Source organism: Oncorhynchus clarkii, chromosome 23 (genome assembly GCF_045791955.1).
Source record: "Oncorhynchus clarkii lewisi isolate Uvic-CL-2024 chromosome 23, UVic_Ocla_1.0, whole genome shotgun sequence".
Taxonomy (NCBI): Eukaryota; Metazoa; Chordata; class Actinopteri; order Salmoniformes; family Salmonidae; genus Oncorhynchus; species Oncorhynchus clarkii.
Genome location: NC_092169.1, coordinates 20,537,600 through 20,681,778, shown reverse-complemented (window position 1 = coordinate 20,681,778; position 144,179 = coordinate 20,537,600). Strand labels below are relative to the sequence as shown.

Here is a 144,179-nt window from a genome sequence, read left to right as displayed (position 1 = left end):
AAGTTGTATTACTAAAGTAGTTTGAAATGTTTTGGCAAAGTTTACAGGTAACTTTTGAGATATTTTGTAGTCACGTTGCGCAAGTTGGAACCGGTGTTTTTCTGGATCAAACGCGCCAAATAAATGGACATTTTGGATATATATTGATGGAATTAATTGAACATAATGACCATTTGTGATGTTTATGGTACATATTGGAGTGCCAACAAAAGAAGCTCGTCAAAGGTAAGGCATGAATTATATTTTTATTTCTGCGTTTTATGTCGCGCCTGCAGGGTTGAAATATGCTTGGGGTGCTATCCTCAGATAATAGCATCTTCAGCTTTCACCAAAAAGCCTTTTTGAAATCTGACATGTTGGCTGGATTCACAAGTGTAGCTTTAATTTGCTATTTTGCATGTGTGATTTAATGAAAGTTTGATTTTTATAGTAATTTATTTTAATTTGGCGCTCTGTATTTTCCCTGGCTTTTGGCCAGGTGGGACGCTAGCGTCCCACATATCCCAGAGAGGTTAACCACATAGACCCACCATCGTTTGCTAGGCCAGAGAATACTTTACTCCCACCCATGTCAGTTGGTGCAGAACAGATGTCGCTGCAACCCGATGGTGGTAAGAACTATGTAAACAATGGTTAAACATTGAGAGATTTAGTCAATCCTAAATTTGCAGATCCCGTGTGTATGTGTGTGCAATTCAGATTGTAAAACCCAGAGTGAACGGCTTGTAAGATTGGAGTGTCTGGTGCAACGTATTGATTTCACTTACTTTAATATAAGCTCCTTTGATAGAAGCTATAATCTAATGCTTACATAAACATTTTACAATAATTATCACAGTGATAAAATAAGGGAATGTGAGGGAAATGTTATGTTTAATAATCAAATCAATGCTAAAGTATCGAATCAGTGCTACTTTCTAATAACTAATTACAAAGGTTCATGCAGGTGACTGACTGATTGTCTATGGAGGAATCCTCACTATCACTGTTCAACTTGGCAGTATGCCCAGAATATTGCTATGGGAATAACCGAGGTATCTCAGTTTCAAGATCTCAACTTGCAGACAGAGAGCCTCGTGAGTTATTGGTCAGTCACATGTGCGAGCCACCAGTAGTGAACACAACTGCAGGGACCACCCCAACAGAGCTTCTGATAGATATGTACGGTGTGCAGAGTTTGCTGTAACCTCTCCAGCGTGCTAATAATAAAGAGTGACTCATTTTAAGGTTGGCTTCAGGTGTCCCTGGTGTTGAATTTCCACCACAGTATGATATATTAAGAGCAGTAGATGGTAGGTAGAGGGTTCTTTCCATCCTAAAAACAAGTAAGACCTTCATGCCACCCCCACAGTTAGAGAGACAGAGATACAGGGGAGAGACCCTGATAGTACCCACAAAAAGGGGCTTACCTGGTTATGAAGGACTCAAGGCAGCTTCCCTAAGGCAAAGCAGCAATATAATCAAGCACATACAGGATGGGTAGATAGCTGTGTAGGTTGTAAACTAAGACAGTGAACACTATGGCTGATGCAGAGATATGGGAAGCTGGACACACACGTGGCAGAGGAACAGCAGACTCAAGTGAATGATGTCACTTCATGAGGTCATTACTCAGCGATGGTACAGTAACACCGGAATGTATCACATTACCTTGTAAGGAACTCATGAAACGTGTTCAAAGCTTTGTTTCTGAGAACTTTCCATAGAACCTACCTGATGATCAAAAGCAGAGCTTACAGTGGCTTGCGAAAGTATTCACCCCCCTTGGCATTTTTCCTATTTTGTTGCCTTACAACCTGGAATTAAAATACATATTTTTTAAAACATTTTATCATTTGATTTACACAACATGCCTACCACTTTTAAAGATGCAAAATATTTGTATTTTGAAAAACAACAAATAAGACAACAAAAACAGAAAACTTGAGCGTGCATAACTATTCACCCCCAAAGTCAATACTTTGTAGAGCCAACTTTTGCAGCAATTACAGCTGCAAGTCTCTTGGGGTAAGTCTCTATAAGCTTGGCACATCTAGCCACTGGGATATTTGCTCATTCTTCAAGGCAAAACTGCTCCAGCTCCTTCAAGCTGGATGGGTTCTGCTGGTGTACAGCAATCTTTAAGTCATACTACAGATTCTCAGTTGGTTTGAGGTCTGGGCTTTGACTAGGCCATTCCAAGACATTTAAATGTTTCCCCTTAAACCACTCGAGTGTTGCTTTAGCAGTATGCTTAGGGTCATTGTCCTGCTGGAAGGTGAACCTCCATCCCAGTCTCAAATCTCTGGAAGACTGAAACAGGTTTCCCTTAAGGATTTCTATGTATTTAGCGCCATCCATCATTCCTTCAATTCTGACCAGTTTCCCAGTCCCTGCCGATGAGAAACATCCCCACAGCATGATGCTGTCACCACCATGCTTCACTGTGGGGATGACGATCTCGGTGAGGAGAGGTGTTTGGTTTGCACCAGACATAGTGTTTTTCTTGATGGCCACAAAGCTAAATTTTAGTCTCATTTGACCAGAGTACCTTCTTCCATATGTTTAGGGAGTCTCCAATGTGCCTTTTGGTGAACATTATTTCACTTCAACAATTTGGACTATTTTGTGTATGTCCATTACATGAAATTCAAATAAAAATCCATTTTTATTACAGGTTGTAATGCAACAAAATAGGACAAATGCCAAGGTGGATGAATACTATTTGCATGGCACTGTATGGTTTCATACTGAACAGTAAGAGAGAGGAGTGAAACACTGGTTTCACACATACCTTCATTAGCAAGGTCTGGTCTTCTTCGACTGGGCACACTTGAACTAGAACAAACTGCTCTAGAGTTACTATGGAAACAAAAACAAGCAATGAGGTTAAACAAACAGTGCTATTACCCAGCCAGGCAGTGGGTCACAAATGTTCAGACTCAATGCAGTGACAGTCACACTGAATCACATTTAATGGAAACTTCATGAAATAATGGGTTCTCTTTTACAGTTCATAGCGTTGCCTTATTGTGATACAAAACAGGATACCATATGCACGTGATTAATTATAGTCATTAGATTGAGTAATCAACAAGTATGAATTGATTGACTAAATAAATCCTAACAATAAACACATTAAAGAAAGTATCTGAATATGCATCTTGTGTAAATGACATAGAACTTAAATATAATGATATGCATTCCTGAATCACTGTTAAGAAGTATGAGGCAGTTGGCCAATTGTGGTGGCGACACCTACAACCACACTCACTATAGTAGAGGATCTCATCACATTTGGTCATAGTGATACTAGGCATAACCACTAACCCACTCACACTGGGTTATGTGCTACTGCACAAAACTACTATGCAATTACAGTGCAATTGAGGGAAAATTTTTTCAAATCCTGTTAAAACTCTTTTCGGCAAAGGCATTAAATTGCTAAGGCATAAATATTTCAACAAAACCCTTTCACACTGATGGTGCCTCAATGTATCAGTCAGCCCCCAGACCGCTCTTATTTTTCAAACATCAGAGACGTTTGTGTTGTTTATTGCCTTAGGGCTGGTTAAGGTTGTAAGACTGCCTGTGTGTGTTTGTCAGTGGTGTAAAGTATTTAAGTCGTTTTTGGGGGGTATCTGTTCTTTACTTGACTATTTATATATTTTTGACAACTTTACTTTTACTTCACTACATTCCTAAAGAAAATATTGTACTTTTTACTTCATACATTTTCCCTGACAACCAAAAGTACTTGTTAGATTTTGAATGCTTAGCAGGACAAGAAAATTGTCAAATTCACACACTTATCAAAAGAACACATGGTCATCCCATACTGCCTTTGGTCTGGTGCACTCACTAAACAAAAACTTCATATTTTGTAAATAATAGTGTTGGAGTGTGTCCATGGCTATTTTAAAAACAAGAAAATGGTGCTGTCTGCTTTGCTTAATAGAAGGAATTTTAAATTATTTATACTTTTACTTTTGATACTTAAGTATATTTTAGCAATTACATTTACTTTGGAAACGTAAGTATATTTAAAACCGAATACTTTTAGACTTAAGTCGTATTTTAATGGCTGACTGCAAAACTATACAAGTCAGCTACTACAGGGAGGGAAATCACTTAACGAAGTGGGCGGCAAGGAATAGGTTAGTCCTAAATATTTCAAAAACCTAAAGCATTGTATTTGGGACAAATCCTTCACTAAACCATAGACCTCAACTAAATATTGTATTAAATCATGTGGAAATTGAGCAAGTTGAGGTGACTAAAATTGTTTGGAGTAACCCTGGTGGACACCGAGCCAGGTGCCATGAAGCCGTATCTACACATCTGGTCTCCAGTGCGTCTCCTCAGGCTGGTGTACATGGCACCAGCACAGCCCAGTGCGGGCTATTCCACCTCGCCGCACTGGCCTGGCTACGGGGAGCATTCCACCAGGTAAGGTTGGGCAGGCTCGGTGCTCAAGAGCTCCAGTGCGCCTTCACTGTCTGGTCTGTCTGGTGCCACCTCCACGTACCAGCCTTCCGGTGGCAGCCCCCCGCACCAGGCTGTCTCTCTGTCTCCTTCCTACAGGTGCTCCCGTCTATCCTGAGCCGCCAGAGTCTACCGTCTGTCCTGAGCCGCCAGAGTCTCCCGTCTGTCCTGAGCCGCCAGAGTCTCCCGTCTGTCCTGAGCCGCCAGAGTCTCCCATCTGTCCTGAGCCGCCGGAATCTCCCGTCCATTCGGGACCCAGGGCTAGGGTCCTCAGTCGGAGGTCGGCGGTGAGGTTCGCCGCTCGTAAGAGGCCACGGGGATGCTTGAAGAGGCGGACAAAAACTGTGGTGAAGTGTGGTCCACGTCCCGCGCCAGAGCCGCCACCACGGACAGACGCCCACCCAGACCCTCCCCTATAGGTTCAGGTTTTGCGTCCGGAGTCCACACCTTTGGGGGGGGGGGGGTACTGTCATGTTCTGACCTTAGTTCCTTTGTTTTGTCTTTGTTTCAGGGCGTGAGTTTGAGTTGGGGTGGGCAGTCTGTTTGTTTTTCTATGTTGGTTTTTGAGTTCGGCCTAGTATGGTTCTCAATCAGAGGCAGCTGTCAATTGTTGTCCCTGATTGAGAATCATACTTAGGTAGCCTGGGTTTCAGTTTTGGGTTGTGGGTGTTTGTCTTCCGTGTCAGTGTTTGTCGCCACACGGGACTGTTTCGTTCATTTCACGTTTATTGTTTTGTATTTCGTAGTGTTCAGTTTGTTTTAAAATAAACATTATGGACACTTACCACGCTGCGTTTTGGTCCTCCGATCCTTCTCGCTTCTCCTCAGAAGAGGATGATGAGGTTTGTTACAATTCTAAGTTACATAATCTGTCTGTAAACAATTACTTGTGTCATGCACAAAGTAGATATCCTAACCAAACTGCCAAAATCATAGTTAGTTAACAAGAAATTTGTAGCGTGGTTGAAAAATGAGTTTTAATGACTCCAACCTTCTGATTTCAACTGTATTTCCTATAAATCTGGAAACACTGGACAGTTACAAAACTTAAAAGGGACAGTGCTAACTTAAACCACAGCCCCTTTTGAAAACCAGGCTAATTGCAACAACACTTGCATGCATTCAAACAACTCTCCACATCTCCCACATCCCCTTCTCCGCAACCTCTGTGGATACTAGCTCTTGAGTCATGTACCTTTGGTTTTGTCCACCAGCTTCAAACAGCTAAAAATATGATAATTGTGGTTATTTTAAATGTATTTCACAGCGATTTAGATGGTACAATGATTCTCTACACTCTATATTGCTTTTTTGTCACAAACTGAAATTGTGCGAACAGGTTAGAATTTTAGCAGCCATGAAATGGCAGTGTTTTCTACATGTACGTTCACCCCAGTCTGCCAGTCTGAGTGAAGCTGATCGAAGAGAGGGACGGTGCGTCCTTCCAATTTGACAACAAGGAAAAAAATATTGTGAAACACTATTATTCCACTATTACTGTAGATCTATTAGGGACATTTTCTGAAATTACAATGCAAAACTAGATGGTAATTTTCCATGAACAAAAAATGTGTGACAGCTCTTTGAAAGTATTTTTGTGGCAGTGGATAGGATAGCTTGAACATGTGGAAGTTGGTTTGGTGTCTCGAGCTTGAACGGTTCAAGAGTTACTGTTGGGGAGTTATTTTATGCAAATGTTTTAAATGTTTTATGTCACATGCATAAGAACAGTGACATGCCTTTCTTGCAAGCTCCAAACCCAACAATGCAGTAATCAATATCAATGTAGCTCTAAAAATACACAAGAACACATAAGAAATAAAAATGAGAAGTAAGAAGCTATATACAGGGTCAGTTCCAATACCACATTTACAATGTGCAGGAATACTTGAGTGATAGAGGTAGATATGTATAGGGCTAAGGTGACTAGGCATCAAGATATATGTTAAACAGAGTAGCAGCAGTGTATATGATGATTTTATCTGAGTATGTAGAGTCAGTATAAATGTGTGTGTGTGTGTTATTGTGCCAGTGTGCATAGAGACAGTGCTAACTTAAAAATTAAATACAAGTGTCATCTCAGATTCTGTTAGCTACATAGCAGTCTCATGGATAGAAGCTGTTCAGGAGCCTGTTGGTGTCAGACTATACATGAATTTTAAGCACTGATATAGAGGTCCTGGGTGGCAGGGAGCTCGGTCCCAGTGATGTTCTCGGCTGTCCGCACCACACTCTGTAGCACCATGTGATCGAGGACAGTGCTGTTGCCATATCAAGCAGTGATGTAGCCAGTCAAGATGCTCTAAATGTTGCAGCTGTAGAACTTTTAAGGATTTGAGGCGATGTTGCCTACCCTCACCACCTGGGGTTGGCCCGTCAGGATTTCCAGGATCCAGTTGCAGAGGGAGGTGTTCAGTCCCAGGGTCCTAACCATGGTGATGAGCTTGGAGGGGGCAATGGTGTTGAACACTGAGCTGTAGTCAGCATTCTCGCATATGTATTCCCCTTTTCTAGGTGGGTGAGTGGAGTGTGGAATGCAATTACGATTGCGTCGTCTATGGATCTGTTGGGGCGGTATGCAAATTGTTGACATGTGCCAGGGGTGGCAGGTAGCCTAGTGGTTAAAGCGTTGGGCCAGTAACCAAAAGGTTGCTGGATCGAATCCCTGATCCAACAAGGTAAAAAACTGTAATTCTGCCCCTGAACAAGGCAGTTAACCCACTGTTCCCTGGTAGGCTGTCATTGTAAATAAGAATTTGTTCTTAACTGACTTTGCCTAGTTAAATAAAGGTAAAAAAATATATATATAATAAAATAACCAGCCTTTCAAAGCACTTCATGATTACAGATGTGCTACAGGGCAGTAGTACAGGGCAGTCTTAAGACATATGGGGATTACAGACTGGGACAAGGAGAGGTTGAAATTTACCATGAATATGCCTGCAAGCGGCCTTGCAAGTGTTGACCTGATTAAAGACCTTACTCAAGCCGGCCTCGAATAGAGTGAAATAACCCAGTCAGTGGGGACTATCAAACCCGGTACGGTGTTGTTATTGTCAAAGTGTTCCTAAAATGCACTGATTTGTCTGGAAGAGAGGCATCTTTGGGCAGATCCCTGCTGGGTCTTCCTTTGTAATTCGTAATGGACTGTAGCCATCGGAGCCTGTGTGGTATGATTCCACCTTATTCCTACATTGTCCGTTAGCTCATTTGAGGTCGTAACAGGACTTCTTGTACTTGTTTCTGTCCTCAGCCATAGCCTCAGGCCCATGATAATGTCCCGATTTCGATATCTGGGAAATTCATCAGATTTTCCCAAGCACACAAGTCTCTCACCTGAGCCGCCACCACCATTCTGTACAGTCCATTCTGTCTGGTTCATTTTCCCACCAGTGCACCAGCAGCATGAAAGGAGTTTGAACGTGATCCCTCACCATGCTCACTCCATATGCAAGGTCTCGGGACTCATGCCACACTCCTGCCACTCGTACACAGGTTGCTGGCTCAGACTCAGGTCTCAGTAGAAGTGGTGCAGGACAGGGCCCTAGTGAACGCCACTTCTTCAGCCGGGTGGGGGGGTGAAGCTCACTGTTCTCGTCGTATTATTCCTTCCATGCATATAGATACAATCAGTAGTCACTATCGCCATAACTTCAAAAGAGGCCAGACCAAAACAACAGTTTAATTAATTTCTGATTCAGAAACTCCAAACAACTATTTACCATATGTGACCCGTATCAGGAAAGTAGGTGCATGTCATGGGTCATTACTTCACAGGAGAGTCATTTGAAGAGCCGTTTGCATTTTTATCAAAATGCGTTTTTTTGGCAGAAATGCCTTCTCAAACGTGCATTTTCATGTGCCTTAATAACAAATGTGTATGCCATCTGTAAATACGAATAAAATTGTTAAATTACGAGCCTACTTGTTAGAGCCAAAGAAAATGTTAGCAACCTTCCCACTAGCCATGATTGGCTAATGAGTGTTTCTCTCCATTTTCTGGAGGACTGAGTTTTGAAATCAGTGGAATTTGAGTATGATAGCTAAGGAGATGGAGAAAACACCTGTCTCCGGATTACATCTTCAAACTAAGGGCAACCATGGCATCCGACGGGAGACACGTCCAACCATGAATGATGTATACAGGTAAGATAGTCTAGCTAGCTACATTTTCAGATATTACACGTTTCTAACTTTGACAGAAAGACCCATTTGCTTGGCTAGCTATAGCCTAATGTTAGCTAGCTAACATTGAACCTGGTCGGTTAGCTACCTGCAGATTCATGCAGGGTAGTAATGTCATGAGTTGTGACTATGGTTCATTGTTTACCTAGCTAGCTAGCTAACGTTATCTGGCTGGCTCGCTAGCTAACGTTATGTATATGACCTTATTAGTCGTATCGCAGAGACATTTGCTTAGCTAGCTATAGGCCAATTTTATCTAGCTAACATTGAACCTGATTGGTTAGCTACCTGCAGATTCATGCAGGGTAGCAAAGCCATGAGTTATGATTATGGTTCATTACTTACCTAGCTATTGCTAGCTACATTTCTTAACAACAGACTCCACAATGCAAATAACCATTTCGGTTGCCTTCGTAAATTCAGTCTGGCAACCTACTCCGATTTCAGCACACTCTTGTGTGAGTGTTCCAGAGAGCGCAGAATAACTGATGTATTTACGAACGCTCAAGACCCGTTGTATATGGCTGGTGTTAGTAAACTCATCGGCCAGAGCATCCAGTGTGCGCTCTGAACGCGAAACGCAAGGAATTTACAAACAGACAATCTGAAAGCACAGTTGCAGTCACCAACACTCTGGATTACATAACAGCCTAACCAGCTTTGGTAGGGCGAGTAATGTTCAGTGAGCTGTTCTCTCACACTTAGATGTCTGAAAGTAGTTAACAAGTTAGCTTGGGTGCTTGACTGCTGTTGTTAGTACATTGGGACTCTTAAAGAGATGGGTGGGGCTGAAACTTAAGAGGGTGTGAACGATGCTGAATGGGTGTAGACAAAAAGGGCTCTCCAATAGTAGTACCAAAATATTCAAAGGCCATCACTTCCAGGTATAGGCGACAAGCGGATTGCCACCGGACCCCTGCTCCATGCTATCGGCTCGGGCAGAGGGTATGGCTCTCCACCCGGGACCTGCCCCTCCGGGTGGAGTCCTGTTTCCCCCTGTTTCATCGGCCCGTTCCCCTACTTTCCATGTGTCTAGGATTAAGCCCGTTTCTCACAGCCCTTTGTCTTCTGTTTCCAGGCCCACCCCTCCTCCCCATGTCATCGATGGCCATTTGGTGTACACGGTGAGACGCCTCCTGAGTGTTCGACCACGGGGCAGGGGTTTCCAGTACCTGGTTGACTGGGAGGGTTATGGCCCAGAGGAGAGGTGCTGGGTCCCTGCTAGAGACATCCTGGACCCAGCCCTCATCGCCGACTTCCACCGTTGGCACCACGGTCAACCAGGTATGCGCCCGGGTAGGACGCCATGTGGCGCCCCTGGAAGGAGGGTACTGTCACACCCTGATCTGTTTCACTTGTCGTTGTGATTGTCTCCACCCCGCTCCAGGTGTCACCCATCTTCCCCTGTGTATTTATACCTGTGTTCTCTGTCTGTCTGTTGCCAGTTCATCTTGTTTGTCAAGTCAACCAACAATTCATGCCTTACCTTTGACGAGTTTCTTTTGTTGGCACTCCAATATGTCCCATAAACATCACAAATGGTCCTTTTGTTCGATTAATTCCGTCGATATATATCCAAAATGTCCATTTATTTGGCGCGTTTGATCCAGAAAACCACTGGTTCCAACTTGCTCAACGTGACTACAAAATATCTCAAAAGTTACCTGTAAAATTTACCAAAACATTTCAAACTACTTTTGTGATACAACTTTAGGTAGTTTTTAACGTAAATAATCTATAAAATTGAAGACGGGATGATCTGTGTTCAATACAGGAAGAAAACAAACTGAAGTATGCTTTCTGGTCACACGCCTCTATCTCAAATCAAATCACATTTATTTATATAGCCCTTAATCCATCAGCTGATATCTCAAAGTGCTGTACAGAAACCCAGCCTAAAACCCCAAACAGCAAGCAATGCAGGTGTAGAAGCACGGTGGCTAGGAAAAACTCCCTAGAAAGGCCAAAACCTAGGAAGAAACCTAGAGAGGAACCAGGCTATGAGGGGTGGCCAGTCCTCTTCTGGCTGTGTCGGGTGGAGATTATGACAGAACATGGCCAAGATGTTCAAATGTTCATAAATGACAAGCATGGTCAAATAATAATAATCACAGGCAGAACAGTTGAAACTGGAGCAGCAGCACGGCCAGGTGGACTGGTGACAGCAAGGAGTCATCATGCCAGGTAGTCCTGAGGCATGGTCCTAGGGCTCAGGTCCTCCGAGAGAGAGAAAGAAAGAGAGAAAGAGAGAATTAGAGAGAGCATACTTAAATTCACACAGGACACCGGATAAAACAGGAGAAGTACTCCAGATATAACAAACTGACCCTAGCCCCCCGACACATAAACTACTGCAGCATAAATACTGAAGGCTGAGACAGGAGGGGTCAGGAGACACTGTGGCCCCATCCGATGATACCCCCGGACAGGGCCAAACAGGAAGGATATAACCCCACCCACTTTGCCAAAGCACAGCCCCCACACCACTAGAGGGATATCTTCAACCACCAGCTTACCATCCTGAGACAAGGCCGAGTATAGCCCACAAAGATCTCCGCCACGGCACAACCCAGGGAGGGGCGCCAACCCTATCTAACAGTATCTAATCTAGTAATCATATTTGAGTTAACTGCAACTGTATACAGCCTACTCTATTTCAATAAGACCAGACATTTTTTATTTAACTAGGCAAGTCAGTTAGAACAAATTCTTATTTACAATGACGTTCTACCATGGCCTAACCCGAACGATGCTAGGCCAATTGTGCACCACCCTATAGTACTCCCAATCATGAACAGATGTGAATCAGCCTAGATTTGAACCAGGTACTGCAGTGACGCCTCTTGAACTGAAATGCAGTGTCTTAGACCACCGTGCCACTCAGGAGATGTAGTATGTGCACTTGAACTCTCACGCCCAACTAGGAGAAGTAGGCTACTGGTTGAAGCTGCCTATTCTGAGAGTGAATAATATGAAAAATATGTGATTTTAATAGAACAGGTAGGCTAACGCATACAAAGCAGAAAGAGGGCCGTTTCCAAATAATATGTGCGACAACTCAAATATTTTCATCCCAAAGTCGTCTGTCTGACCGACCGCACCACAAGGATCTCTGTCGGGACTGCAGCCCTCTAGAGCACAGTCAGTACACAACACTGCTCATCATGTCTTAGCAGGATTAGATGGTGACAGGGGTCCCAGCAGGGTCAGACAGCCAGGGAAGACCAGCCTACGGATCTCAGGTGAATTTTGCAGTATATTAAGAATATCAGTGAATGATACAAAGTTTCATCTTGAATTGATAGATACACCTACAGTAGCTACAGGACAGCCGTTTAAGCTTAATGCTACAGTTTGGGATCTGGGAATAATAGTAAGTTCAATTATTGAACCATTGATTCTATTCTTTCATAATATAATGTATAAATGTACACCAAGGTAATTCTTTGTCAGGCCTCATCTAAGGAGGATCAGATGTTAACAGGGGTCTCAGTAGGGCCAGGCAGCCAGGGAAGACCAGTCTGTGACGGAGTTGAGGTGAATATCTACGGATACAACACTATCCTTTCTGTGCAGCAAACATTGGACAAGCCAGATGCTATTTTAAGGCAGTCTGATAAACCTCAAGTTGATTTCCAAACTGTATCAAGGGTTGAGAGAGGCTTTTCCTGATGACACAAAACATGTCAAACAAATATTTCAGGAAGATCTGGTAGAAGCTATTGATGATGATGAATGGATACAGATATATTTGAATGCCCAGGCACATTCATATCATCTCAGACATAAATTACTGCAGTTTAAGACCATCCATAGAACGTACTATATGCCAATGAAACTGAACATCATGCACTCAGAAATTGTATTATGGAGATGCAAAGAGGACACATTTGCATATGTTGTGGTCTTGTGAAGGCTGGTTGAATTCTGGCAAAGAGTATGTTCTTTTATGTCATGTCTACAGATTCTCCCTTACCCCTGTTTTTGTTTGCTTGGAACTTATTGATACTGGAGAAACGGTGTAACCAAGCATTTATAGCGGCTAAGACATGGATTGCCATTCATTTGAACATTGGTTATCCTCCCACAATGTCAAGTCATGTATCACTAGCATTGATTTATTATCAGATTAAATGGTATACTGGGCAACTTTCATAAGGTCTGGATGCCTTATACAGAATACAGTATGACTAAAGGAGTTTGTATTGAAAACATGCCCACGTCAGGGGAGATATCTATTTAGGAAATCCCTAGGTGCTGGGCTGCTCAGTCCTGGCCCTGGGGATCTGCCGTCCTGTTGGTTGTCTCTCTGACCTAACACACCCGAAACCAATAACTTAATGTTTCACTAAGATTCTAAAGCTTAGTGGAGTGTGTTGGGGCGCTGCAGAGTGGTGGATCACTAGGGATAGGATGGTGCGATAGGATGGTGCTATTTTGTGTGCAAGTAAAATGCCTATGAGATTAATTATATGTAGAATTTCATGTTTCTGTGTATTAATGTATGTTAAGAGTTTTTTTTATTTTTATGTTTACCTTTCCCTTGGGAATTCAAAAAAACTGAAGGTGGGAACTGGAAAGGAAATTGTATTGGGAGAGAGTTGAGTTATTGACTAGACTGGTGGGGGTCATGCGTGCAGGTGGCTCGGCCTTGCTGGTCAGTCTGGCTGAAATTTGATATTGAAAATGTCTTAATAAAGACAATCAAAAGTTGTTCATTTGTTAGGCTGTTAGTTAAAGGTGCAACACAATATGTATTATTGAATTAACTTTGATCTAGCTCAGCCTTATTAATCGCTTAAACATATTTAATAACGATCTCTTACCTAGCTTTGACTGTGGGCATTTTTGCTTACTTTTTGTTCTAAATAGAGACGCCATATTTGATTGTGAAAAAGTGCAGGAAATTAGCTTTAGATGCCCCAAAAAATTCTGGGGGAGGACCCCCAGATCCTCCACCAGGTTATGTCCCCCCACACTTCTGTGCACAATGCCAACCGTCGGCCGGAATGGTGTAAATGGTGTAGAGCAGTGGAAACGCGTTCTCCTGAGTGATGAATCACGCTTCACAATCTGCCAGTCTGATGGGTGAAGATGTCTTTGGCGTATGCCAGGAGAACGCTAGCTGCCCCAATGCATAGTGCCAACTGTAAAGATGAATGGTCTTGGACTGTTTTTCATGGTTCGGGCAAGGCCCCTTAGTTCCAGTGAAGGGAAATCTTAACGCTATAGCATTCTAGACGATTCTGTGCTTCCAACATTGCGGCAACAGTTTGGGGAAGGTCCTTTCCTGTGCACAAAGCGAGGTCCATACAGAAATGGTTTGTCAAGATCATTGTGGAATAACTTGACTGTCCTGCACAGTGCCCTGACCTCAACTCCATGGAACACCATTGGGATGAATTGGAACAACGACTGCGAGCCAGACCTAATCGCCTACCATAAGTGCTCGACCTCACTAATGCTGTTGTGGCTGAACGGAAGCAAGTCCTCGCAGTAATGTTCCAACATCTAGTTGAAAGCCTTCGGAGAAGAGTGGAGGCTGTTATAACAGCAAAGGGTGGACCAACTCCATATTAATGCCCATGATTTTGGAATGAGATGGTCAACGAACAGGTGTCCACATACTTTTGGTCATTTATGGGCATTAATATGGAGTTGGTCCACCCTTTGCTGTTATAACAGCCTCCACTCTTCTTCGAAGGCTTTCAACTAGATGTATGATTGTACAACAGTTGGTCTGACACAAAACCACCTTGTTCACATAGTCACACCCTTGTAAACACACTCCATCAACCAATTCAACCACCTGTCTATAGAGATACAGTATCATCCTCCATGATGAAATCAAACTTGGACAATGATTTCACAATCCATTTTTTGAGCTTATAATGAAATAATCTGATTTCTGAGTCTCCCTCTACCTCGACAGCACTGTATCTGAATGTTCCTATTATCTCAGAGTTGTGTGTGTGTGTGTGTGTGTGTGTGTGTGTGTGTGTGTGTGTGTGTGGTAGGTGCACTCATCACTTCAACTTCAGTCCAAGTTGCTACGTAGCTCCCCTCTACAAATCGCAAAGGAGAAATGCCCTTCATCCCATAAAGCTGATGGTTCTATGCACAGATCAAGTTATTGCAAATCCAATTGTGTGAAAATGCACACTAACGACCTTTATTCTCAAAGCACAATCACCTTCTAGAAAATCCCAGTCTATAGTTTTTCCAAAAATGTGAGGTTCATCTCACTCGTTTGAGAAACAATGGCAGACTCTGTGATCTCTATCAACATGTTTGTCTAGGAGCCATGGTTAGCATTTAAAAAATTTCACATCAAAAGTGTGATGAACAACAAAACAACGTAATATGGTACTTGCAATTTCAGATAAGGGGTGTGGAAAATATTGAAGAGAACTTTGACCTGCTTTTGGTTTTCCTACATGTCACATGATGATGTTGTCAACTTCAAACGTGACAAATACATCTGTTACACTTCAGAGCTGGGATTTGATTCTCCATTATAAAACCCTAACAGAGAGAAGAACACACAGAAACCTGTCATCTACTGGTAATAAGACACACCTAATTTGCATACAGTAGTGATGGGCTTCACATTCATATGTACAGTACGTAAATGAAATGAGTTGTCAGGAACCCTGGTCATAAAATGCCACAGATTATGTTTAAAACAAAATCCAGTCCAGCACTAGAACACCTGATTCAGCAAATCATGGTACAGGGACCAGCAGGGTCGTTGACTAATATGTTGACCAAATTAAATAATAGATCAACATTACAACCTTGAATATTTTGACTTTTGAGAAATGAGACTCAAACATGTTCACAGTTAATTAAAAAATCACAACGGCTTCACTTCTGAAAGCAGTGAAATGAGCAGGTAAATGTCAGACGATGTCACTACAAAATGCGGTCTGTGTAGGATCAGACACTCAAGAGATGCGAGCACTCCCACATGACAAAGTGCAGTGTTGTGGTTTCCCAAGTTGCCCTTACATCACCTCAACGAGAAACACTCAAACCTATTCATCACATTATTAGAGACTTGATACAATGAAACCACCCTCTACGACTGCAGTACTGCATCGTCCAAGAACCCTCGGCACTCCTTCATGGACCAGATCCACAACAAGACAATGGGCCTGGGTCTTTAAATGAGAGGTGGGGAGTAGTGGTATTTAAGATAAGATTGGAATAATGCACGTCACATACACGTCTACAAGTGGTTGAGAGCTTCAAGTTCCTCAGTGTCCACATCACTAAGGACCTATCATGGTCCAAACACACTAACACAGTCGTAAAGAGGGCACGACAACGCCTCTTCCCCCTCAGGAGGCTGAAAAGATTTGTCAGGGGCTCTTAGATCCTCAAAAAGTTATTCAGCTGCACCATTGAGAGCATCTTGATTGGCTGCATCACCGCTTGGTATGGCTACTGCCTGCGTGTGGCCCAGTACATCACCGGGGCCGAGCTCCCTGCCTTCCAGGACCTCTATACCAGGCGGTGTCTAAGGAAGGCCCTAAAAATGTGATCTCTGCTAACGCACGGCAAGTGATAGCAGAGCACCAAGTCTAGGACCAACAGGCTCCTGAACAGCTTCTACCTCCAAACCATAAGACTGCTGAACAGTTAATCAAATGACTACCTGTACTATTTGCATTTTGGCTCTATGAACACTCACTGGACTCTACCCACACAGTCACACATACTACACTGACACTCCAACACACACACACACACACACACACACACACACACACACACACACACACACATACACACACACTCTTCACATATGCTGCTGCTACTCTGTTTATTATCTATCCTGATTGCCTAGTCACTTTTACCTCGATCTACATATACGTATTACCTCAAATAGCTCGTACCCCTGCACATTGACTCTGTACCAGTACTCTTTGTATATAGCCTCATTGTTGTTATTTTACTGTGTAACTATTCTTATTTGTTTTGCTAATATTATTGTACTTTATAATATTTTTTTCTTTATAGTACTTTATAATATTATAATATTTTTGTACTTTTTAACTCTGCATTGTTGGGAAAGGCCTTGTAAATAAGCATAACAAATACAATTTGATTTGATTTGATAATGCATCATCATAATAGTAAGACTGCCATCTAGTGGCATCAGATACTAGTGCTCTTTTCACCACGAAGTCAGTCATATCTCAAACCCATCAATCGGTATGTGAGGGGAAAAAATGTTTAAGAATAGTGTTTCGGTTTATATAGCCCAGTGTATGGTCCTGAGAGTGGAGGCAGTTTTAAGTGGTGTTTGATGATGGTCTCCTCTGATATTGGTGTGTCTAGAGGTAGTGTTAAAGAAATGCTCCGGAACTTTGGCGACTACTAAGTATTTTTTAAACCTCCCACTTTGGGCTGTATGTGTCAATGTGTAGTTCATATATGCATAATGTTTGAGCAGAATTACTGTCTTACCTCAATTAGCCACAAAATCCCTAGTTTGAAAGTGACTGTTTCTCTGGAAGCTGTGCTGCCAGATTTTTTCCCACATGGGCCAGCCCCCTAGCAATTCCTGTTCAACCAATGAGCTTCAGCCCCTTGCCATTTCAGTGACGGCTAGCAAGAAGCACATGATGCACCCCCAGCAGAGCAAGAGGGAGAGAGAGCAATGACGTGGTGCACATATCTGCACATATGTGATGGAATACGCCATTTTCGGGGACCACTTTTGGCTGAAAAGTATACTGGCTAAAAAGTATACAAAAGTACCGGAGGATCTCTTTAATAGTATCTGGTGGTGAAGGTGAGAGCCAGAGCTGAAGCCAGGTGAGGCATCAAGTCTGTGGTACTGGGTCTGGTGCTCAATGATCGTCAACTCTTCCTTGTCCTTCTGCCCAAACTGAATGACGACTGGAAGGAGAGAGGAGAGCGGAAGAGAGTGACGAGCGAGGAGAGCATGAAAGAGGCTTACATTTGTTGTGTGTGCATGTTTTGTCCTGTGAGTATGCATATGCTGATGTGGTGGAACATTAGTTTTGTGGAGTGTATGTTGAGTGGTGAGATGTGGTCATCGTCACACACATGCCTTGATGTGCACCTGTTGCTCTGGAAGCACTACAAAGCTTATCTCTGACTACTGCATATCTAAAACAGCACAGGTGTCTCAGAGGGGAGAGTGGGGGAGGGTTTGGGTAGACAAAGGCAATGGATGGTTTACAGGGTACATGAAGATATTGCCGTCTCAAAAGGAGGCACTGTTATCATTCATCTTCTGATTTCTAGACTGAAAGGCAAAATATACTAACTTTGATGACATAAGCTAACTAACCACGATACTGTAACGTTCATGTAATGTGACACTCAAATGTTTTCATTTTTTTAAAAATGTAACCTTTATTTATACAGGATTCTCATTGAGATAACATCTCTTTTCCAAGAGAGACCTGTTCAGCAGGGGGAACAACGTTTCAGACAAAACAACTTACATACACTAACACAACATTAAACAAAACTACAAACACACATACAGTACAACAATTACATATTACTTTAAAAACACAGAAGTCTTGACTAAAAACATCTCTTCTATGATTATTATATCGATCAAGTGTTTAAACTCCACCAACGAAACTAGATCATCACATTTTTTAATATTCAGGAGTGAATTCCAGAACCACGGAGCTAAGTAAATAAAACTATTTCTTCCATTGGCCTGTTCTAATTTTTGGTACTACTGTGACTACTGCAAATTATGTACTTCAGATGTATTGTTTAAGTTGTACACCCTAACTGTACGATTGACAGTCCAATGTTACTGCTAAGATGTGTTAACCAGAAAGATCACACAGATGTTTCTACTATGTCAAGGATTGTCCCCAATCTGCTTTGACACAATGCCAGACCACAGAAAAGAACACACCTGGGTGTTAACACAGAAGGGGAAGTCCTCACACAGACGACATCCCCACAACCTATCCTCCAAGTACAGTAGTCTCGACTCTGAAGACCAAGCTAACAGTGGTTATACAATGTACTGTTCAAACACAGCTACAGTGCCTTCAGAAACTATTCATACCCATTGACTTATTTTGTTGTGTTACAGCCTGAATTCAAAATTGGGGAGCATTTTCCTGGAGTAAAATGACCAAATCGCCCTCTAGTGGCCTCATGGCTGAATTGCTTTAATATTTGTCTTAATTTCATAATTATTAATTAATTAACATGAAGAAAATTTTAATTCCAGAAATCCAGTGTTTCTATGCCAAACGGTTTTGTTATATTTCAGTCTTATGTGATGAATATAAAGTGTAAAATTGGGACGCAAACTCGAAATTGAATACATTTCAACTTTATATCTGACATGGTATAGGTGTCTTCTTTTTTAAGCCCATACCCATGTGTGTGAGGTGTATACTTTTGTTCCAAATAGATTTGTTTGACTACCAAGAAACACTGTGTGACCCTGATTTAGTCTCCTGCAGTAAAAGGTTCAATCTTTTTTCCCCTCACCCATCTACACACCATGCCCCATATTGACAAAGTGAAAAGATGTTTTTAGACAATTTTGCTAATTTATTGAAAATTAAATACAGAAATATCTCATTTACATAAGTATTCACAATCACAACCAAGTGTCAATACTTTGTAGAAGCACCTTTGGCAGAGACTACAGCTGCAAGACTTTCTGGGTAAGTCTCTAAGTGTGACATTAGTGCTAGTACGAACTCGGACCAAGGCGCAGAGAAACACAGCAGGCAGAGGTAAGGGTAAATCCAGAATATTTACTTAAGGTCTTCATCGCAAAACAACAACGCAAGGGCACACAAGAACACTGACCAAAACTTGAGACCTGAGCAACTGGCCCAGTCCACAGAGGAACCTAAATTGTCATCCAGCAGGTGATCCCAATAAGCCCAATCAGGGCGACCTCGATACTGGAAGTAACCCAACGGTGCTCTCCAGTGGCAACCGCAGGTAGTACACTCCAGGGAGAAAACCTGACCTAATATTTTTGAGAATTCTTCAAGCTCTTTCAAATTGGTTGTTGACCATTGCTAGACAACCATTTTCGGGTCTTGCCATAGATTTGAAAGTAGATTTAAGTCAAAACTGTAACTCGGTCACTCAAGAACATTCACTGTCTTCTTGGGTTATTGTCATACTGAAAGGTGAATTAATCTCCCAGTGTCTGGTGGAAAGCAGACTAAACCAGGTTTTCTTCTAGGATTTTGGCTGTGCTTAGCTCCATCCGTTTATTTTTTTATCCTGGAAAAACTCCCCAGTCCTTAACGATTACAGGCATTCCCATAACATGATGCAGCTACCACTAGTCTTGAAAATATGGAGAGTGGTACTCTTTGTATTCAGGACAAAAAGTGTACTTTATTACTTTAGTGCCTTGTTGCAAACAGGATGCATGTTTTGGAATGTCTTTATTATGTACAAGCTTCCTTCTTTTCACTCTGTCAATTAGGTTAGTATCATGGAGTAACTACAATGTTGTTGATCGATCCTTAGTTTTCTCCTATCACAGCCATTAAACTCTGTAACTGTTTAAATTCACCCTGAGCGGTTTCCTTCCTCTCCAGTAACTGAGTTAGGAAGAATGCCTGCATATTTGTAGTGACTGGGATACACCATCCAAAATGTAAGCAATAACTTCATGATGATCAAAGGGATATTCATTGTCTGCTATTTTCTTTTATCCATTTACCCTTATTTGCGAGGCATTCAAAAACCGCCCTTGGCTTTATGGTTGAATCTGTGTTTGAAATGTACTGCTCGGCTGAGGGAGCTTACCAGATAATTGCATGTGTGGAGTACATAGATGAGGTAATCATTCAAAAAGCATGTCAATCACTATTATTGCACACAGAGTGAGTCGATGCAACTTATTATGTGACTTGTTAAGCATATTTTTACGCCTGAACTTATTTAGGCTTGCCATAACAAAGGGGTTGAATACTTATTGACTTGAAAACATTTAATCTCTTCATCTATTATTAATTTGTAAAAATGTTGAAAAACATAATTCCACTTTGACATTAAGGGGTATTATGGGTAAGCCAGTGAAGAAAAAAAAGCTGTTTAATCAATTTTACATTTCGGCTATAACACAACAAAATGTGGAAAAAGTCAAGGGGTGTGAATACTTTCTGAAGGCACTGTAACCCTGATTGTATGTCTGACACTCTACAAATGTCTAAAACTGGCCACATGGCCCGAATACACCCCAGATATATATATATATATATATATATATATATATGTGTGTGTGTGTGTGTGTGTGTGTGTGTGTGTGTGTGTGTGTGTGTGTGTGTGTGTGTGTGTGTGTATACCAAGACCACTACCCCCACTTTAAGTTCTTGAAGGTTTTACTATGTGTGTTGGTTGTGCATTGGTGGGATTGGTGGGGTGGGGGTTCTTGGTTTTGTTGTGGGTTCTTTGTCATGGTGCCAGATGGAAAGCCTGATACCACGGTTAGGTACAGAACAGAACATTTGTCACAAAACAGGAAATGTGTCCTCCATGTGCAGTAGCCTGTATCTACCTTGTGATTGCCTCCCTCCCTCTTTTTCTTTCTTTCTTTCTTTCTTTCTTTCTTTCTTTTTTTCTTTCTTTCTTTCTTTCTTTCTTTCTTTCTTTCTTTCTTTCTTTCTTTCTTTCTTTCTTTCTTTCTTTCTTTCTTTCTCTCTACATGGGGGTTATTCTGGGGATACCAACCACAGAGAGAACCCTCCCCTTCCCCTCCACCCACGCATTTGCCCCCATATTGGAAACTTCAGCAGAACACACGCAACCCACATGTGAGGATGCACAAAAACACAACAACAGATACAGAAAAAAGAGACTCAATAGGGCTGTCAAAAGAACTCTGTTTTCTGAGGTGAACAAAATAATGCTTCATACCAGCTGTTGTTTTCTTTCCATTTTGAGCAGTTAATGCTTTTGTTGACATTCTAAACATATTACACCTAAAAGGAATTAAATGGAGTTGGGTCAGCTCTGAATTTAAATATAGTCATCTACATACATAATGTATTACATACAGTATATTATGCGATGAGCTGGTTTGGAGCTAACCTATCACTTCTATTGGCCTTATGGAAACGTTCCACATAATGAAAATTGCTTCAAATCAACTATTGTGCTTGAGCAGGGAGTACAAAAGGCTACCTCTAAAATTACTATCAGAACCTTTTACTTTTCAGTTGGAAATACAACTGAGAAAATTATATATTCCAATATCAATCACATTTAATGCATATGTATATGCATACAGTACCAGTCAAAAGATTGGACACACCAACCCATTCAAGGGTTTTTCTTTTTTTACAATTTTTTACGAAAAATAAACCAAAACCCTGGAATGAGTAGTTGTGTCCAAACTTTTGACTGGTACTGTATATAAACTCAGCAAAAAAAGAAACGTCCTCACACTGTCAACTGCGTTTATCTTCAGCAAACTTAACATGTGTAAATATTTGTATGAACATAACAAGATTCAAAAACTTAGACATAAACTGAACAAGTTCCACAGACATGTGACTAACAGAAATGGAATAATGTGTCCCTGAACAAAGGGGGGATCAAAATCAAAAGTAACAGTCAGTATCTGGTGTGGCAACCAGCTGCATTAAGTACTGCAGAGCATCACCTCCTCATGGACTGCACCAGATTTGCCAGTTCTTGCTGTGAGATGTTACCCCACTCTTCCACCAAGGCACCTGCAAGTTCCCGGACATTTCTGGGGGGAATGGCCCTAGCCCTTACCCTCCGATCCAATAGGTCCCAGACATGCTCAATGGGATTGAGATCTGGGCTCTTCGGTGGCCATGACAGAACACTGACATTCCTGTTTTGCAGGAAATCACTCACATAACGAGCAGTATGGCAGGTGGCATTGACATGCTGTAGGGTCATGTCAGGATGAGCCTGCAGGAAAGGTACCATATGAAGGAGGAGGATGTCTTCCCTGTAACGCACAGTCCGATGATGCTGTGACACACCGCCTCAGACCATGACAGACCCTCCACCTCAAAATCGATCCCGCTCCAGAGTACAGGCCTTGGTGTAACGCTCATTCCTTAGATGATAAACACAAATCCGACCATCACCCCTGGTGAGACAAAACCGCGACTCGTCAGTAAAGAGCACTTTTTGCCAGTCCTGTCTGGTCCAGCAACGGTGGGTTTGTGCCCATAGGATACGTTGTTGCCGGTGATGTCTGGTGAGGACCTGCCTTACAACAGGCCTGCACGCCCTCAGTACAGCCTCTCTCAGTCTATTGCGGACAGTCTGAGCACTGATGAAGGGATTGTGTGTTCCTGGTGTAACTCGGACAGTTGTTGTTGCCATCCTGTACCTGTCCCGCAGGTGTGATGTTCGGATGTACCGATCCTGTGCAGGTGTTGTTACACGTGGTTTGCCACTGTGAGGACGATCAGCTGTCCATCATGTCTCCCTGTAGCGCTGTCTTAGGCGTGTCACAGTACGGACATTGCAGTTTATTTCCCTGGCCATATCTGCAGTCCTCATGCCTCCTTGCAGCATGCCCAAGGCACTTTCACGCAGATGAGCAGGGACCCTGGGCATCTTTCTTTTGGTGTTTTTCAGAGTCAGTAGAAAGACCTCTTCAGTGTCCTAAGTTTTCATAACTGTGACCTTAATTGCCTACCGTCTGTAAACTGTTAGTGTCTTAACGACCGTTCCACAGGTGCATGTTCATTAATTGTTTATGGTTCATTAAACAAGCATGGGAAACAGTTTAAACCCTTTACAATGAAGATCTGTGAAGTTATTTGGATTTTTACAAATTATCTTTGAAAGACAAAAAGGGGTGTTTCTTTTTTTGCTCAGTTTATTTAGGGAGTAGATCAGCTTTAATATTGCAAATACAGTAGATTGTGGCTTCTATCAATGTAGTTGTATGCATAATTTCCAATCCCCATATATATTTTGGGATAAATATATATATATTATTTTATACATATATTTGTTAAATATATTTTCCTTCTTTATTATTTTCTCCTAACCCTTACACCCCTCCCCTATTTGGAATAAACTAATGGACAACAATAGCTTCTACTTCCAGTTCATACATCCACTATATACATTTTAAGGACACAATATATTTGTTTTTAGATTCCGTTTAATTACTTAAAAATCATACAAAGTGATTTTCTGGATTTTTGTTTTAGATTCCGTCTCTCGCAGTTGAAGTGTACCTATGATAAAAATGACAGACCTCTACATGCTTTGTAATTCGGAAAACCTGCAAAATCGGCAGTGCATCAAATACTTGTTCTCCCCACTGTATATTTTTCTAGTATTGTATGCATTTCAATCCAACGGTCTTATTGCGTATAATCTGTCACATTGTTGGCAAGCATGACCATTACGACAAAAGCCAGTGCCAACGTCAAGTGCCAAGGCATTCTTCCTAGGACTTTGAACATGATTATTATAGTTCACCTCATGTGGCATGTAATTCATGGAACTACACTGTGTGGCACATATGATCCTGGAGTAAAATTACGTTACTCTGAACTGAATGCTTAATATCATAAAATACAGACAAGGAGGCTGATATCAATCATTGAACCAACTTGAATGAACATACTTAAGTGCAGTGGTGTAAAAACAAGGATTACAAGATGTTTATAAAGAATCCAACATGAAGTACATCATGTCTACTCTATCTCATGTCACACTTTCACAAAAATGCCTGCAGTGTAAGACAGTCAAGTGGAGTAACAAGTGTCACACCACCAAATTCCTCATTGTCTATGTCAGTTTAGCTACTGCATACCAGCTCTCCTGCCTGTTGGGGTTGAACTTTCCTAATCTGTCAGTGTTTCCCTTGCGTCCTGTCTCAGTTCAGTCAGTGCTCATCCTGTCTGCTATCTACTTGCAGTACAGGTCATACTTCAGTTTAGCCCCCAGCTTAGTCCCTGCCAGGTGCTTCTCAAATGCTGTGTCCATCTCCTGGCTTTGGGCTGGGCTGAAATGGTTCTTCCAGTCTCCTACTTCACCTGAGGAGGAAATACCCATTAAACACACATGAGCAAGACTAAAACACGTGATCAATGTAGAGCAAGTACATGACATAAGTTATCTTTTGATTACAGTTATTCATAGATTACAGTTGACCTAGTCTTTTAGGTAGCGTGAGGTAACCAACATATTACAAAACATAACTTTGATTGATAATAAGATTACCTCAACCTCACACCTAAGACATGCAGCATACCGTAGTGAATGTGCATGGCGAGTATGAAACATACAGTATAATTACACAAATGTAACCGAGAAATCCCAGTCCACCAAGTTTAACGTTGGTGGTGTGATAATCATGTGTGAAACTAACTAAACAAGTGTGCAACAGCCTTTTAGGATTGTGTATGGAGTGTGCGCTGCTATTATCCATTGTGATCAGTGGACAAAGCTGACATATGATTGCATTATATAACTGGCAGTCAATTAGATTAGCAAGTGGGATTGTTTATTATTTTTATATTTACACATTTGTGATCTCAATTAATCCTAATACACAATGGATAATATTATAATTTGTAAAAAAAAAAAAAATGTATTTGTATCCCTTAATAAGTTTCAGTGAGCTCAATGTCACATATGCTGTAGAGGGCCATATATGACCCTTGGCCTGCTATACATGCGCAAATTTCACGTATAAGCTGTTAAACTACCGGCCTAATGTTAAAAGACACGCCCAGCATGAGGCTGTCTGTTCAGCACAGGCATGTTAAGGTTGTGTCAGGTCATGTAGAAAAAGAGAGAGAGAGAGAGATGTTCTCCTATGTTACCTATATCATACCTCAGCAGTGACACAACACAAGTCAATGAATGACAGACTATATACTGCACTGTATTTAGGGGTAACAGTCATGGTTTGTTAGGCAGACAGACAGCAATTGATTAATGCATTCAACTTACAGGAGGTTACCAAATGTTATTAGCTTTCTCTCCTTGAAAAGGACAAGGGTTGTTTTTGGAGGAACATGAGACCTGAGACATGAGTCTGTATTTAAAGTTGACAGACATAATATCAAGTGTATGTTTGTCTCACCATAATGCCACATTTTCTGTCTCAGGTAGGTGGGATTAAACAAACACAGTCACTCTGGAACAAAGCTCACTCATACAGCTCTCTCTCTCTCTCTCTCTCTCTCTCTCTCTCTCTCTCTCTCTCTCGGTCTCTCTCTCTCTCTCTCTCTCTCTCTCTCTCTCTCTCTCTCTCTCTCTCTCTCTCAAGAAACACACACCTTTCCTGAACAAGACGTTGCCCATCTGGCCGTGTGAGTCATTGGAGCTCTCCTTCATAGCATTGAAGGTGCTCTCCTCTGAGATGGCCTGGATCTGAGGATCACTGAGACTGAAACCAAAGAACTCAGAGACCCTTCGCACACCTTCACTCAGGTCCTGGGTGGGTCACAATTAACAAGACAGAATGTAAATGACAAAAAGCAAAATCTATCAAAAATATGGTCTGTATCCAAAACACAAGGAATGTTTGATACCTGTTTTAACTCCTCAAAGGTGACTATTATCACGTTAGGGTCATCCATTCTCCTCTCCCAGCCAAGTACATGGTCGAAATATGAACCCCAGGGAACTAGGAATAGGCACAAACTATTCTGATGAGGCTTTGTAATGTATAGATACATCTCTTACTGTAATACCAATGACTCAAGTTGTATTTTTAGATAAAGCAAACCCCAAAATATAAACCCAATGTTCATAAGAGCTCTTTACTTTAGGTACCTTTTCCACTCATAAACTCTGAGAAGAAGCGGTCCCAAGACTCGGCAGTGGGTAGAAATGAGTTTTTATTGGAGAAGTGATAGAAGGAAACCACTGTGTCTTTCGGGTTCCTGAATATCACCAGCATCTGTTTTTGATCAACAGAAGACCATAACATAATAATAATAACTGATCCAGGCAGTCTGGTCTCATAAACTAGACGCAACGTAGTAAACAAACATCACTCAAATATGGTTGATATGTTATGTTTGGTGTGGTTACATAACACAAAGGTTAATATATACAGTGCCTTGCGAAAGTATTCGGCCCCCTTGAACTTTGCGACCTTTTGCCACATTTCAGGCTTCAAACATAAAGATATAAAACTGTATTTTTTTGTGAAGAATCAACAACAAGTGGGACACAATCATGAAGTGGAACGACATTTATTGGATATTTCAAACTTTTTTAACAAATCATTTTCAAAACTGAAAAATTGGGCGTGAAAAATTATTCAGCCCCCTTAAGTTAATAGTTTGTAGCGCCACCTTTTGCTGCGATTACAGCTGTAAGTCGCTTGGGGTATGTCTCTATCAGTTTTGCACATCGAGAGACTGAAATGTTTTCCCATTCCTCCTTGCAAAACAGCTCGAGCTGGATGGGTGCTGTGGTGAACCAATGCTTCAGGTCCACAATGGCTCTGTCAACATCTGGAGACCATGTGAAAGGTACTTTGGGAGAGGTGAGCGCAGAGAGGGGGGCCGCCAGGGTGCTGTAGCTCCGAATGAAACGGCGGTAGAAGTTGGTGAACCACAGGAAACATAGTCAGCCACCAATTGTGCAAGTTCTCCCACTTAAAAAGATGAGAGAGGCCTGTAATTTTCATCATAGGTACACTTCAACTATGACAGACAAAATGAGGAAAAAAATCAAGAAAATCACATTGTAGGATTTTTAATGAATTTCTTTGCAAATTATGGTGGAAAATAAGTATTTGGTCACCTACAAACAAGCATGATTTCTGGCTCTCACAGACCTGTAACTTCTTCTTTAAGAGGCTCCTCTGTCCTCCACTTGTTACCTGTATTAATGGCACCTGTTTGAACTTGTTATCAGTATAAAAGACACCTGTCCACAACCTCAAACAGTCACACTCCAAACTCCACTATGGCCAAGACCAAAGAGCAGTCAAAGGACACCAGAAACAAAATTGTAGACCTGCACCAGGCTGGGAAGACTGAATCTGCAATAGGTAAGCAGCTTGGTTTGAAGAAATCAACTGTGGGAGCAATTATTAGGAAATGGAAGACATACAAGACCACTGATAATCTCCCTCGATCTGGGGCTCCACGCAAGATCTCACCCCGTGGGGTCAAAATGATCACAAGAACGGTGAGCAAAAATCCCAGAACCACACGGGGGGACCTAGTGAATGACCTGCAGAGAGCTGGGACCAAAGTAACAAAGCCAACCATCAGTAACACACTACACCGCCAGGGACTCAAATTCTGCTGTGCCAGACGTGTCCCCCTGCTTAAGCCAGTACATGTCCAGGCCCGTCTGAAGTTTGCTAGAGAGCATTTGGATGATCCAGAAGAAGATTGGGAGAATGTCATATGGTCAGATGAAACCAAAATATAACTTTTTGGTTAAAACTCAACTCGTCCTGTTTGGAGGACAAAGAATGCTGAGTTGCATCCAAAGAACACCATACCTACTGTGAAGCATGGGGGTGGAAACATCATGCTTTGGGGCTGTTTTTCTGCAAAGGGACCAGGACGACTGATCCGTGTAAAGGAAAGAATGAATGGGGCCATGTATCGTGAGATTTTGAGTGAAAACCTCCTTCCATCAGCAAGGGCATTGAAGATGAAACGTGGCTGGGTCTTTCAGCATGACAATGATCCCAAACACACCGCCCGGGCAACGAAGGAGTGACTTTGTAAGAAGCATTTCAAGGTCCTGGAGTGGCCTAACCAGTCTCCAGATCTCAACCCCATAGAAAATCTTTGGAGGGAGTTGAAAGTCTGCGTTTTCCAGCAACAGCCCCAAAACATCACTGCTCTAGAGGAGATCTGCATGGAGGAATGGGCCAAAATACCAGCAACAGTGTGTGAAAACCTTGTGAAGACTTACAGAAAACGTTTGACCTAAACGTATTGAGATAAACTTTTGTTATTGACCAAATACTTATTTTCCACCATAATTTGCAAATAAATTCATTAAAAATCCTACAATGTGATTTTCTGGATTTTTTTTCTCATTTTGTCTGTCATAGTTGAAGTGTACCTATGATGAAAATTACAGGCCTCTCATCTTTTTAAGTGGGAGAACTTGCACAGTTGGTGGCTGACTAAATACTTTCCCCCCCCACTGTATCTATGTCTGTGTGGTACTCTAGAAGAGAAACACTAGCTCTGACACTGCACAGGAAAAGCTTTCACAATTACATAACAAGGGAATTACAAGTTGTTGTTTGGAGGAAGTCGTGGTAGAATTTCATATCACTCATATCAAAAGAGGAAGTTCTGTGGGCCCAAAGCATAAAAACACTGCTGGAAAAATAAACATGGTAATCGTGAGTTCCATCACAACAACACTTAGATACCTGGTTGAAAGTACATACCTTTGTTTTCTTTGTGGTGAAGGATGCAGGAATGTTATCTGGGTGCATGTGTGTCCCTAGAAATCTGGGGGACGGGGCTTTGTGAATAACCTGCAAGTTAGACAAGGCGTCCATTTAACTCTACATGAGCCATGGTATGCTGTTGCTCTTACTGTATGCTGTAGAGACACTGTGCATACAGGCATGTTATGTTGTTTTAGGCATAGGGGATCACAGGGAACCAATGTAAGAACAGTTACACACTCTTCAATCCTGATACAGCTGGCCATACAAACCACTGTTATAATATAGCATCTCACTATATCCGCCATGTTAATTGCATTCGGTGTGAGAATCATGGGTGTATACTGTAGGTAGACCACTCTTGTTGGATGAAGTTTAAGGTCTATGCTAACATTTCCATACACAAGGGCTCATTAGGGCGTTCATTGGAGGCCACTCACAGCACATGTTTGTAATTCACTAACATTCACTAATGGACCTTACTGGATCACAACATGATTGCAACACATGCATCTAATTATTGTGACTAGTTACAGAACAGTAAAATGACATTATTGTTTGCCTGTGTAACAGATGGGGGATCTGTGAAACTCACTCCTCAGCCTGAAGTGTCTCCACTTGCGCTGGTGAAGAGAAAGCTTTTCGGTGGTGCGACTGGGTAAGATGCTCCAGCGGTGCAATCACATGTGATTGGTGAGGTCCTGGGTTGGAGCCTCTGTATGAGCCGAATCATTAGGAAGCAGTACTTGCTAAGCAAGCAGCGTGACGTCCTTTACACCTGACTGTATAGATATTCTCTCTGTTTGTGACATAAGTAGGTTCGAGAACAGTGTCCTGACCTGACATTGTGTCATGAAAACCTCCTTTATGGACCTAAAGTGGGCTAAAAACTTCCCAATATAACTACAGCGCCTCTTTATGCTACAGGGAATGTGTGAATGTGTGAAACATACAACCCCACACAACACATACACAGCATTTCCAATTATTACACACAAAGCATATTACATTATTTACATATTTGATTTATTTGAGGCAGACAAACCTGCAGTGTTGCTAAAACTACAGGGGAGTCAAGCAGTATAACACACCTGCTGCATTTCTGGCCCAAAGAACTCCATCAATGGAGGGGAAGGGGAATCCCATTCTGCTTTCTCACCAGTTGCTGCTGCTAGTATTTTACGAAGCACCGCCACCATCCAATTAAAACCTGCCAGAGACAGTGAGCATTCAGGTCCATTAACATTTGAGCATAAGAGAAGGTTTTTCAATTTACACAGAGGGATCAGGAATAGAAAGGGTTAGTGTCCTTTGATATTCTTAAAACATTTTCCCCACGTTTCACAATTAGGCAAGAGTGTTATTAAGTTATTATCCCAAAATATTTGTCATGTGAGTGGCAATCCGCTAAGGAGCAGTTTCCCAGAGAGATGAAGTCTTGTCTTGGTATAAAAACCATTCTCAATTGAGAATCTCCATTAAAAGTTAATTTTAGTCCAGAACTAGGCTTATTCTGGGTCTGGAAAACTAGCCCTTAGTGTTTTGTAATATCCATAAAATGGTTTCATGGACTGTGAAAGATACAGCTATAAAGAAACAGGGTTAGCATCAATGAGGCCGTTTGAGGTTAAAAGGGGAGACAAGGTAAAGGGTGGGACACACCTTCAAAATCAGGATTTGAAATATACTCAGAGTGCACTTTGCATTTTCTAAATTGTCCTTTACAATTTGCATTGTCCTTACATGATACTTTGAATGGTAGGCTATGTATGCTTTGAACTGTGTACTGAAGATTTCAAAAGGACCAAACTAAAAGATCTACTTTTTTTTTACACCAAATTAACAATGTATAAGGCAGGCAGAGCCACGGGAGGTAGTGGTGCTTGGGGTAGCACCCCCTGTGGTGAAATGGTGAAATGGCACCACTCCCTGCAGAAGAGGTGTAACAATTTGTGTTGTTGCAATGAAAACGACAAAACTATTTTTCCTTTGCACTATTGCTATAAATTATACTAGGATTGGGGTAAGGGAGAGACAAAAAACATGGGATATTTATATAGGGACCCCATTCTTAGGGATGCTCCCGAGTGGTGCAGCAATCTAAGGCGCTGCATCTCAGTGCAAGAGGCATCACTAAAGACCATGGTTTGATTCCAGGCTGTATCACAACTGGCCATGATTGGGAGTCCCATAGGGCAGCACACAATTGGCCCAGCGTCGTCCAGGTTATGGTCATTGTAAATAGGAATGTGTTCTTAACTCACTTGCCTAGTTAAATAAAGGTTAAATAAAATAACATCTATGCATGGAAAGCTCTCAACTCTGTTTTGTAAGTGGTGCGTTCATGATCTTATCTATTCAGTTGTGGGGGTTTGGAGTCGGAAACACGCTCTTCTGTACAACAGACAGTTCAGTTTGAGTTGAGTCGGGTCTCTCTCTCCCTCTCTGTTCCTCTCTCATCTTTTGCTCCCTCTTCTTTTCTCTCCCCTTGTGGTGGATATTAAGTGATCTGGAGCATGCTCACAATAGTTTTCCACTTATATTTTCTATAAGTTTACAATTCTAAACTTGGCTAAAATGGGAACAATATAAAAAAAAAAGGAGTATGAATTGCACAGCTGTAATTTGTGCTCAGTTTGAATTGTAACAATCTTGTTTTTACTAATTTAGTTACAAAACCCATCTAATTTTCTCTCTCTCTCACACACAGACCCATTGTAATAATGCACTACAAAGACATGTACGGTCTGTCCACAACGGTCTATTATTTTGTTTTGCAAACAGTCATTAGGTAAATTAACTTAGGCGGTAGTGAATACTGTAACCGAATATTGTCCTATGATTAGGCTACTCGTCACATTAGGAATCGTATACTATTGTTAGCCTGCAAGCGCGTTATTATAAAGGTGCTTTTTTTAAAGATGATTTGGAGATAAAGTTCGGGAAGGAAGGTCTCTTCTATCACATAAAATATGCATCCAAGCCAAGATGAAATCTTATCAGAAACATGTTGGGTCTCTTTCACAGGTTTCTATTTCCTTACAACCAGTCAAATTGATGTACATTTTTAATTTTGCACAGATCTTTCCCATCATTTGTTTTGTCATTCCATTTTCTCCCAGGTCCCTAAACGTCTTTGCTCCGCGCAAGAAGCAGACATGACAGAGAAAACTTTACCAATGTCAACTAGATTGAAGTATTCATTCCATAATTTATGACAATATTCTTTATTTAGTCTAGGGCAACATATAATAACAGAAGAGAAGCTGCGTGTATATGTCTTATATACAAGTTGACTAACAAATAGCCTACCAAAATCTTGGAAATTATGAGCAGAAACATGTCAAATGTAGTCCATTTTTCTTTTTGCATCCCCTGTCAAAAAATCATGCCGCCATCTCTGACTGTAGCCTACAGCGCATTTTCTATATATGTGGGTTAGGGTCAGGTGCGGACTTAAGATTTTCTCTTCATCAGTTGCGTATGAGTTATTAGCAATTGCGGGCTGTTGAACAAACAGCTGACTCACGCACCACTAGTGTGTGTGTTATTTTGTCACGTCCCTACGTGTACCTGTGAGTGTGTGTGCAACGTGCATTTGTGTGTTTGTAATACACGTTGAGTCTGTATATGTGGGTATATACCAGTATGTGTGTTACGGTTAAATTAAAGATATATAATACATTCATAACACCTTTATTAAACTATTCATAACCGCTTTGTGAATTGTGCAGTATCATTTATTATAACCTGTATAACACATTTATACAATATCATTCATATGAAACCTTCAAAATAAAAGTGTTTTTTCATTACAGCATTACAATTTATTTTATTAGAAATATATTGTGGGAGTGAGCCGGACAGTTGCTGGTGTTACTGCCTGTGTTAGACTTGCTGAGCTAAAGCCAAGTCATTAGCTTGTGGAGCTAATGCAAGTCTCAGGCAAGGTTACTCGACATATTACAATGACACCAATTGCACTGGTGCCCTCAAGACCTGGGTGTAAATAGTATTTGAAATCGTTCCAGTACTTTGAGGGTTTGCCTGGAGTGCCAGAAGAATTCACACTTTTGGGACTACTCCATTGGTTCCATTGCGCCAGGAAAGCACAATCATCAAGTACATTTTTTTTTTTTTTTTTTTTTTTTTTTTTTACCTTTATTTAACCAGGCAAGTCAGTTAAGAACAAATTCTTATTTTCAATGACGGCCTGGGAACAGTGGGTTAACTGCCTGTTCAGGGGCAGAACGACAGATTTGTACCTTGTCAGCTCGGGGGTTTGAACTCGCAACCTTCCGGTTACTAGTCCAACGCTCTAACCACTAGGCTACCCTGCTGTTAAAGCATTTGAAATATAGGGTCTACAATTTACACCCAGGTCTGTCTCCCTTGTGGACTTGAGCCAGGCATATGAACCCAAGGAATACATACTGAACAAAAATACTGCATGAACTCAACATGCAACAATTTCAATAATTTGACTGAGTTTCAGTAAAATCAGTCAACAGAAATAAATTCATTAGGCCCTGATCCATGGATTTCACATGACTGGGCAGGGGTGCAGCCATGGGTGGGCATGGCAGGGCATAGGCCCACCCACTTGGGAGAAAGGCCCAGACAATCAGAATGAGTTTTTCCCCCCACAAAAGTGTCCACCGAAACGATCCCACAGGTGAAGAAGTCAGATGTGGAGGTCCTGGGCTGGCATGGTTACACGTGGTCGGCGGTTGTGAGGCCGATTAGACGTTCAATTCTCTAGAACAACATTGGAGGCAGCTTATGATAGAGAAATTAACATTAAATTCTCTGGCAACAACCCTGGTGTACATTCCTGCAGTCAGCATGCCAATTGCACACTCCCTCAAAATGTGATACATATTTGGCATTGTGTTGTGTGACAAAACGGCATATTTTAGAGTGGCCTTTTATTGTATCCAGCATAATGTGCACCTGTATAATGATCATGCTTAACACTTTTTTGGTTACTACACGATTCCATGTGTTATTTCATAGTTTTGATGTCTTCACTATTATTCTACAATTTAGAAAACAGTTCAAATAAGAAAGACCCTTGAATGTATCGCATTTTAGGGAGGACCTAGATGCAGACAGTGTCAAAGTAACAAAAGTGTATTACTAGAACAGGGGCAGGCAAAACGACAAGTCAAGGGCAGGCAGAGGTCAGTACTCCAGATCAGAGTCAAAAGGTACAGAACGGCAGACAGTCTCAGGGGCAGGCAGAGGTCAGTACCCAAGATCAGAGTCAAAAGGTACAGAACGGCAGGCAGTCTCAGGGGCAGGCAGAGGTCAGTACTCCAGATCAGAGTCAAAAGGTACAGAACGGCAGTCAATCTCAGGGGCAGGCAGAGATCAATAATCCAGGGCGGTGGGACAAGGTACAGAACTGCAGGCAGGCTCAGGGCAGGCAGAATGGTCAAACCGTGAAAACTAGAAAACAGGAACTATAGAAAAAGACAGGAGCAAGGGCAAAACCGCTGGTAGGCTTGACAGACAAAACAAACTGGCAACAGACAAACAGAGAACAGAGGAATAAATACACTGGGGATAATAGGGAAGATGGGTGACACCTGGAGGAGGGTGGAGGCAAGCACAAAGACAGGTGAAACAGATCAGGGTGTGACAGAATGAGGAGGTGTGTCCAAACTTTTGACTGGTACTGTAGACCTTCTCCCTGTGCACGCCCTCCATGAATATTTCAACACCAACGTTTGATTGAACATTAGTTTTGTGAGATACGTAATTATAGTAATGTTTGTTTGTCTGTGAGAGAAATCTGATATTGCTGCTAACAACTGAAGTTTGTCTTGAAGGACAGATGTGTGGAGCTCTTAGACCCTAAGATGTTGTATGGAAATTATGTAAGCCTATGGAGATTGTGCTATTCTTGTGGCGCTGAAACTGAAATAAATTGTTGCATCGCTTCATTTGTCTGTCCTTGATGCAAAGAACCTGTGCTTATTTTAGTCCCAAGGACCTCACCTTGTGTATAAAAAGGTGGCGTATTGTACAGGAATAGCTATTTGTGTAAATCTCCCACGTTAGATTGGGAGTAGCGTGATTCAACTGTGGGCTTTGCCTGTGCCTCTCAAGGACTTTCACATTCGTATTCTGAAGCCATTCCAGTGTTGCTTTGGCTGTATGCTTGGGGTTATTGTCCTGTTGGAATGTAAATCTTTGCCCCAGTCTAAGGTTGTTTGCCCTCTGCAGCAGGTTCTCATCAAGGATTTGCCTATATTTGACTCTATTAATTGTTCCCTCTATCCTTACTCGTCTCCCAGTCTCTGCTGATGAAAAGCATCCCCATTGCATGGTGCTACACCACCATGCTTCACGGTAGGGATGGTAATAGACAAGTGATGAGCTGTGCCGGGTTTTCTCCAGACATAGTGCTTTGCATTCAGGCCAAATAGTTCAATTTGTCTCATCAGACCACATAATCTTTTGCCTTATGATCTCAGAGTCTTTCACTTTACTTTTTTCAAACACCAGGTGTGCTGTCATGTGCCTTTTTCTCAGGAGTAGCTTCGGTCTGGCCACTCTCCCATAAAGCCCAGATTGGTGAAGTGCTCTAGACACTGTTGTCCTTCTGGCAGATTCTCCCATCTCAGCCAAGGAACTCTGTAGTTCTGTCAGAGTGGTCATTGGGTTCTTGTTCACCTCCCGGTGCCTGACTAAGGTCCTTCTTGCCCAGTTGCTCAGCTTGGTCAGACGGCCAACTCTAGGCAGTGTCTAGGTTGTTCCATATTTTTTCCATATACCAATGATGGAGACCACTGTGCTCTTGGAAACTTTCATCGCTCTAGAAATGGTTTTATACCTTTCCCTTAAAGTTCCAAAAGTATTGGGAAGTGACAATTTTTGTTTTGTTTTTGCTCTGTGCTCCACCACGCCAGAGCAGAAACTATACAATGAAGTTCAAGGAACTGTCCTTAGATCTCTGAGATATAATTCTTTCTCAGAGACCTACAGACAGTTCCTTGGACTTCGTGGTGTAGTTTCTGCTCTGACATGCACTGTCAACTGTGGGGCCTTATATAGACAGGAATGTTTCTTTCTAAATCATGTCCAAACAATTGGATTGGCCACACGTAGACTCCAATAAAGTTGTAGCGACATCTCAAGGATGATCAAAGGAAATTGGATGCACCTGAGCTCAATTTGGAGTTTCATAGCAAAAGTGTGTGATATACTTAGTGCCATGCAAAAGTATTCATCCCCCTTGGTGTTGTTCCTATTTTGTTGCATTACAACATGTAATTTAAAGAGATATTTTAATTTGGATTTCATGTAATGGACATACACAAAATAGTCCAAATTGTTGAAATGAAATTTAAAAAAATAATTGTAATTATGAAAAAGTGGTGCGTGCATCACCCCCTTTGCTATGAAGCCCCTAAATAAGATCTGGTGCAACCAATTACCTTCAGAAGTCACATAATTAGTTAAATAAAGTCCACCTGTGTACAATCTAAGTGTCACATGATTTGTCACATGATCACAGTATATGTATACACCTGTTCTGAAAGGCCCCAGAGTCTGCAACACCACTGAACAAGGGGCACCACCAAGCAAGTGCATGAAGACCAAGGAGTCTCCAAACAGGTTGGGGACAAAGTTCTGGAGAAGTACAGATCAGGGTTGGGTTTTAAAAAAATATCTGAAACTCTGAACATCCTACGGAGCACCATTAAATCCAGTATTAAAAAATTGAAAGAATATGGCACCACAACAAACCTACCAAGAGAGGGCCGCCCACCAAAACTCACGGACCAGGCAAGGAGGGCATTAATCAGAGAAGCAACAAAGAGACTGAAGATGACCCTGAAGGAGCTGCAAAGCTCCACAGCGGAGATTGGAGTATCTGTCCATAGGACCACTTTAAGCCGCACACTCCACAGAGCTGGGCTTCACAGAAGAGTGGCAGAAAAAAAGCCATTGCTTAAAGAAAAAAATGAGCAAACACGTTTGGTGTTCGCCAAAAGGCATGTGGGAGACTCCCCAAACATATGGAAGAAGGTACTCTGGTCAGATGAGTCTAAAATTGAGCTTTTTGGCCATCAAGGAAAACTCTATGTCTGGCGCAAACCCAACACCTCTCATCTCCACGAGAACACCATCCACAGTGAAGCCTGGTGGTGGCAGCATCATGCTGTGGGGATGTTTTTCATCGGGAGGGACTGGGAAACCGGTCAGATTTTAAGGAATGATGGATGCCGCTAAATACAGGGGAATTCTTGAGGGAAACCTGTTTCAGTCTTCCAGAAATTTGAGACTGAGACAGAGGTTCACCTTCCAGCAAGACAATGACCATAAGCATACTGCTAAAGCAACACTTGTGTGGTTTAAGGGGAAACATTTAAATGTATTGGAATGGCCTTGTCAAAGCCCAGACCTCAGTCCAATTGAGAATATGTGGTATGACTTAAAGATTGCTGTACACCAGCGGAACCCATCCAGCTTGAAGGAGCTGGAGCAGTTTTGTATTGAAGAATGAGCAAATATCCCAGTGGCTAGATGTGCCAAGCTTATAGAGACATACCCCCAAGAGACTTGCAGCTGTAATTGCTGCAAAAGGTGGCTCTACAAAGTATTGACTTTGGGGGTGGGGATATTTATGCACGCTCAAGTTTTCTGTTTTTTTGTCTTATTTCTTGTTTGTTTCACAATAAAAAATATTTTGCATTTCAAAGTGGTAGGCAAAAATCCCTATTAATTCCAGGTTGTAAGGCAACAAAATAGGAAAAATGCCAAGGGGGGTGAATACTTTTGCAAGCCACTGTAAATAAGATATTTATGTTTTTAATTTTCTATATATATGTCAAAAGATTTCTCAAAACATGTTTTCACTTTGCCATTATGGGGTATTGTGTGGATAATAAAATCATATTTCAGGCTGTAATTCAGGCTGTAACACAACAAAATGTGGAATAAGTCACATGGTATGAATTCTTTCTAAAGGCATTGTATATATGTGGTTAGTTGTTATATTGAGTAGTGTCATATAAGTGCATATATTTGTCCTATAATGAAGTCGTGCGTTTACAACAGAGAATACAGCACTCCTTTTCTCCTTTTTAAAAAACTGCCTCAAAATCAGATTAAAAAAGGGGATTACACAATCCGGATAATTATTATCCAGAATAAATATTTTTAAGGCTGGGCCCTGAGGCTTACCCAGTGGTCCCAGACTGTTGCATAAATCGTGTGTCAGGGGGTTGGGTACCGTGGTAGCAAAAATACAAACTTCCTTTGTAATAATAAATAAAGAACTATTCAAAGGAAGTTTTATTTTGAAAGTTACTTACGAATGATGTTGAATAAATGTGTAATAACGGTTGTTATGAATGATATTGGAACACTCATAAAGATGTTATAACTGGTGTCATAAAGATGTTATGTATACCCCCTTCATATAAAGTGTTACCTGTGTTTCTGTGTGTGTGTGTCTGTGAATCTGTCTGTGTGTGAGTCTGTGTGTATGGGTCTATGACTGCATGTGTGTACATTTCAATGTGTGCTTGTGCGTGTGTGTGTAAGTGTGCGCATTGGTTTGTGTGTGTATTTTCAAGAGGTGGAGAGTGGTATGTGCATTCAAATAAGGGAAATGATACATGTTTTATTTTAGTACGCTATAATTGATTGGTTGCACATACTTTGGCTATTAATCCAAAAAGTTGTTACATGGTATTACATTAACCGTTTTTATTACATTATAAATATGAAAGTTTATTACATGAACCGTTGTTACAAGGGGGCCTCTATGTCTGCAGTATGTAGAGTGGCCTGTGTTAAATTCAACATTCATCAACACTGATTGCTTATCTTACATCGCTCTATAGTGTGCAGAGGAAAGAACTGACAAAGCGAGCAAAACTGGCTGCAAATTTGGGTTGTAATAACAAGGTTAAAACCAGAAACAGACTTTATTGCAACCAATTTTGCCTGCCGGGAGGCCCTACCCCAAAGCACACAGATCATATTCAGCAAGTCCAAATGCTCAGAGGCCCATCCATTGTGAAATTGAATTATAGGTCACTTTTGTAAGAGAATACCTGTCATGTATTGTCATGTTGTGTCTTTCTGTCCTTTCCTTTCACCCTGTCTCCCTCTGCTGGTCGTACTAGGTTACCGTTTCTGTCCCTCTTTCCCCCAGCTGTTCCTTGTCTTCTCTGACTACCTCATTCACCCCTTTTCCCACCTGTTCCCTTTTTCCCTCTGATTAGGTCCCTATATCTCTCTCTGTTTCTGCTCCTGTCTTTGACGGATTCTCGTTTGTGTTACTCATGCCTGAACCAGACTATCGTCGTGTTTGCTGCAACCTTGTCCTGTCCTGTCGGAATCTGCCTGTTCAGCTAACCTTGTCCTGTCCTGTCGGAATCTACCTGTCCATCTGAGCCCACGTGTGTTCATCATTAAAGAAACTCTGTTTGTTAATTCGCTTTTGGGTCCTCATTCACGCACCTGACAGAAGAATCCGACCAAGAATGGACCCAGCGACTTCGGATCCTCTCCACTCAGCCGTCGAGATCCAGGGAGCGATGCTAGGCAGACACGAGCAGGAATTGTCTGCTGCTCGACATGCCGTTGAGACCCTGGCCACCCAAGTCTCCAACCTCACAGAACAGGTTCACCATCTCCGCCTCGATCCACCGGCCACTTCCAGGGCTTTCGAATCTCCGGAGCCCAGAATCAATAACCCGCCGTGTTACTCTGGGGAGCCCACTGAATGCCGCTCGTTCCTCACCCAGTGTGATATTGTGTTTTCTCTCCAGCCCAACACTTACGCCAGGAGCACTGCTCGTGTCGCCTACGTCATATCTCTCCTTACTGGACGGGCTCGTGAGTGGGGCACGGCAATCTGGGAGGCAAGGGCTGAGTGTACTAACCAGTATCAGGACTTTAAGGAGGAGATGATACGGGTTTTTGATCGATCGATTTTTGGGGAGGATGCTTCCAGGGCCCTGTCTTCCCTATGTCAAGGCAATCGATCCATAACAGACTACTCTATTGAGTTTCGCACTCTTGCTGCCTCCAGTGGCTGGAACGAGCCGGCTTTGCTCGCTCGTCTTCTGGAGGGTCTCCGCGCAGAGGTAAAGGATGAGATTCTCTCCCGGGAGGTTCCTTCCAGCGTGGATTCCTTGATTGAACTCGCTATTCGCATTGAGCGACGGGTTGATCTTCGTCACCGAGCTCGTGGAAAGGAGCTTGCGTTCTCCGTTGCCCCCCTCTCCGCATCACTACCATCTTCCTCTGCCGGCTCGGGAGCTGAGCCTATGCAGCTGGGAGGTATCCGCATCTCGTCTAAGGAGAGGGAACGGAGAATCACCAACCGCCTCTGTCTCTATTGCGGTTCTGCTGGTCATTTTGTCACTTCATGTCCAGTAAAAGCCAGAGCTCATCAGTAAGCGGAGGGCTACTGGTGAGCGCTACTACTCCTGTCTCTCCTTCAAGATCCTGCACTACCTTGTCGGTCCATCTACGCTGGACCGGTTCGTCAGCTTCCTGCAGTGCCTTAATAGACTCTGGGGCGGAGGGCTGTTTTATGGACGAGACCTGGGCTCGGGAACATGACATTCCTCTCAGACAGTTAAGGGAGTCCACGGCCTTGTTCGCCCTGGATGGTAGTCCTCTCCCCAGGATTCAGCGTGAGACGCTACCTTTAACCCTCACTGTTTCTGGTAATCATAGCGAAACCATTTCTTTTTTAATTTTTCGTTCACCTTTTACACCTGTTGTTTTGGGCCATCCCTGGCTAGTTTGTCATAATCCTTCCATTAATTGGTCTAGTAATTCTATCCTCTCCTGGAACGTCTCTTGTCATGTGAAATGTTTAATGTCTGCTATCCCTCCTGTTTCCTCTGTCTCTTCTTCACAGGAGGAGCCTGGTGATTTGACAGGGGTGCCGGAGGAATATCACGATCTGCGCACGGTGTTCAGTCGGTCCAGGGCCACCTCTCTTCCTCCACACCGGTCGTATGATTGTAGTATTGATCTCCTTCCGGGAACCACTCCCCCCCGGGGTAGACTATACTCTCTGTCGGCTCCCGAACGTAAGGCTCTCGAGGATTATTTGTCTGTAGCTCTTGACGCCGGTACCATAGTCCCCTCCTCCTCTCCCGCCGGAGCGGGGTTTTTTTTTGTCAAGAAGAAGGACGGGTCTCTGCGCCCCTGCATAGATTATCGAGGGCTGAATGACATAACAGTGAAGAATCGTTATCCGCTTCCTCTTATGTCTTCAGCCTTCGAGATCCTGCAGGGAGCCAGGTTTTTCACTAAGTTGGACCTTCGTAACGCTTACCATCTCGTGCGCATCAGGGAGGGGGACGAGTGGAAGACGGCGTTTAACACTCCGTTAGGGCACTTTGAATACCGGGTTCTTCCTTTCGGCCTCGCTAACGCTCCAGCTGTCTTTCAGGCATTAGTCAATGATGTCCTGAGAGACATGCTGAACATCTTTGTTTTCGTTTACCTTGACGATATCCTGATTTTTTCACCGTCACTCCAGATTCATGTTCAGCACGTTCGACGTGTCCTCCAGCGCCTTTTAGAGAATTGTCTTTTTGTGAAGGCTGAGAAGTGCACTTTTCATGCCTCCTCCGTCACATTTCTCGGTTCTGTTATTTCCGCTGAAGGCATTAAGATGGATCCCGCTAAGGTCCAAGCTGTCATTGATTGGCCCGCCCCTAAGTCACGCGTCGAGCTGCAGCGCTTTCTCGGCTTCGCGAACTTCTATCGTCGTTTCATCCGTAATTTCGGTCAGGTGGCAGCTCCTCTCACAGCCCTTACTTCTGTCAAGACGTGCTTTAAGTGGTCCGTTTCCGCCCAGGGAGCTTTTGATCTCCTCAAGAATCGTTTTACATCCGCTCCTATCCTTGTTACACCTGACGTCTCTAGACAGTTCGTTGTCGAGGTTGACGCGTCAGAGGTGGGCGTGGGAGCCATTCTTTCTCAGCGCTCCCTCTCTGACGACAAGGTCCACCCATGCGCGTATTTTTCTCATCGCCTGTCGCCGTCGGAACGTAACTATGATGTGGGAAACCGCGAACTGCTCGCCATCCGGTTAGCCCTAGGCGAATGGCGACAGTGGTTGGAGGGGGCGACCGTTCCTTTTGTCGTTTGGACTGACCATAGGAACCTTGAGTACATCCGTTCTGCCAAACGACTTAATGCGCGTCAGGCGCGTTGGGCGCTGTTTTTCGCTCGTTTCGAGTTCGTGATTTCTTATCGTCCGGGCTCTAAGAACACCAAGCCTGATGCTTTATCTCGTCTCTTCAGTTCTTCAGTAGCCTCCACTGACCCCGAGGGGATTCTCCCTGAGGGGCGTGTTGTCGGGTTGACTGTCTGGGGAATTGAGAGGCAGGTAAAGCAAGCGCTCACTCACACTCCGTCGCCGCGCGCTTGTCCTAGGAACCTTCTTTTCGTTCCCGTTCCTACTCGTCTGGCCGTTCTTCAGTGGGCTCACTCTGCCAAGTTAGCCGGCCACCCTGGCGTTCGGGGTACGCTTGCTTCCATTCGCCAGCGTTTTTGGTGGCCCACCCGGGAGCATGACACGCGTCGTTTCGTGGCTGCTTGTTCGGTCTGCGCGCAGACTAAGTCCGGTAACTCCCCTCCTGCCGGCCGTCTCAGGCCGCTTCCCATTCCCTCTCGACCGTGGTCTCACATCGCCTTAGATTTTGTCACCGGACTGCCTTCGTCAGCGGGGAAGACTGTTATTCTTACGGTTGTCGATAGGTTCTCTAAGGCGGCTCATTTCATTCCCCTTGCTAAGCTTCCTTCTGCTAAAGAGACGGCACAAATCATCATCGAGAATGTTTTCAGAATTCATGGCCTTCCGTCAGACGTCGTTTCGGACAGAGGTCCGCAATTCACGTCTCAATTTTGGAGGGAGTTTTGCCGTTTGATTGGGGCTTCCGTCAGTCTCTCTTCCGGCTTTCACCCCCAGTCTAACGGTCAAGCAGAACGGGCCAATCAGACTATTGGTCGCATCTTACGCAGTCTTTCTTTTCGCAACCCTGCGTCTTGGTCAGAACAGCTCCCCTGGGCAGAATACGCCCACAACTCGCTTCCTTCGTCTGCGACCGGGCTATCTCCTTTTCAGAGTAGCCTCGGGTACCAGCCTCCGCTGTTCTCATCTCAGTTCGCCGAGTCCAGCGTCCCCTCCGCTCAGGCTTTTGTCCAACGTTGCGAGCGCACCTGGAAGAGGGTCAGGTCTGCACTTTGCCGTTATAGGACGCAGACTGTGAGGGCTGCTAATAAGCGTAGAACTAAGAGTCCTAGATATTGTCGCGGTCAGAGAGTTTGGCTCTCCACTCAGAACCTTCCCCTTAAGACGGCTTCTCGCAAGTTGACCCCGCGGTTCATTGGTCCGTTCCGTATTTCTCGGGTCATTAATCCTGTCGCAGTTCGACTTCTTCTTCCGCGATACCTTCGTCGCGTCCACCCGGTCTTCCATGTCTCCTGTATCAAGCCCGTTCTTCGCGCCCCCGCTCGTCTTCCCCCCCCCCCCCCCCCATCCTTGTCGAGGGCGCACCCATCTACAGGGTCCGTAGGATTTTGGACATGCGTCCTCGGGGCCGTGGTCACCAGTACCTCGTAGATTGGGAGGGGTACGGTCCTGAGGAGAGGAGTTGGGTTCCCTCTCGGGACGTGCTGGACCGTGCGCTGATCGAGGATTTCCTCCGTTGCCGCCAGGTTTCCTCCTCGAGTGCGCCAGGAGGCGCTCGGTGAGTGGGGGGGTACTGTCATGTATTGTCATGTTGTGTCTTTCTGTCCTTTCCTTTCACCCTGTCTCCCTCTGCTGGTCGTACTAGGTTACCGTTTCTGTCCCTCTTTCCCCCAGCTGTTCCTTGTCTTCTCTGACTACCTCATTCACCCCTTTTCCCACCTGTTCCCTTTTTCCCTCTGATTAGGTCCCTATATCTCTCTCTGTTTCTGCTCCTGTCTTTGACGGATTCTCGTTTGTGTTACTCATGCCTGAACCAGACTATCGTCGTGTTTGCTGCAACCTTGTCCTGTCCTGTCGGAATCTGCCTGTTCAGCTAACCTTGTCCTGTCCTGTCGGAATCTACCTGTCCATCTGAGCCCACGTGTGTTCATCATTAAAGAAACTCTGTTTGTTAATTCGCTTTTGGGTCCTCATTCACGCACCTGACAATACCCCAAACCCACTCAGCAAATCAAAAACCTTTTGTATAACTTTGAATACACGCTGCAATAAAATGGCACACACTATGAGCTATGAGTAAGACAACACTATAAGTAAGATGAATTGCCCCAATTGTATAATGAACTTGAACTTTGAACCTTATGTAGGTAAGGCCATGGATTAGACAACTGAAGACCAAGAGGAACACTCCTTATTTTACTGATTAAACTTGATACAATAGTAAAATCAAATCAGAAATCGAATCATGTTGTATCCGTCACATGTTTCATAGACAACAGGTGTAGACTAACAGTGAAATGTTACTTACGGGTCTTTTTCCAACAATGCAGAGGTAAAGATTAAAAGATAAGATACAAAATAAAAATGTAAATAGTGACACTGTGAATAACGAGTAAAAATAACATGGCTATATAGTGAATGACTATTAGAAAATGTAAATGCTTAATCAAGATGCCCATTGCCCAAGGATGACCATCTAAATGTTTTACAGTATTTCCACATTCAAATATTTTTGACTTACCACATTTGGGATATGCAACTAACATTACATCATCTGCTCTTGCTTCCAGCCTCTCCATAGCCTTCAGGTTCTCCACTGGACTCATGATGACAGGGTACTGCACTTCATTATATCTGTACAACTTATCCTCCACCTTCATATCTTTAGCCAGTTCCATTTTGGCTGAGAAAGAGCTACTCATTTTGGAGAATACTGCAGAAAAGGTTAAAGAAAATTCAGTTTCCATCGCTAACAGGCATCCAGTATATTTGGGCAGCTGGACGGCCACGAGCTCCGCTCTGTGTATGAGTGTGGGTGTGTGAATGTGGGTGTGTGTGAGAGAGAGAGTACAGTAGGAGGAGAAGGAGGCACGTCCTTCAAAGATAGAGCTTGCGTGAGAAGCAGGGGTTTCCTGGTTTCTGTAGGGGAGAATGGAAGATCTGGTGTCCTGTGTGATTGATGGGGAGATGCCTGTGCAATACTAACCAGATGGGAGGGACTGCTAGAGCTAAGACTACAGTAGGTCATTGAATGGAAGGAACTGTTTGGGTAGGGTATCCAAAGACAGCTGGCCAATATCTGTCCAATGTTGCATGAAAGTAAACTATTTCTATTACATATTGTTTTTCCTAAGTGTCTAAACAACACTGTGCTATCTGACAGTGAACATACTGTAAATGAATCACTTTGAGAGAATGCTGTGAATCCCTTGCTACACATTTTGCCATTATGTAAATAGGGAGCGTTTGAAATATCCCAGATGTTATAATGTCCTGCCACAAGTGTTTTTATAAACAATACCTGTGTGGATGTATTTCCCTTAGAATCTAGTGGCCCCTATAGCTTCATCCACTCAAAGGCAAAAGTAAAAACTGTTGCCTCATTCACATTTTTTACTGTCACTTGATTAACCGTTTCTGTACAATGTGACTATTCATGCCTATAGAAATAAGCAAATAAGCTTCCTCTCTGGCCTCCCTCTTGGCATGGTGCCACCAACTCAAACACACCCAGCGGGACATAAAGCATGGCATGTGGTTACGCTTCACATTTTCCATACTCTTACTGGAAATGAATCATCTCTAAATAATGCTTTGAAAATTAGGCCCATTCAACAGTGCCAGCAATAGACAACGTCAGAGGTCGGTGAACATTGAGATAGGAAAATATTAACGGGCGTAAATTAATAAAATGGGAGGTTTTAGCTAGATAATTTTCTCGGTTTCACTGCGAAGAGTATCATGCTGTAATCTCTGTATGCATACATCATTAAGTATCCCTTTTAGGTTGTTGTTGTTGGACTATTCTTTACTGAGACATCCATATAGGGAAAATGATGACACCCGACCAACCCATAAAAGCCCAAAACAGGTCTAGTTTATTAGTGGTGAAAGTGTGCATTGGATGAGATTTTGACATGATGTGATATGTTATGACTGTGGTTATTCTGACCCTGCTGATGTATCATCGACAGGAACGATACTCTTTTTCTGGATGACTTAGACAGGTTACATACTGTATACCACCCACCCACACATAGCACTATAATGGAACGACTCAAGGGTGTTTTACCACCCAAAGCTGCACAGCACCCAGACTCTAACTCACCTTGACACATGTCAAAGCCTATTGGAGAGAAAGCGGTGACTGTGTTTCAAAAGATGAGGTCCTCCTTTCCAAGCAGCCAGTCAGGAGATGTGCCCTGTGCTAAACATAAGAAGCTCTAGCAGGCCTCCAGTCTCTCCAAGTGACTACAGGACTTACAACGGCTGGATGACCAAGTGAATTCAGTGAGTGCGGATGTGAATCTGAACACAAACAACACAGCCTTCTCCCATAGCTCTGCAGTGTTGTAGCAAGCACAAAACACTGTGATAACCTGGGGAGAAATCATGTAAACCGACTGACTGTATGAGGTGCCGAGATACAGAGTGAAATACAGAGTAACAGTAGAACCAAACTGAACCATCACTGGCATGTTCATGGATCACTCAAAATTGTCTCCCACTGCTGACAAGTGTTTGGCAGTCAAGTTAGCCTTGATTCACTGTGAAAGCCCATTTGTGTGGGACTGTATTATGTAAAGACAGTAAAAGAGAGATACATTGTCTGTATGAGGGAGCCAAAGGTTTAAGGATCTGCTAATATTGCTCTTGTATTAGACAAGAGCTATTATTACCCAACTGAATCACATAGCCTGCTGTTGAATAATCATTCAGCACTTTGCTTCGTGTTATGTGTATTATTTGTATTATTATTTTAAGTCTCTGTATCTGCAGAATAATGTTTACACCCACACTACGTGTTTCCAGTTATACAACAAGTTAAGTTGCTGGTCACACGCAACATGATTATATCTTTTATTTTATTACTGCAGAATCCAAAGAATGTAGTAGGCACATGACTATTGTGGTGGTCAACCAAGAAAAAAGGGGTTTGAGCAGATCTGGGTCCAGATTTACTGGGCTTTTGCACCTGTTCAACCTTTCTATGATATTATTTCTAGAATCAATAAAAATAAATAAAAGTACAATTAAGGATGAAAGACTCATATAAACACAGTTTCATGTTTGTTTGTTTTTCATTGTTATCTACTTGGTTGGTCACATATTTTGCTAACTATTTGTGCAAACTAAATACTATATAGTATTTATATATACTATACAGTACTATGTTTTTTATGTTTGTGGAAACTATAGAGTACATGAGTAATATCTACAGCTATTTAACTTTTGACTGTGTAATGGTGTTGATAACAAGTGGGTTGGGCCAGGTGGTAAAACACTGACAGACCAGTTAGGCAGCTTGTTGAGATATACAATGAGTATACAAAACATTCAGATGAGGTCCAATGTACTGCATAGTGCAGTGGCACATACTTAAAAGGACTTCAGTTTATGCTTACCAATCCAATCTACTGTTATGTGATGTATATCCACACCGTATGTAATACGGTTTACAGAGAAAGTACACAAACACCAAAAAAGTATACTGTTTTTTTTTAAGTAAGGTGATCTCCTTCTCATGTCATACCACAGTGTAATTACTTAACACTAACTTTCCTTGTTATCTTATCAAATAGCATAGTAGCATCTGAACCTTTGTTGAAGTGTATTTCATTTACTGCCCATGTGGATATGCCTTGTTTGACACTGTTTCCGCATATGAATGAGGGAGTTCGATGAAGCTGAACCGGTGTGCACCGGGCTATGGCTCATGACATGAACGGGCGATTTGTTGTGGCCTGTTCCACCTGTGCCCAATGCAAGTCCTCACGAAAGCAATCGGCTGGGTTGCTCCAACCTCTGCCCATCCCCAGCCGGCCCTGGTCCCACCTGTCCGTAGACTTTATCACAGTTCTCCAAGGCAGCCCATTTCATTGCCTTACCCAAGTTGCCCTCAGCGAAGGAGACTGCTGATCTCATGATTACCCATGTCTTTCGACTATACAGACTTCCCAAGGACATCGTCTCGGATAGTTGGCCCCAGTTCATCGTACGGTATTGGAAAGCGTTCTGGTCCCTGTTGGGGGCGTTAATGAGTCTCTCCTCGGGATTCCACCCACCCCCCAAACAGAGCGGGCCAACACAGAGCTGGAGAAGTTCCTCAGCTGTTTCGTCTCCACCCAGGCAAGCAGCTGGAGCAAGTTCCTCGTCTGGGCAGAGTATGCTCAGAACACATTGCCGAACTCGTTCACTGGACTGTCGCCATTCGAGCGGGCCAACACAGAGCTGGAGAAGTTCCTCAGCTGTTTCGTCTCCACCCAGGCAAGCAGCTGGAGCAAGTTCCTCGTCTGGGCAGAGTATGCTCAGAACACATTGCCGAACTCGTTCACTGGACTGTCGCCATTCGAGTGTCAGCTCCCCCCCCCCCGTTTCCTGCACAAGAGGTCGAAGCGGGGGTGCTATCAGCCGAGGCATTCATTCGACGTGTCGCCGCACCTGGATCAGAGCGCGATCCTCCTTGCTCTGCTCCTCTGCCCGACACCTACACCAGGCAAACCGGCACCGAAGGCCTCTTGGGCTCGTCCCACCGGGTCAGTGGTTGTGGCTGTCCACCCGCGATCTTCCCTTAAAGGTGGGAAGCTCGCTCCACCTGCATAGGGCCATTCAAGATCCTGAGTCACATCAACCCGGTCACCTATCGTCTCCAGCTTCCCAGAGGGTCTGTCCATCCTTCCATGTCTCCCGTCTCAAGCTGGTAAGGACCAGTCCCTTCACTCCCCCTACACCTGCCCCTGTGCCCTCAACATTTTGCTGGTCACCCGGCCTACACTATCCAGCATCTTTTGGGGGCTTGTTGAGTCCGAGGCACCCTGCAGTACCTGGGAGGGCTACGGCCTTGAGGAGCGGGTGTTGGTGCCTGCCCGGGACATCCTGGATCTGGGACTTGTTCAGAACTTCAACCAACTATGTGGTGGTTGCCCTGGCTTCGCGGCCTAGAAGAGGGGGTACTGTCATGGTTCCACCTGTCACCAGAGGCCGGCAGAGACCGTCCTAGAGATATTAACAACACTCTGGTGTGTCCAATTTACTCATTATGATTTACATGTTAAAAGAGGTGTGTTTTCTATTGTCCTTTGCAGAGCTTGAATTGTTTACCGTGTGCATGTGTTTCCTGAGTGAGTTTTCGAGACTTAGTGTTTGTTGTTTTTCCAAGTGTACTGTGTTCCTGCGGCTATCATTTCTTAGTAAAGTATTATGTTTATCCTTAACCACGGATTCCTCGTCTGGTCTCTTTTCTACACCTGGGTCCAACCTTAACACGTCACACTTTCCTAATCATTTGATAAAAATGTTTACTTTCCATCATTCACACTATGACAATAGATACTTGATACAAATAGGCTATCCAATATCATAGCTTAGGCTACATGTTATTGCATAAACACACAGACAATAGGTCATACATTGGTTACTGACATGATAGAAAAGTCCCTAGTGGGCTAAGCCGATATGACGTCTTGGTAGACAAAGGAAAGGGGGTGGGGACAGCTCAAGAGCGGGAAACTCAGAGAGAATTCACTGTAATACAGTTGATAACTACACTCATGAAATGCTAGTACTTTTAACATGAACAGCATGAACATTCGAAAATAAATAGCAATTTACATATTTACGAGTGCATGCCTTTGTTGTCCCGCTCTGTGATCACTGGTCCGTCTGCTGAATAGTCAGTAAACAGAAAGCCTCTGGTTTGTCCACCAGAGATCAAAGTCTGTTGGAGTTGTAGGTTGTTATAATGAATACTTCAGAGTAACATTCTGAATTGTTCTTAGGTCAGATGCGTTTACCAGACTAAAGTATTTAAACAGCTCCAGCCTGAATACTTATTCTTTAGTTTGTAGATTTCTTTGCCATTTCAACGTGGGAACTCCCGTCCCTGAGTTTTTGACTAATGTCAATTTGGTTGGAAGTGGCTTTCATACTAGAGTAGAAAAGGGGGCGGTCCATGACGGCAATGTAAATATCTGTACTCACAGGGTGTCGTCACTGACTAGTTAAAACTCGATATGAAAACCCATACTCTCGTTTAGAAGGCTAACATCACATTTCATCTTCTCACAAATAGTTTAATATTTAATCAGATGTTTTATACCATATTCAGATGAAAACCCCATAATTGAGAAGTGTACACAACCAAAGACACAGTAATGTGTGTTTCTTGTCCTTCATGAGATCAGTGTCCACGGACCACTCCCACATTCTCAAAAACAGAAATATTGTTTAATTCTCCAATTCTAGGGATTAGGAGTTTTGGCAAGAAGGAGCCATGATATACACCCAAAAGGGCCACCTCGTGACAACTATATAGCCTGAAAACCCATATTGCCCAAAAAGTTATACTTTTGAATCATCTGTCAAAAAGAACATTCTTCCAAGAGTCAAATCAAATCAATCAAATCAAATGTATTTATATAGCCCTTCGTACATCAGCTGATATCTCAAAGTACTGTACAGAAACCCAGCCTAAAACCCCAAACAGCAAGCAATGCAGGTGTAGAAGCACGGTGGCTAGGAAAAACTCCCTAGAAAGGCCAAAACCTAGGAAGAAACCTAGAGAGGAACCAGGCTATGTGGGGTGGCAAGTCCTCTTCTGGCTGTGCCGGGTGGAGATTATAACAGAACATGGCCAAGATGTTCAAATGTTCATAAATGACCAGCATGGTCGAATAATAATAAGGCAGAACAGTTGAAACTGGAGCAGCAGCACGGCCAGGTGGACTGGGGACAGCAAGGAGTCATCATGTCAGGTAGTCCTGGGGCATGGTCCTAGGGCTCAGGTCCTCCGAGAGAGAGAAAGAGAGAAGGAGAGAATTAGAGAACGCACACTTAGATTCACATAGGACACCGAATAGGACAGGAGAAGTACTCCAGATATAACAAACTGACCCTAGCCCCCCGACACATAAACTACTGCAGCGTAAATACTGGAGGCTGAGACAGGAGGGGTCAGGAGACACTGTGGCCCCCTCCGAGGACACCCCCGGACAGGGCCAAACAGGAAGGATATAACCCCACCCACTTTGCCAAAGCACAGCCCCCACACCACTAGAGGGATATCTTCAACCACCAACTTACCATCCTGAGACAAGGCTGAGTATAGCCCACAAAGACCTCCGCCACGGCACAACCCAAGGCGGGGGGGGGGGGGGGGGGGGGGGGGGTTGCCAACCCAGACTGGATGACCACATCAGTGAATCAACCCACTCAGGTGACGCACCCCCTCCAGGGACGGCATGAGAGAGCCCCAGTAAGCCAGTGACTCAGCCCCTGTAATAGGGTTAGAGGCAGAGAATCCCAGTGGAAAGAGGGGAACCGGCCAGGCAGAGACAGCAAGGGCGGTTCGTTGCTCCAGAGCCTTTCCGTTCACCCTCCCACTCCTGGGCCAGACTACACTCAATCATATGACCCACTGAAGAGATGAGTCTTCAGTAGAGACTTAAAGGTTGAGACCGAGTTTGCGTCTCTGACATGGGTAGGCAGACCGTTCCATAAAAATGGAGCTCTATAGGAGAAAGCCCTGCCTCCAGCTGTTTGCTTAGAAATTCTAGGGACAATTAGGAGGCCTGCGTCTCGTGACCGTAGCGTACGTGTAGGTATGTACAGCAGGACCAAATCAGAGAGATAGGTAGGAGCAAGCCCATGTAATGCTTTGTAGGTTAGCAGTAAAACCTTGAAATCAGCCCTTGCTTTGACAGGAAGCCAGTGTAGAGAGGCTAGCACTGGAGTAATATGATCACATTTTTTGGTTCTAGTCAGGATTCTAGCAGCCGTATTTAGCACTAACTGAAGTTTATTTAGTGCTTTATCCGGGTAGCCGGAAAGTAGAGCATTGCAGTAGTCTAACCTAGAAGTGACAAAAGCATGGATTAATTTTTCTGCATCATTTTTGGACAGAAAGTTTCTGATTTTTGCAATGTTACGTAGATGGAAAAAAGATGTCCTTGAAATGGTCTTGATATGTTCTTCAAAAGAGAGATCAGGGTCCAGAGTAACGCCGAGGTCCTTCACAGTTTTATTTGAGACGACTGTATAACCATTAAGATTAATTGTCAGATTCAACAGAAGATCTCTTTGTTTCTTGGGACCTAGAACAAGCATCTCTGTTTTGTCCGAGTTTAAAAGTAGAAAGTTTGCAGCCATCCACTTCCTTATGTCTGAAACACATTCTTCTAGCAAGGGCAATTTTGGGGCTTCACCATGTTTCATTGAAATGCACAGCTGTGTGTCATCCTTATAGCAGTGAAAGTTAACATTATGTTTTCGAATAACATCCCCAAGAGGTAAAATATATAGTGAAAACAATAGTGGTCCTAAAACGGAACCTTGAGGAACACCGAAATTTACAGTTGATTTGTCAGAGGACAAACCATTCACAGAGACAAACTGATATCTTTCCGACAGATAAGATCTAAACCAGGCCAGAACTTGTCCGTGTAGACCAATTTGGGTTTCCAATCTCTCCAAAAGAATGTGGTGATCGATGGTATCAAAAGCAGCACTAAGGTCTAGGAGCACGAGGACAGATGCAGAGCCTCGGTCCGATGCCATTAAAATGTAATTTACCACCTTCACAAGTGCCGTCTCAGTGCTATGATGGGGTCTAAAACCAGACTGAAGCATTTCGAATACATCGGAAACAATCGGAAATCTGTATTTTTTACACCTTTATTTAATCTTTATTTAACTAGGCAAGTCAGTTAAGAACACATTCTTATTTTCAATGACGGCCGAGGAACGGTGGGTTAACTGTCTCGTTCAGGGGCAGAATGACAGATTTTTACATTGTTAGCTCGGGGGATTCAATCCTGCAACCTTACAGTTAACTAGTCCAACGCTGGAACCACCTGATTACATTACACTCCACAAGGAGACTGCCTGTTACGCGAATGCAGTAAGCCAAGGTAAGTTGCTAGCTAGCATTAAACTTAATTAATCTTAATTAATTAATCTTCTAAAAAAACAATCAATCAATCATAATCACTAGTTAACTACACATGGTTGATGATATTACTAGTTTATCTAGCGTGTCCTGCGTTGCATATAATCGATGCGGTGCATATTGTTGCTCCAATGTGTACCTAACCATGAATATCAATGCCTTTCTTAAAATCAATACACAGAAGTACGTATTTTTAAACCTGCATATTTAGCTAAAATAAATCCAGGTTAGCAGGCAATATTAACCAAGTGAAATTGTGTCACTTATCTTGCGTTCATTGCACGCAGAGTCAGTGTATATGCAACAGTTTGGGCCACCTAATTTGCCAGAATTTTACATAATTATGACATAACATTGAAGGTTGTGCAATGTAACAGGAATATTTAGACTTATGGATGCCACCCGTTAGAGAAAATACGGAACGGTTCCATATTTCACTGAAAGAATAAACGTCTTGTTTTCGAGATGATAGTTTCCAGATTCAACCATATTGATGACCTAAGGCTCGTTTTTCTGTGTGTTATCATGTTATAACTAAGTCTATGATTTGATAGAGCAGTCTGACTGAGCGATGGTAGGCACCAGCAGGCTCGTAAGCATTCATTCAAACATCACTTTTGTACGTTTGCCAGCAGCTGTTAATGACTTCAAGCCTATCAGGCTCGTGTAACCAATGTGAAATGTCCAGCTAGTTAGCGGGTTGCGCGCTAATAGCGTTTCAAACGTCACTCGCTCTGAGACTTGGAGTGGTTGTTCCCCTTGCTCTGCATGGGTAACGTTGCTTCGAGGGTGGCTGTTGTCGATGTTTTCCTGGTTCGAGCCCAGGCAGGAGCGATGCTATACTGTTACACTGGCAATACTAAAGTGCCTATAAGAACATCCAATAGTCAAAGGTTAATGAAATACAAATGGTATAGAAAGAAATAGTCCTATAATTCCTAGAATAACCACAACCTAAAACTTACCTGAGAATATTGAAGACTCATGTTAAAAGGAACCACCAGCTTTCATATGTTCTCATGTTCTGAGCAAGGAATTAGCTTTCTTACATGGCACATATTGCACTTTTACTTTCTTCTCCAACACTTTGTTTTTGCATTATTTAAACCAAATTGAACATGTTTCATTATTTATTTGAGGCTAAATTGATTTTATTGGTGTATTATATTAAGTTAAAATAAGTGTTCGTTCAGTATTGTTGTAATTGTCATTATTACAAATACATTTAAAAAAAATGTGCCAATTAATCGGTATCTGCTTTTTTTGGTCCTCCAATAATCGGTATCGGTATTGGCGTTGAAAAATCATAATCGGTAGACCTCTACTAAAAACGTCACTGGGCATATGGCCAATATACCACGGCTAAGGGCTGTTCTTGGGCACTACGCAACACCCAGAGGTGCCTTATTGCTATTATAAACTGGTTACCAACATAATTAGAGCAGTGGAAATAAATGTTTTGTCATAACCCGTGGGATACAGTCTGATATACATCGCCTGCCAGCCAAAGACCATTTAAAAAAAATACTGTTTACATGTGTACGTTGAAATGACCTGAAACGTCTTTTCAACGAAAACCGAATGTAGACGGACATCTTTGTAGTCGTCTTTTCAATGACATGAAAGATTCTGTCTTTTCATCTTTCAACCAAAACCGACCGTAGATTGGACGTCGGGCATAGCAGTCTTTTCAACTACATTTTGCTAGCTAGGTAATTGTCTGTGTCGTGTACAGTTCATGGATCATAAAAAGGCCTAACAATTTTCAAATGGCAACTTTAATTACGATTTTCTCAACAAAAAAAAGACAGAATGGTAAAAAATAGCTACATTTCCAACATTGATCGCAACTATGTTGGAAATGTGTATGTATATTTTTCTTATCAACCACCAACATAACTACAATTTTATTTCAAATAGAATGTGGGATTTCAATTTATCATTCAGAGATCTGTGATTTAATTAAAACAGCAAAATTAGCAAAAAAAATTGCGACAAAAAATGTATTTTCTCGACTTCCGTTGTATTACGCGCTGAAATCACTGACTTCTAAGCATTGTAAACAATCTTATTTTGGCTTAGCCAAGAGCTAAGGTTACATCACGATTATATTATTTACAGATCTGTGCATTTGCGCAGGCTTTTGACAGTTCAATCGATTCATTTTGTGGCTGAAGAGTAAAAAATGGCGATGGACGGTGGCATGTCCACGTCTCCATCAGGACTATCGTATCACAATGTTGGGGACTTCTACCCCAGAAAATTCGGTTCCAAGCCGGACGTGGTGCCGTCCGGGGTGACCGAGAGGAAAGTTGGTCCCCTTGATAAACCTGACATGGTGGCGGTGGACGTTGTCAACATCAACGACTCAGGTAGCTGCTAACGTTACCGGTAGCTAGCTAGCTAGTTGTGTTATGCTAGCTAGCCAGTGCAATGCAATTTAGTTGGAGTAACTAGCTAGCTGTCTAGCCACGTTTAGCTAGCACCATATACAGCTGTGAAGCCTCTTTCCACAACTGTGTGTCGCTAGTAAGCGAACTAGCTAAATCTTCACTTTGGCAATGAATAACAATACACTAGCTAAGACAATATTTGCTTTAGAGTTTACCTGAATTCCGTGGCAAAGCTAACTAACGTTAGCAATGCTCTATCATCTAACGAACGCTATGTAACGTTGTCCTTTGTATATTCTTTATATATACTTGTGTTCCCCCATGTACTTTTTGTATTGATTTGTTCTTAATAATAAAAAGTACAATCATAAAAAAATATATATATATATATCTCAACGTTAAAAAGTTTAGCAAGGCCAGGAAACCAAAGCAAAGATGGTGGATAAAATTAAGATGTCCAACTCAGGACGTTTACCATAGGAAAAAAAGGGTAAGTTCTGGTCTGCTTAACCGGTTTGCTCTCACATAGGCACAATTTCATTAGAATCTGCGTTTTGTCAGAGAGGGTCCACTCCTGTCATAGGAATACAGCGATTTTGCTTATTCCCGCCGTTGGGACAACTCTCATTGTTATATACAGTATCTCTGGTCTGCTTAGTTCATTGGCTGTATTTCAACCAGAACAAATGCGGGAGTGCGATGTCTCGCTTCCTTTTCCGCCTCTGACCGAAGCAGCTATACAGTTGAAGTCGGAAGTTACATACGAGTCATTAAAACTAGATTTTCAACCACTCCAAACGTTTATTGTAAACAAACTATAGTTTTGGCAAGTCGGTTAGGACATCTATTTTGTGCATGGCACAAGTAATTTGTCCAACAATTGTTTGTAGACAGATTATTTAACTTATAATTCCCTATATCACAATTTCAGTGGGTCAGACGTTTATGTACACTAAGTTAACTGTGCCTTTAAACAGTTTGGAAAATTTCAGAAAATTATGTCATGGCTTTAGAAGCATCTGATAGGCTAATTGACATCATTTGAGTCAATTGGAGGTGTACCTGTGGATGTATTTCAAGGCTTACCTTCAAACTTAGTGCCTCTTTGCTTGACATCATGGGAAAATCAAAAGACATCAGCCAAGACATCAGAAAAAAACTTGTAGACCTCCACAAGTCTGGTTCATTCTTGGACAGTCAAGATGCTGAAAAAAATGTCGCATGGGCCCTTAGATCCTCAAAAGGTTATACAGCTGCACCATTGAGAGCATCTTGACTGGCTGCATCACCGCTGAGTATATGGCAACTGCTTGGCATCCGACCAAAAGATGCTACAGAGGGTAGTGCATATGGCCCAGTACGTCACTGGGGCCAAGCTCCCTGCCATCAATGAACTATACCAGGCAGTGTCAGAGAAAGGCCCAAAAAATTGTCAAAGACTCTAACCACCCAAGTCATAGACTGTTCTCTATGCTATCGCATGGAAAACGGTACAGATGCACCAAGTCTGGAACCAACAGGATCCGGAACAGCTTCAACCCCCAATCCATAAAACTGATAAATAGTTACTTAATTAAATAGTTAACCAAATAGCTACCAGTAATATTTGCATTGACCCTATTTCACTACCTCTTTTGTCTCATCACATAGACAGTTAAAAATATAGATAAACTCGCTTGGTAAATAGTATTGTCTGCAGCTTATCATGAGGGATTCTATCTCAGATGAGCAAAACCCCAAGACTTCCTTAAATTTAGAGATCACGCCCCAGCAGACACACACCTCCCCCTTAACCTTACCCGAAGCTGCTGTTCGGTCGAGACGATCTATAGTAAAACCATCTAGATGTGTGTTATCCATGTTCTTGTTCAACCATGACTCCGAGAAACATAGGATATTACAAGTCTTCAGGTCCCGTTGAACGGAACTCGTCCAGTTCTCTAGTGGTTGTATGTTCGCCAATAGAAAGGAAGGTATAAGCGGTTTATTTAGTTGCTGATGTAGTCTCGTCAGGCAGCCCGCTCGTTTGCCTCTCTTGTGCTATGTCTTCCTCTTTCAAGTACCGGGGATTAGGCCCTGGTCCAGAAGGAGCACTTCCAGAGATGCCGACTCATTGAAGTAGAAACCTTCAACCAAATTGAAGTTAGTGATCACTGTTGTGATGTCCAGAAGCTGGTCATATGAAATTATGGCGGAAATATGATGTAAAAATGACAATCAACTTTTAAAAAAACATACAAAATAGAAGAATTGGTCAGGAGCCCGTAATACTGCAGCTATCTACTGCAGCTTCATCTTCCATTGTCGCATCGTAGCACCCCCTCGCTGCACAAGATACGACCGGAAATTTCTGGCATGCCAGAGAAGTAATCGGGACCTAAGATTCTGATCAGCAGAGCGCAATCCCATAATTGCACGTCTTTCACTCGCTCACATTATGCGACCTACGACGTCTTGGTTGTAGCCTACGATGTTAGGATGTACCTGCAGTCCCCGGAATTTGTTGTGGATCCCAAACTGGCTCCTCCGTTGCGATGTCCCCTGAATGCCCATCTGCTAGCTTGCTAGCCGTGGCCCGCTAGCTGTCTAGAGCATATTGGACTGTTCGCTTAAGTGGCCCATCATACAAATTCTTTGGCCACTATACCTATTCTGCCAATTGACCTGGATAACTTTTACCACACGAAGCCCTGCTGATCCACGACAACTGGTCTGCAGACATAACAGCACGAGGGGGCTACAACAGACTTTACTCCATCGTAACGTCCCTCTAAGGCCCTTCTGCTAGCTTGCTATCCACGGCACGCTAGCTGCCTGAATCACCGTGTCTCTGGCCCGAGCCACTCACTGGACCCCTATGATTACTCGGCTACGCATGCCTCTCCCTAATGTCAATATGCCTTGTCCATTGCTGTTTTGGTTAGTGATTATTGCCTTATTTCACTGTAGAGCCTCTAGCCTTGCTCAATACACCTTAGTTAACCCTTTAATTCCAACTCCCACACATGCAGTGACCTCACCTGGTTTAAATTGTTTCGAGAGACAATATCTCTCTCATCGTCACTCAGTGCATAGGTTTACCTCCACTGTATTCACATCCTACCATACCTTTGTCTGTACATTATGCCTTGAATCTATTATATCGCACCCAGAAACCTGCTCCTTTAGCATGTAAGATATTAAAAAGGCTTTTCGGCGAAAGCATAAAAAGCTATTATCTGATGATAGCACAACAGTAAACAAAGAGTAGCATATTTCAACCCTGCAGGCGCTACACAAAACGTAGAAATAAAATATAAAACACGCCTTACCTTTTGACGAGCTTCTTTTGTTGGCACTCCAATATGTCCCATAAACATCACAATTGGTCCTTTTGTTCGATTTAATTCCGTCCATATATATCCAAAATGTTAATTTATTTGGCGCGTTTGATCCAGAAAAAAACAGCTTCCAAATTGCGCAACGTCACTACAAAATATATCAAAAGTTGCCTGTAAACTTTGCTAAAACATTTCAAACTACTTTTGTAATACAACTTTAGGTATTTTTAAACGTTAATAATCGATCAAATTGAAGATGGGTCTATCTGTTTTCAATAGAGGACGAGAGGAAACTAACGCTACTTTTCAAGTCTTGCGTACGGTGGAAAATATGTTTTTGGTCAATAACAAAAGTTTATCTCAATACGTTGTTATATACCCTTTGTTGGCAATGACAGAGGTCAAATGTTTTCTATAAGTCTTCACAAGGTTTTCACACACTGTTGCTGGTATTTTGGCCCATTCCTCCATGCAGATCTCCTCTAGAGCAGTGACGTTTTGGGGCTGTTGCTGGGCAACACGGACTTTCAACTCCCTCCAAAGATTTTCTATGGGGTTGAGATCTGGAGACTGGCTAGGCCACTCCAGGACCTTGAAATGCTTCTTACAAAGCCACTCCTTCATTGCCCGGGTGGTGTGTTTGGGATCATTGTCATGCTGAAAGACCCAGCCACGTTTCATCTTAAATGCCCTTGCTGATAGGAGGTTTTCACTCAAAATCTCACGATACATCTCCCCATTCATTCTTTCCTTTACTCGGATCAGTCGTCCTGGTCCCTTTGCAGAAAAACAGCCCCAAAGCATGATGGTGTTCTTTGGATGCAACTCAGCATTCTTTGTCCTCCAAACGCGACGAGTTGAGTTTTTACCAAAAAGTTATATTTTGGTTTCATCTGACCATATGACATTCTCCCAATCTTCTTCTGGATCATCCAAATGCTCTCTAGCAATCTTCAGACGGGCCTGGACATGTACTGACTTAAGCAGGGGGACACGTCTGGCACTGCAGGATTTGAGTCCCTGGCGGCGTAGTGTGTTACTGATGGTAGGCTTTGTTACTTTGGTCCCAGCTCTCTGCAGGTCATTCACTAGGTCCCCCTGTGTGGTTCTGGGATTTTTGCTCACTGTTCTTGTGATCATTTTGACCCCACGGGGTGAGATCTTGCGTGGAGCCCCAGATCGAGAGAGATTATCAATGGTCTTGTATGTCTTCCATTTCCTAATAATTGCTCCCACAGTTGATTTCTTCAAACCAAGCTGCTTACCTATTGCAGATTCAGTCTTCCCAGCCTGGTGCATGTCTACAATTTTGTTTCTGGTGTCCTTTGACAGCTCTTTGGTCTTGGCCATAGTGGAGTTTGGAGTGTGACTGTTTGATGTTGTGGACAGGTGTCTTTTATACTGATAAGTTCAAACAGGTGCCATTAATACAGGTAACGAGTGGAGGACAGAGGAGCCTCTTAAAGAAGAAGTTACAGGTCTGTGAGAGCCAGAAATCTTGCTTGTTTGTAGGTGACCAAATACTTATTTTCCACCATAATTTGCAAATAAATTCATAAAAAAATCCAATGTGATTTTCTGGATTTTTTTTCTCATTTTGCCTGTCATAGTTGAAGTGTACCTCGGATGAAAATTATAGGCCTCTCTCGTCTTTTTAAGTGGGAGAACTTGCACAATTGGTGGCTGACTAAATACTTTTTAGCCTCACTCTATACACAGTCCGTTAGGAAAGCAAAGGCTAGCATTTTCAAACAGAAATTTGCATCCTGTAGCACAAACTCCAAAAAGTTCTGGGACACTGTAAAGTCCATGGAGAATAAGAGCACCTCCTCCCAGCTGCCCACTGCACTGAGGCTAGGAAACGTCACCGATAAATCCCCGATAATTGATAATTTCAAGAAGCATTTTTCTACAGCTGGCCATGCTTTCCACCTGGCTACCCCTATCCTGGTCAACAGCCCTGCACCCCCCACAGCAACTTGACCATACCACCCCCATGTTCTGAAAGAGCTGCAAAATCTGGACCCCTACAAATCAGCCGGGCTAGATAATCTGGACACAAACTTTTTTAAATGATCAGCCGAAATTGTTGCAACCCCTATTACTAGCCGGTTCAACCTTTCTTTTGTATCGTCTGAGATCCCCAAAGAATGGAAAGCTGCCACGGTCATCCCCCTCTTCAAAGGGGGAGACACTCCGATTAATCGGAATGGCCGATTTCAAGTTTTCATACAATCGGAAATCTGTATTTCAGGGGCAGAACGACAGATTTTTACCTTGTCAGCTCGGGATTAAATCTTGCAACCTTAGTTAACTAGTCCAACGCTCTAACCACCTGATTACATTGCACTCCACAAGGAGACTACCTGTTACACAAATGCAGTAAGCCAAGGTAAGTTGCTTAGCTAGCATTAAACTTATTTTATAAAAAACAAACAATCAATCAATCATAATCACTAGTTAACTCCACATGGTTGATGGTATTACTAGTTTATCTAGCGTGTCCTGCGTTGCATATAATCGATGCGGTGCGTATTGTTGCTCCAATGTGTACCTAACCATAAACATCAATGCCTTTCTTAAAATCAATACACAGAAGTATATATTTTTAAACCTGCATATTTAGCTAAAAGAAATACAGGTTAGCAGGCAATATTAACCAGGTGAAATTGTGTCACTTCTCTTGCGTTCATTGCACGCAGAGTCCGTGTGTTTGCAACAGTTTGGGCCGGCCTAATTTGCCAGAATTTTACATAATTATGACATAACATTGAAAGTTGTGCAATGTAACAGGAATATTTAGACTTATGGATGCCACCCTTTAGATAAATTACGGAATTCACTGAAAGAATAAACGTCTTGTTTTCGAGATGATAGTTTCCGGATTGGACCATATTAATGACCTAAGGCTCGTATTTCTGTGTGTTATCATGTTATAACTAAGTACGATTTGATAGAGCAGTCTGACTGAGCGATGGTAGGCACCAGCAGGCTTGTAAGTATTAATTCAAACAGCACTTTCGTGCGTTTGCCAGAAGCTGTTTATGACTTCAAGCCTATCAACTCCCGAGATTAGGCTCGTGTAACCAATGTGAAATGGCTAGCTAGTTAGCGGGGTGTGTGCTAATAGCATTTCAAATATCACTCGCTCTGAGACTTGGAGTGGTTGTTCCCCTTGCTCTGCATGGGTAACGCTGCTTCGAGGGTGGCTGTTGTCGTTGTGTTCCTGGTTCGAGCCCAGGTAGGAGCGAGGAGAGGGACAGAAGCTATACTGTTACATTGGCAATACTAAAGTGCCTATATTATGAAAAATCATAATCGGTCGACCTCTACTCTCGACCCAAACTGCTACAGACCTATATCTATCCTACCCTACCTTTCTAAGGTCTTCGAAATCCAAGTTAACAAACAGATCATCGACCATTTCAAATCCCAACGTACCTTCTCCCCTATGCAATCTGGTTTCTGAGCTGGTCATGGGTGCACCTCAGCCACGCTCAAGGTCCTAAACGATATCATAACTGCCATCGATAAGAGACAATACTGTGCAGCTGTATTCATCGACCTGGCCAAGGCTTTCGACTCTGTCAATCACCACATTATTATCGGCAGACTCAACAGCCTTGGTTTCTCAAATGATTGCCTCGCCTGGTTCACCAACTACTTCTCTGATAGAGTTCAGTGTGTCAAATCGGAGGGCCTGTTGTCTGGACCTCTGGCAGTCTCTATGGGGGTGCCACAGAGTTCAATTTTCGGGCCGACTCTTTTCTCTGTATACATCAATGATGTCGCTCTTGCTGCTGGTGACTCTCTGATCCACCTCTATGCAGATGACACCATTCTGTATACTTCTGGCCCTTCTTTGGACACTGTGGTAACTAATCTCCAGATGAGCTTCAATGCCATACAACACTCCTGCCGTGGCATCCAACTGCTCTTAAATGCAAGTAAAACTAAATGCATGCTCTTCAACCGATCGCTGCCTACACCTGCCCACCCAGCATCACTACTCTGGACTGTTCTGACTTAGAATATGTGGACAACTACAAATACCTAGGTGTCTGGTTAGACTGTAACCTCTCGTTCCAGACTCACATTAAGCATCTCCAATCCAAAATTAAATCTAGAATCAGCTTCCTATTTCACAACAAAGCATCCTTCACTCATGCTGCCAAACACCCTCGTAAACGGACTATCCTACCGATCCTTGACTTCGGCGATGTCATTTAAAAAATACTCTACTCAGCAAATTGGATGCAGTCTATCACAGTGCCATCTGTTTTGTCACCAATTCCCCATATACTACCCACCATTGCGACCTGTATGCTCTCGTTGGCTGGTCCTCACTTCATATTCGTCGCCAAACCCAGTGGCTCGAGGTCATCTATAAGCCTTTGCTAGGTAAAGCCCCGCCTTATCTCAGCTCACTGGTCACCATAGCAACACCCACCCGTAGCACACGCTCCACAGGTATATTTCACTGGTCACCTCCAAAGCCAATTCCTCCTTTGGCCGCCTGTCTTTCCAGTTCTCTGCTGCCAATGGCCCGAACAAACTGCAAAAATCACTGAAGCTGGAGACTCATATCTCCCTTACTAACTTTAAGCACCAGCTGTCAGAGCAGCTCAAAGGTCACTGTACCTGTACATAGCCCATCTGTAATTAGCCTATCCAACTACCTCATCCCCATACTGTTATCTATTTTATTTATTTTGCTCCTTTGCACTCCAGTATCTCTACTTGTACACTCATCTTCTGCACATCTATCACTCCAGTGTTTAATTGTAATTATTTCACCACTATGGCCTATTTATTGCCTTACCTCTGTTATCCTACCTCATTTTCACACACTGTATAGAGACTTTTTCTATTGTATTATTGACTGTATGTTTGTTTATTCCATGTGTAACTCTGTTGTTTGTGTTGCACTGTTTTGCTTTATCTTGGCCAGGTCGCAGTTGTAAATGAGAACTTGTTCTCAACTTGCCTACCTGGTTAAATAAAGGTGAAATAAATAAATACAAATCATGGCAAAATCGCAGTTAAAAATGGTCTAATGTATGGCCAGTTTAAACCAGACCAACCAGGTTATTGGTGACATTTTGAAAAACATGCATAGTCAGACATGCGTCGTCCTGGTATCTTGAAAATAAAGTTGGATTAAACTTCACTTTGTGTACAGTCCACATCAGTCATCTGTTGTTTTTCATTTTTCATAACCAAATACTTTCTTTGCAGATATCCCAATCCACAGAAAAAAGCAAGAAACTGACACGTATTTGCTGGTAAGTTTTCCTTTTAGCCACATTTGTTCTTTAATGAGGTCCGGAGGGCGTTACTGAAAAAAATGTGAGAGAAAAAATTCCTCCATCCATTGTTTTTGCCATTTCCGATGCTCCCTGACTTTATAGTATTCATTTAGGTGATTTATTAGTGAGCTGTACTCTGTCAAGAACATTTCCACACAATTTATTTTTTATTTGATTTCAGTCATAAAGTATATTGAGTATGTCCCGTCCCCCTCCACCCAAATGCCATGTGTTTGACACCACTGGTCTAAAGCAGAATTTTGTTTTACAGGCAGCCTACTGTAGCTAAATACAAAGCATAAACACTAGATGGTGGTGCTTCTCTCTGAGTCCTTAATCTCACATCCTACCATGTGACTGTGTGTTTGTGTGGTACCCACAGGGCACTATACACCCATTCCGGAAGACGCACAGATCCTTCTTTGGGAAACTCTCTCAAGAATTCCGCTTGGTGACTTCAGACAGACGGGTAAGGAATTAGTAAGGGGTGTGTGCATGCGTGTACATTAACATGCCACAGAGACAACTGTCCCACAGTGCTCTTTGTTTTGGAATTCCTCATCCCTGTATAATGACACTTACTTTATTATTGCATTATTCTGGTAAGCTGTTTAGACACCTCATTTCATAGGCAAGCACCCTAACACCATGTTAATCGTTCAAACGTTTTTAGTTGGGGGCAGCAGCCCATTATTTGGTTACACCACCCCAAAAATATTTTGCAGCGTCACACAATAGAAAAGTGAGTAGTCAATCATTAAGTCATTCACAATGCTTTATTAAGAAGTGTGATAATAGACTACTGAGATGGTATTCATTAAATTCGTTGTTACCTCTAACAGGTCCAGGCAGGAATGCATGATTCAACATATTTTAATATTCATCCTAATCCAGTGATTGTCATGAATTTTAGGTTGACAATTAGACTATTCTTGCTATAATTTACGGTTAAAATTATGCTGCAGAATAGAGATGAATTTGCCTTAATCTTTATGTGCACTAATATTACATATAGGCCTAATTCAATTAACCACCTGAGGAAGTGGAAACTCAAAATAGATGGCCAACTCTAGATAGCTAGATCGCTAACTCTAAAAATGACACCTACTGCTTGTAGCAATGTATGAATCAGTAAATGTAATGTCTTAAAAAAACATTGCATCGGTAGTAGTGCCTAGGAATGTGTAGCTGGGAAAATCAGAAGCAGGCTAGCTCAGTATTTAGAAACTGATGAATTGACACATTGACCAAAATTGAACATGTTGCAAATATTAGTTTAGTTTATTCACTAATAATAAGGCGACTTATCGACTTGCCCAGACATGCATGCAATAAGCAAGCTAGCTAGCTAAGTAGATAGCTATGTGAAATGTTAGCAAAGTTGATGATAACTAAACCTTTCATCTGTGGTGTTAGCTAGCTAGCTAACGTTAGCTGGTTATCAACATGCACCATTTTCTTCCTGATCATGATTTTTTTTATTTTTGTTATGCTATACTGAACAAAAATATAAACACAACATGCAACAATCTCAACGATTTTACTGAGTTACATGGGTGGGCCTGGCAGGGCATAGACCCACCTGATGGGGAGCCAGGGCCAGCCTATCCGAATGCGTTTTTTCCAACAAAAGGGCTTTATTACATACAGAAATGCTCCTCAGTTTCATCAGCTGTACGGGTGGCTGGTCTCCGATGATCCCACAGGTAAAGAAGCCAGATGTGGAGGTCCTGGGCAGGCATGGTTTCACTGAGATTTTCAACCTGTCCCTGACCGAGTCTGTAATACCAACATGTTTCAAGCAGATCAGCATAGTCCCTGTGCCCAAGAACACTAAGGTAACCTGCCTTAATGACTACCAACCCGTATCACTCACGTCTGGAGTCATGAAGTGCTTTGAAAGGCTGGTCATGGCTCACATCAACACCATTATCCCAGAAACCCTAGACCCACTCCAATTTGTATAGCGCCCCAACAGATCCACAGATGACGCAATCTCTATTGCACTCCACACTGCCCTTTCCCACCTGGACAAAAGGAACACCTACGTGAGAATGCTATTCGTTGACTACAGCTCAGCGTTCAACACCGTAGTGCCCACAAAGCTCATCGCTTAGCTAAGGACCCTGGGACTTAACCACCTCTCTCTGCAACTGGATCATGGACTTCCTGACGGGTCGCCCCAAGTGGTAAGGGTAGGGAACAACAAATCTACCATGCTGATCCTCAACGCGGGTGGCCCTCTGCGTACTCAGTCCCCTCCTGTACTCCCTGTTTACTCATGACTGCATGGCAAGCCCGACTCCAACACCATCATTAAGTCTGCCAACAACACAACAGTGATCACCGACAACGATGAGACAGCCTATAGGGAGGAGGTCAGTGACCTGGCAGTGTGGTCAAGACAAAGTAGATGATTGTGGAACACAGGAAAAGGAGGGCCGAGCACGCCCCCATTCTCATCGGTGTGGCTGTAGTGGAGCAGGTTAAGAGCCTCAAGTTCCTTGGTGTCCACATCACCAACCATCTGTCATGGTCCAAACACACCAAGACAGTTGAGAAGAGGGTACGACAATGGCTATTCTCTCTCAGGAGACTGAAAAGATTTGGCATGTGTCCTCAGATCCTCAAGAAGTTCTATAGCTGCACCATCGAGAGCATCCTGACTAGAGGTCGGCCGATTAATCGGAATGGCCAATTAATTAGGGCCGATTTCAAGTTTTCATAACAACCGGAAATCGGTATTTTTGGACACCGATTTTGCCTATATTATTATTGGATACCTTTAGGGTTATTTATTTTTTACACTTTTATTTAATCTTTATTTAACTAGGCAAGTCAGTTAAGAACACATTCGTATTTTCAATGACTGCCTAGGAACGGTGGGTTAACTGCCTCGTTCAGGGGCAGAACGACAGATTTGTACCTTGTCAGCTCGGGGGATTCAATCTTGCAAACTAAGTTAACTAGTCCAACGCTCTAACCACCTGCCTCTCGTTGCACTCCGCGAGGAGACTGCCTGTTACGCGAATGCAGTAAGCCAAGGTAAATTGCTAGCTAGCATTAAACTTATCTTATAAAAAAAACAATCAATCAATCATAATCACTAGTTAACTACACATGGTTGATGATATTACTAGTTTATCTAGCGTGTCCTGCGTTGCATATAATCTGACTGAGCATACAAGCATACAAATATCTGACTGAGCGATGGTAGGCAGCAGCAGGCTCGTAAGCATTCATTCAAACAGCACTTTCGTGCGTTTTGCCAGCAGCTCGTCGTTGTGCGTTGCGCTGTTTATGACTTCAAGCCTATCAACTCCCGAGATTAGGCTGGTGTAACCGAAGTGAAATGGCTAGCTAGTTAGCGGGGTGCGCACTAATAGCGTTTCAAACATCACTCGCTCTGAGACTTGGAGTAGTTGTTCCCCTTGCTCTGCATGGGTAACGCTGCTTCGAGGGTGGCTGTTGTCGATGTTTTCCTGGTTCGAGCCCAGGTAGGGGCGAGGAGAGGGACGGAAGCTATACTGTTACACTGGCAGTACTAAAGTGCTTATAAGAACATCCAATAGTCAAAGGTTAATGAAATACAAATGGTATAGAGAGAAATAGTCCTATAATTCCTATAATAACTACAACCTAATACTTCTTACCTGGGAATATTGAAGACTCATGTTAAAAGGAACCACCAGCTTTCATATGTTCTCATGTTCTGAGCAAGGAACTTAAACGTTAGCTTTCTTACATGGCACATATTGCACTTTTACTTTCTTCTCCAACACTTTGTTTTTGCATTATTTAAACCAAATTGAACATGTTTCATTATTTATTTGAGGCTAAATAGATTTTATTGATGTATTATATTAAGTTAAAATAAGTGTTCATTCAGTATTGTTGTAATTGTCATTATTACAAATAAATTAATAAAAATCTGCCGATTAATCGGTATCGGCTTCTTTGGTCCTCCAATAATCGGTATCTGTATTGGTGTTGAAAAATCATAATCGGTCGACTTCTAATCCTGACTGGTTGCAGCACCGCCTTGTATGGCAACTGCTCGGCCTCAGACCGCAAGGCACTACAGAGGGTAGTGCGTACGGCCCAGTACATCACTGAGGCCAAGCTTCCTGCCATCCAGGAGCTCTATAACAGGCCGTGTCAGAGGAAGGCCCTAAAAATTGTCAAAGACTCCAGCCACCCTAGTCATAGACTGACTTCTCTCTGCTACGGCATGGAAAGCGGTACCAGAGTACCAAGTCTAGGTCCAAAAGGCTTCTTAACAGCTTCTACCCCCAAGCCATAAGACTCCTGAACATCTAACCAAATGGCTAGCCGGACTATTTGCGTTTTTACACTGCTGCTACTCTCTGTTTATTATCTATGCATAGTCACTTTACCTCTACCTACATATACATATTACCTTGACTAACCTGTCCCTGCACATTGACTCTGTACCGGTACCCCCCGTATATAGCTTTGCTACTGTTATTTTATTATTGCTCTTTAATTATTTGTTATTTTTCTATTTTCTTAAATTGTTTTATTTTTAATTATTCACGTGTTTACTTCAGTTTATTTAGTTAATACTTTCATAACACCTATTTTTTTTCTTGAAACTGCATTGTTGGTTAAGGGCTTGTAAGTAAGCATTTCACTAAGGTTTACCTACACCTGTTCGGCGTATGTGAAAAATAAAACTTTATTTGATTTGTGGAGACTGCTCTCCCTAGAAGCCGTATGGAAGAGACTGGGTTAGATTCTATAGAACCAGAGAAACTGATCAGGGTAGAGTCAACAGAGTTCACTTCACATGCATGGAGAAGAGACTAAGTTTCCCAAAAAGAACGTTCCTTTGGCGGAGAAAGTGTAGAGTGGTGTCTTTCTTCATAACGGTGTGATGATGTGTGATTATTTAGGTTAGGCTTACTGTGGCTTGACACTGGGTGTCTGCTCCATCCATGCACTAGGCAGTGGGAGTCTTCCAGACTGATGCTGCTGTTGACCTGGCAGTAAAACTCTTCTCTCCTTCTGTGCTGCTGAGTAGCCTTACATTTGTCTGGATTAAAGCTGATGATGAAGTACATGACGTAGGCATATTATCTACAGATGATATATCAGCGACAGTGTTCTGTTACTCAGGGAGGCTGATGTTCCTGAAGGTGTTTGCGAGTGTCACTCCAATGTAAGATCTAACCTAGATATGTGATGTCTAAAGAACAACCCTCAGGAAAAAGATTTGCCAACATGTTTACTTGCAATATCTCCTTCACCCAGAGGGTGGCAGTGACATCTCGTTGTTTCCTGCTTTCCCAGAAAGTGTGTGTGTGTGTGTGTGTGTGTGTGTGTGGGGGGGGGGGGGGGGGGGGATTGTATGTGTTGGGCAGCATGCTGTTGCTCTGTTTGCACACTGACACAGGCAAAGCGATCTACAGGGCCCTGAAGCTGCAACAGGCCCACACACACACACACACACACACACTTCAGCTCCCATCTCTATCCCTGGCTCCAGCTGTCACAAGACGCCCTAGTCCTGTCATAACACGGTGCACTGCAGTAATTGTAGATTTCACAGCACTCCAAGGACAGCCACTGACTCCAACACAAAGTGACAGACAAAGACGTGGTGGATAGCCTTGAGTTTGTACCGTCCTCACATTTTTGCTTTCCATTTTGTACGTGGTTTGTCTGCAACAAAGCATTCCCTGAATTGGCAAATTAACAATACAATATTATTAGATTAGCCTAACTAACAGATAGGTTAGGCAATGCCATAACAAATCATCCACCTGCATTAGCTATTAATGCACCACTCCAAGCAATCCTATAGATCTAAATGAATTCATTGGTTTAGAAAGCTCTGGTTAATGTTCTGTTTGTGTTTTAGTCATGGAGAATCCTGGTGTTCGGGATGCTGAATGTTCTTTGTACTGGCTGCCTGCTGATGTGGTGCAGCTCCACCAACAGTATGGGTGAGTACTCATCTACATGACACAGTGTTCCACACAGCCAGCCAGGCAGAGTTAGCCTAGAGGTTAGAGGGCCCACTGAGTAAACAAGGACATCTATGGACTACAGCTTTGGATACTACGTAGTAGAGTACATCAGTGAGAACACTATGTACTGACATTGTTCTGATACTGTGCTCAGACATAATTCTGTTCTCCATTAAGTTCTTCACCTAGGGCACTTGCAGTTCCCACCATTTATAGTGATTATTCTCCAGCTTCCTAGATCCACTCATGATGTCACGTATCCAGAGGGGGAGAGATCCCATATTATAGAGTCCTGCTGACCCATAGGAATAGTAATTAATCTACTATGTTCTGACCTCCCACCCCCGCGCAGATTAGATCTCTGCTGGTGTTGCAGTGTTATTGTGATGGTGTGTTCAGGGCTCTAAAGTGCGACCATTTTGGCCGCATATGCTCCTAAATATTTTGCTGTGCGGCTATTAATTTGGGAGGACCAGTGGGCCTAAAAAGAAAATCATCCAGATGTAATGATGCAGAAAACAGGATCCCTCATTCAAGTTAAGTAAAAAAATTAAAAATAAAAATAGTTTTAAGAGCAGCAATGAAGTAAGAGTAGCGAGGCTATATACAGGGGGTACCGGTACAGTGTGCGGGGGCACAGGTTAGTCGTGGTAATTGAGGTAATATGTACATGTAGGTAGAGTTAAAGTGACTATGCATAGATGATAACCATAGAGTAGCAGCAGCGTAAAAGGGGGGGGTATAGTCTGGGTAGCCATTTGATTAGCTGTTCAGAAATCTTATGGCTTGGGGGTAGAAGCTGTTAAGAAGCCTTTTGGACCTAGACTTGGCGCTCCAGTACACTTGCCGTGCGATAGCAGAGAGAACAGTCTATGGCTAGGGTGGCTGGAGTATTTGACAATTGTTAGGGCCTTCCTCTGACATCGCCTGGTACAGAGGTCCTGGATGGCAGGAAGCTTGGCCCCAGTGATGTACTGGGCTCTACGCACTACCTTCTGTAGTGCCTTGCGGTCGGAGGCTGTTGCCATACCAGGCAGTGACGCAACCAGTCAGGATCCTCTCGATGGTGCAGCTATATAACCTTTTGAGGATCTGAGGTTACATAATTTTTCATGTGTTGGTTTCATGAGCTGAATTAAAGATTCCAGCACAAAAATATTATTTCTCTAAAATGTTAAGCACAAATGTGTTTACGTCCCTGTTGGTGAGCTTTTATCTTTTGCCAAGATAATCCATCCATATGACAAGTGTGGCATATCAAGAAGCTGATTAAACAGAATCATCATTACACTTGTGCTGGGGACAAAAGGCCACTCTAAGGCCACTTCTCAGGGAAGCTCATCTGTGTGCTCGTCGTCCTCACACCGGCCATCACAAGTCATGGAGGCAGTCAAATTCCACATGACCATTTAGTCACGGTAATTAGGCGTCTCCAATCTCTGATGCTGCTGATGGCCATAGTAGTCTACCAAACTTGCTAACTGCCTGGTACTCAGCACTCTATTGTCCCTCTAATCACTCTGACACCAATGCAAATGTAATAGAAAATCTAATCAAACAAACACTTCATGAGAGCTCATGTTGCGCAACATATATATATATTTATTTTTATTTTTTATTTTAAATTTTTTTATTTTACCCCTTTTTCTCCCCAATTTCGTGGTATCCAATTGTTGTAGTAGCTACTATCTTGTCTCATTGCTACAACTCCCGTACGGGCTCGGGAGAGACGAAGGCTGAATGTCATGCGTCCTCCGATACCCAACCAGCCGTACTGCTTCTTAACACAGCGCGCATCCAACCCGGAAGCCAGCCGCACCAATGTGTCGGAGGCTACACCGTGCACCTGGCATCCTTGGCTAGCGTGCACTGCGCCCGGCCCGCCACAGGAGTCGCTGGTGCGCGATGAGACAAGGAGATCCTTACCGACCAATCCCTCCCTATCCTGGACGACTCTAGGCCAATTGTGCGTCGCCCCACGGACCTCCCGGTCGCGGCCGGTTACGACAGAGCCTGGGCGCGAACCCAGGGACTCTGATGGCACAGCTGCCGCTGCAGTACAGTGCCCTTAACCACTGCGCCACCCGGGAGGCTGCGCAACATTTCTATAGGCTATCCAATTGCCGCTAATAGAAAGAGGATTCCATCGGGTTTCTATAGGCTAGGCCTACCATATTAAGCACATTGATTATATTTACAACAGGAGTATAGCCTACCTTGCTGGCATGAAAACAAATCCCCGGGAAAATCGTCCTCAATTCGGTATTTAACCTCTAGCGTCGAGCAATCCCGTATCCGAGAGCGTAATCATAGCCTCAAGCTCATTACCATAACGCAACGTTTCCTATTCATGAAAATCGCAAATGAAATGAAATAAATATATTGAAACACAAGCTTAGCCTTTTGTTAACAACACTGTCATCTCAGATTTTCTAAATATGCTTTAACCAAATCTACACAAGCATTTGTGTAAGAGTATTGATAGCCTAGCATAGCATTAAGCCTAGCATTCAGCAGGCAACATTTTCACAAAAACAAGAAAAGCATTCAAATAAAATAATTTACCTTTGAAAAACTTCAAATGTTTTCAATGACGAGACTCAGTTAGATAGCAAATGTTCATTTTTTTCAAAAAATATTATTTGTGTAAGAGAAATAGCTCCGTTTTGTTCGGAGGGTTTGGGTTTACTTGATAGCTACCTACACAAATAGCTAGCTAGAACAAAGTGTTAATAAGATAAATTCATTTAAAAAGGATTAAAAGCAATACAAATAAGTTATCCATATATAGTCGAGCATATATGTTTTAATAAGGTTTGTGTAACTTCTTAAATTAAAGCACATTAATCCGCTTTACAAGGGGTGTAGACTAACTGGCATCTAACTGGCATGTATAAGCAGCACGTGAGTTTCAAGTTTGGGGAAGATAATTTTCACTATTAAAAATGTACCTTTTATAATAAAAGCATTACATGCATAATTGCATTTGCGGTCACTGATAATGATGTTTTCTGCTAATGGAACATTCGTGCTTATAACCTACTACCATGTGCGCATTTCTGTGCTTATGTGAAGAAATAACCTCATAGTTAATCAACATTTTAAGCTACATGTTCTGTTGCGTCAGCCACATTGCATAAAAATGTTTTTTTGATGCTGATGGTTGTAGTAATTTGGGATCTATCGCATCCCACAACTTTCCCAGACTGTTTGGAATATTTATTTCTCACACAGAATAGAATAGGTTGAGTGAGAGAAGCTTCGGATTGCGCAGCACATTCAGGGAGAAGGGCACAACGCAGCACTCCGGGCCTCAAAAGGCATGGATTTTTTTAGGGTGCATTATTGCCATAAAGGGGATGCGGCTGTGAAGTTCAAGTAATTATCAAGTGCTGGTCAATTTGTGAATGACAGACGATTGGAGTGTGTACGGCCTGCGCAAAAAAAACTAAGCAGAAATCAAGCAGCTTTTTTCAAATCATCATTAGTCTCACCATGTAGCCTTACAATGTATTAAAATTCTAAACATATAGCCCGACGTTTGTAGAATAACTAAAGTTACATTAATAACTATAAATTAAGCATGTAGGAGTACCTATTTCTTTGTAAACCGCTCAACAAAGAATAGCTGCATGTGTGCACTCCCTCAAATCGTTTTGAGAAAATATGTATTTTTTTATTCAGCTTTGTTCAATTGTATTCTTCATACTATAAAATAATGCAATGGAATTCTAAGCAAATCTTGTCTGCTAAATGAACTAGTGTAGCCCACAGCCATTTGGCATAGCCACATCAGGACCTAACATAAGGACAACTCAGAGTATGCTATTCATTTTCTTCATATTATGTTTCTTTAGACCTGTCTAAAATAAATTATGGATTTATTGTGAAGGTGTAGGCTGTATTACATGGATTTCTTAGACTTTTTAAAATGGCTTGTAGGTTACAGTATATGTGGAAGCCAGGAGATGCTAAATGTGTTTGTTTATTGACGGTCAATTACCGTGAGACTGACAGTTATATGCTTGACAATCACCGACCGACAATTTTGTGACCGCCACAGCCCTATCCCCACCCCTACCTTTAAAAAACAAATCTGTGACCAACATATGCATATTTGTAAGCCTAGTCATGTGAAATCCATAGATTAGGGCCTAATTCATTTATTTCAATTGACAGATTTTCCTTTTATGACCTGTAACTCAGTAAAATCTTTAAAATTGTTGCATTTTTATTTTTGTTCAGTGTAGCTTTCTTCCACATCTCAAGATGTTTTCCAGTCATTGCATAAAGACCCTGATGTGGCGCTCTGCTCGTTTGGTTTCTGGTTCATTAGATTCCCTTCCCCTCCTGTCCTCTCTTTCCATCCCTCCCACTTCATAGTAAACAATGCCACCATTACAGCAAAGCTACACTACCTCAGCTGCTGCTACAAAGGAGATGTACGATTGTCATACTTGTGCTGTACTGCCTCTGGTGCCTTGGGTGGACTTTAATTATTCCAGGAGAGTGTAATAATCATGACCTGAGGGACGGTGTGATTACGAGAATCTCTAATTGCGTTTTATACAATAATGCACCAAGGCCATGCAGCAGGGAACCACAGAATGCGGTGTTTCAGCGGCCATATAGTCACAGGGAGAGGAAGAGCGAGGAAGGGCTGTTAGCCTGGTCTGAGAACAAGTCTGAAGTCTCCATCAGCAGCACTGAGCTTCATCACTGTGACTGGTCTTAGCTGTGAATGTAGCTGCTTGCTTGTGAGACAGCGGCTTACTGAAGAGATCTCCTGTTGTAAACTTGAGCAGGATCTGTGCTTCCATTACAAATTCCTTGCAGATTGGCTAGAATCAATGTTCACTCCACAGAGTTTGATGCAAACCCGAGGGTGACGAGGCCTTCACTGATCTGTAAAGTTCAAGCTCAGGGTTTGTCGTTAAGCGAGATAATGATTAACTAAGATAAAATTATCTCATTGTTCCACTTTCCAATTCAGTGACACCCTCTCTGACTTTTAGGTATACTTAAAGTACATTTCATAAAACGGTTGTTCACAACGTTACTTGGAAGAGAACACATAATTAGGCCTTTATGCAAATATGCCTTTTGCCACACGGGCCTGCCATCATTCACTTTGAACTGGACTGTGTGTATACAGGCAGTTGCAACAGTGTGACTTTAGATCATAAGAACGCATTTGCAAACAGCCACAAAATAAACCTGAATGGATTTCTGCAAATACAGTTTGTCGTAAGTTTACATACACTTATGTTGGAGTCATTAAAACTTGTTTTTCAGCCACCACCAATTTCTTGTTATCAATCTATAGTTCACCATTTAATAAATTCACCATTTATTGTAGCACAATTCCAGTGGGTCAGAAGTTTACGTACACTAAGTTGACTGTGCCTTTAAACAGCTTGGAAAATTCCAGAGAATTATGTCATGGCTTTTGATAGGCTAATTGACATCATTTGAGTCAATTGAAGGTGTACCTGTGGATGTATTTCAAGGCCTACCTTCAAACTCAGTGCCTCTTTGCTTGACATCATGGGAAAATCAAAAGATATCAGCCAAGACCTCCAAATGTCTGAAGGTACCACATTCATCTGTACAAACAATAGTTCACAAGTATAAACATCATGGGACCACGTAGCCGTCATACCGCTCAGGAAGGAGACGCTGTCTCCTAGAGATGAACGTACGTTGGTGCGAAAAGTGCAAACAAAAACTGTTACACCAGCTCTGTCAGGAGGAATGGGCCAAAAATCACCCAACTTATTGTGGGAAGCTTGTGGAAGGCAACCTGAAACGTTTGACCCAATTTAAAGGCAATTCTACCAAATACTAATTGAGTGTTTGTAAACTTCTGACCCACTGGGAATGTGATGAAAGAAATAAAAGCTGAAATAAATAATTATCTCTGCTGTTATTCTCTTCAAATAAAGTGGTGATCCTAACTGACCTAAGAAAGGGAATTTTTACTTGGATTAAATGTCAGGAATTGTGAAAAACTGAGCGTAAATGTATTTGTGTAAGGTGTATGTAAACCTCCGACATCAACTGTATGTACAGTGCCTTGCGAAAGTATTCGGCCCCCTTGAACTTTGCGACCTTTTGCCACATTTCAGGCTTCAAACATAAAGATATAAAACTGTATTTTTTTGTGAAGAATCAACAACAAGTAGGACACAATCATGAAGTGGAACGACCATTTATTGTATATTTCAAACTTTAACAAATCAAAAACTGAAAAATTGGGCGTGCAAAATTATTCAGCCCCTTTACTTTCAGTGCAGCAAACTCTCTCCAGAAGTTCAGTGAGGATCTCTGAATGATCCAATGTTGACCTAAATGACTAATGATGATAAATACAATCCACCTGTGTGTAATCAAGTCTCCGTATAAATGCACCTGCACTGTGATAGTCTCAGAGGTCCGTTAAAAGCGCAGAGAGCATCATGAAGAACAAGGAACACACCAGGCAGGTCCGAGATACTGTTGTGAAGAAGTTTAAAGCCGGATTTGGATACAAAAAGATTTCCCAAGCTTTAAACATCCCAAGGAGCACTGTGCAAGCGATAATATTGAAATGGAAGGAGTATCAGACCACTGCAAATCTACCAAGACCTGGCCGTCCCTCTTAACTTTCAGCTCATACAAGGAGAAGACTGATCAGAGATGCAGCCAAGAGGCCCATGATCACTCTGGATGAACTGCAGAGATCTACAGCTGAGGTGGGAGACTCTGTCCATAGGACAACAATCAGTCGTATATTGCACAAATCTGGCCTTTATGGAAGAGTGGCAAGAAGAAAGCCATTTCTTAAAGATATCCATAAAAAGTGTAGTTTAAAGTTTGCCACAAGCCACCTGGGAGACACACCAAACATGTGGAAGAAGGTGCTCTGGTCAGATGAAACCAAAATTGAACTTTTTGGCAACAATGCAAAACGTTATGTTTGGCGTAAAAGCAACACAGCTCATCACCCTGAACACACCTTCCACACTGTCAAACATGGTGGTGGCAGCATCATGGTTTGGGCCTGCTTTTCTTCAGCAGGGACAGGGAAGATGGTTAAAATTGATGGGAAGATGGATGGAGCCAAATACAGGACCATTCTGGAAGAAAACCTGATGGAGTCTGCAAAAGACCTGAGACTGGGACGGAGATTTGTCTTCCAACAAGACAATGATCCAAAACATAAAGCAAAATCTACAATGGAATGGTTCAAAAATAAACATATCCAGGTGTTAGAATGGCCAAGTCAAAGTCCAGACCTGAATCCAATCGAGAATCTGTGGAAAGAACTGAAAACTGCTGTTCACAAATGCTCTCCATCCAACCTCACTGAGCTCGAGCTGTTTTGCAAGGAGGAATGGGAAAAAATGTCAGTCTCTCGATGTGCAAAACTGATAGAGACATACCCCAAGCGACTTACAGCTGTAATCGCAGCAAAAGGTGGCGCTACAAAGTATTAACTTAAGGGGGCTGAATAATTTTGCACGCCCAATTTTTCAGTTTTTGATTTGTTAAAAAAGTTTGAAATATCCAATAAATGGTCGTTCCACTTCATGATTCTGTCCCACTTGTTGTTGATTCTTCACAAAAAAATACAGTTTTATATCTTTATGTTTGAAGCCTGAAATGTGGCAAAAGGTCGCAAAGTTCAAGGGGGGCGAATACTTTCGCAAGGCACTGTAAGTACCACAGGAGTCCTCTTACATTTGGGAACATTACGTTCCTGTTGATCAAACAACCATGAAAAGGTAGGCTATCTCTCCCTCAGTTATGCACATCAACAATATCAACAACTAATGCTTGCCACAGCAAGATGAGCAAAAATCTAACGAAGGAACATTTAGATAACCCCTCAAACTTTTTGAGTTTGTTGAATGTCAAAATTGCACTGATAAACGATGGGGAATTGTAGCTTATTTGTCCTTCTGCAGCTTGCCTGCCAATGTATGCTTGTCCCAACCAAGCACGCAAGCTATCTGGCTAATTTTGGCTAGCTAGCTACTTCCAGAAACAAATTAGATAATACCTCACTGACCATTTTACTCACCCTGACAGATCTGGTTAGGCTGTTTACATGTTATCTAGAGTGTTCATGACTAACTATTTATTTTTCTGCCTACGTTTACTGACAACGGTCAGATTGAGCTGGTTTTGCGCTTACGTCAATTCATTAGTTATTCTGTGCTCTGGAACACAGACGAGTGTGCTCTGAAATTGGGGTAGATAGCCAGAGTGAATTTGCAAACGAAAGAGATGCTAACTGGATAACAGTTGTTACACTTCTTGCTAGATACCCAAATTACCCCTGCATTGTAGCTTTGAATAGCCACCGATAAGAAACAATATGAGGGGGAAAAAGTCACTTAATCACTCCTCCAATGACATGACGTTCTCCTAGCAGCTTGCTCTCTAGCTAACGTTAGGCTCCGTGTTTTTAGCTTGCTACATAAATAGATACGCTAGCCACGTTATGACTGACTGGTGATCATTGCCCTTGGTAGTTTGATTGTATTGACATTCCAAGTCATTGAAAGTGAAACCGTACAACCCGAATGGAGGCAACAAACAATGTACCAGGCCAGCTGTGATTTACAACCTGATAGCAATATTTTTGGGACTATCAAGAAATATATTGGTGAATTATATTAATCATGCATTAAACTGCATCCCTCTTTTCTGCCAACAATGCCTTTGTGTATGTCATGGAATGTTGAGTAAAATATTTATTTTTGAGGCAGCTTTCAGCAGACTTGTTAACCTGGCTTTTGCCTGTACTGTGACACTGTTGTACCAAGCAGTAATGCACTCTGGATAGTGGAGAAGAATCAAATCAAATGTATTTATATAGCCCTTCGTACATCAGCTGATATCTCAAAGTGCTGTACAGAAACCCAGCCTAAAACCCCAAACAGCAAGCAATGCAGGTGTAGAAGCACGGTGGCTAGGAAAAACTCCCTAGAAAGGCCAAAACCTAGGAAGAAACCTAGAGAGGAACCAGGCTATGTGGGGTGGCCAGTCCTTTTCTGGCTGTGCCGGGTGGAGATTATAACAGAACATGGCCAAGATGTTCAAATGTTCATAAATGACCAGCATGGTCCAATAATAATAAGGCAGAACAGTTGAAACTGGAGCAGCAGCGTGGACTGGGGACAGCAAGGAGTCATCATGTCAGGTAGTCCTGAGGCATGGTCCTAGGGCTCAGGTCTTCCGAGAGAGAGAAAGAAAGAGAGAATTAGAGAGAGCACACTTAAATTCACACAGGACACCGAATAGGACACAGTACTCCAGATATAACAAACTGACCCTAGCCCCTACACAAACTACTGCAGCATAAATACTGGAGGCTGAGACAGGAGGGGTCAGGAGACACTGTGGCCTCATCCGAGGACACCCCCGGACAGGGCCAAACAGGAAGGATATAACCCCACCCACTTTGCCAAAGCACAGCCCCCACACCACTAGAGGGATATCTTAAACCGCCAACTTACCATCCTGAGACAAGGCCGAGTATAGCCCACAAAGATGGGGGGGGGGGGGCGCCAACCCAGACAGGAAGACCACATCAGTGACTCAACCCACTCAAGTGACGGTATGAAAGAGCCCCAGTAAGCCAGTGACTCAGCCCCTGTAACAGGGTTAGAGGCAGAGAATCCCAGTGGAAAGAGGGGAACCGGCCAGGCAGAGACAGCAAGGGCGGTTCGTTGCTCCAGAGCCTTTCCGTTCACCTTCCCACTCCTGGGCCAGACTACACTCAATCATATGACCCACTGAAGAGATGAGTCTTCAGTAAAGACTTAAAGGTTGAGACCGAGTTTGCGTCTCTTACATGGGTAGGCAGACCATTCCATAAAAATGGAGCTCTATAGGAGAAAGCCCTGCCTCCAGCTGTTTGCTTAGAAATTCTAGGGACAATTAGGAGACCTGCGTCTTGTGACCGTAGCGTACGTGTAGGTATGTACGGCAGGACCAAATCAGAGAGATAGGTAGGAGCAAGCCCATGTAATGCTTTGTAGGTTAGCAGTAAAACCTTGAAATCAGCCCTTGCCTTGACAGGAAGCCAGTGTAGGGAGGCTAGCACTGGAGTAATATGATCAAATTTTTTGGTTCTAGTCAGGATTCTAGCAGCCGTATTTAGCACTAACTGAAGTTTATTTAGTGCTTTATCCGGGTAGCCGGAAAGTAGAGCATTGCAGTAGTCTAACCTAGAAGTGACAAAAGCATGGATTCATTTTTCTGCATCATTTTTGGACAGAAAGTTTCAGATTTTTGCAATGTTACGTAGATGGAAAAAAGCTGTCCTTGAAATGGTCTTGATATGTTCTTCAAAAGAGAGATCAGGGTCCAGAGTAACGCCGAGGTCCTTCACAGTTTTATTTGAGACGACTGTACAACCATTAAGATTAATGATCAGATTCAACAGAAGATCTCTTTGTTTCTTGGGACCTAGAACAAGCATCTCTGTTTTATCCGAGTTTAAAAGTAGAAAGTTTGCAGCCATCCACTTCCTTATGTCTGAAACACATGCTTCTAGCGAGGGCAATTTTGGGGCTTCACCATGTTTCATTGAAATGTACAGCTGTGTGTCATCCGCATAGCAGTGAAAGTTAACATTATGTTTTCAAATGACATCCCCAAGAGGTAAAATATATAGTGAAAACAATAGTGGTCCTAAAACAGAACCTTGAGGAACACCTACATTTACAGTTGATTTGTAAGAGGACAAACCATTCACAGAGACAAACTGATATCTTTCCGACAGATAAGATCTAAACCAGGCCAGAACTTGTCCGTGTATCGGATACAATACATGGACAAGTTCAGAAGTTCTGAGCCTACCCCGAAAGACCTCAGCCTGCAAATAAAGTACTTGCGTTGTTGCACCTTAGCACACAGTCCACTTGGACTCTCCTTCTCAGGTCATGGTCAACATGTACTCCCAGATATTTATACGAGTCGACCTGCTGGATCTGTTCACTGTGAATTATGACCTGGTTCCGGTAAGCCACTGATGTGGGGTCAAAGATGACGACCTGTGTTTCTTTTTTTACATTCAGGACCAGAGAATTTGTCTCACACCAGGCTGTTTATACTGTCTAGGTACAGAGGGAGGTTGCTGTTGTCACTCATTAAGGCCAGCAGGACGGCGTCATCTGAGAACTTAGTTATGTGATGCTTTGTATTTTGACTTGTGCAATCGTTTGTGTTCAAAATGAAGAGGACGGGTGAGCTCACACAACCTTGCGGGCCCCCGCAGCTGGTGACCACAGGAGGGGGAGAGAGTGTTGTTTACCTTGACCAACTGAGTTCCGTCACTGAGAAATTAGTGATAGAAGTGAATGAGGTGTGGGTTAATGTCCAGTTCTTTCATTTTGGTTAGGAGAAGGCGTGGTTGTATGGTGTTAAAGGCAGATTAATCTATAAAGAGTGCTCTGGTGTAGGTTTTTGGTTGGTCAAGGTGTTTCTGGATCAGGTGTGAGGGTGTCACTGCCTCCTCTGTACTGCACCCGTTTCTATAGGCAAACTGGTAGGTGTCCACATTCTTATCCACAGAGAGTTTTAGGTACCGAACCACTTCTCTCTGGAGATTTGATGAGCACTGAGGTCAGGGCCACTGGTCAGTAGTCATTGTGCTCCATGGGGCATGGCTTTTTTGGGATGGGGATGATGTGAGATGTTTTCCAGGTCTGTGTGTGTGTGTGTGAGTCGAGGGATAAATGGAAGAGGGATTGCCAGACTGGGCCAAGCTCCTCAGCGGTCTTGAGGAGGAATGGGCTCACATTATCTGGCCCTGAGGCCTTCCTTGGGTTCAGCTGTTTAAAAACCTTTGTCACCTGCTCTGTGGTAATTATGATTTCCACTGTGTCAGAGGTAGGGACAGTCTGTAGGACTACAAAGTAGGCATTTGTGTGATTTTTGGATGTCGCCAAGCAGCGCACGGCAAGTATCCGATAAGGGTACCTTTAAAAGGTGGTGTTGGGACGTTTCCAGAGGGGAATCTAAATTGTATTTCCTTGATTCTTTTTGCGTCCTCTGCTCACCTTTTCCTCAAAATGCATTTTGTGTGTGTGTGCGTGTGTGTGTAACTTATCCTAAAGTGGTGAGCTCTTCCGTAGCCTTTCAGAATAAAACATATGAGTCTACAGGATGCTGTTTGGTGTTGTCAGCTGGTCCAGATCATATTTTGCACCGGTAGACTAGATAAAGTTTCAAGCTGTTGAAAAATGCTTTAATTTGATATGCACATTCCTCTTTTGTCAACACTTCTTTTAGCTGGATCAATACTCGCTGGGGAAAGTGGGTTGTGTAGGTCATTACAGACAAACACAAACTGACTGCACAAAGTTATTGTTTTCAAGGCCAATGATCCTCTAGGTTTATTCCCTTCTTATACTGTGTTTGTTTACTATGCCAATTATTATGCTAAATTGATACAGGGGATTATACTGGATGATTATAGAGGGTTACTTTTAAGAATTTTTAATGCTCCTTTGTGATTTCTGGAAATTCAGGACTTTTCTGCGTTGATGGTGTTATGGAACATGGACGGGCAGACACACACACACACACACACACACACACACACACACACACAGAGAGGTTAGTTGATCAGTGTGAGTGTGTTTTCTTGTTATAGGTTATGTTTGTTTATGTGTTAGTTGGTGCATCTGATGTCTTTCTGCTCCTTTATATCAGACAGCATCCTGTCAGAAGCACTAGTCTCTGGGACTGTGTGTTCCCGCCGTACACCGTATTTCTACAGCTGGAGGAAGCCAAGCGAAAGGAGGTCAAGTGCCTGTTCTGCAGGCTTATAAACACTCCTCCTCCTCCTCCCTTATCCTCCCCATCTCCATCCTTCCTCCTTCTCAGCGAGCGAGAGAGCTGAATGAAAGGGTTTACCCTGTCGGACAACCCCCCCTAGTCTGAGCTGCTGGCCCAGTGTGGCTCTCGGGAGACTGGCATGGTGGCAAACTCTATGCAGATGCCCCCCAAAAAAGTATGTGGGTAAGAGAGTGTGACTGACAGTGATGGAAAAAGAGAATGTGTGGGACTTGAGACTGAGCTTGTCCTCGCTAGGCTCTTGCAGCATGTGTGTGTACAACTGTCCATGAGTTTGTTTGTTTGTCAGTGTGTGTTTGTTTGTCAGTGTGTGTTTGTTTGACAGTGTGTGTTTGTTTGACAGTGTGTGTTTGTTTGACAGTGTGTGTTTGTTTGTGTACATGTGCGGCTGTGTATAAGTGTGTGTGTGTGTGTGTGTGTGTGTGTGTGTGTGTGTGTGTGTGTGTGTGTTTTCGGTGAAGGGAGAGTTGGTTAGTCCCCAGGCCCCTCCTGTTCTTCCACGTTAGAGCACAGCTGGTGAAGCCATTGAGTCCCACAGGGCTATGAGTAAAGGGAACAGTCCTACATTCAGATTCACTGTCTGTTCCAAATGATTCTCAGCTTTGCCTATAATGAACTCACTTACTTTATTCCCCAAACGACCACATCAGGAAGATCACATCTGCTTTACTTAGAATCTGTCTAAGTAAAGCACGCCGGGATTTAAAGGTATTTGGTCCATGGGGTTAGCTTTTTTCATAGACATGTAGCTAATAGGCTAAGAACTAGGTGATGTCGACACTACAGTCGTGGCCAAAAGTTTTGAGAATGACACAAATATTAATTTCCACAAAGTTTGCTGCTTCATTGTCTTTAGATATTTTTGTCAGATGTTACTATGGAATACTGAAGTATAATTACAAGCATTTCATAAGTGTCAAAGGCTTTTAGTGACAATTACATGAAGTTGATGCAAAGAGTCAATATTTGCAGTGTTGATCCTTCTTTTTCAAGACCTCTGCAATCCGACCTGGCATGCTGTCAATTAACTTCTGGGCCACATCCTGACTGATGGCAGCCCATTCTTGCATAATCAATGCTTGGAGTTTGTCAGAATCTGTGGGTTTTTGTTTGTCCACCCGCCTCTTGAGGATTGACCACAAGTTCTCAATGGGATTAAGGTCTGGGGAGTTTCCTGACCATGGACCCAAAATATGGATGTTTTGTTCCCCGAGCCACTTAGTTATCATGTTTGCCTTAAAGCAATGCGCTCCATCATGCTGGAAAAGGATTGTTCGTCACCAAACTGTTCCTGGATGGTTGGGAGAAGTTGCTCTCGGAGGATGTGTTGGTACCATTCTTTATTCAAGGCTGTGTTCTTAGGCAAAATTGTGAGTGAGCCCACTCCCTTGGCTGAGAAGCAACCCCACACATGAATGGTCTCAGGATGCTTTACTGTTGGCATGACACAGGACTGATGTCAATGCTCACCTTGTCTTCTCCGGACAAGCTTTTTTTCCGGATGCCCCAAACAATCGGAAAGGGGATTCATCAGAGAAAATGACTTTACTCCAGTCCTCAGCAGTCCAATCCCTGTACCTTTTACAGAATATCAGTCTGTCCCTGATGTTTTTCCTGGAGAGAAGTGGTTTCTTTGCTGCCCTTCTTGACACCAGGCCATCCTCCAAAAGTCTTTGCCTCACTGTGTGTGCAGATGCACTCACACCTGCCTGCTGCCATTCCTGAGCAAGCTCTGTACTGGTGGTGCCGCGATCCCTCAGCTGAATCAACTTTAGTAGAAGGTCCTGGCGCTTGCTGGACTTTCTTGGGCGCCCTGAAAGCTTCTTCACAACAATTGAAGTTCTTGATGATTCGATAAATGGTTGCAATCTTACTGGCAGCAATATCCTTGCCTGTGAAGCCCTTTTTGTGCAAAGCAATGATGACGGCACGTGTTTCCTTGCAGGTAACTGTGGTTGACAGAGGAAGAACAATGATTCCAAGCACCACCTACCTTTTGAAGCTTCCAGTCTGTTATTCAAACTCAAACAGCATGACAGAATGATCTCCAGCCTTGTCCTCGTCAACACTCACACCTGTGTTAACGAGAGAATCACTGACATGATGTCAGCTGGTCCTTTTGTGGCAGGGCTGAAATGCAGTGGAAATGTTTTTGGGGATTCAGGTCATTTGCATGGCAAATAGGGAATTTGCAATTAATTGCAATTCATCTGATCACTATTCATAACATTCTGGAGTATATGCACATTTCCATCATACAAACTGAGGCAGCAGACTGTGAAATTTAATATTTAGTCATTCTCAAAACTTTTGGCCACGACTATATGTTCAGTAAGGCTAATGTATGTCCTCATCTGCCTCGTCTTATGTAATCTCTTTAGAGCTACCATCCGTCCAAATGAGCTAATCTAATAGCGGCGTCCGGTTTTGTTGCTGTTAAATAAAGAAGAGACTGTAGTAAGACACCTAAGACATTCCACAGGCACAGACTGAGATCCACCCTCACAACAGAATCCTATCCAAGCCAAGTCTGGCCACAGACAGTGTATTCAGCTCAGGGTTGGAGAAGGGAGCTCGCTCTCCTGTCTCCAGGGCAAGGGACGATATCACTACAAGCTGGTATGAAGCTCCTCAGGGGCCTGTCCTTGTACCCCTATTCATTTCTGACAGCCTACTTAAAGTGTAGGGTTCCAGTCTCCATCTGTAGCTTCACGTTACACAAGCCTATTCCTTCTTGGAAAAAAACTATGTGCTGCTCACCCATGTCTTCCTATTCACAGAGGGTTACATCCTACTAGCCTCATCCATCAGGATTCAGTGTAGCCTGTCACTCTGACAACAGTAGGGCCACCTTGTATAAGGGGGGGTTGGATGGGGTGCTCAATTACACTGAACTTTGGAATAGGTGAGAATTGTTGGGCAGGTGGTTATTTTATATTCTTGATGACAACTAGAATTGTCTTTAGGCGCTGCGCTGTGAAACACCAACTGTCAAGAGTGAACAAGTGAGAAATCTTTACATAGAACCTGCAGCTTTTTAAAGTTGTGGTTAAATCCATAAAAATACAATCTCATTAAATTCTGTGGTTACAACACTATACCTTGACCATTATCAGAACACTATCCTCCTAAATCAGTCGTGTACCCATCTTCACTTTGTTTCCACTGAATGGTAAATAAAAATGTTGATCTCAGAGGTCAGGTTCTTTTTCAAGCAGTTACTCCATTTATTTAGTGGTCTGGTAAAAGTTTCTTAGTGAGAGCTGGTAGTCACTGCTAGCTTCAGGTTTTGGTTACTGATGTGTCAAGTTTGATGGGTCAACTCTATCTCATCAACAGTTGTGTTTTTATATATGTGTGTGTTTTTATATATATATGTGTGTGTGTGTGTGTGTGTGTGTAAAAAATATATATACACTGCTCAAAAAAATAAAGGGAACACTTAAACAACACAATGTAACTCCACGTCAATCACACTTCTGTGAAATCAAACTGTCCACTTAGGAAGCAACACTGATTGAGAATAAATGTCACATGCTGTTGTGCAAATGGAATAGACAACAGGTGGAAATTATAGGCAATTAGCAAGACATACCCAATAAAGGAGTGGTTCTGCAGGTGGTGACCACAGACCACTTCTCAGTTCCTATGCTTCCTGGATGATGTTTTGGTCACTTTTGAATGCTGGCGGTGCTTTCACTCTAGTGGTAGCATGAGACGGAGTCTACAACCCACACAAGTGGCTCAGGTAGTGCAGCTCATCCAGGATGGGACATCAATGCGAGCTGTGGCAAGAAGGTTTGCTGTGTCTGTCAGCGTAGTCTCCAGAGCATGGAGGCGCTACCAGGAGACAGGCCAGTACATCAGGAGACATGGAGGAGGCCGTAGGAGGGCAACAACCCAGCAGCAGGACCGCTACCTCCGCCTTTGTGCAAGGAGGAGCAGGAGGAGCATTGCCAGAGCCCTGCAAAATGACCTCCAGCAGGCCACAAATGTGCATGTGTCTGCTCAAACGGTCAGAAACAGAGGGTGGTATGAGGGCCCGACGTCCACAGGTGGGGGTTGTGCTTACAGCCCAACACCGTGCAGGACGTTTGGCATTTGCCAGAGAACACCAAGATTGGCAAATTCGCCACTAGCGCCCTTTTGCTCTTCACAGATGAAAGCAAGTTCACACTGAGCACATGTGACAGACGTGACAGAGTCTGCAGACGCCATGAAAAACGTTCTGCTGCCTGCAACATCCGCTAGCATGACCGGTTTGGCGGTGGGTCAGTCATGGTGTGGGTGGCATTTCTTTGGGGAGCCGCACAGCCCTCCATGTGCTCGCCAGAGGTAGCCTGACTGCCATTAGGTACCGAGATGAGATCCTCAGACCCCTTGTGAGACCATATGCTGGTGCGGTTGGCCCTGGGTTCCTCCTAATGTAAGACAATGCTAGACCTCATGTGGCTGGAGTGTGTCAGCAGTTCCTGCAAGAGGAAGGCATTGATGCTATGGACTGGCCCGCCCGTTCCCCAGACCTGAATCCAATTGAGCACATCTGGGACATCATGTCTCGCTCCATCCACCAACGCCATGTTGCACCACAGACTGTCCAGGAGTTGGCGGATGCTTTAGTCCAGGTCTGGGAGGAGATCCCTCAGGAGACCATCCGCCACCTCATCAGGAGCATGCCCAGGCGTTGTAGGGAGGTCATACAGACACGTGGAGGCCACACACTACTGAGCCTCATTTTGACTTGTTTTAAGGACATTACATCGAAGTTGGATCAGCCTGTAGTGTGGTTTTCCACTTTAGTTGTGAGTGTGACTCCAAATCCAGACCTCCATGGGTTGATACATTTGATTTCCATTGATACTTTTTGTGTGATTTTGTTGTCAGCACATTCAACTATGTAAAGAAAAAAGTATTTAATAAGAATATTTCATTCATTCAGATGTAGGATGTGTTATTTTAGTGTTCCCTTTATTTTTTTGGGCAGTGTATATACAGTGGGGCAAAAAAGTATTTAGTCAGCCACCAATTGTGCAAGTTCTCCCACTTAAAAAGATGAGGCCAGTAATTTTCCTCATAGGTACGTACACTTCAACTATGACAGACAAAATTAGAAATAAAATCCAGAAAATCACATTGTAGGATTTTTTATGAATTTATTTGCAAATTATGGTGGAAAATAAGTATTTGGTCAATAACAAAAGTTTATCTCAATACTTTGTTATATACCCTTTGTTGGCAATGACAGAGGTCAAACGTTTTCTGTAAGTCTTCACAAGGTCTTCACACACTGTTGCTGGTATTTTGACCCATTCCTCCATGCAGATCTCCTCTAGAGCAGTGATGTTTTGGGGCTCTTGCTGGGCAACACGGACTTTCAACTCCCTCCAAAGATTTTCTATGGGGTTGAGATCTGGAGACTGGCTAGGCCACTCCAGGACCTTGAAATGCTTCTTACGAAGCCACTCCTTCGTTGCCCGGGTGGTGTGTTTGGGATCATTGTCATGCTGAAAGACCCAGCCACGTTTCATCTTCAATGCCCTTGCTGATGGAAGGAGGTTTTCACTCAAAATCTCACGATACATGGCCCCATTCATTCTTTCCTTTACACGGATCAGTCGTCACGTCATATCATGATTTTTTTTTCTTATCACTTAAATTATAAAAAAGGGTGGTTTAAACATTTAATAAAAATCACTTTTGTCGCATCTGTTGTGTGAGTGTGTGTGCTCTCAGCTCTCAACGCTATGTAGCAGGCAGCCCTGAGTTTGTTTCCCTGGTCCCCCCTGTGGCTGTCAGCACAGGCCCAGACCAGCAGCAGCTTCCTTTGCACGGCTCCCATTTCCCCTGCCAGGTGTTTCTATGTAGTAAGTCAATAAAGCTTTTAGTTTACATATGGAGCGATTTATTGTTGTTTTAATGTGCCACGTCGACAGACACCCGAGATGCCCCGGTCGATGCGTGTTTCTCTGCGCAATGACAGTCCACACAGCTGCAGTTAGCAAATCTCTCCTATCTGAGATACTGTGTGTGTGGGGAGGGTGCTATGGGTGTATACTAGGGTTGAATATTTTCCAGGTATTTTACAAATGTTCCATCCCAAGAAAAATCACTTTTCTCCGGGTTAACCTGGTACTTCCCGCCACAACCGTAAGTTTCAGTTTAAAGCATATAAATAGGCTTTGATCGAAAATTCAGACATTAAATACATTTTATGAGCCATACATTAAAGATATTTTATGAGCCCAAGCTCAAAAAGCCCAAATGATTGTGCCGTTATCCAAGAGAGCATATAGCTAGGGCTATATGTTCTCTCAGCTTTATCATGGTTTGAAAGAGGAGCGTAAATCCAGTCCAGATAATACAATTCACACTCAAAAAGATTAGCCTACTGGAGCTTTACCCAGGAGAGCATATAGCTAGCTACATCTATAGGCTTTAAAGTTTTTCTGTCGTCTATGGGCTTTTATGTTTTTCTGTCAGAAATTTAGCTAGCTATATGCACTCTTGAGTAAAGCTCCAGTAAGCTAATCTTTTTGAGTGTGAATTGTATTATCTGGACTGGATTTACGCACCTCTTTCAAACTATGATAAAGCTGAGAGAACATGCGATTCTGGTGCAGCACATGTGGCCTACAAAGTTACAAGTAGAGGTCGACCGATTATGATTTTTCAACGCCGATACCGATTTATCGGCTGATTTTAAATAAATATATATATATATATATATTTATATATATATTTTTTTTTTTTGAAAATTAAATAAACATTATTTTAAAAAATGTATATTTAATTTATTTGTGACAATTAATGACAATTACAACAATACTGAATGAACACTTATTTTAACTTAATATAATACATCAATAAAATCAATTTAGCCTCAAATAAATAATGAAACATGTTCAATTTGGTTTAAATAATGCAAAAACAAAGTGTTGGAGAAGAAAGTAAAAGTGCAATATGTGCCATGTAAGAAAGCTAACGTTTAAGTTCCTTGCTCAGAACATGAGAACATATGAAAGCTGGTGGTTCCTTTTAACATGAGTCTTCAATATTCCCAGGTAAGAAGTATTAGGTTGTAGTTATTATAGGAATTATAGGACTATTTCTCTATACAGTTTGTATTTCATATACCTTTGACTATTGGATGTTCTTATAGGCACTTTAGTATTGCCAGTGTAACAGTATAGCTTACGTCCCTCTCCTCGTCCCTACCTGGGCTCGAACCAGGGACACATCGACAACAGCCACCCTCGAAGCATCGTTACCCATCGCTCCACAAAAGCCGTGGCCCTTGCAGAGCAAGGGGAACAACTACTTCAAGGTCTCAGAGCGAGTGAAGTCGCCGATTGAAACGCTATTAGCGTGCACCCCGCTAACTAGCTAGCCATTTCACATTGGTTACACCAGCCTAATCTCGGGAATTGATAGGCTTGAAGTCATAAACGGTTCAATGCTTGAAGCACAGCGAAGAGCTGCCAGCAAATGCAGGAAAGTGCTGTTTGAATGAATGCTTCTGAGCCTGCTGCTGCCTACCACCGCTCAGTCCGACTGCTCTATCAAATATCAAATCATAGACTTAATTATAATATAAGAACACACAAAGGCATTGATGTTTATGGTTAGGTACACATTGGTGCAACGACAGTGCTTTTTTCACGAATGCGCTTGTTAAATCATCACGCGTTTGGCGAAGTAGGCTGTGATTCGATGAGAAATTAACAGGCACAGCATCGATTAGCAACGCAGGACAAGCTAGATAAACTAGTAATATCATCAACCATGTGTAGTTAACTAGTGATTATGTGAAGATAAGTTTAATGCTAGCTAGCAACTTACCTTGGCTTCTTGCTGCACTCACGTAACAGGTAGTCAGCCACAGTCTCCTCATGGAGTGCAATGTAATCCGCCGCAATCGGTGTCCAAAAATGCCGATTACCGATTTGTTATATGTACTTGAAATCGACCCTAATTAATCGGCCATTCCGATTAATCGGTCGACCTCTAGTTATAAGTGTAGGCTAGCAAATTTTATTTTAATTTGGAAATATAATTTGGCCTATTGTTATAATTAGTAGGCTGATGCAGATATGCCTTTCATAATATTTCCCCTAATGTTATTAGCCTACCTCTTTCTCTTTATATTGTTGCTTCATTGCTTTCTCGCTTTCAACAGTTAAGTGAAATATGTTTCATTGTCTTTTATTTTCATCATTCTATTGACATGCTTGAATAATATATGGCTAGAATTAGATGCAGACGGCTTTCACTTCTCTTCATGGCCTTCCGAGTGGCGCATCGGGTCTAAGGCAAATTGCAGTGCTAGATGCATCACTACAGACCATGGTTCATTCGCAGTCTGTGTCGCAACCGGCCGTGATCGGGAGTCCCATAGGGCGGCGCACAATTGGCCCAGCGTCGTCCGGGTTAGGGAAGGGTTTGGCTGGGGGGGGTTAGGATGTCATTGTAAATAAGATTTTATTTTTTACTGACTTGCCTAGTTAAATAACATTTAAGATTGAATGGTTATTGGTCTGGATAAATAACTGCTATAGCCTACCGCCATCGTGCGTTCACTCTTCTTTCAATCTACCTGTGAGTTCTATTGGCTGCTGTATTTAACATTTTGCGTCCCTCTTCGATTAGTCTATTGGTAAAAGAAATGCTACAAAAAAATGCCCAGCAAGCTATTCTAGTCTAGCTTTTCCTGCATGGGACTCCAAGAGCTAAGGAGTGTTTTTTTGTTTTAGGAAGAGAGGCCATTGAATTTATTACCTGAAAGAGATATATGGGACATCTAGATTAATCCTGTTCAAGATATCTATCTATTTTGGATGGAATTGATGCGGAGAGAGAGACTGCTCACTCATGCTCTGATTTAAAGCAATGATATTTGAGTGATAGGCTGTTTTAAAATGTAGGCCTACCTGTCACAAGAAAAAAAGTTACCATGATGAGATCATAGGTTTACATCCATTGTAAACTGCACTCCAAACTGAGATGGGCTGTCTGTCCCCACCATGAGCATTGATGATTTGATCATGCAGAGAGAAGGCCATAGAGAAGACAGATTTAGCCATTGTATATCATTTAACAGTTCCATTTCACGTCATGCTGTTGATATAAAAAATGTATTATAATTGACCGGTTTCTCTGAGTTTTTTATCCCGGGAAAAGGGACTAAGGGACTAGTTTTGGGCGGTTGATCTCAGAAACTGTGTTCCCGCCATTCAACCCTAGTGTATACCTGTGTGAAATTGTCTATGCGCCAAGGCAGATAGGACCCAACTTGGCCTGGCCCAGGGAAAGGTGATACACAACAATGGTCCAAAGGCCCCTTTTAACGTTTGCTTATCCTCCGATAACCAGGCAGCACTTAATGCCGTTAATGGATTTTGTTCCCTGGGGTGGGTGTGACTGATGGGCTGGGGCTAGGGGGTGAGGATGGGGCTGGGGCTGGGATTGAGCTGTGGCTGGGATGGCAGAAAGGCATGGGGCACGGTCAGCTGATCAGACTTGTTTGGACTTCTGCTCTGCAGACATCATTAAATATGCAGCTCCCGGGTCATATTCCTCCACTCTGCTCCTTTTTTTTTTATCTCCCATTGATCAGGTCTACAAACATACACAAATGACCTTTAATCTGGACACGTTATGCTTCACATATTGGGTTCAGCTCCGGAGGGAGCCGAAGTTATGACTAATGTACTTGTGCTGCATGATACCAGACAAGTGTTTTGAGTGCCAGTGTTTGTATCCATGATATTTGGAGCGAAGTCTATTTTAAAACAAAAGAGAGCAGAGACAGTCAGGTGGGTAAGTGTATAAACTGCTTAGTGTTAAACTCATTCAGACAGTTGGGTAGGATATGTGTCCTAACGGATGCAATGTGTCGTGAATTGAACACTGTGTGATGGATGTAAAGTATATTGTAAAGGCGCTGAGCTGATATGGCCGGAAGAAAATCTCACCCTCTATTGTTTTATTAAACATGGTCCGTCTTCTAATCATTGAGTGAATAGACCATGCCTAGCACCAGGGCTCATCCAATTGGATAATTTATTTACCAATAGGCAAGTCTAGCCTATGTCCTCCCTGATGTTCTAGTACATTCACATGATTAAAACCTAATGTTAATGCCTGTACCACAGTGGATTTTATAGGATTGGACCACAGTTGAAAAGCCATATGGGATGATACCCTATTTGAGGTGATCTCATGTACCTGTTTGCTCTGGCAGTGACACAGTCACTGTGGCAGCGTGGCCTGGACAGAACAAGCAGAGCTCAGTCAGTCCGATAGATCCACTGGGGTGAACGGATAATGGATTACGTCAACTCAATTTAGTCAACATGGTAGAGCAGTGTGAAAACAAAATGTTCCTCTCCATGCAAAGCTTTGCTAATCTCTCCATCATATTCGGCTTACATAAAGCCGGGTTTGGAGGCCGGCAGATATCACTCTGCCTCCACCTCTGTCTCCTCCTCGCCATCCAGCCTACTGCTTCTCTACTCTACAGCGCCCCCTAGGACCAGGGAGTTTACTCCATGTGTTTTTTAAAAGTATAGATGCATTGAGGAGCAGTAGATGGCTGGAGACTGGTTAAGGCCTGTTCACTGAGTATTCACAATTACTGACTTTGTTTATGTGCATGTGTGGGAGTTGGCATTTTAACTTAGACACCGCAGCTACACTGTCATCTCTACTGGATAGGAATAATACAGTTTTTGTCAACCAAAGGATATGAATGTTTGTGTGTCCGTGAAATGGCTGGTACACTAAAGGTGTTACGACCGACGTATCATTATAGAACATTAGTCTTGTTGATTGACAGTATATTCAATATTCTTTTATCTCACCAAAATAGGCTATATTCTTTCAACTGGTGTATTGCAGCTACCAGCTTCACACTTAAACCTGTAGTGACACCCAATCCCGTGAACGGGACCGTTGTCATCACCTGACACTAATTAGCATAACGCAACGGACATAAATCTTCCTAGAAAATATGTTAATCACCCTGTAATCTCAGATTTTCAAAATATGCTTTACAGCCAACGCTAGACAAGCATTTGTGTAAGTTTATCGATAGCCTAACATAGCATTATGCCTAGCTAGTAGCAGGCAATCTGGTCAAGAATATCAGAAAAGCAATCAAATTAAATCGTTTACCTTTGATGGACTTCAGATGTTTTCACTCACGAGACTCCCAGGTAGACAGCCAAAGTTCATTTTTTTCCCAAAAGATTATTTTTGTAGGCGAAATAGCTCCGTTTGTTCTTCACGTTTGGCTGAGAAATCGCCCGGAAATTGCGGTCACCACAACGCCGAAAAATATTCAAAATGAGCTCCATAATATCGACAGAAACATGGCAAACGTTGTTTAGAATCCATCCTCAAGGTTTTTCTAATATCTATTAGATAATATATCCGTCGGGACAATTCGTTTTTCAGTAGGACCGATTGGAATAATGGCTACCTCCTATATTTTACGCGAGAATTTCTCTCGGAGCCACCATGTGACCACTTACGCAATGTGGCTGCCTACGGCTATTCTTCAACAGAAATGCGTAAAACTACGTCACAATGCTGTAGACACCTTGGGGAATACGTAGAAAGCGTAAGCTCGTTGATGGTACATTCACAGCTGAATATGGAGTCATTGGAACGCAGCGCTTTCAAAACCTGGGGCACTTCCGGATTGGATTTTTCTCAGGCTTTCGCCTGCAACATCTGTTCTGTTATACTCAGACAATATCTTTACAGTTTTGGAAAAGTTTGAGTGTTTTCTATCCAAAGCTGTCAATTATATGCATATTCTAGCATCTTTTCCTGACAAAATATCCCGTTTAAAACGGGAACGTTTTTTTTCCAAAAATGAAAATACTGCCCCCTAACACCAAGAGGTTTTAAACGTGTTGCAATAGCTTTTACAGAGCAAAAAAAATATTTCCTTGATTTCTATTATAATAATTTCAAGTAAAATATAGTACTCACTGATCATCTATTTCTTTCATTTCAGCCTTAACTGCATTCACGTACCTCACCATCTTCGATCTCTTCAGGTGAGTAAGTGGGAATCCTGGGGCTCATTATGTTTTGTCATCGCTGTCTGAAGTAGTTTTACACTAAGCTAAGTTGTGTACCTAACATTTTGTGTTGAGCTCTTTTTACTGCTGTGCAACTGCTTGTGTTGAGCTGTTGTTGTTAGTCATGATGACTTATGTGTGTGTACCTGTTGGCCCACAGTCTGATCACCTGTTTGCTGAGCTCTTGGGTGGCAATGAAGAAGCCTAGTCAGCTCTTCTCTTTTGGGTAAGTCCACTAGCACACTGATTCTACAGTAGCCCCCACTGTTAATCTTGATTTTAAAAATGTAGTCATTAGATTATCGTGTTTCCATTGGCCTGTATTGATTATTAATAATATGTGTGGTGTTCATTTGTGGTGTGTATGCATTAATGTATGTGATACAACACTTACATACCAACACAGCTTAGGTTGTTTAAGCCCCTGGGGGTACGACAACGACTATGGATCTGTCTCCGTCTGTCCGCACGTTTTGTCCCCCACAATTGTGGTGGGGAATAGATCAAAAAATATATATAATGCTGCTACTCTTCCTTCCTATATGATTTGATGACACTACATAACCGCCTGGTATTTTGTCACAACTTGTCACAAATTTATTTTTTACATAAATGTGCATGCATTAGATATTCTCAACTTAGTTTTTTTTGCGAGTACTTGATAATAATTTAAGCGAGTACTCACAGTGAAATAATTTAAAATGCCCTAGGAGTGTCTTACATGCCTACTGTATAGAGACCGTTTGCATAAGTGTAAACGATCTACAACAGTGGATCGATGTGAATATTTCAGTCAATTCATTGACATGGGACCATTCTGTTACTTTCAGTTTAGTCTAGCGAGACTACTATCAGTATAACTGTCTCTCGTCTGCCCATAAAAATAAATCCTCTTTATATCAATGCTTCTTCCTATCAAGCAGTGGAGTCCGTTCTCTGACATCCCGTCCATTTTGAGCTATCAAGTTTTGATTTCAAGTGAGGGGAAAAAAAATACTTTGTTTTTTTGTTGTCTCTCTCTCTCATTAAACCATGCAACATACATTTTAATAATTGTCACGAATTGGGGGCGAGGGACAACATGTTTACTGTTGCCTTGAAGGGGTACGACAGTTGAACTAAGCTCATGCGGCATTTCTAAGTTATTTTCTTCAGTAATCAGTGGGTACATATCATAAGTCAAAAACATTTTTATGTAGCAACTGCTGATTGCCCCTTTACAGCTGGAAAGGCTTCAACATTGGTATAAATGTACAAGAGTATATGATCACATACTGAGATATGGAATTTGAGATGTATTTTTCTGTGCCTTTACTTTACTTCAAAATGTTAGCCCCACAAATTTTGTGGAACAGAAAGAAGAATATTTTATAACTGAAAATTATGCATATACAAAGCTGATCCCGGTTGTAATTTGTTGTTTTTGGTTAACATTATTCAGTATGATTTTGAATATATATGAAAAGCGTATTCATAATTTGTTAGTGGTCGTTTTATTCCCACAGTTTTTGGACAGGTTTAGGACGAGCTCATTGATATGGATTTCCATCCCAGCGAGTTAATGGGTTCACAACGCTCTCTCCTTAGCCCCTTACAACAGTACAGCAGTACACTTCTCTGCAACTCCCTGACATCAAGGGGACCCCCATTTGATTTTGTTAGTTATAATTTTAACATGGCATTAACATGGCATAATGTGTAGAATTTCATGAAATTCGCTTTAAAACAGCAAATGTTTCTCTCCACCCCATGGCAAAATGAGTAGAATTGCATGAAATTATTAATAAAATTACTAAGTTCTCTCCGGCCTATGGCAAGATGTGTAGAATTGCAGGAAATTAACTTGAATAATTTTAGGGTGGGGGGGCAACCAAATCGTGCTTAGGGCCCCCCAAAAGGCTCACGGTAGTACAGTACTGGGAGCCACGTCTGCTCAGCCCCTAATGCAGTATTTTGCATTTTATTTGGATCCCCATTAGCTGCTGCCAAGGCAGCCACTACTTTTCCTGGCGTCCAAACAGGAACAAAACAATATATCGCAACAAAACAATAGTCTACACTCTCTGTGAACTTGGCTAGGCTTAGCGGGCGGGGCTGGGGGGGGGGGGGGGGGGGGGGGGGGGGGGGGTCAATATCAAGCCTTTGTTTTACAGGGGTGTGTTTGGGTTCAACTAAAGGGTCTGTTTGCAGTTCTGGCAAACACCAGAGTGACCCAGTGACATTTGGATGTTGGCTTGACGGCCCCACAGAATGGGACATGGCACTCTGTTGCCCAAACAACCCATTAGGCTTCATTTTGGGGATATGCGATGCCTCGCCCTCTTTTTGTGTTCTGCTTTTTGTGGCCAGTGCTATGGTGTGTTAGCAAAACAGAAGTTGGGTATGCAACATATTACACATATGAGTTTTTTATTTTGATATTCTAGTTACCAGTAGACATCAACCCAACTGATGTAGTATTGTATTATGGTTTGTCTTTGGGTTTTGGGCAGACCACTGAGGCTGAAGATGGCGTTCTGGTTTGTATCCCGGTCAGGGGAACAGTTTTTGAAGATGAATGGTCATTTGTGTTATCTGGGATTAAAATGATACAGTAGCACTTTCATTAAGGCTTACAGAGAATTGTCCTGTGCATCATATCACCCAGTCCCAAAACTCATACATTGTATGTTGTTTTATTTATGGACATCTATTATTGCTTCACAGAATGTTTATATTTACCTCTCTGTTGAGGTTTTCATAAGACACAATGAGATCAGTGACAAATGTTTTGTTAAATCTATTTTCAAGGATTTTAGTAGTCTTTCAGTAGTTTAAATGAAAATGCATGAGTCAAAGCACCTTCTCTGATGTCAGTCATGTGTATTTTCACTTATGTCAGTTTGCTTGATTGCTCATGTATTGTGTGTATTCAGTGTGGGTGTGTGTTCGGTCTTTATTTGGATAGTCCATCTGTAGATGCTTCTTGCATTGGAATTATATTGAATTCTGCTTATATTATCATGCTACACCACAATAAACGTAACATTCAAATGCTAAGACTCCGAGATCATTGAGTGCTTTTGAAAGTTGAAGCTTATCTCTGCTGCGCTGTATCAGCACAATGGACAGCGCCCTACAGCTAGGTAGTTTGGGTAATGAATATAGGCTACAAGATAGATGGGGCAATTCACAAATTACAAGCAGCATATTTGAATGCAGCTGTACACACTGCTGTCTTACCAAAATAATGCAAACTAAATGCTGAAAGTACTGGCCTAGTCATTTATGCATAAAAACTAAAATACTGAATAGCAGTTTGCCTTAGAATACTGACAACTGTGAATGCAAACCGAATAAAACAGCGGTGCCAAGTAGTAGCGGTGCCAAAATATCAGATCAAAAAGGCATGACAATCTATATTTAGGCTAGTTACATTAACAGTAAACAAACACAGTAAACAAAAGGTGAATGGAGATCCAAATTACCAAAATATAGCCTACTACAGTGAGATGCAGCCAGTAGGGCTGGGTGGTATACTGTATTTTACTATATACAGTGTCATGCAAAAGTATTCACCCTCTTGGCATTTTTCCTATTTTGTTGCCTTACAACCTGGAATTCAAATGGATTTTGGCTGGGTCTGTATCATTTGATTTACACAACATGCCTGCCACTTTGAAGTTGCAAAATATTTTTGTGAAGTAAACAAGAAATGAGACAAAAAAACAGAACTTGATCGTGCGTAACTATTCACCCCCCTAAGTCAATACTTTGTAGAGCCACCTTTTGCAGCAATTACAGCTGCAAGTCTCTTGGAGTAAGTCTCTATAAGCTTGGCACATCTAGCCACTGGGATATTTGCTCATTCTTCAAGGCAAAACTGCTCCAGCTCCTTCAAGCTGGATGGGTTCTGCTGGTGTACAGCAATCTTTAAGTCATACTACAGATTCTCAGTTGGTTTGAGGTCTGGGCTTTGACTAGGCCATTCCAAGACATTTAAAATTTTCCCCTTAAACCACTCGAGTGTTGCTTTAGCAGTATGCTTAGGGTCATTGTCCTGCTGGAAGGTGAACCTCCGTCCCAGTCTCAAATCTCTGGAAGACTGAAACAGGTTTCCCTCAAGAATTTCCCTGTATTTACCTCCATCCATCATTCCTTCAATTCTGACCAGTTTTCCAGTCCCTGCCAATGAAAAACATCCCCACAGGATGATGCTGCCACCACCATGCTTCACTGTGGGGATGGTGTTTTCTGGGTGAAAAGAGGGGTTGGGTTTGCGCCAGACATTGCATTTTCCTCTCATCTGACCAGAGTACCTTCTTCCATATGTTTGGGGAGTCACCCACATGCCTTTTTGGCAAACACCTAACATGTTTGCTTATTGTTTTCTTTAATCTTGTAACTACCCATCCCGGATCCGGGAGAATTGTCATCAACTGACACTAAGTAGCAACGGACAAAAAATCTTTACTAGAAAATATTCATATTCATGAGATCACAAGTGAAATATATTCAAACACAGCTTAGCCTTTTGTTAATCACCCTGTCATCTCAGATTTTGAAAATATGCTTTACAGCCAAAGCAAGACAAGCATTTGTGTAAGTTTATCGATAGCCTAACATAGCATTATGCCTAGCTAGTAGCAGGCAATCTGGTCAAGAATATCAGAAAAGCAATAAAATTAAATTGTTTACCTTTGATGAGCTTCGGATATTTTCACTCACGAGACTCCCAGTTAGATAGCAAATGTTCCTTTTTTCCAGAAAAACTATTTTTGTAGCCAAAAATAGCTCCGTTAGTTCTTCACGTTTGGCTGAGAAAACGACTGGAAATTGCGGTCACGACAACGCCAAAAAATATTCCAAATTAGCTCCATAATATCGACAGAAACATGGCAAACGTTGTTTATAATCAGTCCTCAATGTGTTTTTCAAATATCTATTCGATAATATATCAACCGGGACAGAGCTTTTTTCAGTAAGACCGGGTGGAAAAATTACTACCTCTGTCTTTTGCGCGAGAAATACACAGAGCCATCAGGTGGACACTGACGCAATGTTGTCGCTCAGGCTCATTTTTCTAAATAAAACCCTGAAACTATGTCTTGTGATACTAGACACATTAAGGAAGCCATAGAAAAAGGAATCTTGTTGATATCCCATTCACTGCTCAATAGGGAAGCATAGGAAGGGACTCTTATTTAGAAACCGCTGCGTTCCTGATTGGATTTTTCTCATTCTTTTACCTGTAATATCAGTTCTGTTATACTCACAGACACTATCTTTACAGTTTTGGAAACTTTAGAGTGTTTTCTATAATGTCAATTATATGCATATTCTATTTTCTGGTCCTGAAAAATAGCCTGTTTACTTTGGGAACGTTATTTTTCCAAAAATAAAAAAATATTCAACAAGTTAAGCAATGGCTTTTTTCTGGACACTCTTCCGTAAAGCCCAGTTCTGTGGAGTGTGCGGCTTAAAGTGGTCTTATGGACAGATACTCCAATCTACGCTGTGGAGCTTTGCAGCTACTTCAGGGTTATCTTTGGTCTCTTTATTGCCTCTCTGATTATGCGTTCCTTGCCTGGTCCGTGAGTTTTGGTGAACTGCCCTCTCTTGTCAGGTTTGTTGTGGTGCCATATTATTTCCATTTTATAATAATGGATTTAATGGTGCTCCATGGGATGTTCAAAGTTTCAGATATATTTTTATAACCTAACCCTGATCTGTACTTCTCCACAACTTTGTCCCTGACCTGTTTGGAGAGCTCCTTGGTCTTCGTAGTGCCACTTGCTTGTTGTTGCCCCTTGCTTAGTGGTGTTGCAGACTCAGGGACCTTTCAGAACATGTGTGTGTACCTACCTACCTCCCTCCCTCCACCGGGGCCTCCCACAGGTTGGGAAACGCGCAGTATTAAATAGAGCCATGACTACATGTAACTCTCTGCCACCCCAGGTAACTCAAGCTAGCAATAAAAAACAGTTTAAAAAAAGAGATAAAAGAAAAACTTACTGCACAAGGGGGAGGGTGAAGGGACACAGACATTTTATATCAATCATATTCAATCAATCAAATTCATTTATAAAGTTATTTTTTACATCAGCAGATGTCAGTGTTTATACAGAAATCCAGCCTAAAACCCCAAACAGCAGGCAGCGTTGAAGCACAGTGGCTAGGAAAAACTCCCTAGAAAGGCAGGAACCTAGGAAGAAATGTAGAGAGGAACCATGCTCTGAGGGGTGGCCAGTCCTCTTTTGGCTGTGCCGGGTGGAGATTTTAAGAGTACATTGCCATTAAGGCCAGATTGTTCTTCAAGATGTTCATAGATTCCCAGCAGGGTCAAATAATAATCACAGTGGTTGTAGAGGGTGCAACAGGTCAGCACCTCAGGAGTAAATGTCAGCTGGCTTTTCATAGCCGATCATTCAGAGGTCAAGACAGTAGGTGTGGTAGAGAGAGGGACAGTCAAACAACAGGTCTGGGACAAGGTAGCATGTCTGGTGAACAGGTCAGGGTTCCATAGCCGAAGGCAGAACAGTTTGAAACTGGAGCAATAGCACAAACAGGTGGACTGGGGACAGCCAGGAGTCATCAGGCCAGGTAGTCCTATGGCATGGTCCTAGGGCTCAGGTCCTCCATTAGGGGAGGAAGATGGGGCGAGAGAATTAGAGGAAGCATACTTCACACAGGACACTAGATAAGACAGGAGAATTACACCAGATATAACAGATTGACCCTAGCCCCCCGGTACATAGACTGTAGCAGAATAGATACTGGAGGCGGAGACAGAGGTGCGCCATCAACAGACCACCAACTTACTACCCTGAGACAAGGCTGAGTATAGCCCACAAAGATCTCTTCCACCGCACAAGCCCGAGGGGGCGCAAAACCAGAAAGGAAGATCACGTCAGTGACTCAACCCACTCAAGTAACGCACCCCTCCTAGGGACGGCATGGAAGAGAACGAGTAAGCCAGTGACTCAGAGGCAGAGAATCCAAGTGGAGAGAGGGGAGCCGGCCAGGCAGAGACAGCAAGGGCGGTTTGTCCTTGCCATTTACCTTCACACCCCTGGGCCAGACTACTCAATCATAGGACCTACTGAAGAGATCTCGAGACCGAGTCTGTCTCTCTCACATTGATAGACAGACCATTCCATACAAATTCAGCTCTATAAGAGAAAGCACTGCCTCCAGCTGTTTGCTTAGAAATTCTAGGGACAATAAGGAGGCCTGCGTCTTGTGAACGTGTCGGTATGTAAGCCAGGACCAAATCGGAAAGATGGATAGGAGCAAGTCCATGTAATGCTCTGTAGGTTAGCAGTAAAACCTTTAAATCAGCCCTGACCTTAACAGGATGCTAGTGTAGAGAGGCTTGCACTGGAGTAATATGATAAAATAGTATTGTTCTAGTGAAGATTCTAGCAACCGTGATTATCACTAACGGAAGTTTATTTTGTGCTTTATTCGGGTAGCCGGAGAGTAGAGCATTGAAGTAATTGAATCTAGAAGTGACAAAAGGATTGATGGACTTCTTTGCATCATTTTTGGACAAAGAGTTTCTGATTTTTCAGAAATCAGAAACGAAAATGTAAAATAACTGGCCTTGAAATGTTGCTGATATGTTCGTCAAAAGAGAGATCGGGGTCCAGAGTAACGCTGAGATCCGTCACAGTTTTATTTGAGACGACTGTACAACCGTCAAGATTAATTGTCAGATCCAACAGCAGATCTCTTTGTACTTGGGACCTAGAACTAACATCTCTGTTTTGTCCAAGTTTAAAAGTAAAACATTTGCAGCCATCCACTTCCTTATATCTAAAATACAGGCTTCCAGTGTAGGCCATTTTGGGGCTTCACCATGTTTTATTGAAATGTACAGCTCTGTGTCGTCCACATAGCAGTGAAAGTTGATTTTCTGAAAATTTCCGAATGACATCACTATGAGGTAGAATATTTAGTGAAAACAATTGTGGTCCTAAAACAGAACCTTGAGGAACACTGAAACGTACAATTAATTTGTCAGAGGACAAACCATCCATGGACACTGACTGATATCTCTCCAACAGATAACTAAACCAGGCAAGAACTTGTCCGTGTAGACCAAATAGGGTTTCCAATCTCTCAAAAAAAAAGGTGGAGATCGATGGTGTAAAACGCTGCACTAAGGACTAGGAGCATAAGGACAGATGCAGAGTCTTGGTCTGACGCCATTAAAAAGGTAATTTACCACCTTCACGAGTGCAGTCTCAGTACTATGATAGGGTCTAAAACCAGACTGAAGCATTTCGTATACATTATTTGTCTTCTGGAAGGCAGTGAGTTGATACATAATTGAAATTGAATTCTATATAGGCTAGAGGTCGACCGATTACTCGGAATGGCCGATTAATTAGGGTCGATTTCAAGTTTACATAACAATTGGAAATCGGTATTTTTGGACACCGATTATTTTATTTTTGATTTAATCTTTATTTAACTAGGCAAGTCGGTTAAGAACACATTCTTATTTTCAATGACGGCCTAGGAATGGTGGGTTAACTGCCTTGTTCAGGGGCAGAACGACCGATTTTTACCTTGTCAGCTCGGGGATTCAATCTTGCAACCTTACAGTTAACTTGTCCAACTCTCTAACCAACTGATTACATTGCACTCCACGCCTGTTACGCGGATGCAGTAAGCCAAGGTAAGTTGCTAGCTAGCATTAAACTTATCTTATAAAAAAACAATCAATCAATCATAATCACTAGTTAACTACACATGGTTGATGATATTACTAGTTTATCTAGCATGTTCTGCGTTGCATATAATCGATGCGGTGCGTATTCGTGAAAAGACTGTAGATGTTCCAATGTGTACCTAACAATAAACATCAATGCCGTACTTAAAATCAATACACAACTATTTATTTTTAAACCTGCATATTTAGCTAAAAGAAATCCAGATTAGCAGGCAATATTAATCAGGTGAAATTGTCACTTCTCTGGCGTTCATTGCACGCAGTCAGTGTATATGCAACAGTTTGGCCCGCCTAATTTGCCAGAATTTTACATAATTATGACATAACATTGAAGGTTGTGCAATGTAACAGGAATATTTAGACTTATGGATGCCACCCGTTAGATAAAATACGGAACGGTTCCGTATTTCACTGAAAGACTAAATGTTTTGTTTTTCGAAATGATAGTTTCCAGATTCGACTCGTATTTCTGTGTTATTATGTTATAATTAAGTCTATGATTTGATAGACCAGTCTGACTGAGCGGTGGTAGGCACCAGCAGGCTCGTAAGCATTCATTCAAACAGCACTTTCGTGCATTTTGCCAGCAGCTTGGAAGCAATACTGTTACACTGGCAATACTAAAGTGCCTATAATAACATTCTATAGTCACAGGTTAATGAAATACAAATGGTATAGAGAGAAATAGTCCTATAATAACTACAACCTAAAACTTCTTACCTGGGAATATTGAAGACTCATGTTAAAAGGAACCACCAGCTTTCATATGTTCTCATGTTCTGAGCAAGGAACTTAAACGTTAGCTTTCTTACATGGCACATATTGCACTTTTACTTTCTTCTCCAACACTTTGTTTTTGCATTATTTACCAAATTAAACGTTTCATTATTTATTTGAGGCTAAATTGTTTTGATTGATGTATTATATTAAGTTAAAATAAAAGTGTTCATTCAGTATTGTTGTAATTGTCATTATTACAAATACATTTAAAAAAATCGGCCGATGTAATCGGTATCGACTTTTTTTTGGTCCTTCAATAATCGGTATAGGCGTTGAAAAATCATATTCGGTCGACCTCTAATATAGGCCAATAGTTTTTTACATTATCCGGGTCAAGGTTTGGCTTTTTCAAGAGAGGCTTTATTAGTGAGTTTGGTTTCCAGAGGTTATGGAGACATTTATTATGTTCAACATAGGAGCACCAAGCACAGGAAGGAGCTCTTTCAGTTGTTTAGTTGGAATAGGGTTTGGTAAGCATCTAGAAGGTTTAGAGGCCATGACTATTTTCGTGAATGTGTCGAGATGCATGATTAAAAAAACTTGAGTGTCTCCATTAATCCTAGGTCCTGGCAGTTCTGTGTAGACTCAGGATAACTGAGCTTTGCATATATATGCAGATTCAAAGAGGAGTCCGTAATTTGCTTTCTAACGATCATGATCTTTTCATTGAAGAAGTGAATGAATTCATCACTGCTGAAGTGAAAGCCATCTTCTCTTGGGGAATGCTGCTTTTTAGTTAGCTTTGCGACAGTATCAAAAATAAATGTTGGGTTGTTCTTATTCTCCTTAATTAAGTTGGAAAAATAGACTGGTTGAACAGCAGTGAGGGCGCTTCGATATTGCACAGTACTGTCTTTCCCTAGACAGTGCCATTTCCGTAAAAATGTTCTGGAAGATTGCTTCAGGGCTTTGGTATTTTCCGTATACCATGGAGCTAATTTCTTATGACAAATGTTTTTTGTTTTTAAAGGTGTGACTGCATCTTCAGTATTACGCAAGGTTAAATTTAGATCCTCAGTTAGTTGGTTAACAGATTGCTCCGACGTCCTTGGGTAGGTGGAGGGAGTCTGGAAGGGCATCTAGGAATCTTTGGGTTGTCTGAGAATTTATAGCATGGCTGTTGATAATCTTTGGTTGGGGTCTGAGCAGATTATTTTTTGCGATTGCAAACGTAATACGATGGTGGTCCGATAGTCCAGGATTATGAGGATTAAAAAAATGTATCCAAAATATGTATTCCTCTGGACAAAACTAGATCCAGAGTATGTATGTCACAATGCGTAGGTCCGGAGACATGTTAGACAAAATCCACTGAGTCTGATGGCTGCGAAAGCCTTTTGGCGTGGGTCTGTGGACTTTTCCATGTGGATATTGAAGTCACCAAATATTATCAGCCTTGACTACAAGGACCAAGAGGAATATTCGGGAAATCAGTGAGGAACGCTGTATATGGCCCAGAAGGCCTGTAAACGGTGACTATAAAATGTGATTGAGAAGGCTGCATAGATTTCATGACTAGAAGCTCAAAAGACAGTTATTTTTTGGGTTGGTAAATTTTGTTGTTGTTGTTGTTGTTGGAAATGTTAGCAACACCTCCGCCATTGCAGGATGCATGGGGAATATGGTCACTAGTGTAACCAGGAGGAGAGGCCTCAGCATGCTTGAGCCATGTTTCAGGCCAATCACATCAAGGTTATGATCAGTGATTAGTTGATTGACTATGACTGCCTTGGAAGTGAAGGATCTAACTATCTGTATACTACTATCTGTACTTACTGGTGGCACAGACGTTGTTTCTTCCTTTCCTACTCTTAAATTTCCTTTGCCTAACGATTGCATCTGAAGCTGGGCTTGCAAATCGGCTATCCTCACCATAAGGCAGTAGTTCTCCTGCATATTATGAGTACAGCGTCTGCAATTAGATGGCATAGCGTTAATGTTATTAATTTGCTTTTTTTGGCTTGTGGATGTTCTATAGAACCATGTCCAGATAAAGCGTCCAGGGTGAAAAAGTTCAGCGAGCAAAAACTAAGACGTTGGTTAATGTGTTAAATGCAGAGTTTTGATTCAACTGTTATTAAAAGTAAAAAATAAAACATTTGGCAGGTAACCAAGTAGCAACAAATAGCACAGCAGCACGGATACAATCCGGAAGTGTGACATATTGTAATTTGCACTATACTATGTATTAGACCTAGATATTGTGTGTACAGTCGTGGCCAAAGGTTTTGAGAATGACACAAATATACATTTTCACAAAGTTTGCTGCTTCAGTGTCTTTGGATATTTTTGTCAGATGTTACTATGGAATACTGAAGTATAATTACAAGCATTTCATATGTGTCAAAGGCTTTTATTGACAATTACATGAAGTTGATGCAAAGACTCAATATTTGCAGTGTTGACCCTTCTTTTTCAAGACCTCTGCAATCCGCCCTGGCATGCTGTCAATTAACTTCTGGGCAACATCCCGACTGATGGCAGCCTATTCTTGCATAATCAGTGCTTGGAGTTAGTCAGAATTTGTGGGTTTTTGTTTGTCCACCCGCCTCTTGAGGATTGACCACAAGTTCTCAATGGGATTAAGGCCTGGGGAGTTTCCTGACCATGGACCCAAAATATGGATGTTTTGTTCCCCGAGCCACTTAGTTATCACTTTTGCCTTATGGCAAGGTGCTCCATCATACTAGAAAAGGCATTGTTCGTTACTGTTCCTGGATGGTTGGGAGAAGTTGCTCTTAGAGGATGTGTTGGTACCATTCTTTATTCATGGCTGTGTTCTTAGGCAAAATTGTGAGGGAGCCCACTCCTTTGGCTGAGATGCAACCCCACACATGAATGGTCTCAGGATGATTTACTGTTGGCATGACACAGGACTGATGGTAGTGCTCACCTTGTCTTCTCCGGACAAGCTTTTTTCCAGATGCCCCAAACAATCGGAAAGGGGATTCATCAGAGAAAATTACTTTACCCCAGTCCTCAGCAGTCCAATCCCTGTACCTTTTGCAGAATATCAGTCTGTCCCTGATGTTTTTCCTGGAGAGAAGGGGCTTCTTTGCTGCCCTTCTTGACACCAGGCCATCCTCCAAAAGTCTTCGCCTCACTGTGTGTGCAGATGCACTCACACCTGCCTGCTGCCATTCCTGAGCAAGCTCTGTACTGGTGGTGCTGCGATCCCGCAGCTGAATCAACTTTATTAGAAGGTCCTGGCGCTTGTTGGACTTTCTTGGGCGCCCTGAAGCCTTCTTCACAACAATTGAACCGCTCTCCTTGAAGTTCTTGATGATTCGATAAATGGTTGATTTACAGTGCCTTGCGAAAGTATTCGGCCCCCTTGAACTTTGCGACCTTTTGCCACATTTCAGGCGTCAAACATAAAGATATAAAACTGTATTTTTTTGTGAAGAATCAACAACAAGTGGGACACAATCATGAAGTGGAACGACATTTATTGGATATTTCAAACTTTTTTAACAAATCAAAAACTGAAAAATTGGACGTGTAAAATTATTCAGCCCCCTTAAGTTAATACTTTGTAGCGCCACCTTTTGCTGCGATTACAGCTGTAAGTCGCTTGGGGTATGTCTCTATCAGTTTTGCACATCGAGAGACTGAAATTTTTTCCCATTCCTCCTTGCAAAACAGCTCGAGCTCAGTGAGGTTGGATGGGGAGCATTTGTGAACAGCAGTTTTCAGTTCTTTCCACAGATTCTCGATTGGATTCAGGTCTGGACTTTGACTTGGCCATTCTAACACCTGGATATGTTTATTTTTGAACCATTCCATTGTAGATTTTGCTTTATGTTTTGGATCATTGTCTTGTTGGAAGACAAATCTCCGTCCCAGTCTCAGGTCTTTTGCAGACTCCATCAGGTTTTCTTCCAGAATTGTCCTGTATTTGGCTCCATCCATCTTCCCATCAATTTTAACCATCTTCCCTGTCCCTGCTGAATAAAAGCAGGCCCAAACCATGATGCTGCCACCACCATGTTTGACAGTGGGGAAGGTGTGTTCAGGGTGATGAGCTGTGTTGCTTTTACGCCAAACATAACGTTTTGCATTGTTGCCAAAAAGTTCAATTTTGGTTTCATCTGACCAGAGCACCTTATTCCACATGTTTGGTGTGTCTCCCAGGTGGCTTGTGGCAAACTTTAAACAACACTTTTTATGGATATCTTTAAGAAATGGCTTTCTTCTTGCCACTCTTCCATAAAGGCCAGATTTGTGCAATATACGACTGATTGTTGTCCTATGGACAGAGTCTCCCACCTCAGCTGTAGATCTCTGCAGTTCATCCAGAGTGATCATGGGCCTCTTGGCTGCATCTCTGATCAGTCTTCTCCTTGTATGAGCTGAAAGTTTAGAGGGACGGCCAGGTCTTGGTAGATTTGCAGTGGTCTGATACTCCTTCCATTTCAATATTATCGCTTGCACAGTGCTCCTTGGGATGTTTAAAGCTTGGGAAATATTTTTGTATCCAAATCCGGCTTTAAACTTCTTCACAACAGTATCTCGGACCTGCCTGGTGTGTTCCTTGTTCTTCATGATGCTCTCTGCGCTTTTAACGGACCTCTGAGACTATCACAGTGCAGGTGCATTTATACGGAGACTTGATTACACACAGGTGGATTGTATTTATCACCATTAGTCATTTAGGTCAACATTGGATCATTCAGAGATCCTCACTGAACTTCTGGAGAGAGTTTGCTGCACTGAAAGTAAAGGGGCTGAATAATTTTGCACGCCCAATTTTTCAGTTTTTGATTTGTTAAAAAAGTTTGAAATATCCAATAAATGTCGTTCCACTTCATGATTGTGTCCCACTTGTTGTTGATTCTTCACAAAAAAATACAGTTTTATATCTTTATGTTTGAAGCCTGAAATGTGGCAAAAGGTTGCAAAGTTCTAGGGGGCCGAATACTTTCGCAAGGCACTGTAGGTGCAATCTTACTGGCAGCAATATCCTTGCCTGTGAAGCCCTTTTTGTGCAAAGCAATGATGACGGCACGTGTTTCCTTGCAGGTAACCGTGGTTGACAGAGGAAGAACAATAATTCCAAGCACCACCCTCATTTTGAAGCTTCCAGGCTGTTGTTTGAACTCAATCAGCATGACAGAATGATCTCCAGCCTTGTCCTCGTCAACACTCACACCTGTGTTAAAGAGAGAATCACTGACATGATGTTAGCTGGTCCTTTTGTGGCAGGGCTGAAATGCAGTGGAAATGTTTTTTTGGGGATTCAGTTAATTTGCATGGCAAAGAGGGACTTTGCAATTCCTCTGATCACTCTTCATAACATTCTGGAGTATATGCAAATTGCCGTCATACAGCAGACTTTGTGAAAATGTATATTTGTGTCATTCTCAAAACTTTTGGCGACGACTGTATGTATTGATATGTAGGCTGTGTGAAGTTTTAAATGTATGTATTTCAGTCCTTAACTAATAATGTCCGGTACTATCTTTCATGTGGACCCCATGAAGAGTAGCTGATGCTTTTGCAATGTGGATCCTAATAAATACCAAAGCATATTTAGAACTTGTATTATTCAAAAACATTCAAAACCATCATACCGTCAATAATGTGAAAAATATTGTGATATGATATTTTGGCCATATCGCCCTGCCCTAGCAGCCATGTACAGCTGTCTTGCCAAATAAATAGGCCTATCCAGGCCCGCTTCAAGCATGGAAAATCATGCCACTTGCTCATGAGTTCAGCAACACGTTGTGAAATGGCACAATACAATTCTGTGATTCAAATTTGACCAACGTAATCAATTAAGCAATGCCACCCTACCATAGAAACGCTTCCATTATATACAGTTCATTTCACAGAAACTGAAACCAATAGGCTATCAAGATAACCATAATAGCATCTGCAGTAACCAAGTGTTCCAGCCACACTCTTCCTATGAACCAGTTGCTATAAAGTAACATTTTTGGATAGAACCTGCGGCTGGAGTAGGATTCTAAGCTAACCTGGGCTGGCTCCTCTGTTCCAAGATCATCAGGGACAGTTGGAGGTGGAGGCGGCTTTGGAGCCATTATCCTGGCTGCGCTTGTGGAAGGGTGGGTAGGCTCTCAACAAGGAGTTAGCTGGAGCTCGGCAGCGGCCTTGGTGGTTTGATGCTGCTGCTCATCACTCCTTCTCCTTTGTTTGGGTACTTTGGCAAAGCAAATTTCTGATATTCGTCTTGCCAGATTAGCTGGTTCGAGCTAGCTAAATAGGCTAAGGCTAATAACAGTAACACTTTTTACAGCTAGCTAAGCGTGAAGCAGCTTCAATAATTAACTTGACCGCGCCCTTATAAATCTAAATCAAATATTACAGCCGTTTTCACGTTATTCACTTAACCGCCCAGTGGCTTTCCGTAGCCCCCCTACACACACCACGGCACGTCCTGTCCATTGTGCTGACACAGCGCAGAGGAGATGCAGATTTTTTTTGCGCCTACCTGTCACTCATTTGAAAGTTTTTGCTATTTTTATAAAGGGACATAAAACTAAACTGAGGGGGCTGTGCCACCTTTAGCCCCCTCGTGGAGCGGGGCCCAATGGTGATACGATTAACAAACTATCTGTTGATAAGCAATTGCTTGTTATGGTTATGGCTTGGGTTAGGTTTAGAATAAGGGTAAAAGTTAAGTTTAGGGGTAGGATAAGGGTTAAGGCTACGGTTGGTAGATAGTTAGTGTTTAGACCGTATACAGATGGATAATCCAAATAAAGTGTTACTGTGTGTTCCTCCAGGTTTGAGCGGCTGGAGGTCCTAGCTGTGTTTTCCTCCACGGTGCTGGTGCAGCTGGGAGCTCTGTTCATCCTGAAGGAGAGGTGGGTGGAACCAGGGTTTACCCCTGTTTGTGACAGGGGATGGAGTGGGGTGGGGGACTGGGGCTTCTGAATATTTCAGCTGTGGGAATGTCTCCTCCTGCCTGTGCCCACACCTAGGCCCAAGCGCCCAGAGCCAGGGTTTATCCAGCGGTCACGGCTCAGGCAGGGAAGGGGTGAGGAGGGGAGTGAGTACTGCCAACTAGTACATCAACCGTGTGTGTGTGTGTGTGTGTGTGTGTGTGTGCAGTGTGGCTCTTAATTCCAATAGCATAGAGCTTAAGAGCGAGAGAGAAAGAAAGACTGTGTGGGGTTATATGAGGAGAAGATGTATGTTTGTGTTGATGAGTGTAGGACATATTTTAGAGCTGTGGTCATGTTTGCTCCTGCATATGTCCACACCTTAGCCTGAAGCACCCATTATAGAAGACATGGTTTATCTGAAGGTCACATTTCTGGAAGGGGAGGGGAGAGATGATGATGTTACACCGTCGCACAAGCATGTGTGTAACAAGGCTCCCGCTATTCAGAGAGAAACGGAGGGGGAGGGGAGGGCAAGATGAGAGAATACATACTGTGTATTTGTGGTAAATGTATGGTAAATATAGACTGGCTGCATGCCTTCTTCCCTCCATGCCTCCATGAATACTGGACACAGGTTTTGATCGTCCACCTTAAAAGGGTCAGGTTGATGTTGTTTATCCTGTTGAAATATGCAAGAACACTTCTGTATAGCCTTGAGGGGTGTTTCTGATGGCTGTTGTCACGGTGAGTGGTACTCGTGTCACTATCAGACTTAATCAGCCATTTAGCTCCCAGCGTGTCCTGGCCATCTATTATATCACTCTGCTTTAACACATCAGCACAGGCAACAGTTTCTCCCAGTCAGGTCACGTGGTACCTTTTTTCTTTTTCTTTTTTTACATGTTTTGTTTGTTTATTTACTTGTCCCATATTGCCCCATGTTTCTGTGTGACAGTTTTTCTTCCCTTCTGATATTTTGCCAGTCTGGAGAGATTCGTGGAGCAGCCGGAGGTGCACACGTAAGTAGGCCCCGGTCCAAACACGCACGCCCACGCACCCCTGTTCCACACACACACTCCAGGGAGAACATCAGCCCAAACAAACATCACAGCTGGGTCTGGGTCCAGATAGAATTAGCCTACCATTCCTCTCATCCCTCTAAACTGAACGCAGTGGGATTTTCAGCTAATCAGGTTGCTGTCCCTCGCTGCAGCTGCACCATCCTGGATCGCCATTATGAAACAGATTAGTAGTTTGATGAAAACACGCCCGATTTAAACCCGTCTTCGTTGACGAGATTACCTTTTCAAAGCAGTGGAACATTGGAGATGTAATGTTGGGTGTAATGCAGGGCAATATCACTAAAACAACAGATTATTATCACTGCTGGGCAGCAGGTGCCAGCCAGGCAAGACGCCACATGTTCTAGGTAACAGAACACTTAATCTAGTGGAGAACATCCATTCACACTGCAGCACCAACTGAATTCCTCCAGCATTAAAATCTGCCTCTATTTTGATGTTTATGTGGATGGTTGTGTTTTGGAAACGTTTACATGTGTTTGTTTTCCATTATGATTCACTTATTTCACTTCATTGTGAAAGTGTCATGTATTCCAAATGTAATTTTAGCAATAATATTGAAGTCAATGGAGACTACTGTACAAGCCATGGAGAGTATGTGCTGTGTTTGACATGTGTTACAAGTATGCATCTATGTTGTACTGATAATGGTATTCTGTGTGTGTAGGGGTCGTCTGTTGGTGGGGACCTTTGTAGCACTGTTCTTCAACCTGTTAACTCTGCTCTCTGTGAAGAACAAGCCCTTTGTCTATGTCTCAGAAGGTAGGTCAACTCTGACTCTCCTCACCTCTCACTGCCTAGTATGTCTGAGGTTATAATAAACTGCTATACTAACTTACTGTGTGTAAAAAGAGGTTGACAATATCAGTGTCAATAATAATTTATGCCAACTATAATGCATCATTATTGTGGTTCATTCTGGGATACTATCAGGTTTTTGGCTGTTTTTGTTAGTAATGGATTTCACATGGTCATTGATAATCAATTATAGCTGTAGTACATGCCAGTCCTAGTACCATGGTGCCTCCTCACTTTCCCTGGTTCTGCTGTATGTGGCTCTGCCTGCTGCAGTTTGGCTGTTATTCCCTGAGCTGCCAGCAGAGGGCCTGGCGCTGCATGATGCCTGTGGCTGCAGTACTCCACTAAGCAGGGCCCAAGCTGTCATGGCTCACTGTTTGTTTGTAAATCCTCATTGACACAGTTATGGACTCTTGGACAATCCAGACCCCAGACTAGTTGACCCTCTAAATCTGTCTGCCTGAAATCCAATGAGACTTTTAATTTTATACACCGTGTACACACAGCCCTGGGCACGTCATTTGCACTGTCTCTACTCTAGCCCAAGATTGAACCAAGTAGTCAGAGAAAAAGTTTGCTAGGAGAGATGGGAGGGATGCAGTAAGGCAAGAGAAAGAGATGAGAATGGCCATAGAGAGCCAGAATGAATGAATGGAGGGAGACGGGAGGAAAACACAATACCTGGAGATCACTCAGTCAGCATAGAAATCTGACCTTCCTGTCTTTGTTTGTTTGTTTTGAGCCCAATGTTTACGACACAAGCAAAACATTGTCTTTGTCCCCTTCGCCTATGGTTTGTGCTGTATTAGTGTCAGCTCCGATTTGCCCAATGTTTTTGATTGGTCCAGATGTGGTCCATTTGATCCATGGCCTCTTAGAGACTATATAGCTTTGCTCTTATGTAATTAAGGGCTTTAATTGAGCAGTATGCTCGATTAGGAGCACTACGACTGTCTTGCCTTCCTCCTTTGCCTTTCATTGGAATGACTTAATCTGCTCGAGGAACATTATTAGGACTCGAGACAAGACTTATATCATGGACGGCTTGTCTTCTCTGTCAGCCTGTCTGTCACCCAGTCACGTGGCACAGAGAAGAGCTCTGAATGGCTCTGGTTGTTCCTCTCCCCACCAATCCTCTCCTTGGTTTGGAAGGACTTCTTCCTGTGTTTTGGCCCTTAGCAGGTTGTATTGAGTAACAGTGATGTAGTGCACAATGACTGAAGGTTTTCATGTTAGTATGAACATTTAGATTGTGCTGTTTGATTGATGAGTTGTGGTGAAGCTGTACATTGGATACATTTTGTCTGGGTCATTCACTTTACCCCACACTCAAATTAACAAGGCTAAATGAACAGGCTAACTTCATTTAACATCTCATTGCCAGGAGTGCATTAGTCAGGCTAAAGGCACACCGCGCACGCACACACAGTGAGTTCAAAATGGTATTATATAAGCATGTTCCAGACGGCAGAGCCCTGAGGCAGCCAGACAGGCTGCCATATCATAAATAAGTCACTCAGCTAAAATGGTTCATTCATGGAGTAGGCCCAGCAAAATTGCCCTTCTTGTGGCTTTACTCAACACAAGTCCCCAGAATGGGGGGTGGGTTTCATGTGTTACCCTGACTGTTTTTGTACACTAAGATGGTTTGCATTATGATTATAAATCATTGTTTTTATCCATAATGATTAGTCATTATTCAAATGAACATGTATAGACTTAAACACCTTTATAATGCTGTAACGGAAATGGGGCTATGGACAGTAAACTTGACAGAGGATTACTTATCTGTTGGTTAGCAAGCAGACTTTCTAGGACTATTCCTGTCTCCATCACAAGCACCTCATTCTCATATCCTTAAGAAGCGGTACATGATACTAGGGTTGGGGTATTTTATGATTGCATCATCTATAGAACTTTTCAACTGTCAAATCAATAACACATTTCTACTCTACATAATCAAAGTATATGGACACCTGCTCATCAAACATCTCATTCCAAAATCATGAGCATTAATATTGTGTTGGTCCTCCTTTTTCTGCTATAATATCCTTCACTCTTCTGGGAAGTCTTTCCACTAGATGTTGGAACATTGCTGCGGGGACTTGCTTCCAATCAGCCACAAGAACATTAGTGAGGTCGGGCACTGATGTTGGGCGATTAATGTTCCAATTCATCCCAAAGGTGTTCGATGGGGTTGAGGTTAGGGCTCTTTGCAGGCCAGTCAAGTTCTTCCACACTGATTTTGACAAACCATTTCTGTGTGGACCTCGCATTGTCATGCTGAAACAGCAAAGGTCCTTCCCCAAACTGTTGCCTCAAAGATAGAAGCACAGAATGGTCTAGAATGTCATTGTATGCTGTAGCGTTAAGATTTCCCTTCACTGGAACTAAGGGGCCTGAACCATGACAGCCCCAGACCATTATTCTTCCTCCACTAAACTTTACAGTTGGCACTATGCATTGGTGCAGGTAGTGTTCTCCTGGCATCCACCAACCCAGATTTGTCCATCAGATTGCCAAATGGTGAAGCATGATTCATCACTCCCTTGGCGCATGGGGATAGGCTTGTATGCATCTGTTCGGCCATAGAAACCATTTCCTGAAGCTCCTGGTGAACAGTTCTTGTGCTGACGTTGCTTCAAGAGGCAGTTTGAAACTCGGTAGTGAGTGTTGCAACCAAGGACAGATGATTGTTACACTACGCGGAAAAAATCTGAATCCACTAATTTCAAGTGGTGTCAACATACTTTTGGGGGTCATTGGAAAATGTTTCCCCCCCCCCAATTTATGGCCGTGGTCGAGGGAAAGTCCTTATGACATTAAAAGCAACTCGGAGTATGAACAATGTTTGACAGCCATCACTGATGGTGACGACATTGTGATGTCACAAACAATGGTTTAGCATATTTGAATTTGACTGCAACTCCTGATGAAACTGAGTATTTTTGTCTGTAATAAAGCCCTATTGTGGGGAAAAACTCATTCTGATTGGCCTATGCCCTCATAGGCCCACCCATGGCTGCGCACCTGCCCAGTCATGTGAAATCCATGGATTAGGGCCAAATTAATTTATTTCAGTTGACTGATTTCCTTATGTGAACTGTAACTCAGTAAAACTGTTGAAATTGTTGCATTTCTATTTTTGTTCAGTAGAGTGTAGAAAGAGCAGAGAGCACCAAAGCAGAGCAAAACATCAGATAGTGCCTAACATGTTTTATTCCATCCTATCCAATGTCGAATTATCATGGGCCTTTTGCAGCAGACACTCTGGTTTATTGTTTAAAATCTTAATTTCCCTTGATCTCCCCAATCTCCAATCGATTTTAATGTGACTTGTTGGCCTAGGCATAGCCTACTCTTTCATGATCAACCATTTCAGAAAGTTGTTTAGTAATAATGAGCGATAAACAATTGCAAGATAGACTTATCAAATAGGAAGTTTAAACAAACCTGGTACGTTTCTGCTTTAGTGGAAGTGTAGGCAAATAAATTGTGCCCTTGGAAAATCCTTCCTTGCAAACCAAACAGCCAATAATATAGGTCTTCACATAGGCTACTGTCAATAAAAGTTGCAGTAAATGTTTATTTCACAAATTAAACAATATAAACTCATTTTTCTAATATTGTCAGTGTTTATTAATGTCCTTGAATTGCTCAGTGGGCAATCGGCATAAGCTCCAGCAACAACGCTTTTTAATATAGTTTTCAATAGCTTACAAATGTTGCATTTACAGTGCATTCGGAAAGTATTCAGGCCCCTTGACTTAATCTACATTTGTTACGTCACAGCCTTATTCTAAAATGGATTTTAAAAAGATGTTCCTCAATCTACACACAGTATTCTATAATACTTTATAATGACAAAGCGAAAACAGTTTTCAGCATTCAGACCCTTTGCTATGAGACTCGAAATTGAGCTCAGGTGCATCCTGTTTACATTGATCATCATTGAGATGTTTCTATAACTTGGTGCAAGTCCACCTGTGGTAAATTCAATTGATTGGACATTATTTGGAAAGGCGCACACACCTGTCTATATAAGGTCCCACAGTTGACAGTGCATTTCAGAGCAAAAACCAAGCCTTGAGGTCAAATGAATTGTCAGTAGAGATCCGAGACAGGGTTGTGTCGAGGCACAGATCTGGGGATTGCCTGCAGCATTGAAGGTCACCAAGAAACAAATCAAATGTTATTTGTCACATGCGCCGAAGGTGTAGACCTTATCGTGAAATGCTTACTTACAAGCCCTTAACCAACAATGCAGTTCAAGAAAGAGTTAAGAAAATATTTACTAAATAAACAAATGTAAAAAAACAAACAAACAAATTGGGAATCAAATCAAAAAGTAACACAAGAAAATTCCATAACAACGATAAGGCTATATACAGTGCCTTGCGAAAGTATTCGGCCCCCTTGAACTTTGCGACCTTTTGCCACATTTCAGGCTTCAAACATAAAGATATAAAACTGTATTTTTTTTGAAGTGGAACGACATTTATTGGATATTTCAAACTTTTTTAACAAATCAAAAACTGAAAAATTGGGCGTGCAAAATTATTCAGCCCCCTTAAGTTAATACTTTGTAGCGCCACCTTTTGCTGCGATTACAGCTGTAAGTCGCTTGGGGTATGTCTCTATCAGTTTTGCACATCGAGAGACTGATTTTTTTTCCCATTCCTCCTTGCAAAACAGCTTGAGCTCAGTGAGGTTGGATGGAGAGCATTTGTGAACAGCAGTTTTCAGTTCTTTCCACAGATTCTCGATTGGATTCAGGTCTGGACTTTGACTTGGCCATTCTAACACCTGGATATGTTTATTTTTGAACCATTCCATTGTAGATTTTGCTTTATGTTTTGGATCATTGTCTTGTTGGAAGACAAATCTCCGTCCCAGTCTCAGGTCTTTTGCAGACCATCAGGTTTTCTTCCAGAATGGTCCTGTATTTGGCTCCATCCATCTTCCCATCAATTTTAACCATCTTCCCTGTCCCTGCTGAAGAAAAGCAGGCCCAAACCATGATGCTGCCACCACCATGTTTGACAGGGTGGATGGTGTGTTCAGGGTGATGAGCTGTGTTGCTTTTACGCCAAACATAACGTTTTGCATTGTTGCCAAAAAGTTCAATTTTGGTTTCATCTGACCAGAGCACCTTCTTCCACATGTTTGGTGTGTCTCCCAGGTGGCTTGTGGCAAACTTTAAACTACAATTTTATGGATATCTTTAAGAAATGGCTTTCTTCTTGCCACTCTTCCATAAAGGCCAGATTTGTGCAATATACGACTGATTGTTGTCCTATGGACAGAGTCTCCCACCTCAGCTGTAGATCTCTGCAGTTCATCCAGAGTGATCATGGGCCTCTTGGCTGCAATCTCTGATCAGTCTTCTCCTTGTATGAGCTGAAAGTTTAGAGGGACGGCCAGGTCTTGGTTGATTTGCAGTGGTCTGATACTCCTTCCATTTCAATATTATCGCTTGCACAGTGCTCCTTGGGATGTTTAAAGCTTGGGAAATCTTTTTGTATCCAAATCCGGCTTTAAACTTCTTCACAACAGTATCTCGGACCTGCCTGGTGTGTTCCTTGTTCTTCGTGATGCTCTCTGCGCTTTTAACGGACCTCTGAGACTATCACAGTGCAGGTGCATTTATACGGAGACTTGATTACACACAGGTGGATTGTATTTATCATCATTAGTCATTTAGGTCAACATTGGATCATTCAGAGATCCTCACTGAACTTCTGGAGAGAGTTTGCTGCACTGAAAGTAAAGGGGCTGAATAATTTTGCACGCCCAATTTTTCAGTTTTGATTTGTTAAAAAAGTTTGAAATATCCAATAAATGTCGTTCCACTTCATGATTGTGTCCCACTTGTTGTTGATTCTTCACAAAAAAATACAGTTTTATATCTTTATGTTTGAAGCCTGAAATGTGGCAAAAGGTCGCGGGGGCCGAATACTTTCGCAAGGCACTGTACATGGGATACCGGTACCAACTCAATGTACAGGTTATTCGAGGTAAAGTGACTGTGTGTAATATGACTATCAGTGTGAAAACAGGATGGGGGGAGTCCATGTAAATAGTGCGGGTGGCCATTTGATTAATTGTTCAGTAGTCTTATGGCTTGGGAATAGAAGTTGTTAAGGAGCCTTTTGTTCCTAGACTTGGCGCTCCGGTACCGCTTGCCGTGCGGTAGCGGAGAGAACAGTCTATGACTTGGTTGACTGGAGTCTCTGACAATTTTTGGGGGGCCTTCCTCTGACACTGCCTAGCTTGGTCCCAGTGATGTACTGGGACGAACCTACTACCCTCTGTAGCGCCTTACGGTCAGATGCCGAGCAGTTTCCATACCAGGCGGTGATGCAACGGGTCAGGATGCTCTCAATGGTGCAGCTGTTGAAATTTTTGAGTATCTGGGGACCTATGACAAATCTTTTCAGTCTCCTGAGGGAGAAAAGGTGTTGTCATGCCCTCTTCACAACTGTCTTGGTGTGTTTGGACCATGATAGTTTGTTGGTGATGTGGACACCAAGGAACTTGAGGCTCTCGACCCGCTCCACTTCGATGTTAATGGGGGCGTGTTCGGCCCTCCTTTTCCTGTAGTTCGCGATCAGCTCCTTTGTCTTGCTCACATTGAGGGAGAGATTGTTGTCCTGGCTCCACACTGCCAGGTCTGACCTCCTCCCTATAAGCTGTCTCGTCGTTGTCGGTGATCAGGCCTACCACTGTTGTCGTCAGCAAACTTAATGATGGTGTTGGAGTCGTGTTTGGCCATGCAATCGTGGGTGAACAGGGAGTACAGGATGGACCCAAGTGTTGAGGATCAGCTTGGCAGATGTGTTGTTGTCTACCCTTACCACCTGGGGGTGGCCCGTCAGGAAGTCCAGGATCCAGTTGCAGAGGGAAGTGTTTACTCCCAGGGTTATTGGCTTAGTGATGAGCTTTGTGGGCACTATGGTGTTGAATGCTGAGATGTAGTCAGTGAACACAGTGACCTCCATAATTTTTAGTTTTGAACTGTCAAGACCTTTTCTAGAGCTGGCCGCCCGGCTAAACTGAGCAATGGGCGAGAAGGGCCTTGGCCAGGGAGGTGACTCTCAGACCATGAGAAACAAGATTCTCTGGTTTGATGTAACCAAGATTGAACTCTTTGGCCTGAATGCCAAGCGTCACGTCTGGAGGAAACCTGCCACCATCCCTACGGTGAAGCATCATGCTGTGGGGATGCTTTTCAGCAGCAGGGACTTGGAGACTTTTCCGGATCAAGGGAAAGCGGAATGGAGCAAAGTACAGAAAGATCCTTGATGAAAACCTACTTCAGAGTGCTCAGGACCTCAGACTGGGGCAAAGGTTCATCTTCCAACATTACAATGACCCTAAGCACACAGCCAAGACACCGCAGGAGTGGCTTCGGGACACGTCTCTGTATGTCCTTGAGTGACCCAGCCAGAGCCCGGACTTGAACCCGATCTAACATCTCTGGAGAGACCTGAAAATAGCTGTGCAGCGACTCTCCCCATCCATCCTGACAGCGCTTGAGAGGATCTGCAGCGAAGATTGGGGAAAACTCCCCAAATACAGGTGTGCCAAGCTTGTACGATAGTGTCATACCCAAGAAGACTCTAGGCTGTAATCGCTGCCAAAGGTGCTTCAACAAAGTACTGAGTAAGGGTCTGAATACTTATATAAATGTGATATTTCAGTAAAAACATTATGGGGTATTGTGTGTAGATTAATGGGGGGGGGGGGGGCTATTTAATCCGTTTTAGAATAAGGCTGTAACGTAACAAAATGTGGAAAAAGTCAAGGTGTCAACAAAAATCAGATAAAAAAGTATTATTTATCCTATAATATCCTTTATAACACTTGAATGAACATTGGCTTCGACAAAAAACCTAATAGGCCCATTATCCTTAAGGCCTTTTGCCTATCGAACTGTAAAAATCCTAAATCTATAAACCGATAAAGCAAATTATTATTTATAACATTCTTTATAGCCTAACACATGAAAACAAATGAACATTCGCTTAAAACAGGCCTATTTGGATATGCCTTTTTCCTATCGTACTGTAGAAATCCTAAATACAAGCCTGCGAGTTATAAAATACATTAGTTAAGTTGTGTAAACAAAATACGAAACGACCTAAATTAGTTTTAAAAAATGTATTTTCAAGGTTTGACGGAACATGTTTGCCTATCACATAGGCTATGTCTTTCGAATAAGATGCATATGGATTTGAATATAATAGGCTATATTTAAAAGTTTTTTTTTTTTACCATGTCTTAGGCCTACCGAATATCATAGCCACGGGAACTAAGGGTGCTGAGGATGCTGCAGTTGGAAAAAAATATTATTTTAAAAAATGACTTGGTGTACTAGGCCTTTTAGCACTCCTGTATGAGCAGAGAACAATACTCACCAGCAGAGAGGAGGGGGAAAAAGCAATAGCTTTGTATTGCACATTTGCAACATATCAATTTCTTAACATTTTGTGTTTTGTGTTTTTGCGTATGTACATGATTTATCAGTACAAATGAATTAGAGCATAAGACTATGTCCTGTCCCCTTTGCCACACCAGTCTCTTTCAGAGAATATTGTCGTACAGAATCTGGACCAAACATTTAGCTTTGCTTTGCAAATTTGGATGTTCTGTGTCCCGTCATCTCAGAGTCAGGGAGAGACATGTTCAAGGAGAGCAAACACGCATACACAAACACCCCAAAACTCCTGGTGTGGTCAGGCTTATGTGGGGGAGTGAAAATTGGATTTGGGGAACGTTTTTTTGTAGTCTCTCCCAATGCCTCTCTCACTTATCTGCCTAAACCACAGTAAACTAGCCAATATGAGCTGAGAGGTTTGCTCTGTAGCCATTTGTGTTTAAACGTCACAGATGGCAGTGGGATACTCTAAAATCATATATGTGCCCTCCCCTGGTCAGTCGTCTGTGATTGTAACCCATCCTGTGGGGTGGACAGCTGAGGACACACTCTGCTTGCTGATCAAATGGCACTCGGGCTCCTGTTACTGCCACAACAATGGCCACTGTGGAGGAAGATATATGGGAACAGACTGCAGATAAGGGCTGCTAGAGTGATGCTCTCTCACTGTGTTGATGTGTGTAATTCTGACCCCTGTCTTCTGTCTTCTCTCTCTTTTTTTCCTCCATCCCTCACTCTCTCTCCCCCTCCCCACCATCCTCCCAACAGCTGCCAGCACCAGTTGGCTCCAGGAGCATGTCGCAGACCTGAGTCGAAGGTAAGATCCTCTTTCAATGAGTCATCCTGCTGTATTGATCCTCCTTGTTTTCCCCCTGTAGTCCAGAAGTGGACAGTTTCCCTCCCAAGCATCCCTCAGGAAATGTATGCACCACAGTGTATGTGTGTAATGTGATTAGCAGTCTGTCCCAATCAAACTGAGGCTAAAGGGTAAATAGACACACAAAACTACCCTACGCCTTGACCCTTTTCTCCCCTTTTTCTCCAGATGAAGTCCTGCGACTAGTGAGGTCCGGTCACCCGACAACCTGTCCGCTCAACCCTATCCCCTCCTCCCTTCTCCATACTATCTCTGGAGACCTTCCCACTTCCCTCAACTCATCCCTGACCACTGGCTGCATCCCCTGACTACAAAATGGCCTGAATCGATCCCCTCCTAAACAAACACTTGACTCCTGACGTCAAACTACAGATCTTCTTTATTTTCTTTCCAAAACACTTGAGCGTACTGTCTCTGACCAACTCTCTTGCTATCTTTCGAAGAATGATCTTCTTGACCCTAACCAGTCAGGCTTCAAGACGTGTCCCTCAACCGAGACTGCTCTTCTCTGTGTTACGGAGGCTCTCCGCACTGCCAAAGCTGACTCTCTCTCCTCTGTTCTCATCCTCCTACATCTATCCGCTGCCTTCGACACCGTAAACCGTCAGATCCTCCTCTTCACTCTCTCAGGGCTGGGCGTCTCAGGCTCTGCACACTCTTGGATTGCATCGTACCTGGCAGGCCATTTCTACCAGGTGACGTGGAAACGATCTGTGTCTGCACCACGTGCTCTCACTACTGGTGTCCCCCAAGGCTCAGTTCTAGGCCCTCTCTATACACCAAGTCACTTGGCTCTGTCATCCTCGGATGGTCTCTGCTATCATTTCTATTTGGATGACACTCAACTACTTTTCTCCTTCCCCGTTCTGACACCCAGGTGGCGACACGCATCTCTGCGTGCCTGGCATATATCTCCGCTTGGATGTCGGCCCACCACCTCGAGCACAACAACACGGAGCTGCACTTCCTCCCGTAGAATGCCTGCCCGCTTCAAGACCTCTCCATCACGGTTGACAACTCCACGGTGTCCCCCTCCCATAGTACAAAGAACCTTGGACAACACTGTTGTTCTCTGCAAACATCAAAGCAGTGACTCACTCCTGCAGGTTCATGCTCTACAACATCCGTAGATTACGATCCTACCTCACACAGTAAGCGGTGCAGGTCCAAATCCAGGCACTTGTTATCTCCTGTCTGGACTACTGCATATCGCTGTTGGCTGGGCTCTCCGCTTGTGCCACCAAACCCCTGCAACTTATCCAGAACGCTGCAGCCTGCCTGATGTTTAAGCTCTCTCATGTCACCCCACTTCTCCACACACTCCACTGCCTTCCAGTCGAAGCTCGCATCCACTACAAGCCTGCATCCACTACAAGCTCGCATCCACTACAACTTTCCTACGGAACAGCAAGAGGGACTGCCCCTTCCTACCTTCAGGCTATACTCAAACCCTACACCCCAACCCAAGCACTCAATTCCGCCACCTTTGGTCTCTTGGCTCTCCCAACCCTACGAGAGTAGTCCTGGCATCCCAATGGTGGGACCAGCTTCCCCCTGAAGCCAGGAGAGCAGGGTTCCTGCCCATCTTCTGAAAACATCTAAAACCCTACTTCTTCAAATAGTTAAAAAAAAATAATCCCACAGCATCCGTCTTGCACCCCCTTTCATGAACTAACACTCGCACTTGTCTCCCCCCCTTTACTAGCGCTGACTTTGCTGATAGCTACTTTATTGAGGAAAAATGTGCTTACTATGAATGTGATATGTGGGTGTCCGTCCCACTTAGCTGTCTTAAGATGAATGTACTCTGTAAGTTGCTCTGGATAAGAGCATCTGCTAAATGACTAAAACATTTCAAAATGTATGTCAAATATGACATGGGGTGTAGTATTTTTTTCAGCAAGATGTTAGGGAGTGGCTTTTTCAGGGAAACATATTGGCTTAATCGATTGAGCTTCTTGGAATTATTGTAAGGTATCTGGACAGCAAGGGCCGGTCTCATGCCATTTCCAATAGATGACAATGACCCCCTCTGGCGAAACCTGCCTGTAGAGGTCAGATGTGAAACTCTTATCTTCCCTTTCAACCTCCTCCGTATAGTGCTGTGTGCCCTTGCCCTGGGGTTAAGACCTGATGGATACTCTCAGGTCAGCCACTTCCTGGCCCTCCCCCTGGAGACCCTGTGCAGGGCTGGGGAGAGGCTTGACAATGAAACTCCACCCCTCTTCCCTCATATAGTAGCTTCCAGAATGATGAATCGCCTCATTTGTTTTGTCTGAATAATGGATGTTGGTGGGTTTTGTTTCAGTCCAGAGTGTTGAGATCACTTTGCACCTCTACTTTCTCTGCTGGTGCCCCGGTCTGGATTATGCCACTCAGGAAGTGGAATATGACAAAAGGCTGAGTCATGTTTGGAGTTGGAGGACTCAATTGAAAAAGAACCCTCCCTTACCTCCTAATGGGTTATGTGAATGAGCTGCTGAGGGTCATGTTAAACAAGCCTCTAACTCATTGCAGGTCCAGCTATATTTTGCTTTCCATTATGCAGGCGTTCCCTCATAGCTATAACACCCTGATCTGAAATAATATACCAGTAGCACTCTATGAAACAAAACTAGACCTAAATAAGATTGATTCTCATCTATTCTAAAACCCCAAATATTATTGAAGTGGCTTTCTGTCGCATTCCATCCTGAATAGTAAAAGGCACGTACAATCCCACCCACTCTCCAGGTTACCTAGGGCAAAAGCACCTAATATACATTTTAACAAATTTATTGAAAATTAAATTACAGAAATATATCATTTACATAACTATCCACACCCCTGAATCAATACATGTTAGAATCACCTTTGGCAGCCATTACAGCTGTGAGTCTTTCTGGGTAAGTCTGTAAGAGCTTTGCACACCTGTATTGTACATTATTTGCACATTCTTTTTAAAATTCTTAAAGCTCTGTCAAGGTGGTTGTTGTTAGCATCTAGACAGCCATTTTCAGGTCTTGCCATAGATTTTCAAGCCGATTTGAAGTCAAAACTGTAATTAGGCCACTTATGAACGTTCATTGGAAAGAAACTCCAGTGTATATTTGGCCTTGTGTTTTAGGTTATTGTCCTGCTGAAAGGTGAATTTGTATCCCACTGTCTGTTGGAAAGCAGACGGAACCAGGTTTTCCTCTAGGATTTTGCCTGTGCTTATAGCTCTATTCTGTTTATTTTTATCCTAAAAAAAATCCCTAGTTCTTGCAGATGACAAGTATACCCAAAACATGATGCAGCCACCACCAAGCTTTAAAATATGAAGAGTGGTACTAAGCGATATGTTGTTAGATTTTCCCTAAACATAACACTTTGTATTCAGGACATGAAAGTAAATTTATTTGCCAAATGTTTTGCAGTTTTACTTTAGCATACTATTGCAAACAGGATGCATTGAATATTTTTATTCTGTACAGGCTTCTTTCTTTGCACACTGTCATTTAGGTTAGAATTGTGGAGAAACTACAATGTTGTTGATCCATCCTCAGTTTTCTCCTGTCACAGCCATTGAACTCTGTAACTGTTTTAAAGTCACCATTGGCTTCATGGTGAAATCTCTGAGCGGTTTTCCTTCCTCTCCAACAACTGAGTTAGGAAGGATTTGAGGAGTTTCTCCCAATCTTCTCTGCAGAACCTCTCAAGCTCTGTCAGGTTGGATCGGGAGTGTCGCTGAAAAGTTATTTTCAGGTCTCTCCAGAGATGTTCGATCAGGTTCAAGTCAAGGCTTTGGTCAAGCCACCTAAGGACATTCCGAGACTTGTCCCGAAGCCACTCCTATGTTGTCTTGTCTGTATGCTTAGGGTCGTTATTCTGTTGGAAGGTGAACCTTCGCCCCAGTCTGAGGTCCTGAGTGGTCTGGAGCAGGTTTTCATCAAGGATCTCTGTACTTTGCTCCGTTCATCTTTCCCTCAATCCTGACTAGTCTCCCAGTCCCTGCCACTGAAAAACATGTCCACACCATGATGCTCCCTCCACCATGCTTCACCATAGGTATGGTGCCAGGTGTCTTCCAGACGTGACGCTTGGCGTTCAGACCAAAGAGTTTCATCTTGGTTTCATCAGACCAGATAATCTTATTTCTCATAGTATGAGTCCTTTAGGTGTCTTTTGGCAAGAGGGCTGTCATGTGCCTTTTACTGAGGAGTGGTTTTTGTCTGGCCACTGTACTATAAAGGCCTGATTGGTGGAGTGCTGCAGAAATGGTTGTCCTTCTGGAAGGTTCTCACATTTCCACAGAGGAACACCGGAGCTCTGTCAGAGTGACCATTGGGTTCTTGGTCATCTCCCTGACCAAGGCCCTTCTCCCCCGATTGCTCAGTTTGGCTAGGCGGCCAGATCTAGGGAGAGGCTTGGTTGTTCCAAACGTCTTACATTTAAGAATGATGGAGGGTTCTGTGTTCTTGGGCACCTTCAATGCTGCACACATATTTTGGTACCTTTCCCCAGATCTTTGCCTTGACAAAATCCTGTCTCTGAGCTCTACGGACAATTATTTCACCTCATGGCTTGTTTTTTTTTCTTTGACATGCACTGTCAACTGTGGGATGGACAGGTGTGTGCTTTTCCAAATCATGTCCAATCAATTGAATTTACCACAGGTAGAATCCAATCAAGTTGTAGAAACATCTCAAGGATGATCACTGGAAACAGGATGCACCTGAGCTCAATTTTGAGTCTCATAGCAAAGGGTCTGAATACTTATGTAAATAAACTATTTCTGTTTTTGTTTGTTTGTTTTATAAATTTGCAAACATTTCTAAAAACATGTTTTTGCTTTGTCATTATAGGGTATTGTGTGTAGATTAATGAGAGGGGGGGGGGGGACTATTTAATCAGTTTTAGAATAAGGCTGTAATGTAACAAAATGTGGAAAAGTCAAGGGGTCTGAATACTTTCCGAATGCACTGTACACCATCCAAAGTGTAATTAACTTTACCATTCTCAAAGGGACATTCAATGTCTGCTTTTTTATTTTTACCCATCTACCAATAGGTGCCCTTCTTTGCGAGGCATTGGAAAATGTCTCTGGTCTTTGTTCTTGAGTCCGTTTTTGAAGGTCACTCCTTGACTGAAGGACCTTAAAGATAATTGAACAGAAATGAAGTAGTCATTAAAAAATCCTGTTAAACACTTATTGCACACAGTGAGTCCATGAAACCTATGTGATTTAAAGCACATTTTTACTCCTGAACTTATTTAGGCTTGACATAACAAAGGAGTTGATTACGTATTGATACTATTATTAATAAAAAAATAAAATTCATTTGTAAAAATGTATAAAAACATAATTCCACTTTGACATTATGGGGTACGTTGTGTATGCCAGTGACACAAAATCTGAATTTAATCCCTTTTAAATTCAGGCTGTGTTAAACAACAAAATGTGGGAAAAGTCAAGGGGTGTGGATACTTTCTGAAGGCGCTGAATGACAGAGTAAAGTTCTGATTGTTCTGAATAGAAGGCACAGTGGACAGGATGTCCCGGACTACTTTGACTCATTGTTTCATTATCTGCTTTAATCGTGTCATCCGTGTCTCTGGGCCTCACCACCCTCCCTGATGTTTGGTGGGTAGACATTATATAACCCTCGGAGCTAGTCCACTGTGTACTATTATTTGGGCAACAGCGTTTAGCCTGTATTTATAGCCGACCGACATCATATCAAGTGTTTGTATGTCTCACCGTAATCCCACAATTTCTGTCTCCAGTGGGTGGGATTATGCAAACTGTCACTCTGGAACAAAGCTCCCTCTATCCACACAGTGTTCTCTCTCTCGCTCTCTCTCTCTCTAGGCAGCGCCGGACGCACAGACTGTGCAGACAGACGGTCGTGGAATCACACGACCCTGTCCCTAGTACTCAAATTATATCAATGCAGAGGGGAGATTTAGGAGATTATTGGGATTGTAAATCCTGCTCCCCCCCAGCCCCCCCCCCCCCCCCCCCGCCCCAATGTTGGCTTCAAATTAAGTGACCGGAGGTTGATGGGTTTTCTTTTCTTTTTTAAAGATAATGCCTCTTTTTTTTATTGTGTCCTTGTTGGACATCGGTGGACTAGTATCCATGCATGTTTAATAAGAGGTTGACATTGGACAGGGGTGCAGTTTAAAAACACTATATAGAATTCATCTTCTCAGTATTTATCTAATCATGACCTATTTCAAATAATATTATGCCAAGATCTGAATACATCACTGCAGATAAAAAAAAACAGGGCTAAATGTCATGATTTCACACTGGCTAAATGTGAGTGAACTCATTGCCCTCTACTCCCCCTACTGATGCTGATGAGTATGATGTGTGGTCTCAGACACTGCGATCCCCAGTGTTGACAGCACATCTCTTCATATCATATCATCACGTTTACTCTGATGGGTTACCCCTTCCTAATGCACTGCATTAACATCTCTGATTAAACACACATACCTGATCTGTAAAGCATGCACACTGCCTCATCACCACACAACTGTAAGATCCTGAGGGGGTTCCACTCACTATAGGGATCTCGTTTTTCTTTTTGTGAAATGAGAGCAATGTATTTATTTTAGTCACATGCTGAAAAGCGACACACATGAATGCTTAATTGTACATGAATTGTATCACAACGGCATAATGAACCGCTAGTCATTCGAATTAGATCAGACATTGGTCATTTATGAACAGGACGAAGCACATCCCAAAAATATAATCTGATCTAAAAACACACCACGTAGAGAGAACACGGGATGAATGCATACATCCATCTGTCTGTAAAATAATACATTGAAGTGTTGGTGCCCAAGAATATACACTACATGGTCAAAGTATGTGGACACCTGCTCAACGAACATCTCATTCCAAAATCATGGGCATTAATATGGAGTTGGTCCCCCTTTGGTGCTATAACAGCCTCAACTCTTCAGGGAAGGCTTTCCACTAGATGTTGAAACATTGGTGCGGAGACTTGCTTCCATTCAGCCACGAGCATTAGTGAGGTCGGACACTGATGTTGGGCGATTAGGCCTGGCTCGCAGTCTGCGTTTCAATTCATCCCAAAGGTGTTCGATGGGGTTCAGGTCAGGGCGCTGTGCAGGCCAGTCAAGTTCTTCCACACCGATCTCAACAAACCATTTCTGTATGGACCTTGCTTTGTGCACAGGCACATTGTCCTGCTGAAACTAAGATTTCCCTTCACTGGAACTAAGGGGCCTAGCCCGAACCATGAAAAACAGCCCCAGACCATTATTCCTCGTCCACCAAACTTTACAGTTGGCACTATGCATTGGGGCATCCGCCATTCCAGCCTGGCATCCGCCATCCCAGATTTGTTCATTGGATTGCCAGATGGTGAAGCGTGATTCACCACTCCAGAGAACTCGTTTCCACTGCTCCAGAGTCCAATGGCGGCGAGCTTTACACCACTTTACACCACAGCCGACGCTTGGCATTGTGCATGGTGATCTTAGACTTGTGTGTGGCTGTTCGGCCATGGAAACCTATTTCATGAAGCTCCCGACGAACAGTTATTTTGCCAATGTTGCTTCCAGAGGTAGTTTGGAACTTGGTAGTGAGTGTTGCAACCGAGGACAGACGTTTTTTATGTGCTCGGCAGTCCCGTTCTGTGAGCTTGTGTGGCCTACCACTTCGCAGCTGATCCATTGTTGCTCCTAGCTGTTTTCAATTCACAATAACAGCACTTACAGTTGACCGGGGTAGCTCTTGCAGGGCAGAAATTTGCCGAACTGACTTGTTGTGAAGTTGGCATCCTATGACGGTACCACGTTGAAAGTCACTGAGCTCTTCAGTAAGGCCACTCTACTGTCAATGTTTGTCTATAGAGATTGCATGGCGGTGTGCACGATTTTATACCCCTGTCAGAAACGGGTTTGGTTGAAATAACCGAATCCACTAATTTGACGGTGTGTCCACATACTTTTGTGTATGTATATTATGTATTAGTGTTTCATATTTCATAAATTCTAACATCAGTAAAAAAAAATGTTTCTTCCACTATTACAATAGAGTATTTTGTGTAGATTGTTGATGAAAAATGGCATTCATTTTAACCCCACTTTGTAACACAACAAAATGTGGAAAAAGTCAAGAGATGTGAATACTTTCTGAACACACATTGAACAACACAGCAGCTTTTCAGTATGTTTTGTTATTTCCTTATAACCAAAAGTCGATGAAGAACGTTTGTTTTCCAAAATTTGTGGTCGTGGTCGAGGGGAATTCTTTCATATGACATGAATACCGACTCGGAGTATCAACCATGTTTGACAGCCATCGTCGATGGTGACGGCATCGTAATGTTACAAACAATGATTTAGCAATGGTTTAGTACAAGCATTTCGCTACACTCGCAATAACATCTGCTAACCATGTGTATGTGACCAATGATTTGAGCATATTTAAATTTGACTGCACCTCTGGAGTCTGGCAGCGCAGTGAGCACACCAGCCACCTTGAACATCTGATGAAACTGGCTGTAATAAAGCCTTTTGTGGGGAAAAACTAATTCTCATTGGCTGTGCCTGGCTACCCAGTGGGTGGGCTCCCCAAGGGGGCTATGCCCTCCTAGGCCTACCCATGGCTGTACCCCTGCCCAGTCATGTGAAATCCATAGATTAGGGCCTAATGAATTTGTTTCAATTGACTGATTTCCTTATATGAACTGTAACTCAGTAAAATCGTTGAAATGTTTTGCATTTATATTTGTGTCTAGTAGATTGTTATTACAATCACTTAGTCTCAGCATTATTAATATTTTAACTTTTAAGAAGATGTGTATATTACAGGTGCTTTCTGTGAGTCCCTGTCTTGGATTGTTTGTGTGATTTCTTTGGTTGCCCTTTGGTAATGTGTGTTGTCACTTTGGTAATGTGTGTTGTCACAGTAACTCTAACAAGTTTAGACACGTTTGGAGCATCACCACAGGGTTGAATGGCTCAGTATTTTATTTTTGTGTTTGTATGTTTTCAGCCTGTGTGGGATTATCCCTGGTCTCAGCAGTGTCCTTCTGCCTCGTATGAATCCCTTTGTCTTAATCAACGTGGCCGGAGCTCTCTCACTCTGCATCACCTACATGCTCATTGAGATCAAGTAAGTCCTCCCCTCTGACATGGTGTAATGGAATTAGTTAGTGGATTCGGGGAAGTTTATAAATCAATATTGTTGAGGAATAATATGTACTCTGAATTCTGTTCCCACAAAGCCCCCATTATCGACCTGATGTGTGTTTGACATCCCTCTTGTTACTTATCAACCTCCATGATAACTCTTGACATAGAGAGGGGGCGATAAACCGAAAATGATCGACACCGACCACTTATCGTGGGCATTTGCTGATATCGCTCATAATGATAAGTTGCCTATACTAGAGAAATGTGAACTTTGAAATGAAATAAGTCTGCTTATATGGAAATAGCCTTGCACTAGCTGCTCATAGGGCAGGAGCCAAAAGCTAGTCTATCGCACCCTTAATCTATCTCCTTAATGCGGCAGGTATTAAGGACTGGGCGGCAGGTAGCCTAGTGGTTAGAGTGTTGGGCCAGTAACCGAAAGGTTGCTGGATCGAATCCCGAGCTGACAAGGTAAAAATATGTCGTTGTGCCCCTGAACATGCATGTTCCCTGGTAGGCCGTCATTGTAAAAAATAATTTGTTCTTAATTGTCTTGCCTAGTTAACCTTTATTTAACTAAAAAATAAATTTAAAAAATCCTGATTGCCAAGCAGTGACTCATCAGGTGCCATTTTTACAGTCTTATGACTTGGCCGGGGATCGAACTCACAGCCTTCCAATCTCAAGGTGGACACTAACCACAAGACTGAGTTGGTGATTGTTATATGGATGATTGTGAATACCGTTATGGTGTACATGGATGTTATAAACGTATCGTTATCATGATAATTCAGTCAGTTTATCGTGATATGGATTTTTGTCCATGTCTCCCAGCTCTATCCTGACAGCTATATGCTCCTAACTTTATAACGTACTAATAGTATCTATTATGAAGTACCTGATGATTCTCTCTCTCTAGTAATTACAATGCTGTGGACACAGTTTCGGCGGTGGCCATCGGCCTCATGATCTTTGGCACCATGTATCCTATGAGTGTGTACAGCGGGAAGGTGCTCCTTCAGGTAGGCTATCCAAACATGTCCACAGTCTAAGTTGAACTGGATCGTTGATTCTCTGTAGGATGTGATGTGGATCGCACAACTTTACTGTAACTCAACTCAACACTGTAAACTCTTGGAAAGCCTGAGTTATGTTCTGTCCGGATTATGTTTGGTTTACAGTGGTTCTTCCTATAAACGTTGCAGCACGTCATTTAAATGTCAGCCATTGTTGCCAGAATGACACAATTTACCACCATCTACCACAAACAGTCGTGGTATAAGCTCAAAACTTTTAAAGGAAGAAGCACTGTTGGGGCGGCAGGTAGCCTAGTGGTTAGAGCGCTGGGCCAGTAACCGAAAGGTTGCTGGATCGAATCCCAGAGCTGTCGTACATAAGAATTTGTTCTCAACTTACTGTTAAAAAATACGTTCAAGAGAGCATGTTCTGGGATGTTTTTGCACGTCAGCAGTCAAGTTTTGGACTTTTAAGAAGCAAAGGCCACATCATCATGCTGATGCAGGAGACATTTTGGGACTGCATCAACAGTGGACTAATGAAAGAAATACTAAAATAGTTTTTCTGTGGATTTTCTGGAGCACTGTGTTTTGAACAGAGACACTCTGGTGACTCACACCTGGCTGTGTTCTGTCCTCTTTAGACCACTCCCTCCCATGTCATCGGTCAGCTTGACAAACTGCTCAGAGAGGTAAGAGCACTCAAGTGGGGGTGATGATTTTGTTTAATTAACCATTGAAATAGGATGGGAGGTCAATTAAGGACGGTTTTAACGAGGTGGTATACAACTACGGAAGTTACTTTTTTGTAGCTAGTTAGTAGAACTTAGGCAACGGGTCTGAAGAATTAACGTAGCAAGTTAGGTGAATTAGGAAAGGGGTTAGCTAAAATGCTCTTCTAACCTGCTACAAAAAGTGACTTCCGGTCATAGTTGTACTCCATCTAGACAAAAGCAATGAGGACAACCCTAGTGAATTGTGGAGCGGAGATAATCCTAACAATAAAGTCAGTTGTACAACTGAATGCATTCAACTGAAAGGTGTCTTCCGCTTTTAGGGCTGCCTTAATTGACATCCACGTCATCGGCACAACAAAGTGTAATGTAATGTCCAAATGGAGCTAAAGTTAGACATGAAGTACAATGTTAATAACGAGGCATATGAAGTGGAATACATGTAAATTATTTACATAATACGGGATATTTACACAGTCATCAAACCGTTCACAGAAAACATTTAAATAATGATTTTGATGGTCCAACAACTCTGGAGTTGTTTGGCGCCGTGGTTGTGGAGGGCAAAGTGCTGGAAGCGAATGGGAACCTCTCATTTTTGCTCCTAATGGCAATCAGTGATGCGTTTGCTGAGGGTTGTCCTCTTTCCTTATTTTCAAGCACGTTGCACTCGCTAAATAAGGCAGTTGAAATGTGTTGCGTGTACCAAGTGTATTGAAGCCAATTTTTGTTTCTGTGCTTTATATGTATATATTATTGAAGTGTATTTCACAGTGTGAAACAGCTTGCAATGAATCCCTAACATGTTTTAAAATATATTGTGCCCCTTGGGATCCTATTGTGCCACTCTAGCAATATTATAACTAGAGCCAGTTATAGTTTTTTCAGACCATGGGCGTTGACTGGGACTGGTCACCTCATGGCAGAGACTCTGTTAGACACCTACAGCGATTGTGGCGCGGTCTGCATTTTTCATGATGCGGTCAGATCCCGCAGGTTATTTGGAAACAAACATCTTTCTGCTTTGTTTGCCTTCCTATTGTATTAAAAGCACCTCTTTGTCGCGTTTTTCACACACCCTCAGAATTTCGCTGCTTCAAGTTCAGTAGCCTTCCTCTCCTAGTTGGGTGTGCAAGATCATGTGCGCCAACAGTATGTGTGGTTTCAGTGAAGTAGAGTAGGCTGCCTATGCATGGGCAGAGAATCACGTGGCTAAAGCCCGACTGATATATTTTTTGGGGTCCAATACTGATTCCGATGTGTTTTTTTGTGTGACAAAACATCTGCCGCTATATCTATCATCTTCCGGTTGTTTTACTCCAGGGAAATTAAACCGATATAGCATTAAAAAAAACTATATCGGCCGATTTTAATATCGGGCTCTACACGTTGCAGTTATTGTTCCAAAGGAAATTAATTTCAATATGATTAGGCTATAGTTTACTAGTGTCTGTAAAGTAATATTGGTAATGGAAAGAAGTGTAGGGCCCTCAACCAATGTGAGTCCAGGTGCAATCAAAAAATGTTATAATTGAAAAGGCGCAATGCATAGGCTACCATCGTGAGCATTGCGCCTTTTCCATAAATATGAATTACCCATTTATTTGTCTCTGCCTGCAAATCGTCCTGCTCCTAAAGGTAGGCTACATCCTATATGCAAAACGTAGCTAAAAAAAAAATGCAAGTGTCCGCCCTCATAATTTTTGCTGCTTCAGGTTCAGTATCCATATGTGCAAGATCAGGTGGGCATGTGGTCTCAATTAAATAGAGAAGGCTATAGCCTATGCATGTGTGGAGAATGATGGGGCAGTTATAATTTCCAAGGAAATCTGATTCATACGATAGTTTATTACATTGCCTTGAAATAAGTACTGATCAGCCCCATCTGAAAATTGTCCTGCTCCTTAAAGGTAGGCTATAAAATGTAGCTCAAGAGAAAGTGCAAGTGTTCACACTGCTCTCTTCAAACTCCATCTAGCCTGTTGGTTGATATAGCCCAGTAATACCTACCGTTAGCCTAATATAATGGGCCATGTGACATAAGAATCTTAGGTATTTTTGCACATTTTGATACTGCCTATAGGATGCAGAATTGCTGGGACCATGGCTGGCAAGTAAGCCACGTCACATACGCCTAAAATAACATTGCGGGACGGTGGTTGGGTTCGAGACCAGTTGGAGCGGGTGGGAGTCAGACAGAAAGCCAGCGGGAGCGGGCAGGAGCAAACCTCTAGACTGTATGTATGTATGTGTGTAAAACAGTACTTGTCTTCCATCAGGTCTCCACTCTGGATGGGGTCCTGGAGGTCCGTAACGAACACTTTTGGACGGTGGGCTTTGGCTCTCTGGTACGTCATCATCGTTCTGTCCCTGCTGTCTCCTCATTATACCCAGCAGACTCCTAGCGTAATGCGTCACGCTCTGTTTGCTCTGCCTCTAGGAGAAGCAAGGCCATGTTCTTTGATTCCCATTGTGAAGACAGAGTAGTCACACAAAAAGATGACAGTAGTCACGTCGTACTCCAATACAGGGAATATGGCATAAAGACAGAAATTGAGTCATTCTGGTTTCATTGAAACGCCTGAGATGTGAATTATTCAGACTGTGGCTCTAACAATGTTGCTTCACGTAGAATTACTTAAATACAGATTCTGTCTGTTCTGCTGCTACGTTAAATCTCATTCAATAAAATAACACTTATTTGCACTCTGCATAATAGCAGGATAATGTCATTACGCAATTACAGCATCACTGCTGTCATATCGATAAATAGACCAGCTTCTTGGCTGCACTTGTAAATTCCTGTGTAGACTAAGTTTATACAGTGGTGTTGCTGCTGTGCTCAGTTGTTGTCACACAGTTCTGGGTTGCTGCCACACTGTTCTCTCCAGATTGTATGCCCTAGTAGAGCTAGAGGGAGAGAAAGGGAGAGAGAGAGAATGTGGAGTAAACACGCAGACTGACTCTTTAACTCCTTGTCTCCTCCACCGGCTTTGTGTGCAGGCTGGCTCTGTCCATGTCCGAATACGCCGGGATGCCAACGAGCAGATGGTGCTGGCCCATGTGACCAACCGCCTCTTCCCCCTTGTGTCCACGCTGACGGTTCAGATTTTCAAGGATGACTGGATCCGGCCTTCCCTCATGGCCGGAGTGCTCCCAGCCGGCACACTCAGCCCCTCTGACCACGGGGGCCTGTCTAGCTTTGTCCCCCCTCCCCCCAAATCCTCTGAGGACATGGACCGGCTCACCTCCACCCCATCCAAACTCAGCAGCCCACCGCCAGAGTTCTCCTTCAACACCCCAGGGAGGCATGTCCAGCCCATGGTGCTTCCCAGCACCCAGCACCAGAGGCCCTACAGCATGGGCCTCAACTACGGTGCCTCCCCCTACACCAACATGCTCAACCAAAACCTAGCCCGGCCGGGGAGTGAGCTGGGGATGGGTATGAACCTGGGAATGGGTGTAGGGATGCCTTCATCACAACAAGGTTTCAGAACTGCCTTAGGCGCAGCGCCACAGCGATTTGGAATCAACCCTCTTCCATCACAGTACAGCCAGTACAGACCCTGATGTTTAGAACAAAAGGTATAGAAGTGGGATATTCAGAGAGAGAATATATTATGGTATTTATTTTGATGGGACCAGGACATACATTCTGACCTTTGGTGGATTTTCTATATTTTTTTTGTACTATTCTTCAAAAAGCAAATGACTTTGAAATTAACTGTAGGCATGTGTTCTGTATATGATATGCCAGTTAACATTTTTCTTCTGATTGGGAATCGTGGAGGAGCTCTATGGCTTTTGTGTGCTTTAAACCATTAATTGACTTTCGTGCTCATAGGACTTGAATGTTTGATTACATTAACTATTATTCCCTTGGTAAATGGTCATCACAAGATGGTCAGCTCAGCCGTTCCTACCTGGAGTAATATTTGTAGGTAGAAAACGGTGACCTAATGCAGGGTCAATACATAATGGGGTAATTAGACTCGTATGTTTTGCCCCATAACTGCTGCATTAAAGGCATCACTTTGTTACACTAATGTTTCTTAATGCCAACCTCATTGTGAAGGAGTGGTCTGTATGTATTTTCACCTTTAATGGAAAACAAAAACTGTCATTTTCCGTTTCAGTATAGTCTGCAATAAATTAAATGCAAATGTACTATACTTGCCCTATTATTTGTCACTTTAACTTTATAGGTCAATGTCTATTGAAATACTCTCCAATGGGTTTGGCGACTCAGCGTGGGACATTAATTATCCTAGGCATATAGGCCTGTCTGGATCGGAGTTTGGGTATAAGAAATGAGGTAGGCCTACGTAAATGTTCCAACATAATATCCTGACCGAAGCTTTAAGACGTTGAGTAAAAAAGACACCTGGGATACCTGTGAGTGTTGTTGAGAGCGAATGTTGAATAGTGAAGAGGACCATAAAGAAAATGTAAGTGTGGAATGAAAGTATGCCGTTTAATTTAAAACAAATCTGATTTGTATTTCTCTTTTTGTTTTAATTCATGTTAACAGTAATTCATACAAAGTGTGTTAAACTAATTTGGACATTTTAATTTATTGGCAATTGGTTAAATAAAATCAGAGCATAAGACCATAACTAAAGAAATTGTAATTTTCCATGAAGAAAAATTGTGACTTGCAAGAAGTTAAAACTTTTGATTGAGATGTTGAGTGAATGTTGAATAGTGAAGAGGCCCATAAAGAAAATGTAAGTGTGAGATGAGTGTTTAATTTAAAAATCTGCAGTGCTAGAGCGTCACTACAGACCCAGGTTCGATCTCATGCTGTATCACAATTGGCCCAGTGTTGTCCGGATTAGGGGAGGGTTAGGCTGGGGTGGGGCTTTACTTGGCTCATCGCACTCTAGCGACTCGTTGTGGCAGACCGGACGCCTGCAGGCTGACCTCTGTCAGATGAACAATGTTTCCTCCGACACATTGGTGTGGCTGACTTCCGGGTTAAGCAGGCGGGTGTTAAAAAGCGCGGTTTGGCGGGTCATGTTTCAAAGAACGCAGGACTCGACCTTTGCCTCCTGAACACGTTGGGGAGTTGCAGCAATGAGGCAATATCAAAATTGGGGAGAAAGAGGGTAAAATACTACTACAACAACAACAAAAAATACATGCATACATACAGTACCAGTACCAGTACCAGTACCAGTCAAGGGTTTTTCTTTATTTTTTATATTTTCGACATTGTAGAATAATAGTGACGACGTCAAAACTATGAAATAACACATATTGAATCATGTAGTTACCAAAAAAGTGTTAAACAAATAAAAATAGATCTTAGATTCTTCGAAGTACCCACCCTTTGCCCCGATGACAGCTTTGCACACTCTTGGCATTCTTTCAACCAGCTTCACCTTGAAGGAGTTCCCACATATGCTGAGCCTTTGTTGGCTGCTTTTCCTTCACTCTGCGGTCCAACTCATCCCAAACCATCTCAATTGGGTTGAGGTCAAGTGATTGTGGATGCCAGGTCATCTGATGCAGAACTCCATCACTCTCCTTCTTGGTCAAATAGCCCTTACACAGCCTGGAGGTGTGTTGGGTCATTATCAAATGATAGTCCCACTAAGCGCAAACCATATGGGATGGCGTATTGCTGCAGAATTCTATGGTAGCCATGCTGGTTAAGTGTGCCTTCAAGTCTAAATAAATCACGTGACAGTGTCACCAGCAAAGCACCCCCACACCATCTCACCACCTCTTCCATGCTTCACGGTGGGAACCACACATGCAGAGATCAGCCGTCACCTACTCTGCGTCTCACAAAGACACGGCGGTTAGAACCAAAAATCTCAAATGTGGACTCATCAGACCAAAGGACAGATTTCCACCGGTCTAATGTCCATTGCTCGTGTTTCTTGGCCCATCAAGTCTCTTCTTATTGCTGTCCTTTAGTAGTGGTTTCTTTGCAGCAATTCGACCATGGAGGCCTGATTCACGCAGTGTCCTCTGAACAGTTGATGTTGAGATGCCTGTTACTTGAACTCTGTGAAGCATTTTTTGGGCTGCAATTTCTGAGGCTGGTAACACTGCTGAAGAGGATACGTTCATTAGAAGTAACTCTGGGTCTTCCTTTCCTTTAGTGGTCCTCGTGAGAGCCAGTTTCATCATAGCGCTTGGTGGTTTTTGCGACTGCACTTGAAGAAACTTTAAAAGTTCTTGACATTTTCCAGATTGACTGACCTTCACGTCTAAAAGTAATGATGGACTGTAATTTCTCTTTGCTTATTTGAGCTGTTCTTACCATAATATGGACTTGGTCTTTTACCAAATAGGGCTATCTTCTGTTTACCACCCCTACCTTGTCACAACACAACTGATTCAGAAGGAAAGAAATTCCACAAATTAACTTTTTACAAGGCATACCTTCTTTTAATTGAAATGCATTCCAGGTGACTACCTCCATGAAGCTGGTTGAGAGAATGCCAAGCGTGTGCAAAGCTGTCATCAAGGCAAAGGGTGGCTACTTTGAAGAATCTCATTTAAAATATATTTTGATTTGTTTAATACTTTCTTGGTTACTAAATGATTCCATTTGTGTTATTTCATAGTTTTGATGTCTTCACTATTATTCTACAATGTAGAAAATTGTAAAAAAATAAAATAAAAATAAAGACCCTGGAATGACCGGTTGTGTATGTACAGTTGAAGTCGTAATTATACATACACTTACATTGGAGTCATTCCGGCACAGCCAGAAGAGGACTGGCCACCCCACATAGCCTGGTTCCTCTCTAGGTTTCTTCCTAGGTTTTGGCCTTTCTAGGGAGTTTTTCCTAGCCACCGTGCTTCTACACCTGCATTGCTTGCTGTTTGGGGTTTTAGGCTGGGTTTCTGTACAGCACTTTGAGATATCAGCTGATGTACGAAGGGCTATATAAATACATTTTATTTGATTAAAACTCATTTTTCAACCACTCCACAAATATCTTGTTAACGAACTATAGTTTTGGCAAGTCGGTAAGGACATCTATTTTGTGCATGACGCAAGTCATTTTTCCAACAATTGTTTATAGACAGATTATTTCACTTATAACTCACTATCACAATTTCAGTGGGTCAGAAGTTTACATACAATAAGTTGACTGCCTTTTAAACAGCTTGGAAAATTCCAGAAAATTATGTAATGGCTTTAGAAGTTTCTGATAGGCTAATTAACATCATTTGAGTCATTTGGAGGTGTACCTGTGGATGTATTTCAAGGCCTACCTTCAAACTCTGGGAAAATGGGAAAATCAAAAGACATCAGCCAAGACCAATCTTGGTTTATCAGATCAATTTCTCACACATAATGCCTCCAGTTGCAATGATTTTTATACGAGTGCTTTTTAATTGGAGTTCGTTTCTGGTAATGGGTCTTTGGTATATTGTCTGAGGATGTGTGCGTGTCCATATTCATTATATATTTCGGAATTGTCATGATCTACTTCACACTTATCAGTGCAATTTGCCCTTTGTCAAGTATTAATTGTTTAGGCCACTGCAGCTCTCAAGTGGCACAGATCGACTGAATGACTATATAGATGATTTATTCTGTTCTGTGCCATTTCTGTTTAGTACCAGTATTTATTGGGATCCCCAATTAGCCGCTGCCTTTCCTGGGGTCCAAACAGGAAACAAAACAAAAATATATAATACTATATAATCTCCTGCTGCCTCACGAAAGAGGAGATGGCTCCTGCCCTATGAGCCGTTCCGGTTCGCACAAGCCAAGGATTCGTGCAAGGCCACCCACCTATATAATACAATAAATACATAATTACAATACAAGATATAGAAAAATGGCTGTCTCTTCACAGTACTCATTGTGCCGTAAGGTGTTCTTTTATCAATTTTTTGTATCTGTTTTTATTGCTAGTTTGAGTTACCTAGGGTAGCAGAGAGTTCCATGTAGTCACGGCTCTTTAATACTGTGTTTCCCAGCCTCTGTTCTGGACCTGGGGACTGTGAAGAGACCTCTGATTGCATGTCTTGTGTTGTGTCCGAACTGTGTGCCAGCTGCTTGAATGGTTCCAAATCCGAATACAATTTGTCAGCGAATGTCTGACTTCTAAATACAGTGTTGAAGAGATTTTGGATGTATTGATTCCATGGCACATGGTGGGTTGAGTGGTTTGCTGATGTTAACGTTGTGAACAAAGTGCCCCATGGTGGGGTTATGGTATGGGCAGGCATAAGCTACGGACAACGAACACAATTGCATTTTATCAATGGCAATTTGAATGCACAGAGATACCGTGACGAGATCCTGAGGCCCATTGTCGTACCATTCATCTGCCGCCATCACCTCGTGTTTCAGCATGATAATGCACGGCCCCATGTTGCAAGGATCTGTACACAATTCCTGGAACCTGAAAATCCCAGTTCTTCCATGACCTTCATACTCTCCAGACATGTCACCCACTGAGCATTTTTGGGATGTTCTGGATCGACGTGTACAACAGCATGTTCCAGTTCCCGCCAATATCCAGCAACTTCCCACAGCCATTGAAGAGGAGTGGGACAACATTCCACAGGCCAATCAACAGGCTGATCAACTCTATGTGAAGGAGATGAGTCGTGCTGCATGAGGCAAATGGTGGTCACACCAGATACTGACTGGTTTTCTGATCTATGCCCATACTTGTTTTTAAAGGTATATGTTGCATCCTAAGATGCTGGGTTCTTTTACTGAAGACTCCAAAGCGTACTTATAACAGACGGAACAGATTTATTTAATGTTCTCCTTCACACATTACAGTCGTCTACAGTACTCTCTACAGTGTCTTCAGCCCAACTCTCCAATACTCTCCAGAACTTTTACTGCCCTTGTATCTCGTAATCCAATCACTTCAATGCAAGAACGGAAACCCCATTATCATTTGTTAATTCAAATAACTCAACCCCTACATACAAAGCCCATTGGCTATTTGCAACCATTTTACTTCTCAACTCATTAACACATAATACAGTTCTCAATACATCACACTCCCCGGATATTCTCACTTCCTCTGAAAACATCCTTGATGAATATCATGGGTTTTCCAAAACAGTTTTTCCACTTTCAACTCATATACAACCTGTTTACAGATCCAATCGGTCCGGAGGCCTTCTGACCATTTTTTGGCCTCTCATGATGCTCTGGGCCCTCAGGCTCAGGGCCTGGCATAATCTGTGTCTCTGTATGCGTGCCTGTCACGGTCATAGTTCCCAAGTCCCAATCAGAAATGTTCCACTCTGACACATTCAGGTCTTCTCTTTCATTGTGTTGCATCATCATTTGATCCACATGCTTCTTACACAATTTTCCCTCAGTCTGCACTAAGTAGGTTACAGGACCAAGTACCCTTTTCACAACCCCGGATACCCATTTCTCTCTCTCTCCTCCCCGGTAATCTCGGACAACACTGTTTGCTCCTACTGAAACAAACGAAGACGCTTGCACACCCCATTGTCCTGTATCTTACACGGAACCCAAACCGGCTGCACAAGTACGCCATCGTGCATAACTTTATTTTGTCCCCCCACCCACACCAACCGCGATCACGACACGCAGGTTGGGGACAGGTCGAAAAGCATTAAACATTTACGGCAACTTAGCTAGCTAGCTTGCACTTGCTAGCTAATTTGTCCTATTTAGCTAGCTTGCTGTTGCTAACTAATTTGTCCTGGGATATAAACATTGAGTTGTTATTGTACCTGAAATGCACAAAGTCCTCTACTCCGACAATCGACACATAAAACGGTCAACCGAATCATTTCAGGTCATCTCTCCTCCTTCTAGGCCTTTTCTTCTCTTGACTTTATATTGCGATTTTCAACTTTCATAAATTAGGTGCATTACTGCCACTGACCTCATTCGTCTTTCAGTGGGTAGCTGCTTGTATAAACCAATGAGGAGATGGGAGAGGTAGGACTTGCAGCGCGATCTGCGTCAGAAAAATGAACTGACTTATATTTTAGCCCTTGACAATGCAGGCACTCGTTGGCGCGCGTGAGCAGTGTGGGTGCTATAATTTAATAATATAGAGTTCTAAATTTATTTTGCAACGCTCGTGCACGTGATGCGAGCGGTGTAGTCAGCCTGTTAGACTGCATGTCAGCTGAAAATCGGGGTTTATTCAGTGATAACCTTGTTCTAACCTGTCGTTTTAGGAACAACTCTGCTGGAGTTTTTCCAGTTGTGGCATATTCCTGTAGGCAAATAGTAAGTTGTCCACACTATGCTGTACAGACCGTCCTGATGGCTTGTCCTTCTCTAGAGCCTGTTTCAGATTCTGTACAAGTCGCTCTGCTGTGCCATTTGAAGCTGCATGATACGGAGCCGACTCAACTGGAAGAATGTCTCCATCTCTTTTGACACAAGCTATGGCCCATTGTCTGAAACACACCCCTCAACTAACCCATAGACTGAGAACATTCCCCGGAGTGTCTCTACCGTGTAGCTGAAGTATTACTAACACACTTTACTTCTGGCCAGCATCCGTAACTACTAAGAACAGGTGCTTTCCCATTTGAGCAAAATCTATATGGATGTACTGCCAGGGCCTCAGGCCATTTCCAATGATGCACTGGTGCAAGGTTTGGCATAT

At 42.7% G+C, this 144,179-nt stretch overlaps 2 protein-coding genes across 2 annotated transcripts; one reads left to right on the top strand and one right to left on the bottom strand.

Annotated features, from left to right (window-relative positions):
• Positions 1–23,804: 23,804 nt before the first annotated feature.
• LOC139381797 (sulfotransferase 6B1-like) lies at positions 23,805–44,932 on the bottom strand. Its single transcript, XM_071125566.1, has 7 exons — positions 44,752–44,932; positions 30,133–30,251; positions 29,039–29,128; positions 26,434–26,560; positions 26,190–26,284; positions 25,935–26,091; positions 23,805–24,683 (listed from the first exon to the last, which is right to left on the bottom strand). Exons 1-7 carry the CDS (start codon positions 44,930–44,932, stop codon positions 24,556–24,558), a joined length of 897 nt encoding a protein of 298 aa, XP_070981667.1. The 3' UTR covers positions 23,805–24,555.
• Positions 44,933–54,854: 9,922 nt separating this feature from the next.
• LOC139381436 (zinc transporter 6-like) lies at positions 54,855–138,226 on the top strand. The gene is made up of 15 exons (XM_071124952.1): positions 54,855–55,547; positions 64,127–64,173; positions 64,580–64,666; positions 70,082–70,166; positions 95,068–95,110; positions 95,295–95,360; positions 111,386–111,466; positions 112,471–112,506; positions 113,237–113,331; positions 122,576–122,624; positions 131,689–131,808; positions 132,748–132,850; positions 133,489–133,536; positions 135,858–135,926; positions 136,582–138,226. The coding sequence occupies exons 1-15, from the start codon at positions 55,361–55,363 to the stop codon at positions 137,146–137,148; spliced, it is 1,683 nt and encodes a 560-aa protein (XP_070981053.1). The 5' UTR covers positions 54,855–55,360; the 3' UTR covers positions 137,149–138,226.
• The last annotated feature ends 5,953 nt before the right edge of the window (positions 138,227–144,179 follow it).

Bases quoted from the DNA above. Each gene is read 5' to 3' on its own strand.
- LOC139381797 (XM_071125566.1), bottom strand. From the start codon at position 44,932: ATGAGTAGCTCTTTCTCAGCCAAAATGGAACTGGCTAAAGATATGAAG. The intron at 29,129-30,132 runs GTGTGTTATACT...TCTAACTTGCAG, and splicing joins TTGGGCCAGAAATGCAGCAG to GTTATTCACAAAGCCCCGTC. The intron at 26,285-26,433 runs GTACCTAAAGTA...GCCTATTCCTAG, and splicing joins AGAGTTTATGAGTGGAAAAG to TTCCCTGGGGTTCATATTTC.
- LOC139381436 (XM_071124952.1), top strand. From the start codon at position 55,361: ATGGCGATGGACGGTGGCATGTCCACGTCTCCATCAGGACTATCGTAT. The intron at 95,111-95,294 runs GTGAGTAAGTGG...GTTGGCCCACAG, and splicing joins ACCATCTTCGATCTCTTCAG to TCTGATCACCTGTTTGCTGA. The intron at 111,467-112,470 runs GTGGGTGGAACC...ATATTTTGCCAG, and splicing joins CTGTTCATCCTGAAGGAGAG to TCTGGAGAGATTCGTGGAGC.